This window comes from Platichthys flesus, chromosome 19 (genome assembly GCF_949316205.1).
Source record: "Platichthys flesus chromosome 19, fPlaFle2.1, whole genome shotgun sequence".
Taxonomy (NCBI): domain Eukaryota; kingdom Metazoa; phylum Chordata; class Actinopteri; order Pleuronectiformes; family Pleuronectidae; genus Platichthys; species Platichthys flesus.
Window position 1 is genome coordinate 5,513,310 of NC_084963.1, and position 142,850 is coordinate 5,656,159.

General features: G+C 43.1%; 8 protein-coding genes across 8 annotated transcripts in view; 3 read left to right on the top strand and 5 right to left on the bottom strand.

Annotated features, from left to right (window-relative positions):
- Positions 1-667: 667 nt before the first annotated feature.
- dusp4 (dual specificity phosphatase 4) lies at positions 668-10,145 on the top strand. Its single transcript, XM_062412624.1, has 4 exons — positions 668-1,264; positions 2,584-2,711; positions 4,568-4,787; positions 6,967-10,145. The coding sequence occupies exons 1-4, from the start codon at positions 895-897 to the stop codon at positions 7,353-7,355; spliced, it is 1,107 nt and encodes a 368-aa protein (XP_062268608.1). The 5' UTR covers positions 668-894; the 3' UTR covers positions 7,356-10,145.
- Positions 10,146-12,317: 2,172 nt separating this feature from the next.
- Positions 12,318-78,049, bottom strand: LOC133974655 (poly [ADP-ribose] polymerase tankyrase-1-like). Its single transcript, XM_062412296.1, has 29 exons — positions 77,473-78,049; positions 75,994-76,109; positions 74,931-75,039; positions 69,110-69,205; positions 52,794-52,830; positions 49,762-49,837; positions 37,563-37,657; positions 36,995-37,061; positions 36,595-36,781; positions 34,400-34,521; positions 34,191-34,282; positions 33,898-33,976; positions 32,689-32,860; positions 32,170-32,249; positions 30,358-30,503; positions 30,099-30,264; positions 26,400-26,619; positions 24,362-24,471; positions 23,347-23,535; positions 22,686-22,766; positions 22,247-22,433; positions 22,036-22,115; positions 19,943-20,063; positions 19,568-19,665; positions 18,788-18,862; positions 18,169-18,274; positions 17,225-17,411; positions 16,835-16,991; positions 12,318-16,203 (listed from the first exon to the last, which is right to left on the bottom strand). The coding sequence occupies exons 1-29, from the start codon at positions 78,023-78,025 to the stop codon at positions 16,117-16,119; spliced, it is 3,891 nt and encodes a 1,296-aa protein (XP_062268280.1). The 5' UTR covers positions 78,026-78,049; the 3' UTR covers positions 12,318-16,116.
- Positions 78,050-81,652: 3,603 nt separating this feature from the next.
- On the top strand, positions 81,653-83,368 carry cldn23.1 (claudin 23.1). The gene has a single exon (XM_062412297.1). It carries the CDS (start codon positions 81,740-81,742, stop codon positions 82,568-82,570), a length of 831 nt encoding a protein of 276 aa, XP_062268281.1. The 5' UTR covers positions 81,653-81,739; the 3' UTR covers positions 82,571-83,368.
- Positions 83,369-90,615: 7,247 nt separating this feature from the next.
- si:dkey-88l16.3 (low-density lipoprotein receptor-related protein 2) lies at positions 90,616-103,640 on the bottom strand. The gene is made up of 27 exons (XM_062412299.1): positions 103,398-103,640; positions 103,092-103,310; positions 102,630-102,878; positions 102,188-102,355; positions 101,827-102,093; positions 101,248-101,466; positions 100,999-101,175; positions 100,792-100,905; positions 99,812-99,976; positions 99,508-99,723; positions 99,180-99,409; positions 98,976-99,105; positions 98,670-98,863; positions 98,377-98,563; positions 97,907-98,119; positions 97,593-97,776; positions 97,319-97,520; positions 97,043-97,207; positions 96,709-96,954; positions 96,195-96,557; positions 95,769-95,970; positions 95,427-95,552; positions 94,865-94,972; positions 92,005-92,241; positions 91,403-91,706; positions 90,945-91,041; positions 90,616-90,785 (listed from the first exon to the last, which is right to left on the bottom strand). The coding sequence occupies exons 2-27, from the start codon at positions 103,159-103,161 to the stop codon at positions 90,720-90,722; spliced, it is 4,899 nt and encodes a 1,632-aa protein (XP_062268283.1). The 5' UTR covers positions 103,162-103,310; positions 103,398-103,640; the 3' UTR covers positions 90,616-90,719.
- Positions 103,242-111,740, bottom strand: LOC133975335 (very low-density lipoprotein receptor-like). The gene is made up of 21 exons (XM_062413266.1): positions 111,643-111,740; positions 110,408-110,530; positions 109,995-110,243; positions 109,565-109,678; positions 109,310-109,429; positions 108,983-109,108; positions 108,406-108,609; positions 108,031-108,199; positions 107,776-107,944; positions 107,465-107,687; positions 107,260-107,379; positions 106,811-107,029; positions 106,369-106,677; positions 105,877-106,095; positions 105,130-105,276; positions 104,801-105,049; positions 104,510-104,701; positions 104,178-104,426; positions 103,879-104,097; positions 103,501-103,646; positions 103,242-103,310 (listed from the first exon to the last, which is right to left on the bottom strand). The coding sequence occupies exons 1-21, from the start codon at positions 111,698-111,700 to the stop codon at positions 103,242-103,244; spliced, it is 3,693 nt and encodes a 1,230-aa protein (XP_062269250.1). The 5' UTR covers positions 111,701-111,740.
- A 2,375-nt stretch (positions 111,741-114,115) lies between these two features.
- Positions 114,116-115,813, top strand: LOC133975336 (nodal homolog 2-A-like). Its single transcript, XM_062413267.1, has 3 exons — positions 114,116-114,392; positions 114,803-115,533; positions 115,661-115,813. The coding sequence occupies exons 1-3, from the start codon at positions 114,116-114,118 to the stop codon at positions 115,811-115,813; spliced, it is 1,161 nt and encodes a 386-aa protein (XP_062269251.1).
- Positions 115,814-116,977: 1,164 nt separating this feature from the next.
- Positions 116,978-120,212, bottom strand: LOC133974951 (eukaryotic translation initiation factor 4E-binding protein 1-like). Its single transcript, XM_062412776.1, has 3 exons — positions 119,976-120,212; positions 117,464-117,658; positions 116,978-117,367 (listed from the first exon to the last, which is right to left on the bottom strand). Exons 1-3 carry the CDS (start codon positions 120,109-120,111, stop codon positions 117,336-117,338), a joined length of 363 nt encoding a protein of 120 aa, XP_062268760.1. The 5' UTR covers positions 120,112-120,212; the 3' UTR covers positions 116,978-117,335.
- Positions 120,213-131,104: 10,892 nt separating this feature from the next.
- Positions 131,105-142,850, bottom strand: part of LOC133974952 (ankyrin-1-like) — a 25,112-nt gene continuing 13,366 nt past the window's right edge. The window contains exons 28-36 of the mRNA XM_062412777.1: positions 141,823-141,942; positions 141,478-141,562; positions 140,317-140,391; positions 139,882-140,013; positions 139,482-139,640; positions 133,483-134,143; positions 133,242-133,368; positions 132,447-132,518; positions 131,105-131,311 (exon numbers count right to left, since the gene is read on the bottom strand). Of these exons, the coding sequence (XP_062268761.1) occupies positions 131,249-131,311; positions 132,447-132,518; positions 133,242-133,368; positions 133,483-134,143; positions 139,482-139,640; positions 139,882-140,013; positions 140,317-140,391; positions 141,478-141,562; positions 141,823-141,942 (1,494 nt within the window). The 3' untranslated portion in view covers positions 131,105-131,248. The remainder of the gene's footprint in view (positions 131,312-132,446; positions 132,519-133,241; positions 133,369-133,482; positions 134,144-139,481; positions 139,641-139,881; positions 140,014-140,316; positions 140,392-141,477; positions 141,563-141,822; positions 141,943-142,850) is intronic.

Here is a 142,850-nt window from a genome sequence, read left to right on the forward strand (position 1 = left end):
AGCCTGAATACACAATCGCCTACTTTTGTGTAAAGAGACGAAAAACTAAAAGCTGAAAGACTGAAAAAAGGAATTTAAAAGCTAAATTTGTAGTTTCATCATGTGAAATCAATCTTTTCTTGTTAAATATACTTTCATTCTCTTTTACCATGGACATATTCATTAATGAATGTTTAAACTCTTAATTAAAGGGACATTAAGATGTGAAATATGAGTAAAAAAACATGATATGACCTCATGTTTGTCCACATATAGATAAAACAAAGATACTGATAGTACATAACGTTTAATGCTTTAGTTCTGGTTTAGGAAAAGGTGTAATAAAAAAACCTTGCACTATTTTGTAAATGTGTACACTTACATCTATATATTAAATATAAACTACATATATGTATATACTATACTTTATTTCATTGCACCCGAGAGCAAGATATTTGAAACTTTAAGCTTATGCCTCTTTCTAAAGCCTTTATTCTATGATTACTTCCATCAATGATTTATGGAGTCTTCGCCTCACGAGGTCTCATCTTCATCACCTCCCGTTTTCAATGAGGTCTGTTTTTTTTTTTTTTATGAATGAACACCAGGGGAGGAGACGGGCCGGGCAACTGGACGCCTCCTGATTGGTCTTCCACCAGCTGACGTCACCTCCGGCGTGACGCGATGCAGCCGTTCATTTAGAAAAAAAACAAAAAACAGAAACATAAAAACTAAAAGCGAAGCGGAGTCCGGAGCAGAAACTCCTCAGTAGACACACGGAGCCGAGCTGTGCGGGAGCGTGCGTGATGAGCGGTGCGGTGACAGCTATGCGTAGATAGAAGGGATACACAAACACACACAGACACGCACACACAGAGAGAGAGAGAGATCACACAGCCGCAGCTGCCTGACACCATGGAGGACCTGTGCGAGATGGACGTGTCGGTGCTCAAGCGGCTCCTGAAGGACGACAGCGCCAAGTGCCTGCTGCTGGACTGCCGCTCGTTCCTCGCCTTCAGCGCGGGACACATCCGCGGCGCCGTCAACGCGCGCTGCAACACGATCGTGCGCCGCCGGGCGAAGGGCTCCGCGCTCAGCCTGGACCAGGTGCTGGCCGGGGACGAGGAGGTGCGCGGCCGCCTGCGCTCCGGCATGTTCTCCGCGGTGGTGCTGTACGACGAGAGGACGCCGGACGCGGACACGGTGAAGGAGGACAGCACCGTGGCGCTGGTGCTGCACGCGCTGTGCGGGGACCCGGCCGCCACGGACACGTACCTGCTCAAAGGTACATTTGGTTTATCTGTAGAAAAACAACAAAATGTTCATTAAATGTCCAGATTCAACCTGTGAATTTCAACCTGAAGGGTTTAATTCCAATGTTGTTGTTGTGCAGTGGGTTATTTTGGGATATTTCATAAAGAAAATGTCTAGAAATCATTATAATCAGACAGAAAACAAATTATAATGATTCACAAATACTTGGTTTCATTCATGGACACATCAATAATATTCTGAAACACCAAGCTACAATATAACTGTGATTTAAATATACGTGGGCTCTAATGTTGTTTAATTCTTCCTTTTGAATAAGCAAAAAAAATAACATTTATAATGAAAATAATAATAACAGCAGCAGCAGCTGTAACCCTGCTTGGAGGATTTTGATGTTTATGTTATAGCTTTATTCTTAAATGGAGTCTTTAAAGAACAGAGATATTACAAATAGTAAAACATTTGACAGCTTTGCTTCTATTATATTTTATTCAGTATTTTTTCACCAACATAATCAATATTGTGTTATTGACTGATTATTGTTTTTGTGAAGCAGATATTTAAATATCCTGCGGTCGGTGCCTGCTCTATTTTTTATGCATGTTTTTCTTTTACAAATCCCACACTCACTCAGTCACAAAACACACACACACACACACACACACACAGCCCAGTGCCTCTGTGCTGAGTGAATGAGGTAATGCTGATGCATGGAAGCCACTTCTAACCGGAGGGGACTCACAGGACACACACTGGTCCTTCTAGAAAGCGTCCAGCTCCAGTAAATAACCGACGGGAACCAGTAAAATCTGAAATAAGCCCTGGATGTTTTTTTTCCTCTCACCACCGGACTATATTTAGACTGCAGGGAATCTGAGAGAGCAAAGCTGCTGCGAGCTGTGGCGCATTCGTTTTCTTGTGCATCCTAATGACGCAGGCGCCTTGAAGCACGGGAGGACATGTGTGTAGCTCAGAAAGATGACATAGCCACGGTTAATCTGGTTTGATCCCCCGAGGTGCTGGGAGCACTGGTCAGCCTGCAGATGAATATGTATTTAAAAAAAAAAAAGAAGCAAAGGGATGATGAAATTGTTTCCACAGAACAGAGTAGGTCAGAGGTGGGTTGAATGGACTGTGTGTGGGATGCAGGGGAGAGAATCCTGGTGCAGATGTGGGAATGTTCATGTGGGTCAAAGCCTCTTTTGTCGTGTGTTTTTATGTTTTGACACCACAAATAGGAAATGTATGTTTCTATAATGTCCCTGCAGCGTCTGTCTGTGGTCAATTTATTCATTCATCTCATCCTAAATATCTTTATCTTTCTTTTTCCAGGCGGATACGACCGGTTTTTCTCAGAATACCCAGAGTTTTGTCTAAAGACCAAATCCCTACCGTCCCTCAGCAGCCAGTCCAGCGTGGACTCGTCCTGCTCGTCCTGTGGGACGCCGCATCACGACCAGGTAAAGAGAAACACAACGTGCACAACAACCCGGACTCACACACTCTTTTCACCCATGATTGTTTGTTCTGGTGTCAAACTGATGTAGGTCTTCGTCTGAGGGAATGCAGCCGGTTGTTAAAACTGCAAACAATGAGTGTTTAAGAATAACTACCACAGTCTTGAATTGTCTCAATTAGACTAAAATAATCAAGTTTTTATAATATTTAACAGAAAAGCTAGAAAATATTAGGATTTTTTTCATTATTTTAGTTTAGCCTGATCCAAAAATTGAATTATCGACTATTTCTGTCTTTTTATCCTGTAAAACATGCTTGAGTTTTTTGTTTGCTTCTCAACCGTTCACTTTCATAAGACCTCAAGTCTCATCAGTCCCTCGGCCAAATGATTAAATTCATCATTTTGTCCGATGGCGTTTCACCTCCGCTTCACCTCTCCTGTCACTTCCTGTGACCTCGGTGGCCTCGCTCTGCTGCCGAGTGATCTGCTGCTCGAGCCGGCAGTATATTTTTTTTACGCAATGCTCAAAGTCACATGCGGGTTTCGGGGGTTTAATTCCCGGCGGAATGCACGAGGAGCGAGTCGAGGACAAGCCGCTCTTTGTTTGTTGTTCTTTGAAGGAAAAAAAACAAGTCTGGTTGGTCTCGGCCGCGCTGTCAGGTGGAGTTTTAATTGGAGGCATTAGTTCCTGCTGGAGTATTGATACGATGGAGTGGGTTTAAAAAAAGAAAGTAGGCTCTCTTGTATTTTTCCCTCTCGCCCCCCCTCCCCCCCTCTCTTCACATTACACCTCTTAGCGGTATCGATCATTTCCTGCCGCTGTGTCAGTGGCGAGGTCGTCAGCGGCCGGGACATAAACAGAGAACAGCCCTCGTCGATAGGCCTCACTACCGGTATAGACCGGCAGCGGCCTGACCTCTCAGACCCGGTGAGAGGAAAAACGATACTCAGTCCCCGAATATGATTAGAGATCTGGTTCACACACGCAGAAGTACATCGCTTCGTGGGATATATTTGATATATATATATTTATTTGTATATCATTATCAGGCTCCACTCCTCCAAATATGGTCCCTTGTTTGTTTTTTAAAAGAACAAGATGGTGATGACAGTGATGATGATGAGGACGGTCTTGGGGTTAAATTACTATTTTTAACCGAAAAACTGCCAAACCCAGAAGGCTAAACACGTACTCACATTTCTCCACGCTCGTCCAGACGCTTCCTTTTTCTATTATGAGCGCGTGTAACAATCCGTCATGTACTTGATGTACTAGGTCATAGCACCAGGCCCGAGGGACTTACTGGGAAAATGTTGCACTGGGGCTTAGTTTTCTCAGAAAAGACCAGTTCTCGCACAGTTTCCTTCTGAATACATGGAGTTGATGGAGTGAAACCATCAAGTTAAATAACACAACCCAGGAAAAAACACACAATGCTGCTATTTCCCGTTGAGCTCTGTGACTGGAGCGTGTCCTCGCCGGTCACCTGATCAGCTGCAGAGGGTCGTGCTCTCCTAGGTGGAAACAACTCGGCCTCGAGATGAAGACCAACAAAGTAAATGGCCCGAATCAAATGACTCTGCATTAATTAGGCAGATAATAAGCCCCCCCCGTCTGATGAGGAGTGCGGGTAACGTGATTAACAGAGTATTTAAGGGAGGTCATGCTCGCGCTGGAGTCATCCGGCCTCGGCTGCTGCTGCTCGCCGACACACTGAACCCTTTGTCTCATCGTGTGAGCCGCTTTTTCATTTCAGCACATTTCCGCTGGCTCTCTTAACGAGACTGACTCAATTAAGCAATAAAAGACATAATTCATGAATTAATCATGGCCCCTCCCATCTGTCCTCTGTCCAGGCCGGCCCGGTGGAGATCCTCCCGTTCCTCTACCTCGGCAGCGCCCTCCACGCCTCGAAGAAGGAGGTCCTGGACGCCATCGGCATCTCCGCCCTGCTCAACGTGTCCGCCGACTGTCCCAACCACTTTGAGGGGGCGTACCAGTACAAGTGCATCCCAGTGCAGGACAACCATAAAGAGGACATCAGCTGCTGGTTCCTGGAGGCCATCGAGTTCATAGGTCAGTGGGTTTACGGGTGGGGGTTGTTTTCAGGTCACGTGACTTCCAGGTCATGTTACGTTCAAGCTGTTTTTAGGTTTTGTACAAACGATATGTTTTTCTATGTTTGAAAATTAGCCCGATTTCACCAAAACTACTGAACTGATTTCAAAGACATTTTGTGGATGGGTCAGATATTAACTTTAAGATATGAAACTTAATTTTAAATTAATTTACATTAAAAAGCACCAAATTCTGAAATTTTCAGACTGATGCATCAAATATTTTTTTCCTTGAAATTTCACTGTAGATATTCAAAGTTGCAGATTAATTTTCTTTCAACCGACAAATCACAGATCTAAATGTTCAATATATAATAATCCAATCACCTGTCAATCAGACAGTGTGGGCTGTTCCGTGCTGTCCTCTCCTCCCCCCTGGATGTTCTTGCGTCTGTGTTCCAGCCCCTGTGGCTCGTCTTCGTCTTAACGTTCCTCTTCCTCTATTTAATCTCAAACTGACCAGAAATGCAAAAGCGTTTTTTCTTCTCGTCTGGAGCTCGACAATTTATTCCCGGAGAGGAGCTTTCAGAGAAGAGCCGTGGAAAAGCTCTCAGGCCGGTGATGACAAATCAGACTTATTATTATTTTCCGAGTAGCAACTCGCTTCTCAGCAGACTTCAGAGAGATACAGAACCAAACAGAGGAACCTACCAGATTCTAATGAATTAAAAAAGGATAAAAAATATTCCAATCAATAATTTCTTTGCAGCATGTTCTCAGAAATGTTTTGCAAGTGTGAGCTTTGCTTTTGCTTCGTATATCCGTATATCCGTGTGTGTGTAGACGTGTGTGCGGTTTCCGGGCTGAGTGCGTACTCTGGTTAGTGTGTGTGTGTGTCTGTGTGTGTGTGTGTGTGTGTGTGTGGGTGTGGGTACTGGTATGCGTCAAAGTTAGCTGCTGTGGGACCAGAGTCTGACTCATCCGCTGTTACCGGGTTGTGGTGGTGTAGTCACCTGAGATCAGCGTGTGTATGAGAGAGAGAGAGAGATGAGTGAGAGAGAGAGAGAGATGAGTGAGAGAGAGATGAGTGAGAGGCATCTGAAAAACACATCCACGTACAAAGAGAGTGAGCGATTGCTAGGGGGGGGGGTGTCTGTCGCCCATCAAGCATCTGTGCTTTCAGAGAAATGGCAGCAGACATTCTTCGGCCTCGTAGAATTCTGCTCGTGTGCAAGAGACGCTCATGTACTCGAGTGTATTCAAAGCTGTGATATTATATTTAATGAAGCGGCGGTTGTTGAAAATTAAATTAAAGCCATCAACATGGAAATAGAAAGCAATCAAAGAAGTTCCTCCATTATCTCCTTGGAGCTGGCGGATTCTAATTCCCCGCAGTGGGCCACACGTGCTCCAGGACATTAGCAGCAGCGTCCGACTCATTATCCGAGCCGAGGATGCTCAGAACATTTAGTTACTGTAAACGCTTTCATCAAACCATTAACTAAATCTGGTTACTCACACTAACAAAGTGTGTGTGTGTGTGTGTGTGTGTCTGAAAGAGGCAGAGACGTAAATAGGACATGAGGAGGAAGTGTGAAAGACGGGGCCTGCTGCTGATTTCTTTTTTGCACATGTCTCAGTTTAATGTGATTTGCTGCGTTCTCACTTTGTGGTTAGTTCACTGATCTGAGTGTGAGAGAGAGGAAGGAGGGAAGGAGAGGGTGGAGGAGAGGAAGTGGTGAGTGTCTGAGGCAAAACATCGAATGTGTTAAGAAGAACTTTCATGGCTCCACTTTTTTATATATGGGCCCAAATCGTAAATATCTTTCCTTAACATGTCACATTTTTTTAAATCAAGAATTATTCCCTGAAAAAATGTAATTTACCAATTTACTTCGAAATGTCAAAGAAAGTGAAAAATAAAAGTTCTGCGTCTGGATCCAGGGCAAAACCTAATTTTTTCTTGGCCCGATGTTTCATCCTTCCCAAAAGTTTCGTGGAAATCTGTTCAGTTGTTTTTCTGTAATTCAGCTGATGGAAAATAAAACAAGCTGTGAAAACCCTGGGGTCTTACCACAAACAAAAAAAGATATAATTCAAATGATGGTTGGATATTCGGAGGTTGTTTTAATGTTATTCTCTTAAAGAATTGTAATGATCATGGAAACATCTGACCTTTGACCTCCCTCTCTCCTCAGACTCCGTGCGGGACTCCAGTGGGCGAGTGCTGATCCACTGTCAGGCGGGCATCTCCCGCTCCGCCACCATCTGCCTGGCCTACCTGATGAAGAGGAAGCGCGTGCGTCTGGACGAAGCCTTCGAGTTCGTGCGCCGGCGCCGCAGCATCATCTCGCCCAACTTCAGCTTCATGGGCCAGCTGCTGCAGTTCGAGTCCCAGCTGCTCGCCACCTCCTGTGCCGCCGAGGCGGCCGCCACGTCGAGCCCGCTCCTCGGACCCAAGTCGTCCACGGCCGTCACCTCCACCGCTGCTACGCCCACGTCGCCCTTCATCTTCAACTTCCCCGTGTCCGTGGTGAACCCCGCCTACCTGCACCACAGCCCGCTCACGACCTCGCCCGGCTACTGATGGACAGCTGATCGCAACCGCCGCACACCCCCCCCCCCCCTCCCACAGACTATCTGAGCACAAACTGGGCTGGTATTGGCTGAGAGAGCTGACAGTCTCACTGGCCGCTGCAGTACGTACATGCTTCCAGGGGCGGGGGGGTGAGGGGTGAGAAGTGTCACGGTGCCTGAGTCAAAACTCACAAAGACTGAAAGACAGAACTTTTGTAACGTTCAGAAACCAGCCGACGCTCCGTCCGCCTCAACACGACACGTCTTCACACACTGACCAATCAGGGACTCGGCTTTTTAACGCTGGCCTCAGTGACGGGGTTCGGACGGGGGGTTGGACTGAGGCGTCCTCTTCCTCCACAACAACAACAACAACAACAACAACACGACAACACGCACAGAGACACACTGACGCACACACACCCTCACACCGAGAGGCAGCTGAACACTCTTTCTCCCTCTCTCTGACTCACACACACACACACACACACACAGACACAGACACACACACACCTTCATGACTACCAAGTGAATAAGCTCAGTATGAAGGCAGGCTGTGTTGCTATGGAGACGACATGTCTTCAGGAGAGGAGACGGACACAGGACGGAAGGACACAGGAAGGAAGGAGGGATTTGAAGCCCCCGCTCCTTCCCGTCCTGAGGCTGTCCCTCCTGTCGCCAGGACAAAAAAGAGATGGACGGAAAAACCAGGGCAGGGGACGTTGATAGAAAGCAGGAGGCTCCTCAGTGACAGGTGCTCTGCCGGCAATCCAACCGGAGCTTCCTGTCTTTCATACCTCCTCTTCCTCCTCCTCTCCCCCCCCCCCATCACCGCCTGTCATCTCCCATTCATCCTTTTATAATCCTCCCTCCTCCTCCTCCTCCTCCTCATCACCTCTCCCTCTCATCCTCGCCGCCTCTCCTCCGCTCTTCATCTTCGTCTTCACTGAAGAGGGTAAATAAATACAAACAAGATGCCAAATAAAGGCCGGGGCCCCTTGTAAATGGACTGGGAAACCCCTCCGCAGGCACCTCCTAGGAAACTCCCCTTTTTTTTCTACATCGCATAAACATTAGTTTTGAATGAAAGGGCTGAAAGGACAAAAGGTCACGAGGAGATGAGTCGTGACTGACACGTTCTCATCCATTTACCAGAGCACATTGACCCTGGACGTCTCTTAAAGGAGGAAGCTGGTGGCTTTGTATATTTAAACTCGTTATAAATCACCTATTTATTACTGATCATCGTTTTCCAAAACATACGAAACACCCAAAGCAGTGATTTCAGTTCCTCTAGCGACTCTATTTTTTGGATGCTTTGGAAAATGGGTTTTTGATAATGAGCTAAAATGTGCACCACCAGAAACGGCTCCTTTTTAAGATGTTTGTGCCTTGTACATAAAGGTGTTCTATGGATTTAGGCGTCCCTGGATCTGCCCGGGACATTCTTTTTTTTAGATCGCTGAATGTTAGTCACAAGAATAATCGGTTGAGGCTCTGATTCCCTCCACAGAGCAGAAAGCTTCCCTCCTCATCCTCACACACACACAGAATAAACTGTAGACGCTAAAGGAAAATCACGAGGATTAGACGGAATCGGCATTCGTGAAGAACTCAGGTTACTTTCAAACACGGTACAGAAACAGTCCTGCAAACATTATGGGTTCCAAATCATTAAAAACAGAAATGCTGAGATTTTTAACTTGAGAAAATGAGATTGCAATACTTCTACACACTTTATCTTTTAATGTTAGTGTGTTGCCTCACGAAACAAGTTCGACAATGATTTTAAGCTTTGACCTTTGAGGCTCAATAACAGAAACCGTTTATCTTATTAATTGTGTAAAGACGACATATAGACTGGAAAACAAAGATGGATGACGTGTTTCCACTTCCTCCCACTATCCAGAAATGAAGCCAAAGTGTCGCTGTTACCTAACGCCGCCATCTTGCTCATTTTGGAGCCGGATTCTGAGTAGTGGCGTTCAGGGGCTCGACCAATCGGGTAACCAGCCACCAGGGGGCGATATACATATATTTAAGGCTTCACTTTTAGGGAGCTGTCACGTCGTCCAACTTTATAAACAGTTTGTGGTTTAAACAAAACAGTCCAGCAGCCATGTCCCTTCTCCAGTGTCCTCAGTGGTCTCCATAGCACTCTGACAGCGGAGACGTTTCACGACGTCGTTCTTCGACTTCAGGTCAAATCTTCACGACGCCACAGATCGAGACGATGTTTGTACTTCTCCTGCTTTTCGTACCAGGCTGAGCTCTGCGCTCTGTACTAGACATCCAAAGGCACAAAGTCCCACCGCGGTTACTTTTATACCCGAGTCCTGATGTATGCACAAAACACACACACATACAAACACACAACACAAACAGGGTTTCAAAGAAAACCAAACCGTTCTTTTCTGTTTTTGAAGATTGTCGGCACCTATCTCTGTAGCACTTTGAAGTGACGCAATACTGTATTTATAATTTAAGAGTGATTTACACATCATGGTGATGTTAGGCTGACTAGACTTTGCATAAAGACATTGTCCTCGTAGAGAGAGAAGAGAGAAGAGAGCCAATCAGTGAAAAACGCAATACTTTGTACACATGCGTGTGGTCTGTCCACGTCCGTCTGTCTCTCTGTGTGAGTCTGTCTGTTCACCCATCATGGCAATATCAATCCTCCGCTCGGACATTTCTATATAAAAGAAGAACTTTCCCTCGATTTTATTGTGGAATGAATGATCTGTGCATTTATTTATTACTGAAGATCCACTGTGGAATAAACAATGTTCTTAATTAAGTCATGTGTTTCTTCTTTGTGTGGAAAAGGGTAAATAAACAAACATAATATTACACAGGTTTTCTGTAAGGGTTTATATTCATATGAACTTCAGGATCATAAGTAATGAATCACCTCACCGCAACAACCTTGCATCATAGTTGACATTCTGGGTGATGTAGGATTTAGAAAAACAATTTTGACTTCATACGTTGTGAAAGGTTCTTTTTTTTCTACTTTAAATCACAATCATTTACTAAACTATTTAATTAATTTGTCTAAGTGTAGATGAAGCAGGTTCAGTGAATGTGGGTTCAAGGAAAAGACCGAAAAACTCAGAATTACTCATCTAAACACAGCTTGATGAAATAAGTGTTAATAGCGTTAATAAGTAATAATAATAAATAATAGTGTTAGAGCACAGAGTTTTTCTTTTATGCTCATGTCCAGTCTAAGGTAATTCAATATAATATCATTAGGAAAGTGACTGCATTTGCTAAACTTGTGTTCCTCATGGATTTGAAAAAAGAAGGCATTATAGTATATATTTATGTTAATATATAAAAGGCTGTGAGCATTTAATACGATCATTAAATAGTTTAAAAACAATTCTTTTCAAACTCAAGTCCTTTAAAATTAGATTTAAAACATTAGTCGGGGAAACTGTGATTTAAAATCATCCTTTGCGACAGAAAGCAAGAGTAGGCCTGCAGCACCACCCAGCGGTGAGAACATGTACTTGTTCTCAAGAGGTCTGTTTCATGCAAATTTATCATAGTTTAAAAACACATAGAAATATCAGAATTAATCTTCTTCCAACCTAGACAGTGATAGAAATCTGATGAATCCACATGTAAAAACTTAAACTGCTGTTTACTGTGTCATCCTAAAATATAAACTCTAGAGCAACAGGGTTATTTGTGTCTCAAGCAGGTGCTTAAAGAGTTTAACAATATTGATCTATTATTAGATAAAAAGCAAATTAATAAAACAGACTTCTCAGGTTGACATCAATTTTGATAAGACTCAGTGAAGACAAGTAACTCCTAACTTACTCATCTATTGTTCACCATCAGCTGTGGGCGATAATCCAATATGGTGGGTTCCAGTATCTTTAATAGTCTGACATCAGAGCAGAACCCTAATCGCAACCCTACCCCCCCCCCCCGCCCTACCACCTTCAGAGGAAAAGTTATTCAAGGATATCTCCTTCGCCTATGTGCTATTGACCCTAGCCCCGACCCTAACCCTAATGGCAACCCTAACCTTAACCCCAACCACGACCCCAACCCCCCTTAGTTAAGTGCCAGTATCAGACTTTACTCTTATTGCTTGTGATAACATTTCAGTGTTAAACCGTTTGAGCTAAACTTGAACTCCTCCCTCAGAACAGCTGCCTCCACACCGGCCCTGCTTGATGATCCTGTTTTATCACCATCTTAATTAACCATCCAGATGAGTGTCTGCCCTGATGAAGCACGGAGCTTCTCTCTTTTTAAATCGGCCGAGCTGCAGAACAATTTCACCCTCGTGGTCGTTTATCTCTTTGCACAAACAGAAAATCAATGCAGCGCTGCAGGAAACAGGTTGAAGTGGAGTGTGGAGACAGTTACTGCCTCAATTATGTCAGAGGAGAAGATCGATCTGCTCGTGTGGAGCTGAATCCTCTCGTTCAGTCTGAAAGGTCCAGTCATCAGAACGTGTGGTGGTTTGAAGGTGAATTAGTGAAGTGGAAGTTCAAGCTACAACAAAGAGAAGCTGAACCTTATCTAATATAACAGTCCTGCAACACATCCACAACTTTACTCTCCTAATGTTATAACGTTGTCTGATTAAATTACAACTTTATTCCCTTATTAGAAATTTTTACTCATTAAATTACAATTCTACAATAAAATATTCTTGTGTTATTATGAAATTATAATCATATTACAACTTTATTTTTTTTAAATCATGATTTTCTTTTCAATGACTTTATTCTCTTTAGTATTGTGGCATTAACCCGTTTTTCCCCGATATCGCTCCAATACGCTTGTTATAATAAATTTATAACCAACGCAAATACATTTACAGAATTTAGTATAAGATAATACTGAATCTGAAATTGTCTCTGTGCTTTGACAAATCCAAAAACCAGTTGATCTACATGCTGCCAGTAAGCTGAAGACGTTCAGCTGAAGTAAAACACAGACGCCACTTCAAGTTCTTTTATTAAGGATTTTCGTCTGTACAAGAGTTTCTGTTTTTAAGAGTTCGCTGGTCGGGCAGCTCTGTGCAACCGTCTGTACAACAGCGGGTCAAACAAAACCCATGAGAAAATGTGGGCATCAAACTTGTGGCTTTTGGTAGAAGGCAGGTCGGAACGTGAGCGATGGATCGATCCAACACGCACTCACTCTCTTACAATCCCTATTTACAAAGATGGCCGCCTGGCTCTCGGTAGATGAGCAGAGACCGGCGAGAAAAAAAACACAAAATTCAAATATTTATCGTCACATAAAAAAAAAAGTCTTTGAAAAGTCTTTCAAAGAAGAAGAAAAAAAGAAACATAAACTGGAAATTGTCCATAAAAGACCCGTTAATGGGCCCATCTGGAGTTAGTGTATGTACAGTCTCATTTAAAACAACATAAATCAAACGGGGCCGTCGACCTCTGAAGGGGTCACGACATAAACGCCTTCATCTGAAACTTCTTTCACAGATCCAGAGGCGACCTGGGGGAAATGTTAGATTCTCCCTTCGAGTGAAAGAAAGTTTTTAAAACCCTGATCAGAGTTTTGTAAATTGAGATTAAACAGTGTGTGAAATGTCAGATCAAACCTCCTTTACACGGGGATTAGTATATGTACACTGTTTGTGTCCCAGTGCTGCAGCGCTTACAATATCATTTCAAGCTTATTAGTTTTTCTCATTCCTGCTGTAGTCATCACTTGTTCCGTCACTTTGTTCATTTCGTTTTTCTGTTTCAATTAATTTCCTTTTTCCACTTCCTCCCCCTCGATGAATCGCATTATAACTTGTTGACACGTGAAGCTGCAGAAGTCGTTTCTCTTATCATTCATTGCTGTTGGGGATGAACTGTTGATATCCAACATGTGGGCCGGAAGGAAAAAAGCTGATGTTAAAACGTCAAAGTTTAAAAAGTAGATTGATTTAAAAAAAGGTTTAGTTAATTTGTCCGAGCGTTAGCGGGAAACAAAGAGTTTAAGCTCCGAGTTCTAACGAGGGTTTGATTTGAGTTTGTTTCAGGCTCAGACCGACGTCATCTTCACCTTCGGCCTGAAAGTGCAAATCAGCTGGAATCTGAGGCCGAGCGGCAGAAACTGTAAAAGCAGAATTAAAAGGAAATCAAACGTCAGAGCAGCTTGTGTCGGTCGAGAGTCTGATATTAGTTTTGTGTTCAAATTAAAAACCCAGACTCACGCTGCTCGTCAGATATAGAATAAAAACGAGGTTTCTTTCTGCTACCGTTCGATTCGGGGTAAACTCCGTCGTGAGTTTCCAAACGAGTTCAAGGCAAAGTTCAAAAGACATGTAAGGCCACTTTCATTTATCCATTCCCCGTCGTTTGAAGGAATTCGAGACCTTTGACTCGCTCTGACTCTATCGACCTGAAGGAAATGAAAATCGCGCGTGGTCCCGTGTAACGTACAGTGTCGTTAAGATACAAACAATACAGATAAATAATAAAACCATCAACAGATAAACATGGTCAGAGTCATTAAGTAAAAAGGTCAAACTTACAGTACGTATAGTGTGAGGAGTTAGCTCATCTCGTTTTCCATGAATCCGTTATTTACAACTTCAGATAATCTCTGGTTATGTAAAAAATATTGGTGACAGATCTCACTTCACATGTTTCTTAATGTTTGAGGAGTGTAACACAATAAAGACAAAGAAAAAACACACAAATAACGAGTACCGTGTGGAAATTGACCTCAACATAAATGCCTTCCCTAAAAAAAAACTCCACTGGCTGTACTAAATACTGCGGGCCCACAGTTCTCCTGTGCCACCACTGGGCGGCGCTGAGAGTCCCAGGTAGAGAGGAGAGGCAGCAGGTTCATGTAAACAACAACAACATCAACAGACGTTAGAACACATGAAGCAGGAGAGAATGTTGAAGCAGCACGAGACCATTTTCAGATCCAAACTCTGAGGAGCCGAACTTTGTAAATAATGTTCGGTAAGTAACTGTAAAACCAAAGCGCTCCCTCCTGAGGAGTGATGGTCACTTTCTCTCCGGGGCTCGTGGATCTGTAAATCTGTTAAAGAGGAGATGTGCATGTTTGCGTCTGTAGTTAGAACAGTGTCACGATCTGGTCCCTTGTGGTCGAGCCGGGGTTTGTTCTACGAAGCAGGATGTGTGGTTCTCGAGGTAACTTCAGGTTTTTACTCTGGTCTAGAATCCACCTTTGTTATACACGTTGTGCGACTTGTGTTCTTACATCATCCAAAACGACTTTTGACTTTAACTGCCTCGTCTCTTTACTCTCGACTTCCCCTGTCTCTGCTTTAACTTAACTTTTTCCTTTCCACTGTGTCTTTTTCTCTCTCGTAACAGATCCTGATTATTCTTTTGCCGTTTATTGTGTAACATGATTAAAACTTTACTACTTTGACCTCATCTGTGAACATGATTTGCTCCAGAGTCACGACAGGTCAATTTAAATCAGTATAATTAGCTCCATCATCGAACTAAAATCTTTCGTTATAGTTTAAATTGAGACCAGAGTGGCCTGAAATGACGTGTTATACATTTCATAATAAAACGAGGTAAATCACAGTGATAACTTTCGATGCAACCGGTTATGAACTATGTGGAACTTGCTTCGTAGGACACGCCCCTGGTTCTGGATCAAGAAGTTTGGTCTTTTCTTTTTTAAACTGAGCTAAATACAAGCAGCAACCGCCACGTTAATATGAAACTAAGAAAAGAAATAAACTTTGAAAATGTATATCTATATTTTCAAGCAAATTAAAACATTTTGCTCCATTAAGGAGAACTTAAGGCAGATTGACAGGTGTCAGGTGGGACACACTGGTTGCTGCTCGCTCGTGTGGAAGTAATGCCCGTGTTCCTCCTCAGTGTGTGTGTGTGTTTGTGTGTGTGTCTGTGTGTGTGTGAGTGCAGGAGATGGTCCTGGTAGTGAAGTGCATTTGAGACTCGACAGACAAACACTGAGGTCTCCAGTTTGCTGTCTGCTTATTGACTTCTGGGCGTCTGTCCACAGTAAATCTCTTTTCCTCCCCCAGGCTCACGCTCATTGCATCGTTCACTCCGTGTTTAGAGTGGGGGGGGGCGATGTGAGCGAGTGTCTCTTGTGCACATGAGCCCCGGTGGTTAGAAAAATAAAAAAAAAATGCGAGGAGCCGGCGAGGAGCTTCTCTTCTCTCAGCACAACGATCTCTGTTTGTGGAAGTGGCCTCGAGGTGTTGTTTCGTTGCGGTGGATGACGCACAAAAGCCGAAAGAGGACACGGTAACAACACAACACATTTAGAAACGGGGGGGGTTCGAATATGTGGAGTGTTGCAAAGGAGCAAAACCAGAGATCTAGATTTTGCTTTGGGACTGTGTCCTGTTGTAATCGCTCTCTTTAATTGTTTATAGGATCGAGCCACCGGGCGACAAATTAAAAAATTTGCTCACTGGTACATTTCCAGAGGCATTGATCGAACCATTTGCATTTTCTCCTGCAAGATTAGATCCAATTAATTACAGAACGTGATGGATTTTTTTTGCCGTCAGCTTGACTGTGCATGTTTCATATCGCCTAACTCAGAGACTGCCTCCTCATCCTCTTTGTCCTTCCTCCGTCTTGACAAGTGCACGTCTGTTTTCTGAGGATCGTCCCCCTGGTCCGACGCTCGCCCACGTCCAGTTCAGCTCGGGAGACTTTCAAACGCCTGCTAGTTCAGTTCTAGTCCCGTGAGAACGAGCGTTTAGTCCACTGCCCTCTGGCGTCTCTGGATCCAGCTGCCACTGGGTCTTAGGACTTCTGCTCCGCTGTGGCAGAAGGCGTGGCCGGACTCTCTGGCTTCACGATCTGGTAGGTGATCAAGTACTCCGGGTACGCCTGGAAAACACAACGTCAGAGTTATTATGAGCATTGAAATCATAACTTGAGCAGACATTTTGGTATTGGCGTTCATGGATGACAAATTTGAAAACTGTTATTTCAGAGTAAACAATGCAGATGTTTACATAAAAAACATTTATTTTCCTAATTCAACTTCCATATGTTTGGTTGAATCTGTGTTTCTTTTTATTAACTGTTATTTGTAATAACATTAAAGGTTAAAAGGTTTGATAACAACATCTTAGAAATCATTGCACAGTTTAAAAATATACATATATCTGTATCTGATTTATTTTACCCTCTAATACTGGTATCGGCCCATATAAGTCAATATAAGCCGGGCTCTAAAAATGTATTTTATTTAATTGATTCATTGTTTTAGTCACACATTTTAAAGAAAGTTCATCAGATGTTTAAGAAAAAATTAGCAGATTAATTAAAATTAATTAAAATCTATTAAATTCATATACTAGCTCAACAGGCAGTGTTTTACAGACATGAAGAGACAATTTGTAGTCATAGAAAAGTTTGTTTGTGTGTGTGTGTGTGTGTGTGTGTGTGTGTGTGTGTGTGTGTGTGTGTGTGTGTGTGTGTGTGTGTGTGTGTGTGTGTCTGCGCTCTAACCGACCTGTTCCCCTCTGTAGATGACGTACTCTGCATACGCCAGTCCGTTGACGCTGGGTCGACCAATCACAGAGTGGTGCCCCGGGGGAGCGTGGGCCATCTTCATGGCACTGAACTGGAGGAAGGACTTCCCCAGCGTCACTCTGCAGAACAACATCTGCCTGAACACACACAGAGCAGCGACGTCAATGGTCAAGTCACATAAATGGAGATCAGACGTCTTTTGTTTTACTTATAAATATATAACAGTAACAATATTTAATATATTTATATAGATTTGTTTTTCTTTATACATGCTCCTCTTCTGCACAGACAGATGGGAGTTGTTGAGTAAAAACAAATGTCCACACTGGCCGAGAAAATCTATTTGACCTGAACCAGTAAAGTTTCTCACCTGTGACACACGTAGCAGGATCGATCCTTGTGGGTGGGACAACCCGTTCCGCCCCCTATCCCGTACACGTACTGATTGCTTTTGGAGGAGTTCTCTGCAAAGTAGATGCCGGCGCCAAACATGCCGCCGATGTAGGCGTGGCGCTCGTCGAAGCCCTTATGGATGATGGCGTTGATGAAGGGAGAACCTGACAGGATGAAAACACAATATGAGAAAACACATTTCTTTCCCTCTGGGCTCTAAACTAATTTTATTTTCGGACCTGTCGAGAAAATTTGAGCGATGTAGCCTCTATACTGTGTTTGAAGTACAGACACAGAAGTTATCTGCAGAGGACTGTGTCCTGAACGAGCCTTGAGGTTGAAAGGGGACGTGGAAGATTAATGCGATTTGCTCAAGCTTGCCGTCGGGACGCGAGAGTAGAAAACGTCGCCGGGCGAAGCCGAGTTCATCTCAGAACATATTAACGGTTGAATCCGGAGGCAGAAGACTGAGCTCTGTATTTACTTGTGTCGACTAAGAGGAAGTGACTGAAGCTGTAGGGGAGACTGTTCAAAACGTAATGAGCAGGAAAACTCTCACTGGATTGGACAAACACCACTTGGTCCCACGACAAGAATCTCCAACTGGGAAATAATCCGATTTTGCTTCAGTTTTACGGATCAGAAAAAACAAATCCAGTCTCATGTGACTCTGCGCAGCTGCTTCTCTGAATTCACTTAACAGATTACAATGTTTGTCCCGTCATCTTCTGATTCTTCCTAGAAATCTCGGACATAAACAAGGTAATGAACCTGGTGCTACTTTTTTAACTAGACTGTCAGTCAGCAGAGCAGAAAGCCAACAGAGCCCAACAGTTACATTTAATTAAAGTCTTCAAAAAGCCACAGATATCAGCATGTTCAGTAGCATCTGTCTAGTTTTATCAGGTGATTTGTATTTACCATGAAAGAGCATGCGCTCGTTGTGGTGGTTGTGATTCTCGTCTGCGATCTCCTTCTGTCTGTGTGAGTATCTCTCCCGTAGCTTCTTGTTCACCACCTTCTGAATCTGCAGGCAGAGAATGAGAAGGGTCACTTTTGCCGTGAATTAAGAATCAAAATCAAGGAGCAAAGGTCAAAGGTCAAACAAGTTGTCATATTTACAGCCGACAAACAATTCATCCAGTTCTCCATTTTAGGTTATTGTGGTGGAGTAATGTAATAACCTACAGATACTTGTATGTTGATATGTTTGTGTGAATACTTGTTTCCCCCTCGCATGCACGAGAGACATCTTCATGTGCAATCACAGGATGTGTTTACTCCAGTAAAGGTTAGAAATGTTCAGATTGTATTAGGTGAAGTCATGGGAGTGGTCACGCATGAATAATGTACTGCACACCACACTACTATCGTACTACTGATGAATAATGCACCACACCATGAATATGATAACTATGAAAATACCAGCATATTGATAGTCGGTGCATCTTCTTTCTGCAGATGACTGTCGTCCGAACGCCGACTCCTCTCTGAGCGTCTTTACACAACCACATTGTTAAAAGAGAAAAGAGGGAGGAACCTTAATGATGTTGTAGCGGCTGAAGACTCCGCCTGCGTTGCCTCCATCGCGGTGCTCTCTGATGGTGCTCTGCAGCTGAGGAGGAAAAACACAGGAGACAATCAAACACATGAGAAGCTTTTAAAGAGCTTCCTTATACGTTGCTAATGGATCGTGATCGATGACGTCCTCTCAGTCCTTTCCACCTCAGCTACTCGTCCAGTGACCAACTCCATGAACAATTCCAACTCGAGTACCTACCGGGAATCTACCAGAGTAGATTTAAGAATCGGCGATGCCTGAGGGAAATTTGGAAGCGATGCAGAGGTGAAGCGACGGCAGTGATAACGAAAAGTGCAGCAGCTGGATCCATGAAATGACCGGAGCCATCGGAGGAAATGTGGATGACCATGTTTCACAGAACGACTTCCTCTCCCTAAATAACTGAAATCACTGGAGTGCACAGATCAACGCAGTTAACTTGTGTTTCCGGGAGGAAGACGTCATGTGTCATTTTTCACAATCTCAACTCAAACTAACACTTTAAATTACCTGTTAAATGTCTGATGCTCCTCATTAATTTCAAACTCATTCACACTCATATCTGCTGTCGCCTTCCATTACTTTGATTTACAGGAGCAGAGCGGTGGCACTAATACGAAGCTGCTCTGCACAGAGTGTCATCGAGCTGCAGGGACACTGACTGATTTCATTCAGGTACTAAGGACGAGGAATAATCGACTAAGTGTTAGTTGTATCTATGTGCGGTGTTTGTGTGTAACTGAAGTTGTGTTGTCGTACCTCCTCCTCCACAGACTGGAACTCCTTGTCGTCTGTTGCCAGGTCGATCAGCACGGTTCCCTGGCTGGAGCAGTGGAACGTCAGGTATGGATTTCCACCTGCAAACGCACAAACAAACACACACAGTGAGGTTGAGTCTGACGGGGAATAAATGATGCCACTGATTTTACGTTCCTCTGGGCCACGGTCATCTGTTCAAATTTCTAATCATAGTAAAAACACGTGTGGTGGATTTGTCGGATAAGTCAAATCGGCCTTATCATGAAATGTCCTGTTTATTTGCACAAGAGTTAGATGTTAGAGCTCAACACGTTATTCTAAATGTCCTTAAACTAAGTGCACTGGATTTATCTTCTCCAAAGGAACCGATCTGACCTTGTTGGCCTCCCAGCAGCCTCTCGATGCCCTTGATGAGTTTGTGTCTGTGACCGTAAGCGTTGATACCGATCTCCTTCAGCTCCTCGTGACCCATGTCCGCCAGCACGTCCAGAGAGATCTGCTCAGGAACAACAGACGAGTGTTGTGAGCCAAATGTACAACGTGACTGTAAAACTCACACAATAAAACACATCAGTTTAACGGTGACAACTGCGGGTCGGGGTTCACAGCTGATTTTCAGAATTGCCAACAATCAATAATGAGTTCAATGATCTAAACCGTGTTGCAGAAGCAAAAATATTCATGAGAGAAAGACGGAGGCAGCTCGAGGAAAAGGTCAATGAACAGATGAGTGTAATGGAGCCGGTGATGTGCAAATGGATGATGGTGTAGTTTGTTCAGGGAGAACACATTATCAGAATGTGGTGCCATGATTAATTGTATTTTTTATTTTTATTTCAACAAAAGCCTGCGTCAGCTCTCTATCAGTTTATATCACACCCAATGTGAAGCAGTCACCTCAAAGAAGGTCACACACTACACAATGTTTCACCAGCACCAGACCCCCCCCCCCACTGGTATGTCCGGTCACCCAGCCTGCCTCTGACTGGCTGTAGTTGTCGCTGACTCATCTTGATATTCAGGCTGCTGCAGATCAGTCAGAGGAGGTTACGTGTTGGCGAGAGACTCTCGACTTGTCTTTGAAGAGTTGAACTCTCAGAGTTCCCACATAGCGACTGGAAACTGTCAAACAAACACGATTTGGATCTGACCTGAGGCTGTTTTCAAGCTCCAAAACTTATAGTTGAATGGAAAATTGGACTCGGCATAAACATCCAGACAATTCAGAGACAACCACAGCCAATCGGAGCGCATGACAGGGTGACCAGACAGTCTGGGGTCTCTCCTGCTGAAACAGTGTGTGGAGTGTGACTCTCTGTCGCCTGTCAGGTGTGGTATGAACTCGCCATGACCGCAAGACTGCAGGGTGAAACATCAAGCTGAAGATCGTGTAGCGTGAACTCGGCATAAGATGAAATAGTGAAATGTCCACTTGAAGTGCGTCCAGGCCGAGAGCAACAAGTCATATACTGTGAACTTTAGCCTGACACTTCAACATCCATCTCTATAACCAGTTCCTTCAAGGACTCAGGACTGGGTTTGCTATAAAATGCTGAAGGAACCATGATATCCTCAACAAAGTCGTCAGCGGTGAAGCTTTACAAATGGAGGAGGAGGATTCACACAGCAGAAAGTTTTTAATTATTAAATCAGCTCTAGAGTTTCTCGTATTTGGATTAAACAGTATTTTGTAATTTCCAACCCAGTTTACATTTTTTACCCAAGATGAGTAAAAGTTTGGTTTTATAATCAAGACAGAGTAATGAGGTAATGTCAGTGAAATAATCGTTTTTCCCTGTTTAAAACTCTTCTCGTTAATGTTGTTCTGAAATTAAAAAGTTATTATTAACACACTGATTCTCACCTCCACGTCACTTTGTCTGAATATTAATGAGGACTCAATTCCCTTGAGGGGAAAACGATATTAACTGTAACACATTCACACAGATCTGCGACTGATTAGCCTTTTTGCCAGCTGTCACCTTTCAGTTTCTCTATTTCTGTCCCTCTGATTTCTCCTCTTTCTGTCGCCCCATCTGCTTTTCTTATCTCTCGCCGTCGTTCTAATTTTCTCCCCCCCCCCCCCCCCCCTCTTTTTGACCTCTCTCTGACTGCATCACGTCACCGTCTCTTCTCTGCGCCCCCCTAACTGATTCTATATCTCTGCTTTTGTTCGGCTTTTCCAAAAATCAACCATCGCTAATGACTAACTGACAGGAGAAATTAGAAAAATGGGATTGGAAGGCAGGAGACTAAAACCCATTTAATAATTTCAGGCTGAAAAAAATATTACAACGTTGGATATTTAAGTGGGATAATTAACTGTTTCACTTATATATAATTTGAAGCTCTTTGTGTGTGAGTGTGTGTGTGTGTGTGTGTGTGTGTGTGTGTGTGTGTGTGTGTGTGTGTGTGTGTGTGTGTGTGTGTGTGTGTGTGTGTGTGTGTGTGCGTGTGCGTGTGTGTACCTGTTCCCGTTGGAAGGTGTCTCGGATGTGTTCCAGCCCCAGGCTCTTTAAGAACTGGTTGATGGTCATGTCGAGCAGACCTGCACACACAAACACACACAAAGGACAGCATGTTAACAACATCCACATCTTCTCAGAGGGAGATGACTCAATTCAAAAGAAACCAGACTCTCTGCCTCTGACTTGGGAGACGACATCTGTGTGAACGTACCTTCTCCTTCCTTCCTGTCCGACCCACAGGCTCCATCTGCAGGACCAGTGGCCCCGCCCACTGTGATGTCCCCAAGGGGTGTGGTCAGGTTGTCGAGGCTGCTGGCTGCGGACAGGCAGGATGGGGATGGCGAGGGAGAGATGACCACGCCCCCTGCTGCACCGTTGCTGGACACAGTTGCACTCACCTGAGAAAGAGAGACAATATTTCATTTGAGGTTTAATTTGATAAGTAAAAAAACGTTTCACAAACACTGCTTACTTATTTAGATGTTTTTTTAACAGGGCATGCTCCTTCACTATCTCAAGAGCTTTTCAGCAGCTACTCCTCTGACAGTTCAAATGCTGTTTGTTCTAACAGGAATAAATGTGCCCACCATGTAGAACAGGCTTCAGCTGATTGTTCTCCGTCTCTGCACTCGTATAAAAGTGTGACTTACCACGGTGGCCTGTGGTTTCAAGCAGCTCGGCAGAGCGTCTGGTGGCATGGCATCGATCAGCAACGCTCTGATATCATCCGCCTGCAACGGAGACACAGACAGAAAGACAAGACGTTATGTTAAAATACTAATTCAAAGTTTAAATGTACTTTTTATCATAATATCTTTAACACAAATGCAGATTTTAATTGTGGATAACCCTGATATGTCATGTGCTACATTTACTAAATAGAAGGGGGCTATGATAACACCCTATATATCGCCATGCCAGGGAGAAACTGGTACCAGTTAACAGTAGCTTTCTGCACCAGCTACAGATGGGACAGGGACCACTGGCTGATGCCCAAATAGAGAGCAGTGAGAAAATTAAGGCATTTGATCTGAGACGATCTTCAGATCATTAAAAGAGAGGAAAGCTCTTAGCTGGAAATAACCTTTCACAACTGCTGTTCACTTCCTGAGCCCATCACCTGCAGTGAAGTGTTGTTTTCTGGGTAAAACTCAAACCACAGGGGCAAGGAAACACTGTGAGGAAGCCTCGTTAGGGGCCAAGGAGTTAGGAAGCTGCCTCCATCCCCCATCTACATTTCTCATCCACTCATCCAGCAATATGAGGAAGCGTGGGCCAGTACTGAAAGACGTGTGAGATAATCGGTTGTACCGTCGCCAGGTCCAGCGGCGTCTGTCCCTCCTGGTTCTTCATGGTGGGATCGGCTCCGTGCGCCAGCAGCAGGGCGCAGAGCTGAGTCCGTCCTTTCTGGGCCGCTTCGTGAAGGGGGGTGAACGCCCACTTGTCTGTGGCGTTGACGCACGTGTTGTACTTGATCAGCAGGGCGGCGATGTCCACGTGCTAGACGAGAGGAAGAGGAGGAAGAGTGCGGAGGTGTCAGATGAAAGGAGGGATAAAAGACAACAAATATGAAAGCACTTAACGAGAGCAAATGTGGAAGAGTGGTGAATAAGTCCTTGAAACATACTGATCAGAAGAAAACGTTATGTTAAATCCTGTGGAACAGAAATAATCTGAATTATTAACACAGTCAGGATCCATGTCTTCCTGCCAGTCCTTCTGTTCCTTCTTTTCCTGTCCCCCCCCCCTCCTCATCGCCTGTCTCCAGCTCTCGCCTCAGCGTCAAACACAACATAGCTGGTTTCTGGGTAACAGTGGGAGATGCGCCACTCTGTGTCTGTGTGTGTGTGTGTGTGTGTGTGTGTGTGTGTGTGTGTGTGTGTGTGTGTGTGTGTCTGTCCCCAATATGAAGAGCTCATTAAGTTTTCATTCAAACATGTGTTTTACTCTTTCAGTAGCAGCGTGCTGTCTAGTAGGAGCAGCATGTGACTCTGCAGATGACAAGACTCCAGATGAAGGACAACTCACAGGCTCTTCTTCAGAGATGTGTAACAGTAAATAATAACAGTCATTTAGACATTTGAATGGGGAAAAAAGAGAAATGGAAATAAGTAATATATCTAAAGTCATACATCAGAAATCTGCAGGCGTTTCCTGAGCTGTGGAAAGCAAAAACATGTTTCCCTATTAACCCATCCCTATTAACATGGATGTAAGGTACAAAATAAGACTCTGTCACAATATATATAATTCAATAAATGAACTCGATAAGTGGTTAAAGGTGAATTAAATAGTTTGAGAGGGTGTGTGTGTGTGTGTGTCTTACCCCGTATGAAGCAGCGTTGTGTAAAGGTATCAACCCTCCTTTGTCCTGTGCGTTAACATCGGCTCCATGTTCCAACAGATACTCTGCCACCTCAAGGTTGTTGTATCCGGCTGCAGAGCAGTGTGGGTTGTGTGGAAAACACAGCAGGCCGTAAAGAAAGACAATGGAGGCGAAGCAGAGGCCGAGGAAAAGAGGAGAAAACAAAAAAATGTAGTCAGGCTGTGACAGAGAATTAACAAGAGAGACAGAGACACATGTCAGCCTACATCTGCCGCTGCAGCGTGTAATCATCTTTTCCTTTTACAACCCACTGCGTCCAGGCAGAGGGTGTGTGGGTGTGTTCCTAAGTGGTCAGCTGAAGGTCTTTATTTCAGCTCCATGAAATAAAGACCTTCAGAGTGTTTTTCAGCCGTTCCTCAGCTATAAAAGTGTCATCCTCTAATTAAGATTTATACGTTATCACGACACAAGTCTCAGTCTGGTCCCGAAAGTCTATAAATAGAGTCTTAAAATGGACGGAGGCAAAATCGATTGTCTGTCGGGAGGAGGATGAAGAAGACGATGCAGGAAAAACAGGAGGTAGTCTATGATTGTGAGTGTACTCTTCAGCTCTTAGTTTAACAGCCTTTTACTGTGTCTACACAATGACTATATATTTTTGAGAAACCACCAAAAAGTCTAAAAACATAGAAATGGGAAATACTTCACTATGCATTCCTGCAGCAATGCAAATTTGTGACAGTTTTAACACTTTTTCAATAACAGATTTGAGCCAGATCAATTTACAGATGAGTTCAGTATCAGGATCGTGTCCTCCTCTTCCTCTTCCTCCTCCTAACTCACCAAAAATAGAGATTTCTCAAGGTAGAAAGAGAGAAGGAGAGATTCACTGCCTGAGACTGGAGGTCCAGACATCTTTTAGGATATCAGTGGGACAGTTGAGATCCTGGTGAGGATGTTAAAGCTACTTCTGAGGAGGCAGGAGACCACACTAGGCTGCTATTGACCCAGAGCAGTGTGTGTCTGAGGTAAGGTGTTATGCTGGAGTGCACAATGATCGGCTGATGACTCTATTTGTTGTGCAATAGTTCATAAAAAATCCCTTCAGACGTGCACATCAATCACACGATAGAAACGCCCCCCGCTGTGGTAGGACCTGAAGATCAGATGAGTGATATGTGAGCTAAACCTTCATCACATGATTGTCAAAAATGTTTTCATCAAAATGTATTGATAGATCTCTGAGTTGTCCAAGCCTGCTTGTCTACGATCAAAGTGATTCTGCCCTCTTGACTCACTCCCTGTCTGTAAGTGTTCGCTGCCTTGTTCTTGGCACCGCACTCGAGCTCAAATCCCAAGAAACACTGGAGCCTGAGTGATTGGCACCCGCAAATATGCCATCTCCACTAGTTGCTCAAATCCTGCAGAATTCAGCCAAACAGTGTCTGAAAGCCTTCTCGCTTTATCCCCTCATTTTAATGTGTCGGCTAAGTGAGCTTTACATAATCAGAGAGGTGTTGGCGGCTGCGGCTCAGGGGGCAGAGCGGCTCGACCGGTCGCTATGTCAATGCAGGACACCGAACCCAAATCGCTCCTGACGGCTGTGCTGACAGCGTGTGAAAATGGCGAAAGAAAAACTGCTGCGTGAATGTGAATGTGACTGTTATACTGATTTCAGACAAGAACTGAAGTCTCGACATTTTCCTAAAATTTTTAGGAGGGGGGGGGGGGGGGGGGCTGTTGATGACATTTCAAAACACGTGACAGCAGCAAAACTGGAAACGATACAAATTTCCCAGGATGAATAAGGGGAGCAATACACAAAGAAGACGTTGAGGAAGATGTCAACTTGGAAAGACAACGAGATCTTTAGGTTATTAAGGGTTCTTCATATATAAGGGGCAAACTCCAGTATCAGGGTCAAAGGTTTCAAGTGGTTCTAATGCCTGGGAAAGACTCATTTACCATTAACTTACTAAAATGAGCTGTTATTGTGTGTCTGTGTGTCTGCGGTGTTGTCTCTCCTCGTGTACACTACCTGCCAGGTGCAGCGGGGTGGAGTTGCGTCCCTGCGTATCCCGACAGTTGATATTGTCGGGGCTGCACAACTTCTGCACCCTGGCTAAGCAGCCTTTCTTAGCGGCGTCCAGCAGGGCGGCGTCTCCCCGGAGCAGGTCCTGGATGTCGGTGTCCCCGTCCTTCACCAGGTCCAGAGGCGTGTTCCCGTCTCGGTTCTTCTTGGTGGGGTCGGCTCCGTGCTGGAGAGAAGACGCCAGAATGGAGGAGATGGAGAAAGAAGGGCTGCGTGTCAGTGCACATCTATAATTGAGTCAGTGTTCACCGAGGTCAATCCAGCTTAAAGTTCCTTTCGGTGAAATGTCAAAGTCAAAAAAGCAAAACATTTGACAAACCACAAACGTCAGCTCAGAACATACACTACCCATAACTCACAGTCCCCAGAATCCCTCGACCTTCGAACCCCAGCGAGGGGTTTTTCATGACAAGCAACGAGCGAGGAGAGGATGAAGGTAAATCACCAGAGAGGAGAAGAGAGGGAGAGACACAGGGAGGTGGAGAGGTGAGGACGGGACATCCAGTGAAGTGGAAAACACTGCCCACCCTGGAGAGCGGAGCGGCAAGCAGACATTTCTATCACTCAGCTTTCTCCAAGGTTACAACTCCTCGTTTCATGGTAGGTTTTGAAATCCGCTCATTAAAATAGGATGTCGTGGGACTGGGGTCTCCTTGGTATCTGGTGCTGGCCTGGAAAAGCCTGAGATACTTCTCTCACGGCTGTTTGAATCCTTTCTTTGAACAAATTCACATTCATGTTATTCAGTCCTATGTCTCTAGTCCTTTTTTCTGATCTCCTTACTGATGTTTACCTGTAATAGATTCACTGTGCGGGGAAATTAGAATAGAAATAACCGGGGACATTACCATATAAATAAATGTTTACATACACAGATAAATAAAAGTTTTCTTAAGCCTCCATTAAATTCAGTCTGCACTGATTCGCCGTGACATTAAAACAGGTACCTGGTTTTAATGAGGATCATTCTGAGCCATCAGTAATGTGATTCAAATCTCATTTTGTGATTTTAACAATTTTTCTCGGCTTCGTGGCTGCACTGAGTCAAGATAAAAAACAATTAGCCACCGCGTTAAAACCAGTTAGCCGCTTTAATGTGGTGGCTGATTTTTCCATTTGCAGCTCGAGAGGGAAACAAAAGAAAAAACGCACAAGAGGAGCTGAGGATTCAGCCACAGAAAAACAAGTCGCCACATACCCAGGGAGTTCAGAATTCACCTTGTTTGACCGACAGCCAGTCTCTTACAAAATTATGATAAAGAACATTACCTCCAGCGAGGCCAAACAGTCCCCCTAAGGAACCACATTTAAATCCATGAGATCCGGATTATTATCTAGGTCGCACCACATGGCACACACTCATAGATAAATATTAAACAGCTCGATTGTGTAATGGAAATACAATAAGAAGTTTTTGCGTAGCCCTGCTTACAAACAAACGTAAAAAACAAACAAAGGATATATAAACTTGTTGGCGGACGTTAAGACGTTAATATGCTTTTTGTATTTGTGACACGATCCTTCCTGAGCCCTGGGAGCCAAAGCTGCAGAGTTTTATTCTCAGCACAAATAAAGGGACAACAGAGGAATGACAACAAACAGACGGAGACAAAAGGGAAAACCTTCTGCCGGACTCTGGAATAGTTTATTCAGAAAGAGAGAGAACAGTTACATCCCGGGGCCGTGGCAGATTAACACCGAAGTGCAGGAACACTCTGTTACTCGTGTGCATGTGTGTGTGTCTGTGTCTGTGTTAAAAGGGAGAAACGAGGACGCTGCCATGTCTACACAACATCCAACTGAAATTTGCCCAATTACAAAAAAACTTGAAATCGATCAGAGTGAAAAAAGAAAGGGTCCGCTTGCACAAATCGACCTTCTGTGTGCGTTTGTAAACCTCAGAGAGTCGGAACCAATCACCGGATCAGTGAACGTGAGGCTGAGCTGCTGGGACTCAGAACGACTGCTTCGATGGCACAGATTCATCTTGAAACACAAAGACTCAGAGTTTTCATCTGTTTTATTCATGAGCTGCTGCATATGGATACGGTTCAGCCGATGGCAACAGCCATTAACAACAAAGAACAACAGCTTCCAGGCCTGTAAAAGAGAAAAAACAATTCCCACGATGCAACGCTAACCTTATGTCGGATGAACACAAACAAAAGCTGCTGCGGCAGATGGTGTCCCTGGATATGGACTGAACTAAAGAGCTGACCAGCCACAGTGGCCCTGACTGACTCTTGTTAGCGACCACAGACGAGCAACAATAGAAAACACAAAGCTTGTCTTAATAAAGTTATCAGAGTCGATTCAGCACGACATCACCAGTGCCTCCAGTGTGCGCCCTCTGGGAAATCCCTCCCACCACAGCAGCCAGTGCAGGTTAGCTCCTCTGCTCTGTGACACGGAGCCCAATCAGCCTTTTCCCCAGAGCTGACACTTTCCTAAACGCTGCCCACTCCCTTCGACCGTGACTGTTATCCGAGCAACTCTGCTGCACCGCTCAGACGCCTTGCATCATCACTGTTTACTCTGTTATCACCAGCTCAACCTTGTCTGACTGACAATAAGTTCTCTATGACTGTTATTGTTTTAAATGCAGCAAAAGGCTGTTTACTGCAAAACATTCAGGGGCGGAGCAACAGGGTACGCAAAGCAGGAAAGCTCCGAGATGAGAGGGGGCCCCCTTTATCCATAGCAACTACAATTTTGTTGAAGGCTAGAATGTCTACGATGAATCATGTGCTTCTTCATGTAGGCCCCCCCAGGTTCCTCTTGCAAAGGGCCCCCAAAGTCCCTTGAAACACTCCTGCTGACAGTGATCCATAACCTTTAAATGTCTCAATTGTCCTTGAACAAACATCTTTTTGCAGTGACTTTGTATTCAGTCTTTTATTATGCATAGATTATGTTTGTATTAAACGATAAAGAAGCTTCAAATTGAATCTTACTGTGCAATAACATTTACTCTTACTCATCACATGAAGCAGCCGAGTCCCTACTGTTGATGTGTGTAGGGTTTCAGTTTGAGACTAAGTGGGAGTGAGGACATTTTGGCTGGTCCTCGCATTCTGTGACCGGGTTGTTTAAGGTTTCAAACCAGGTTTAAGGCTAATGGGTAAAAATAAGAATACGATTAAGGTTATAGGAGAAGGTTAGCCAGTGTTAGAATGCATTAAGTAAATGTATGTCCTTAAAAGATAGAAGCAGAAACACTGTGTTTGTGTATTGGTGTGTGTATGTGTGTGTGTGTGTGTGTGTGTGTGTGAGTGTGTGTCGTGTGAATTCACCAGTGCCGATCTAACATTAATTTATGCAGGCCCATATGGCAGCAACACAGTGGTGATGTAACCTTGTGTGGAGGTGTTTATGACAGAAAAAACAAAAACACATCCAGCTGTAAGTCTAAAACATTTTCACACGACTCATTTAGAAAGAAGAAACTGAAAACAGTGTAGAAGGGGATAAGGACACTGGCTGCAGACACTGAAAATCTACCAATGTCTACAAAATAAATAGTTTGAACACTGTTTGAGCACGAGTTGATTTCATCTAAGATTCATGTTAATACCCAGATGATGAAACAACACTTGGTACTAGCGAGAGCAAGTTACTTTTAAGACATAAACGTGCAGGTCCGACCTTGAGCAGCAGTTTGCAGATCTCGTATTTGCCCTTGGCGGCAGCTTCGTGAAGCGGAGTGAACTTCCACAGGTCGGCCACGTTGACTGAGGCTCCGTGTCTGACCAGCAGCTCGGCCACCTCGTAGTGGCCGTACGAACAGGCGTTATGGAGGGGAACCAGGCCGCTGCGGAGAGACAAGACCAGTTAAACCCACACAGATTCACACTTGTGTTTCTAATATCTATTTTACGTTGCCTCAAATCTTAAAGTATCCCACCCTTTGTCCTTGGCGTGCACGTCGGCTCCATGGTGCAGGAGGTACTCCACCACGGACACTCGGTTGTATCCAGCAGCAAAGTGAAGGGGAGTCGAGTGTCGTCCCTCCAGATCTCTGCAGTTCACATTCTGAGCCGTACACAGCGACTGAAGAGAAGGGGAAAGAGATAAAGAAAGAAGATATTAAAGTCTGTTTGAAATGGTTTTCCACAAAACTTGGGAGGATGGGATATGGGGTAATAAAGATCATTACATTTCAGGGAAAAAAACAGGTGTATATACGGGACCGGTATCTATGAGTTTGTGTAATTTGGTTCCACTCCACTGGAGGTATTGAGTGCCAGTCTAGTTTAATGGTATTTACGGATGATGCAGAGTCTTTTTGGAAAGACAGAACTGGTTTTGTATCTTTGACCCATCGCCTGGAGAGACCATTGTTCCAACAGTCACAGTCTGAACCTCCTCAACCTTTGAGCAGTTGACAGGATTCCTCCCAGAAAATGTGCAAAAAAGTTTTTTTAAACGTCAATCAGTGCACGTATGTGTCTGAGCCTCAGGTTTAAAAAAAAAAACTAAAAACGACTGAAAGAAAGCCCGACCAGACATGATCGTCTGGTCGGCTCAGGTTTCTCACCAACCTGCCAAAGCCTCACACTTCACACGCTGACAGATCCTCTTCATGTGGATAACCATACCTGTCCATCTTAACAGGTGAAAGACACAAACGCTCCAAATACTCTGTCAAATACTTCACCGACTGTTACCAGGTCCTGACAATTAGTGGGTGGTTTTTATCCGAAGTATATTACAGCGCATCGCTAACACCTACCCTTTGAACATGAGTGGGCCCATCGGAAATCAAACAGAGATCAAACTGAAACCAGCTGTGGCGGTGCAACGAGCCGCATGAGACGGCTTTGATCAGAATGCTATGGTCGGAAACCTGTTGAGATGGGAAATGTGGCCTTTAATAAGCAAACGCTTGGCCATTTTCCTTTATCAAATATCAATGTGACTAAAAATACAAAAGACACAATGAGAAAAGATTTGCTTTACATGAAACAATGTCCAAAGGGCATTTCATGGAAGTCAATACGACCGGGCCCCCTAGGAGCAGCAGGAGTAGTGAAAAGGTCACAACATGTTGTTCCATTTTAATTTCTAAATGCAGAATCTGTGTTTTGGCGGACGAAGTTTTCTGGGTTAAGTTCACCAGAAACCTGATTAAAAATGTACTGACACGTTTATCTGATCCTTATCTCAACCTAATTCCCCTGTGAGCTCAACAGGAGTCAAACCCGTGAAAATAATGTTCAGGTATTTAAGGTTTGACAAAATCGTTTCCATTTTCATTTATGCAGCTGCTTCAGTTCATTTTTCTGGATAAGAATCCACATTTCCGAACCTTAATGAGCCAATTAAAGAAGATTTATGCTCACTTAAGAGCCAATTACTTCCTGGGGTTGGTGGTCAATACACACGTGGAGGGTATCTTCGTGTTCCTTTTCTAAAATGTCACTTTCCATTTTTCAAATTAAGGCAAAATGGATTTTTTAGGAGGACAGAATGTGAACTGTAACCATGTAACACCGACTCCCGTAAAGCCAACTGACTATTTCTTATTGTTAGACCCATTACATTTCACTTGATCATATTCAATTTGCAAAACTAGAGCCTGACTTATTTTTTAGTTGGCAGACAAAAATATGACAAAGCCTTTTGCAGGGTTTACCTTTATTTATAAAGTTACTATATGATTTATTTTGTACTCCACAACATCGTCCAGTTAATAAATGTGAAACAATCAAATCACCTTGACAGTGTCCAGGTCTCCAGCTTTAGCAGCTTCCAGAAGTCTGTAGTCCACATCGGAGTTTCTCACCGGGACGTTCTCTGCACAGCAGAACGAAGAGAAACGTGGATTAGAAATGATTTCCCTCCACAGCTGCTGCAGGTAAGTGTCCACATGCAGAATCAGCCATTGTTCAATTCACCTTCAAAAACTGCAGATTTGTAAAGATGGTGTAAACGACACAAGAGACGTGTTTTAAGAAGGAGAAAAAATCGTGTTAGAAAATCAAAGATATACACGAAGGGTTGTTTCCAATATTCTGTGCAAACTGTATTCTGTCCAATCAATCTGCACCTATCTGAAGTCAGGAAATATCAATATTGACCTTTACAGAACAATTCCAGTTAATCTCACGGTTGCCAGCGAGTGCATAGCAACCAAAACCCAGCACCTACGTACACACATGCACACCAGCCGCCCGCCCACACACACACACACACTAACACACTAACACACACACACACGAAAAGGTTGGTGTACCGTTGAGTATTTGCTGAACGGCTTCATTTCCCATCTGAGCAGCGGTGAAACCCTGCAGCGACACCAGCGAGGCGTCGGCCCCGTATCCCAGCAGCAGCCGGCAGGTCTGGAGGTGGCCGGCCAGCGCGGCGCGGTGCAAAGCGGTCTGACCCAGCGTGTCCACCGCGTTCACCTGCACACAAACAAATACCTTCGTAAGATGGTTCTTGAAAAGAAGCTTCAGTCGCTAGGTTTGTTCCTTAAACTGCTTCACTTCTCTCCAGCGTTATTTAAAGTTAAGTTCTACTTCTGTCTGTCCAGGCGACCATTCAATATGTCATAAGCTTTGATTTCTTACAAAATCCAATCGAAAGTTTTATATTAAAAAATCTAGAAGGTCGCTTTGGAAGCATATATCTCCAACTTTACTAGAGTTCCCTCCATATGCCGGACTCTATAGTCACGCTTAATATCTTAATAAATATATAAAAATCCCATCATGTTAAAGAGACTGGCCCCCCTTCCGTCTACAAAATGTTATGGAAATCAGTTCAGGAGTTTTTGAATATATAAAAAAAACAAAAACAAAAAAAACAAAAAAACTCCTCTTCGGTGGAGCTCATATTCGTTAACACAAGATGTTTACTTTTAAAAATAAACATGTCTACATGTGTGTAAACCTTATTTAAAAAAAAAAAAAAAAAAAGGTTAGTGCCATTATCAGGTCAACACTTCCCAGAATGCCTTGTGACGGCCTCAGTACAAATATTCAACTACATGCGTCTTGGTAGATGTTGTTTACTGATAATATCGTAGAAACTGTCGTGTTCAGTAATTAAATCACACATGGTTAAGTTTTATGATTATAATTAACCTTCAGTCACACTATGTGTAGAGATATTGACGTTCTGTATATCATGATGCATTAAATCTAAAGGAAAAATCAATTCAGAAAATGGAATATTTGTTTTCATCTAATCCAACAAATTACCTCATAAATCACGCTTCATCATATCGACGCAAAAACATTATTTACATTCATTATCGTCATAAAGAAGTCCTGAGCGTGGATTTACAACATCACCCACAGCATGAGGCCTGAGAGTTCAAAACAGACCCAGGAACAGCTAACAGATCAGATGTGTTTGGTGCGAGTACAGGGTGAGAACATCTCTTCACATTTGTTCCACACGCCTGATGAGTCAGTGAGAACAGGTGAAAATAATTTACCTTAGCGCCGTGTTTCTGTAGCACCTCCATGATATCATTATGAGCTCGCTCCGCAGCCACATGGAGAGGAGACATGAAACTGAAGAGGGAGGGAGAGGGAGGATTTGTCTTCGTTTCAGATTTATAAGCAGTAAACAATTATTAAAAAGTGTTTCATCTTTGTTACGGACAGAATTCAAACTTCTCCTGAACCCTTACAAATAAAGTTTCAGTCTAACTGTACTGGGATCAGCTGGAACGTCATAATATTCTCATTGTTGTGTTTGCATCCATGTGTGAGTGGCAACACTCACTCTTTGTTCTTCTCATTAACGTTGGCACCTTTCCTCAGCAGCAGCTCCGTCACCTGTTTCCTTTTGGGGTGAGGTGACGCCACTGCACAATGCTAACACACACACACACACACAGAGAGAGGGAGAGAGAGAGAGAGAGAGAGAACCATAAGGCTTTGTATCTCTGCCGGTGTGTGCGTGTATCTGTGTGTTTGTGTGTTTTGTCTTACTAGTGCGGTCTCGTGTGTGTGAGGATGTTTGAAGTTGATGATCTCCAACGCCAGCGTCTTCTTGGCCTTGGCCATGTCGGCTTCTCGTGCAGCTTGAAGTAGCGAGTGGCCCTTGAACTCATCTGAGCACACACACACACACACAAACACACTCTGTGAGATTTCCTGGACATCCTTCCTAGATCACTTCAAAGTTGTTTTTGCAACATGCAACAGTGTGTGTGGCGGAGTTGGAGTGGAAACAAGTGATTATCCCCCTGAGGACGGAAAAATTACAAACAACAAACTCCTTTGCTTCAGAAGCGTTTGAGGCAGCATAAAAGAGGAGTCTGTTCGAGTCGGAGCAACAGCACTCATGCATTTATAATCAGACATTCAGACAAATGGTAAGAGCAGCACAGATGTCACATCAGCTGGGAAATGTGGTCGAGAGGGAAAGAGAGAATCAACAGCACGAAAATTTTTTATGGTAAATTGGAAACAGACGCAGCCTCTGCAGTTTATTCTATACGAGAGAGCTGGAGTCATTTTTCATCCCAGTTAGTGAAGCACAAACACACAGTGGCACCAGAACGTTTTGGGTTGGTGACCCCTGCAAATGATGCAAGATCTACGTGTGATCCCATTTTACAGGTTAAAACCGTATGAGAGATAGTTTTTGCAAAAACAAAGCAGAGAATCATTTTTTTCCCTGAATGGATTGTTTTCATTTGAAGGATTTCTGAGGCCAAGAGTCGAAATGATCCGTCAGCTGGTTTGGCCTCAAGACTACAAACAACCAGTATGAAACTTGTAAACCAATCTACACCACAACCTCTAAAGCTCCTTCAGTATTATACGTCTCATTTGTTTCATCATTCATTAAAGTGAAGAGGCATATGCTGTGATGACTATTTCTAAGTAAGCACTACCTGACCTTGAAGCTGGTTATCAGGCAAACTCACAGCAAGAACATATCAAAATCAAGCTGCATAAAATGTCACACTTTACTTTTAACAAGCCACCATTGTACTTGGCTCACTCGAATGTCTAAGCAATTACATTTAACGTCTTTCAATTTTGTGATCTGAATTAAAGAAATTCTTACCATCAACAAAAGAAACATGTTTTATCCATCCTCAGTATTCAACCTGAATATAAGGCTTAATGTCAGGGAAAGTAGTTTTCAGTCTGTAGCTCAGCTTCTACCTGAGGAGCTTCCTGGCAGAGACAAGGATTTATCTTGTTTGCTTTCACTCTGGCTGCAGACATGAAGAAAACATACTGGGGTTCTGAGAGAATGTTTTACTTACACTGCTCGGTTTAACTTGACGTCTATTTAATACATACATCACATAGCCCCAAATGCTCGATTAATTTATGTCATGCATGGGGATGGAAAGTTTCTGCATCTCAAAAAGCAACTCTTGAGAGAGAATATCAATAAAGTTGATATGTCGTGAGATGAAAAATACGTCTCCAGCAGATGTGAATCATCCTGTAATCAAAACAAAACAGAGGTGGCAGCCGCTGATGTGTCGAAGTCTAAATCTGCTTTCATGACACCAATAAATTAACTATACAGAATATTTTCTTTCAAAGAAGAACAAACAACTGCAGGGTACATAATTCAAAAAAATTTGCACTGTATCACGTTTGATTGCTGAACCATCCATCTGCATCCAGAGTCACTGTGGTCCTGGAAAACTGTTCTAAAACCATTTGTAAATGTGAACTGGTCTGGCAAAGGCTAGCTAATGTTATGATGAGCAACTGTAAGAAGGAAACTCGGCCAAGGTGACAAAACACCATAAACAACAATCAGTGACATCACAACCAACCACCACAGTTCAAAGAAGAATAACTAAAGAGCTGCTCTTTTTCTTCTGTGGTGTTTTATACAAATGCAACTGTACAATAAACTGAATATGAGCTTTTCGAGATTTAATTATAACCTTCTCAATATATCAAGCATTTTGAACCTGCTGGTTATCAGATGCTGGCATTGGTCTCACTTCATACCAATAATTCCTTGTTTTCTGCTCCAGAAAACAATATTTAACTGTCTTAATGCTCAGATACACCGAAATCAACTGTTCCAAACATGACTGGTGCAAACACCCCCTTCCTAAAACCACCTATTCATTAAATCAGCACAGAGATCTTTTAGCAGAGCTCCACGGTGCAGCTGCAGCTTATGTAAGTGCCACACTCACATGTGAGTCTCTCCTTCAGCTCGGGAGTGGGCGCCATGTCCACGGAGCTCTTGCTGTGGCAGTTGAGCAGGGACGGGTCGGCGCCGTGGCTCAGCAGCAGGGAGCAGACCTCCACCCGGTTTTTAGATGCCGCTTCGTGGAGCGGGGTGAACTGCCACAGATCCATGGCGTTAACACACGCTCCGTGCTGGAAGGAAACAACAGGATCAGTGGAGATACCGGGATGAATCAAAGCACAGGTTGCAATGTGGAGAGCAATGAGGGCCTCAGGCAGTCGAACGCTACAAACACTGCTCAAGGTGGATAGATACACATTTGTCTGGGTTTTATTAACCAAAAAAAGAATGGCATCAATTAAGGATCAGGATTCCTTAAAGACTTGAGTGTTGTTTGTTTATACCTTCAGCAGAAGTTCCGTAACTTCATAGTGTCCATAGGAGCAGGCATTGTGTAGAGGCACCAGACCACTGGGAGAGTCCAACACAAAGGAACGTTTTATTATCTTCACATCAATTATTCATTCAAACCACATTCTTTACTTCTCCACTCAATTTTTATGTCTTCTGAGGTCCAATAGAGAAGTTTGTAAAAAGATTAAAAGAGCCTGAGAATGTGAGCATCTCATAAAATACAAAACCATCTGAGAATTCCTTTCAAAGTCAGAAAAGTTAATCGCATTGTGACACTTGATTAAAAAGTCTGTGAATGTCGGTCAGAACAGAATTACTTCAGTGGGTGAATGGTGAACCAAATTTATTCAACAAGCAAGTTACGATGAATAATTGAGGATACATTTGAAAACCTTATCGGATTGGTTGCCATGTTTTTCCTGTTTGAAAGCGACCAGAGCCAATCAGACCGCTGCAAGTTGATATAAGCCAAATTAAAAGGCTACTTCTATATAATTTAATAATATTTTCCTTTTCCTTAAAACTCTTCTATCCTTTAGTTTGCTTTCGTGTACGTACCCCTTGTCCTTGGCGTGGACATCTGCTCCGTGCTGTAGTAACAGCTGAACTATCCTCACCCGGTTGTATCCTGCTGCCAGGTGGAGTGGGGTGGACTGCAGAGACACAGAAAGAGAAAACAGAAATGAAATGTCGGCCCATATGTTCTTTCTGCGGCGTGACAAGCCAGCGCCATGATTTCGTTATCATCAGTCCTGTATACAAAGAGTGGGTTGAGAAAACACAGTTTTTTTTTCGCTGAGCACATTTCTTTAACGGCAGGACTTTTCCACAGGGGAATGGGCTTCTCCACTCCTGAATCACTCTACAGTGACAAAGACCGACTATATTTCCTCTATAAAAGTGATGAAAAGCCACCGTGGTTGGATGTTTTATGATGTGTCTGAAATGAGATGCAGCGTTTCCTCTATACGCTCTTCCCCCCGAGCCGCAGTGACACCCAGACGGGAGGAGGAGTGGGCGAGAAGTCATATTCAAATTGATCAACAGAGATTCATATTATGATTAGGACTGTGGATTAAGTCAGGCACATGCAGCAGGAAGACATGGAACTACGCACAATGTGCAAACAAGAAATTGGCTTTATTTTTTACAGTTGCATTAAATACAGTAAATGCCTTCAACGCAGTCAGTTTGAAACAGAACAATGCAGTTTTACATCAAAGTGCCAAGTCTCAGCTTTAATTTGAGTGGGTTTACATAAGTATAGACAGAACTGTGTGGGAGATATGGCCCTTTTAACGCGTCTCTCCCAAAAGTTTAGAGTATGATATTGAAAGAGACAACGGGTCCAAGCCAAGAGCAGAATTACTTTAGAACATTTACAATTCGGGCATCTGTTAAAAGGGCCATAACTCCCACACGGTTCTTTATACGTCTACGTAAACCTACACAAATTACAGCTGAGAATTGGCACTTTAATGCAACAGACATCGATTTAGTTCAAACTGAAAATGCTGAAGCACAGACACTGAATCACAAATAAAGTTGTAGCTGTCCATGTCTGTTTTTTAAGAGAGGCCGAACCACAAATATTCCTCTTTGACACTTAGTACAATTCAAGTGCATCCAATACTTTGCAATGCGTCTATAAAAAGGGGATTCATGGCTTTGAAACTGCTCGATGCCTTTCAAGGAAATGTTAGCTCAATGCATTCAGATGAGATCTTGAAAGAAATTTCATCTTTCGTGATGTGCTCCCTCAGCTCGGCTCGGCGGAGGAGAGGCAGCGGAGCGGAGAGCCGGATGGTTCCACAGATGGTTCACCCGTACAGGATGTGACAATGTCGAAACAAGGAGCAGAACACGCCACACGAGTTAGTCATAACCCTCGTTCTGCATTATGCAGCGTCGCTCAGTGTCTGTGTTCTTGTTAATGCAAATTGTTGCGAATATAAATAAACAGGGTAAAAAACATTGAGGCGTTAATCAGGTCCTTAAACGCTTGGTACCAGTGAGTCATCTTCTCACACACACAAACACACAAGGATACATAAATGCACGCAAACACACTCACACGTGCTGCTGCATCACTCTGTTGTTGCCAGGGTCAGACTAGTTCAAGCTCCACCTCCTCAATCTGTGAAGATGTATATTTATGTGTGTGCACGCTCGTGTGTACGTGTGTGTGTGTGTGTGTGTGTATCCGGTGTGTGTCCGTCATGTGTGAGACCTCTGCCTCTAAAGGTCTTGTATTGAATTCTCCACACAGACGCTTATTGGGATTGAAGTCATAAAAAAAAACTGCTCCAGCCGAAACTTATATTATGCTCCTCTGACCTCAGCTGCCACAGACCAGTCACAGTAATAATCACAAGCATCACCCATATATCTAGTGTCTGACTTGTCATGAATCCTCCAACTCTTCCCCACTGCAGCCTGTTGTTTTCCTAAAGCTCTAAACTGCCATTTTATGAAGTACAGCTGCAGGTTTTTTCATTAGTTTTTACTACGCCCTCGGCCTTATAATGAGTTCCTTTTTAATTAATGCTCTTTAAATAAGAACAACCGTGCAGCAGCAGGGGAACAGCGAAGGGAGATGAAGGTTTTCACGTGTGCTCGTCTTTACACAGGCACAATAGTTCTGCTGGTGACAAAACAACGAGCGAAGGTCAAACGAGGCTGTTTACACAAGCGCCTGAAACAACAAACCTCCAGTGGATTCCACTGTACAGAACAGACGTTTGTATTTACTGTACAGAGAAATATGAGGATGAGAAAAACACTCTGAATCACTCAGTTTTACTTGAGTTTCTCTGTTTACATTGATGGCACTGTCACTCCATATTATACATGTGTATTCCATATATTGCTTTTTTTCAGAATAAACATGGCTAATTGGAAATAGCGCTGTTTGCATGCAAGTCAAACTACACACATTTGCCCCATCTTAATTAAGCGCTGATTATCAAATTAATTAATTAGCAATTGAGATACAAACTGTGTTTCAATTCAGTATTTGTAGACTAATAATGTCACGGCGCAGAGACTTCGATGTCCCAACTTCGAAGGCTCCGACAAATGTGTCCTTCCTTCCTGGGACAACATATCCCATGATTCATTATGCTTCAGTAATTGACAAACTGTTTTTCAATAAGGGAATGGTGGCAAAAAGAGAGGCAAAAAACATTCAGAAGAATTTATTTTTATATGTAAGTAAACAACCGAAAAGCTAGCGGTACACATCAACCGAAGACCATTTTCGTCCGTAGCTTTGCTGCAAGGCGATGGCTGTAAGGGCAGAGTTGTGTAGGCCGGGTCCTCTGAAGGCAACGGCTGCTGAACTGGGACATCGCTATAACGTCTATATTTGTAAATTTAAGAGGTGTTACTAAAAATGTATTTTGCATTTTTTTAACAGAGCCTCATCAGTTACACCCAGACTTTATGCCGAGATAAGCTAACCATCGCTAGCTTTTTGTGTAGCAAACAAACATGAAAGGAATATTGATCCTTTCATCTAACTCTTGGCAGAACCTTGTCGGAGCAGATGATTAATTAATCCCTTAAAGTGTAGGATTGTTTACTAAGTATTTCTCTGAGTGTCTGTTGATTAAATCCAGTTTGTAGCTTGATCTAGTTGATGTTTGGTACCTGAGTCGTACCTGTTTATTTCCCTCTGTCCCTAATGTCCTCTCAGACTTGATGAAATATGTCGCCCGGGAGTGAAACCTGGTAGACTATATTTCAAAACAGATGCAATCAGCCCTTACACAAGCAGACTGAGATCGAACAATGGCAATAAAGAAAAAAAATAATACCCTGTTGTGTTTTAATCATCTGAAAGCTTTCTTTGTGGACGGGGGAGAGTGAGGAGTGAAAGACGGGAGGAGGAAGATGAAAGAGGAAAACGAATGAAGCAGGAAGCGAGGAGCGATGCGGAGGGTTCGTTCAAGCTTGGATGGAAAAAATACTAATCTTGTTTTCCCTCGGTGGCATTTATCTTTTTTTAATTCATCCCTCTCCTCTCAATGGAAATACATTCGCATCCGATGGTCACAGTCAATTCAAAGAGTCGACCCGGTTCTGCTTATGAGATCAGCAAACATCAGAGACAATCATCAATATCAAAAATGCAAATGGCAATATTTTTGATTTAACACACCATTTGAAAACACATGGGGTGTGTAATCTGCTGTTATTTCTGTCTTTGTTTCCATTTTTCTTAAATCTCTCTCTCTCCCTCTCTCTCTCTCCCTCTCTCCCTCCTCCTTACAACCCTGTCAAGTTGTTCCCATGACAACGCTGACTGCTAGCTGTCACCAGTTGCCATAGCAATGGGACATGATCTATCTGGGAGGGTGAATGGAAACATTTGGACCATTTTGTCTAGTTATGTGTGTTTGTGTGTGCGTGCGTGTGTTTGTGTGTGTGTGTGTGTGTGTGTGTGCCTGTATGTTATTCCTTAGGTTTTCCTTGCAGGTTGCAGACCTGCTTCACTCTTATCAACATAACTCTGTGAACTTCACTGAAGCTTTAGTGTTGTACATCGCCCGAAGTCGTGTGAATATGAGAACACAACACTGCAAAAAGATGTACAAGCAAATAATGTAACCATTGAGCAGAGACCATTTCAGTTGTGTGATATGATTCAACTTAAATCAAAGCCCAATTTAATTTGGGTTCTTTTATACATCCTATTATACCAAAGACTTCTGCGTAAACAGGATTTTCACAACATCCTACGATCTTATTTTTTGGCAGGGGAAATCGTGGAAGCCACCCAGTGTAATAAAAAGCTGTCTGTACCTGCACTGAAACAAAATATATAAACCTTTCAAACACTGTGGCGAAGATGGGATCTGCAGCGTGGGTTTGAGCATCAATCAGTAAACGAACGCACGCTGAGGTCATAAATATCTTCTCCTGTGAGAAATGCTGTGGAGATTGTGCACGATCAATCCGCCGGTGGACAGAAAGACAGGATACATCTTGTAGCAACGACTCAAACACTCATCTAATTGCCATGTACTAGAGTGTCTTATTGACAAATTGTAATGTAGTGTAATGATACTGAGCTAATTAAACAGTAAATGAGATTATCTTCTAAAAGTTTGGATCTACGCTACAGAGTGTTTCAGGAAGTTCACTGGGTTGTTTCAAATACAGGTATATTTCATTTTAACACCAGGATGAATCAGTCCAAACATTCTCCACTTCAAATTTAGACAAATCTTACACTACATTCTATAATGTGTGTTTACACTTTAAAATGAGATGAGGGTCAGTAAGTTAAATATAATATAATTGATTATTACCTTAGTTAAAAACACAGAAAATTAAAGTAGAGAAAACATAAAAACTTGATATCAAATCTAATGGTCTTTTAGCTGCAGGTGGACGCACTGGAAAAACATGAGCTGTGTCAGAAGGCTGCATCCTATGAACTTAATTGCCAATCTACAGGCTATTCCTCTGCATAGCACACATAGACACACAGATACAGACACAGACACAGACACACACACACACACACACACACACACACACACACACACACAGACACACACACACACACACACACACACACACACACACACACACACACACACACACACACACACACACACACACACACACACACACACACACACACACACACACACACACACACACACACACACACACACACACACACACACACACACACACACACACACGAAGCTGTTGCCAGGTCGGCGGAGCCAACAGCTTGGCAGATAAATAACCTACAGCTAGATTTCTCATCCCTTGCTCTCCATGCACACGCAAGCACACCTCAGCCATCAGCTGTCTATCTGCTCATCCTCCCGACTAAAAACTGAGGTGAGGGCTCCATGGAAACTTTAAAGCCCAGCGGCTCAAAAAGTAGAACTCCAGGATAACGCAGCTTGAAAATAACAATGAGTGTCCTGCTCGAGTCAGTGTTATGTTTAAACTGCCAGTCACATCCTAGAAGCAGGAAAAGAAAGTTCAGATGCTACATCATCCAATGCCAATGCTTTTAAAATTACTTATTGCAATATCTGAGCATGATGGTGTTAAAACTATCAATGGATTTCCCATCTATAGCAAATGCTTGTTAACTTAGATTTGATTTCATTATCAAACCTTTATGAAAAAGACATCTAATTGAGGCTTGATGTATATAAATATATATATTGAAATGAAGAGTGTGTAAGTCTTTTAATTGGAAACCACAGATTGTGACACCTGATTCTTAATGATGAAGTATCTGCGAACCCACAAGCTGCAACTGCATACATCTTCCTCAGACAGCAGCACGCCATGGGCCTACATGCACGTAAGAGGTTAAATTTGTCACTGCCAAAACTTTATTAAAACTTTTCCATACCCTATTTGTCATCTGCCATCTGAACGGTTAACAAATGCCTCTGGATATTTTCCTTCTGTGTTTCAGAGGAGCCGAAGTGTATTATCTCTCAGACAGAGAGCGTGGGGTTACATTTACCAACACAAAAAAAAAATCGCTCTGAAAATCCCCCCCTCTCACCCACCCCCGTCCGGCTCAATTCACTGTCACTCTTTCAGCCTTGTGCGAGTTCAGCTGGATTTGTAAACTTCAGCAAACTTTTGCCGAGACAAGAGCCACGGTGGCCTCGATTCTGATCTGCCAACACACCAGGATCAGAGGGACACCTACAGACGAGGAGAGTTTCCAGGCAAGCTGACACATTTCCAATACGGATCGAGACAACAGCACTAGGATAAAAAAAAATAAACCTCTTTTAGTCGTAGAGTCAAAGCTCAGGAAATAGCCATCCTTGAATTTCAAGATTATTGTATTACTTAAATAAAGGCATTGGAGGGGATAAATGTTCCTATTTTTCCATTATCTTCCACTTGCAATTTTTCTTTTACAATAATTATTACGAATTTCAAGAGAAATGACCCATGAGAATACAAATCAATGTTTCTTTTCATCTGGAGCACTTTAAAATACAAAAAGAAAAATGGAAAATCTGGCACATCCGTTATTTCCTTTTTTTCTTTAAGGAGCATCGCCGTCTTTTTTTCTTGACTGTGTCTCATTAACGTTATCATATTGTTAGTGTCAGGGTTTCACAGCACAGCGCGAGTCCAAGCCAGAGTAAAAAAACAACCAGTCCTGAGCCATTTTTCTCCACGTCCAATATCTCTATAAAGTCTATTCCTGAAAAGTTTCCTCTCGGAGATACATGTTTTTTTCCACAAGATAAGAATGGCGAGCCCTGCCAGTTGGCGTGGGGCTCCCAGCACCGTGAGATCGCATAATCAACATTTAAACAAGACTTCAATGAAAGACTTTCTCTTTCTCGTTCCTCTCCCTCTGTGAATCTGAATCTCGCTCTTGCTCTCCACTTGTCGGTTTCTTTGATGTGGGCGCCAGCTAGGACACGAGTGTGTGCAGCGATTCTCACTGGTGAAATACAGATCTGAAAATTCACAATATTCATAAATACCCTCACTCACAAACAAATGCAAACCCACATTCACAACAGATGGAGCTCGACAGAGTCCAAAACATGAAAACAAACACAAAACCGAGTTTCCAGCACAGCTACTGACAGTCAGAGTTGCTGATGCATGTGAAAAGGCAATGGTGGAAAGCTTGTGTATGCAGTGATAGGAAGCAATGCCTGCAGGAGTGTGTATGTGCATGTCAGTCCATGATGTGTTGAAGACTATTTTGCATTTTAGACAGTTTAAATGAGGAGGTTTTGGCCGTTCCTCACTTTCATGTTTCAAAGGGTTGACTGTTGTTTTGAGGATATGGTTCAAATCAGTTTAAATGCATTATCATAATTAAGGCAGTACATCGATCTATTAGCGTCCCCACGACTACTGTGTGCACTGTGCTTGTTTGTGAGCGTGCATCAATGCATGTGTGTGTGTGTGTGTGTGTGTGTGTGCGTGCGTTTGTCTAAATGTGTGTGTGTGCGTGTGTGTGTGTGTGTGTGTGTGGGAGTAAGAGGTATTTCAATAGAGGCAGCCATAAAACACTCTGCACTCAGATGTGCTAACAATATCCCAATCTGATGGGCCCTCAATCATTTGATCATCACACACACACACACACACACACACACAAACACACACAGAGAGGCTGCTGTTACACTGCTGGTACTGCCTGTGAGAACGAGAAGCTCTTGCTCGAATTAGAGCTGTAAAGAATATAAAAAGATTTCCAGAAGAGATGGGTTGATACACTGCTTCGTCAAATGTATGTGGACACAGCATCTATATAGTGGTCAGGGGGGTTTGCATAGTTTTTGCCAACTACGTCAGGTCGATCACTCTCTCTCTCTCTCTCTCTCTGTCTCTCTCCGTCTTGTTTGCTCCCCCTCTGTCCTCCTGAGTGTGAGCTGTGTACAAGCTGAGCGTTTTAATTCACCGAGAGGCGTCTGCAATCAGCGCTTATGCTCCAGATCCATTTGCACATGTGCTTGCCTCTGTGTGTGCGTGTGCGTGTGTGTGTGTGTGTGTGTGTGTGTGTGTGTGTGTGTATGTGTGTGTGTGTGACGGAGAGCTTGTGTCACTTCTAATTAAATCAAAGAGAGGAGAAAATGGAGGAGGGAGTGGAGAGAGGCAGCGAGAGAGAAGGAAGTGGCTCTTGTTTAAGTTTAGGAGAAACATCATCATCATTATCAAACACTGAGATTCTGCTGTGCTCGGTTTTCGCTGTAATTATCTGAGTCTCACAACGATTTTCTCCTGGAATCGGCTGAGAGATGCTCAACGTGTCCACCGACATTCAACTAACAAAATAGGAGGTGAACGCATGAGAAAGTCGTTTATTAATCTGTGACTTTATATCTTTATGTCATGAAACACACATCTAAAGTGTGTTTGAACATTTTAATCAACCAACTCATGCTTGTTTATTATGATAAGTATCAGTTATCGGTAACTGCATGTATACAAAATATTCTGAGTACAAAATGTAATTTAGCCTGTAACAAATTACCCATTACTAAAGAACCATCACCATTAGGTCTGTGGCCAACTTTAATGTGTTGCTATTAGAGGTTTTGAGTGAGTACACATTTGTTATTGTTGAATAATTGACGCTATGCGAGACGTTTCTGTTGTAATTTGTGTGTGTATATGTAATGAGCACTTTCACTCTCTCTCTCAATTTCCCTTAATATCTGTAGTTATTAGGCAGAAGTTGCTCAATAATTTCTGTTAGCAGTGGGAAAGTAAATCCCCATCACCCCATTAAATTATTCAAAGAGCATAACGAGGATAAAACTGCACTGGTGTGAAAATATATTCCATCTACTGTGCATGACTGCTCTGCTCTCAGTCTGAGTGTCTGTGGAGCATTTTAAATACAGACATGTGTGGGAAAGGGTCATTTCAGAAAAAATGTCTCTAGCAACACATTTATATTCCGGCCGTGGTTGCATTCATTTAATTATGAAGCATTACATTTCAGTGGTCCACGATGATCTCTCGCTGTTTGTCCCCTGCATATCTGAAGAATTTCAAATTACACGGTTTTCCCTCGGGCTGCCACATCCCCGGCAGGCCACCTGCGCGGATAATAGCCGGAGGATGTTCCTTCAAAATTACAGCTACAGTGGCGATGGATACAAGCTGCAGCTAAGCATTGTCGGCAACACTGAAGTACCCATAATTATTGGAAAGAGCCTCTTCAGGAATGTTAACAGCATTTGTATGACGGAGAATAAGGCTCCTTGGGTTTCACAGCAGTTGTCATAGAATCCAATAAAATACACCAAGGTCTGCTTGAATGACCGATAAGTTAACAAGAGCCTACAATAAATAACCTCCTCATGATCTATTCTAGAGATGTCCTCCACCTCTCGGGTAGATGGGACTTTAATTAAAGAGTCCAGAGGTTACGTGACAACCTCAGTGCTCCTTCAAATGCTTTTCCCCTCTGATGAGAGTTTATAATAAAAAAAAACAGAGAGGCACAGAGGAGAGCTCAAAAGAGAGACCCCCAAACCTATTGGTAAAATTGTCCGCGCACAGTGGGGTGCTTGGATCTCAGGGAGAAAACGTGGTCAGCCTCAAGATATACGTAAACGAAAACAAACGGAGCCTTCAGTCCAAACTCGGGGTTCATTTGGTCCTTACTTGTTCAAGTCTTCTGAAAGCTTTCAGATACGTAACAGAGGAAAGAGCTGTACCACCGGAAGTTTCAAGAGAGAGAATCATAGGAGAGAAAGTTTAACAGTAGCGGAACTTTTGCAAGTGGGTAAGTTGGGCGACCGCTGTCGGCCTTGACTCAACCCCAATGGATGTACTGGTTAACAACCATGTTAATGGAAGTTTGTGGAGCAGGGACGGTTAAATCATTTGAAACAGATGCATCTCTCTCCATACCTACAAAAGAATGAGGATAGAATTTACAAAAACTAGATAAGAGTCTGTTTTTCCTCATAGTCTTTCATCCAAAGCACTGATCAGTCACAATCTGGACAAATGCTGCTGCGACTCAAACTGACGACTCAAGACTCCCCAAGGAAGCATGAAGGGATGCTGCCGCAACACAAAATAATCTCAATTAAAGTGAACAGGATATACTGCAGCACTTTTCTCTGTTGGCCAATGTACTGTAGGTTCTTCCCAACATTTAATTGAGCACGCCTGGCAATTTTCGAAGATGCTCTAAAGTCCCTGCAATCTAATGAGACCAGGATTAACTGGCACATACAACATAATCTGACCGATTCACTCTTATACAACATTATTCGAGCGGGTATAGCATTCAGGTTATTACCATCAATTTCTCTTCACATAATGTAGGCGTGACCAGCACAAGAGGAAAAGAAAAAGCTGTTAATTGTGCTCATTCTAGTTCACTGAGCCTCTTTCATTATGTTCAGCTTTGTGTATCATAACCGCCGGAAATGAACCCACACTTGAGTGGCTCTTAATTAACCAGGTTTTCCTTCCTCTCAACCATGGAATGGTCCAATCATTCATTCCTATCAAATTTAACTGAGTTTTTACTCGACCCAATGCATCAAACTGTGAAGGCGTGTAACGATGCCCGGGAGAATGCATGAAGACGTATTTTGTCATGATTATACATGTGGTGGTGGGGGTTGGGGGGGGGAGGGAGTGTTTTTGTCGCAGTGTGACTAACTTGACCTGTAATTCGTCATGAGGCCACAACGCCTGCAACGCCTCACAGCCCAGTGCGGCTTCTGTGGGGTGTGCTCGCGGTTTCTGGTTATCACTTCAAGGAGCTCTTAAGCAAAATTATCCACTTGTGTGAAGAAGAAAGAAATCCACTGCCAAATAAACCCACACGTTTCTCTCTCTGTGTGGAACTTCAAATCACAGTAACAGGGCCTGATAACGTTTTCCTAAATTAAGTGATTATTCTTAGTGCACAAACACAGTATTATCAGCAGACAGATTTGGTTATTTTAACATGTAAGATTACTCTGTTTCTGTCTCTGCTCTTTATACTCATTTGAAGTGTTTGACTGAAATAACAACAAAGTGTTCGAACAAAACTCGAGTTTTCATTTTAAAACTGTCTCCGTCCACATGCGCATTTTTGTTCTGCATCAGGAATAATCCCCAGAGAAGTAAGATGAGAAATGTATTTTCTTGCGTATGAAGATGAGGTGTAACTGAGAATAAGTGTTTCTAATGTCATGAACGATAAGAACCAATCAGGATAAAGGGTTTGTAGGGGCCAGCAGCATCTCAACACTTCTCACTTTTAGGCTATTCAAATAATCGTAATCAATTGTTTGTGTTGTAACATGTAAAGAACTGGGTCATTTGTGCACAATCATTGACCGCATCTGCTTTTTGATAACTGCCATCTGCTTCTTCCGCTATATTAAACAAATTCATCTGGAATAAGGCCACTGAATAAGAGCATCTCCACATTTTCTGTATTCCTCTATGAACTGACAAAAGCAGAAATAACAACAACAACAACAACAACAGGCTCATTATTTGCTATCTCCCTCCTTATTTGTTCTCAGGGACTATAAAAACAGCCGTCCCCGAGTCTGACATTGTTTCACATGATGCTATGCACAGCTATTGTTCAGCTCGAGTGCTAATATATTTACTGAAGGGTTGTGTCACCGTCTCTTCATTTTAATGAGCAAAAACCAAGACAAGCTGCTGCTGCCTGCCACAGAGAGATCAGACTGTTGGAGACAACTAAAGTGAAAGCTGCCAATAACAGGGTTACTTTCAGCTTCCAGAGTAAATAAATAACATCGTTAAACACTTTTCAGATGATTTTGTAACTCTGATGACTTTCTTGAGGTGAGGTGTTCGAAATTCCAAAAGGCGAGAAGCATGCAGAATGAAGGACACAACCTATAAATGTGAACAGCACATAAACAAAGCCCTCTGCCCTTAATGCTGAAAGCTCTCAGATCTTATTTTCTTTCCAGATTGAAGTATCTGTGGCTTCCTACACATATATGGCTCCTCTTTTTAATCCTGATATACGCGTAAGTCGTGGGTTATAAACATCATTAACACGTGCACTATTTCACTCACAGTGAATTTTCTTGCTGTTCTCTCACATGGACTCACTCGTACATTTTACTAGGGTGCTGTCAGGAAAGGTTCCAGAAAATGACCCGAGAAACTGATTGATATCTGGACTTCAGTGCATGTTTGAAAGCAGCTATACAGAAAAGACAAGTGTGTGTGTGTGTGTGTGTGCGTGTGTGTGTGCGTGGTGATTGTGTCTTGCCCTCACCTTGCGTCCGTCGCTCGCATGGCAGTTGACGTTCAGCGGCGTGAGCAAAGCCATTAGCTTCTCCTCATTCCCACTCCTGCAAAAGTACACACACACAAACACACACATCACACACAGGAAACGTCCACCGCCGTAGAGGATTAGCGCCGTTGCTCAGCAGGAGAGAGCGAGGGGGAGAAAATGAGGGAGAGTGAGATAAGAAGCTTGAGACCGAAGGAGAAAGACTGAGAATTTTTTCATCTGCACAAACTGACGTAAAGAAATGTTTGGTGAACGGATGAAAGAATGTGTGTTTTCTTGTAAACTTGACAACAACAGACTACAGAGGATCTGATGGAGAGGACCGAGAAGTGTAGCTGCAGAGGAGTTAAGATTTTGTTTATGTTGTTGATCTGTGCTTCCTGCTTCTCAGGTTTGCTGCCCTGGCATTAGATGACCACGGGGAAGTGTTGCTAAGGCTGCAGCCAAACCGCCCATCATCCCTGTGACAGCCTTAAAGGGAGAAGCTGTCTAATGGAGAGAAAGGGATTATTCTTCTCCTCTTCCATGTTCCCCTCCTCTCTATCCTTTTTTTTTACTTTTGTGTTTTTCTGTGTCCTTCCTTCTCTTTGTATCTAAAACATGTATTTGCATCCTCTCTCAGTTTAACTCGCCATTCCTTCTCTCATGTTCTCTGGTTTTCCAGCCATGGTTATCTGCCGTCCATCTTTCCCCTCTTCTCCACCTTTCCATCCCCTGCTCAGCATCTTTCTTTCAGTTTGCTTGAGCTCTACTTGTCAACTCCTACTGCTTGTACCAGAAACAAGAGAGCCTTCTATATAATTTGTATATTCATTTAAATATGAGGGGTGGGAGTTCATATTTGAGCTGTAATGACCTGTTGTAATTATAAATACACAGTATATAAGAACATCAGACCCTCTGAAGTAGTTTGCCTCATGATGCAGCATCAGCTCGACCTAACAGTAAAGTACGATTTGTTACGTTAAGTTGTTTTGCTACGAAATATTTATCACAGCCTTAATGACAATTTATCAGGTGAAAAGAAGATAGGAAGAAGATATTAAGAATGACAGTAAGCTTAGCTTAGCATGGTGGCTCCAAGTAGGAGAGAAAGTGTATACTGACTTGTTTGCGTTTACCTTGCATTTAAAAAGATGCTAAGCTGAACAGTTTACCATAAGTTTCATTGTGAATGCTCTGCAGGTGGGATTTCAAATAAATAATCTGCGGCGCTCACAAACACGCCAGCTTATTATTTTGAATACGTGAACAGGAAACAAACAAGCATCTTTAAAGTCCTGCTTCTTTCATCTCATCCCATAGCCTTCCAAATCTCTTAAGCTGCATGTTAAATCAATATTATGCAACTATTTTACCTTGAAACAACCCTAACCCTTCAAAAATCTTTTTGATGGTATACTGACTTGTAGTCAGGAGAGCGGCGCCTCTTTCGTTCCCACTCTCCCGTCTGGTTCATGCACTCTTTAACTTTGGCGAGTGGGTATGATCTTCCACGAGAGGTGCACGACTGAATGATAGTCAGCGGCTTAAACTGCCTGAATCTGGCTAAGCGATTAAGTTCAACAGCAATACCACTAACACCCATCAGTTAAAACGACTTACAGGTAATTAAAAAAAGCAGCATTCAGCTCAGTTAGGAAACTTAAAGCATCAAGAACTTCAACGTGTGGTTATTACAGTAACAGAACTTCTGTCTGTATATATATAATATCCCCAAAGGTTTTTATCATCTTTCAGCTCATTGTTTTGGCCAACAAGCAAGACAAACCAAACAAGTGCAACATTAAGCAGCTCAACAGGCAGAAACAACAATATCCCGTAAGCCATGTGTTGGAGTTATTTAACCAAACACAACACTAAAAAGTGTGAACATTATAGTAATATACGAATCTGACAAAATGACATTGGTGATGAACCCGCCAGTGGCTCAGCAGTGAGAACACTGGGTTCACAGTTCACACTTAAACAGAACGCTGGCTCCCACAATACACTGGGGTGTTGCGATGCTAGGCCAGCTGCTTCCCTGTGTATAAGAGAGGGAGAGAGGAGGGGGCTGTTGAGGAATGGAGCGCTCAACCACCCACACACATCCCGAACCAAAGCTAGGTGTTTCTGCATGCGAGAGGTGCAACACACGGAAACACAAACACACGCTGCCTACATGCACTGCCTGCAACCATGAAATGCCTCCAAAATGTGCATCCCTGGCCCACGTGTACTGAGCTTGTTGGATCTGAAACACCTGTCTAGTGTGGGAGCTGAGAACAAAACTGTGTTTGTGTGTGAGATAGAGGGAAAGAAAGAAACAACTGATAAACAGAACAGAGAAAGTGGAATACAAGTTGGGAGAAGCGTTGTAGAGGTTGGAATTCAAATGAGAAAGAAAAAAGGCAAGGAGAAGAACAAATTGAAGGAAAGAATGCAAATAAAGGGAAGGAGGAAGAAGGGAAGGTTAGAAAAACATTTAAAAGGAAAAGAATGGATGAGGCAGGATGGGAGATAATGAGAGAAATGTAAGAAAACAGATAATAACATAAGAAAAAAATACAGAAAACAAGAGAGGAGAGGATGACTCAAGAAGAGGAAACAAGGGTGAAAATATGAGGGAGGAAAAGACAGGAAATTAAGAACATCAGAGGAGCTCAGAGGGAAGAGAGGAAGCAGAAAAACAACAGAGGAGGATAAGGAAACAAGGACCGGAAACAGAGAACATAAGTGGATCAGCGAGGAGAGGAAGGGGAGGATAGGAAAACAACAGGGAAGGGAAAAGGATGGGAAACAAGGGAAAATAGAAAATGAGAGGAAACGAGATGATACAGGAGAGGAAAAGAGACGAGGAGAAAAGAGGGGAGGGGAAAGGAGAACAAGAGAAGAGAAGTAACCATAGGAAGCGAGGGGATGAGAGAGAAGAACACGTGAACATGCAAGAGGGAAAAGAACAGAGGAGAAGAAAACATGAAAGGGACGACACAAAGCAGAGAGAGGAAAACAAAGAGTGTGGTACTCACCTCGCCGCCTCCAGCAGCTCATCCTTCTTGTATTCACCTAGATGGTCAGAGAAGATCACAGAGTCAGACAGCTGGCCGCTAACGCACAGCGACCACACACAGACACACATGATTGAGCGGCGACAACAATCACACAAACATACACGTACACAACAACCACGGAAAGAGAGATGGTGTTTTCTCCCCACCCCTCCACCCTCAAATAGATCCTTCCTCTCTTTCCTCCCCCCCCTCAAATAGACAGATCCTTCCTCTCTCTCTCTCTCTCTCTCCCCCCCCCCGATCTGCCATTCTCACTCAGTGCGCACCCCTCTGGCTCCGGTTGCCGTGACGATGTGTTGCCGGCAGCGACCACAGCATGTTCATTGTTCGGGGGGGGGCGAGCGGCGAACCCACACGCGCTCTCAGCCTCTACCCGTCGGTGTGTTCGCGCATCCCTCTCTTCTGTCGCTCGCCTCCTGTCTCCTGGCAGCCGCTCATATTGCTAACCATCTCCCCTCGTCCTCCATCATCATCTCTGTCCCGCTCTCTCTCTCTCTCTTTCTCTCTCCCCACTTCCGTTATTCCCTGTGGACTCAGGAGGCGCAGTTGCCATAAAAAAAAAGAAAAGAACCCACAACAGAAATAAACAAACCCCTCCCCCTACCTCCCACTCCCTCTCCATCTCTCTCCCCCTCTCTTGGCCCTGCCCCCATGTTACTACAGTCATCACACACAGACACACACCTTTACATAGAAGGGTCTCATCTGACATGGGTGGAGGAAACACCAGCCCCTTTGGGATCTGTAACATGCTGGAGTCGTTGGTTGCTTTTTGGTTTTCAAGCAGCAAGGTCTTGATCTCTGAGAGTCACTTCAAATTTTTTAAAATATGAGACATATCAAGACCTTGATTTCTTAGCTGTGATTATCAAATGTACACCTGTGTCAAGGAGGTTATATGTTCAAGTTCCTGTATTTTTCAGTCTACGGCTTTCAGCCGGGTCTGTTGGATTACGCGAAAACCTACAAGACGGATTTCCATGAAACTTGGTGGAAGTATGAGCCGAGGAAGACCTTGTTACATTTCGACGTGGATCTGGTGCAGATCCAGGATTTTTAAATGATTTTCTTTAAAACTGCAGGACTTTACTTTTACTTTTCATAAATTTCCCAGTCAAATAGGCAGATTTTACCTAATGGATTTTACAATATCAAAAAGGCTTTTCTTAAACTCTCCCTTTATAATCACAGAGGACAAAAGAGAAGGCTGCTAATGAGCTATAAACATTACTCCTCTTGATGAGTTTGATGTGTTAAATCACTGGAGATTCCCTTATAGGATTGACTGAGAACCAGGAGACAGCTAGTTGAGATTAGTTAATTTAGCTTAGCAAATTTTGCCTAGAGCTATTCCTTCTCCGGACCTAGTGGTGTGTTCTGTGAGGGACGTTTAGAATGGAAATGATCGAATCTGGATGTAAAATGTAATTTAAAGTGTGTATTGTTTATTATAAAACATCTACTATAAATAGAACAATACTATGATACAATATGTTGCAGGGTTACCATGAAAGCCAACCTTATTCCCCTTGCACAAGCTGCTGCTTCACATTAAAACTTCCAGGAAGAAGGCTTTTATTGTGAAGCAGCTATAATTTCTATGTTGAGTTAGTGGAACTAAGACCGCAAAGTTATTCTTCATTAACAAAGTCGTAACATAATACTGATGCATTCTGTCACATTTGGGAGAATAGGAACGAGATGTTATGAGGTGGAGCTGAAGGTGACAGACTCTTACTGCAGCGGGCAGAAAAACAGCCATGACAGGGTCCGACCTCGGAGGATTACCTTTCGCGACTTCTACTGAAAAGTGACTTGAGGGCAAATTCAGACATGAAAACCAATGTGGAAAAAATTGCTGGCACAATAATTCAACGTAGTTGGTCTCTGAAAGGGGGCCAGAGAGAAAGGCAGGTATAAAATTGAAATAGGAAAATTAAAAGCAAAAAAATCAAAGGAAGAGGAAATGGGATAGAGATAAATGGAACGAGGATGAGGAGGATGGGCCGCGTGCGCACGGAGCAGACGGAGGGGTGGGGTAGGGTGAGGAGCTAAGAAGAAAGGTTACAGCGAAGGAAAAGGGGGGAGGAGGGAGGAACAAAGGATTTGCAGATGAAAGAGAGGAGGGATGATTAGGGATCTGGAAACTGACATGCATGGATTTGACACAGTATAATTGGTGTTAGGGAGGCTAAGGCGGAACCATCAGAGGAAGGAGGACGGCAGTGACGGAGAAGGGCAGAGCGAGGCAAGGAGACAGAAAAATATGAATACAATGGGGAAGGAGAAAATCGTACAGGAAGAGATCAGGACAAAAAAGAATTAGAAGCCGTAGTTCTGAACCCATTGATGAGCTGAGACAGAATCATTTTTCCATTAATCACATGACAGTCAGCGGTATTACAGGCCGGCTGCATTACATGATCATAAATACAATTAAAATCATTATCTTTGTCAACCTTTAATTGCTTGCTCGGCATCGTACTATTTTTCAAAGTTAATATGTCTTCATGCCGGCTCTTTTTACTGGACCACATCTTCCACAGTTTCAGCAGCATAAAATACATCCAGTTGTGATATGACTTTAGGGATTGATCCTCCTCCTAATTTTTAAACAATTAATTCGAAAGTGAAATTGTTTTCCCCCAAACAGAGAAAATGGGAAAAAGGTAAAGCTCAATCCCACTTCTACTCTCGAAAGGCTGTTTCAAACAAACAAATGAAGAGACTCACAAAACAAAAGTCAACAATACCTGGAAAGTCCCTAGAAACCAAACAGAACAACCGGGCATCCACGTCAGCAAAGTCATTCCCAAAATTAAGACTGATTCCGAAAAGAGGTCTTGAGAGAGTTTCTATCCTTAACTCCTTTCAAATCTTGGGCGTGAACATCAATCGGTCCGATTGGTAAAGTTGCTTAGAGGTGGATGAAGCTGACTGTGAGAGATGAGAGTGTTATCGAAACTAATCTGACAACCCAACAAGCAGCAGCCTAGGTCTTAATTTACTGACTCACTATTGAGTAAATAGAGGAAGTAGAGAATGAACCAGTGAGAGAGTGATTCGGCACAGAGCCACCAAGTGTCTACCAGGTGGCACTGTAGCCACCAACCTGGACACAAGAGTATTGATCTATGATGTAGAGGCTGCTTAGAAATGCTATTAAATCCAGGGAATGACAAATAGAAACGTGGTCCACTGAGGTTTGACGTTTTTTACCAATGCCAGCCCATGGTTGTTGTTGTTTTCTGTTATTCTAAATATAAGAATAAAGGAAATAGAAAAATACAATCTAAGAAATAGGTAAATAAATTATTAAAGAACAGTCCCTAACCAGAGCAGACTTCTGTCTAAATTAATGGGAAGAGATCCACAACTGCACTTTGACCTATCACACAAACAACTCCATGTATCACAGTCTTTTCTGTGAAATTACAATGAAATGCAGAAAACAGGGAAACTAAAATAATGACCATCCTATAAAACCGCTTCATGAAACCGTGTGTGTGTTTTCTTTTTGAGACCACATGCTGTCACAGTGTTTCTTTAATATATGGAAAATATCCCAGGCCTTTTTCTTCACATAATTTCTTCATTCCTTATGAATGAACTATGAGTCCATGTCATCACAACTGCTGCCAAAATATAATAATGTGTTAACACAAACCATTCATGGCCGCGACTGGCTCATTAAAGAGAATGAATGTTGGTGATGATAACAGACAGGGATAAAACAAACTACACAACGAATGTGGTGCCCTACTCTATGTGTGTGTGTGTGTGTGTGTGTGTGTGTGTGTGTGTGTGTGTGTGTGTCTCGCGGTGTTTGTGTGCGTCATAGACAATCCTGCTGACTCCGAACAGAAGAGACAAGGGCAGGTTAAAGCTCGGGACAAGCTAGCTGCCTCCTGAATGATGATATTATGTGCAAGTGTGTGTGTGTGTGTGTGTGTGTGTGTGTGTGTGTGTGAGACTGTCACTGACTGGGCAGAATTCACTGGACACCGCCGATCACTGTTTGAATTCTAATTGTTGTATAATTGAAAGCCTGCATTGAAATGAATATGAATGCCTGTGCATGCATGCATGTGTGTGTGTGCGTGTGTATAGATGCATGTGCATGTACATTAGTGTGAATGGAGAGGTCATGACCCAATGTGGACGAGTCAATGTCAAACAGATGCAGAACTGTGACTTGACCGAGCAACAATGACAAAGTATACAGAGTATTTTGAGTACACTGTGTTTGTGTTTTAAGTGGTTTCACAAGCCAACATGACGCTGACCGATGCCGACTGGACCATGAGTCGCCTCAGTGCCCAGCTGTCCACATGTTTGTGTTTTTGTGTGTGTGTGTGTGTTGGTGTGTGTTTGAATCAAATATCATTTATTTTGGAAGCATTTTATCTGCATGTTATACAACAACTGGCTGTGAGTCAGGAGTTTGAGTGATCCACTTCTAACCTCAGCGATGTCCCAGCTGCTGAGGCTGTAAGTGTATCAGGGTGCATTGAGGCCAATCAAAAGGAGAGAGGGGTGGGGGGGGCGAACTAATAAATGGTTGGTGAACAGAAATTATAAAAGAGGGTGTTTGGGTCGTTTTTCTGGCTGGCTCAGCTAACTTCACACACACCAACCGCTTACACTGTGTGATTAATTGCCCCACACTGTGCACTAAAGAGAACTGCTAAGGATTAATTGTGTTTTTTAGCCACTCACCCACTCCCCCCCACGTGTGATAAACAGCAGAATCCGGGTTGTTTGTAAGCATAAACTTCTTTGAACCAGAGGAGGAATTGCTGGTGATTATTCAATGCGGTGTGTGTCCTTCCACAAGCCTCTTTCTTGGTTCAAGCATCACACTCGAACTTGGACGGCACCAACAACAGGATGCAGTGATGATGTCACTGCTATACAGAGTGAGAGAGCAAGTGTAGAGGCTTGTGTTGGTAGAATATTGAATATTTGTACGTTTGTGGGAGTTTTTAGACAAGAGGAGGTAAATGAGCGGAAAAAAACGAAAAAAAAAAAAAATCATGTACATTAGACACGTAAAAGACACCCTCGCAGAGTTTGTGGTGATCTTTACATCTCGCCTGAATAATGCTGTGGATTTGTTGCTGTAGTGATGTTTATCTGTGCAGAGAACCTCCCGCTGTGCACGTGTGAAAAAAAGACTGCGGGTAAACTCCGTAGTATCCAGCTCTCCGAGTTTTTACCCGCAGGTCATGCCTGAAAACGGTTCCAGATAGCGATAAATTAAAATTCCACAGATGAAAAGGATGCTAATGTGTGATGGTATCAGGAAGCTGCTTAGCATGCCTGAAAAGCCCCAACACAAACCGACTTCTTTGTCACAGCGATTCAAAGAATGCACGCTTCTCCTCTCAGGAGCAAAACAAAATAAACAAAGTTAACATCAGTATTCAAATTAATATGGATAAGATCAGATCATGACGCATTTGTCCTGAGCGAGCCACACAAACACAGGAGTCACGCAACAGAAGAGCAGAAACTAAATAGACCCCAGTCAGCTCATTCCTCTACATCAGTCCACCAAGCTCCCAGGCCGCTCGACACAATGACTCATGACAGATAATGGAAACATACTACTGCAGCGCTCAACAGATATGCTGTTTGAAAGTGTGAAACTACCAACTTCCTGAAGATAAGCAGCTTCATTGAGTCCTTTTGTGATCCTCAGTGATTAACAAAGATTTGCTTCTATTTGTGTGACACATTTCAAGCACAGATTCACAAACCCAGGAGGAACGGATTAGTGTGTGAGGGAACTTTCTTTAAATTTTAATAGCCAAAGTCTGTCAGTCCACTCTCGCCCAGTGGCCGACTGCCTTCACTGACTTACTCTGTGTTGTGGAGCTGTGCAGCCATGTGGAAAACTAGGCAATTTCAGCTGCAGGAAAACGACTCAAAGGGGGGGTGAGGTAACCTTGGTGCATATCTCTCTCTCTCTCTCTCCGACACACAAGCTGTCATGGGTCACTGTTAACATCACATATACTTGCTTTTGTTTCCCGGAGATTGAACCTAACCCCGACCATACAAAGAATTTAGTACCCCTTAATTTGACTAGAACAGAAACACAGAATTGTTTTACATCTCTTGCTGGGATTTTTTTTTTTTTTTTTTAGGAAAGCAAAATAGAGTCATTGTGTATCTGTGTTTGTGTAGCTGGACAAAATTAGGGTTTGGGATCATTCATCACGGGGGACCAATTGAACAGCAGTCATGGTAATCAATGAGCATGTCACTGATAAGGAAAAGAGAGCTACACACTTGGCCTTGCCACCGCAGGAATTCTCACACACAAACAGACACACACACACACACACACACACACACACTTTCACACACTCAAATGTGCATACAGGTGCAAGATCTCCTGTGTTCCTGCAGCATCAGGACGGAGGCTTCAGAGCAGCTACAGCTCTTTGTCGTCATGAACGGGATGTTAACGTACACAACGATCGGAGCTGCCTCCTCCTCCAGTTTCTTTGCATTCACTCCATGTTGCATCAGTTCATCTCTCTGTTCGTCTGCCAGCAAAGCCAGTCAGCCTCCTCTACCTTCTCTCCCTGGCTCTCTCTCCTCTCACTCTTTTTATATGTTCTCATATTCTACCTCTATCCAATTCCTCTGCTTCCTCTTCCCCCGCCCCTCATTCATTCATCCACTCTCCCCAAACCCTCCCTCGCTTTCTCAAATCTCCCATCATTTTCCACAAGCCCATGTGACACGAGAGCACGCCGGCTAATTTTCTGCTGTGGTAAAGCTGCTTTCCCGCCACAGACCTCTCTTCAAAGCGGCAATTTATTTTTCTCGTTATTTAAAATAGAGAGGAAGTGCTTACTGAAAACAGGTCTTCCAACACCCAGCATGGCAGGAACATTTATTTTAATGGAAACACTCATGCACACACAATTTCTGTTAAAAGTATACCTTCTCAACTACAAACTGTTCATTTTAATAGTCAAACAGCAAAGCCAGGATACGGGAAAATGCTTCTGTTAAAACTGCTAGATTGAAAAGTAGCGGAGGATGGACACAAGCCCTCGTTGATTCTGAAAGATGAAAACCTGTGTGGCAGCGGAAAATTCCGATTAATACCAGATCCAGTTATGACAAGATGACAGGGAGACCATGAGAAAATGACGGAAAGCCATTTTATTCTTAGTGGATTATTTTTTCCTTGTCCCTCTTATATCAGCACATCCTTGCTGCCACCGTTTCTTTAGCGATGACAGCCTATTACCACCGTCACTAACTCAGGCCTGAGGATGAAAAGCTGACTATGACAAAATGACAAGGAACAGTTCTAACGAAGGCCACTTAACTCAAAGTTGTTTAATTCCTCGTCAAGTTCTCCACACCCCTGCAGTCGTGACAGACTGTAGATGACGGAGATCCAATACACATGCAGCTGAAGACTTGCACCACAAAGGGAAGATATATTATCGTGGTTGTAGCAGTCAAGAAGTCAGGGGGGTTTCTTGTTCAAAAGTCAAATGAAATAATTACCAAGTATCCGAAAACACCAACCGATGTAAAACTACCTCAAAGAGACACAAAGTTCAAAAGGATCCTAGGACGGCACAAGATGACAACATAATGATATAAAAGGACAACACAAAGAGACACAAAGAAACACAAAAAATAAAAGAGATGGCTACAAAGAGACACAAAACAAGCACAAAAACACACAAAACTGCCAAAAAGCAACAACACAAAGACAGAAATGAGTGCAAAGACAATGCACCTGCACATGTAAACCATCACCTCTCGACAAAAAATGACCACAGAGTGACATGAAACAGCTGCAAACAACCTGGCGAGGTGTGTTGTGTGTCTTACAGTCAGGTGGTTTTGCTTCCATACAGAAAGGGTGGGGAGGCTTTTACCTGTCTGTGTCCAAGGCCCCCCCATCTGATAATCGATCCACGACATAAACTCCATTCTTTAGATCTTTTTAAATCCATCTGTGTGGCCAAAGGTTGTCCGCTCCGGTCATTATGTTAAGACGAATGCTTTCTTTACTCAGGATATTGATTAGCATCTAATGCAGAGATAAATGTTCAAATGTACTTTGAGGAATTCATAAGTTGAGAGAATAGATTTTTGAGGGGCAACTGGGCTGCTGCTTTAGTAACAGCAATAGAATTTATCATGGAACAAAATGGGATAATGAGTTTGTATATACACATTTATCAATTTATTTGGCGGCGCCACTTTGAAATGTTCTTCCTCTATTTTATGTTGTTCCTATGGATTTGAGCAAACTCAAAGAATGTCTGCAGAGTCTGTCCACTAATCTGTATCATAAATCCGTTGGTCTATTGTTACGGTCGACAGCAGAAACCTGGACCCTTACTTATCCGTCTATCAGCAAGAGTCTGGTAAAAAGGTTACACAGATATTGCTTTGGACTGTGTGACCCACACTGAGTGTGTGTCTGCGGATGCCTTTCCATCAAAAGAATAAATGAGAAAGAAGGATCAAAGCCATCTTAACCGCGGTAGTGGAGGCAGCCGTATTTCATGTCTACCCCCTCGGATCAGATCAATTTATACAGCGACCAGAGTTACCGCCTTCGCCGACAGCCCAGGAGCAGGAAATATGGTCACAATCTCCCCTTCTGTTACTGAGTTATGGTTTTGAATAACAGACAGAAAAGTGTTATTGCTGAAAATTAAGTCAGAGTGAAGTTGACCTTTTGGACATGAAAAGTTGTCATCTCATTATTTTATCTCACTAGAAATTTGTGATAATTGCCATAATTGGAACATGGATTCTTGGGTTATGGGAAAAAGGTCACCGTGACCTTGACACTTACCTTTGACAACCATGTTCCAATCAGTTTGTTTGAGTCCCGGCTTTCCTGATATATCGCATTCACAAGAATGGGATGGCCATGAGTTGACAGTGACTTGATCTATGACCACCGAAATCTAATCAGTTCATCCTGAAGTTAAAGATTGTTGGGATGAAGAAAATCCCTCAAAGTGTTCCTGAGACATTGCTTTCACAAAAACAGGATGCACTGATGGACAGGCGAGCCAAAAGCATAATGGCTGGAAATTGAAGTCTGGTTCAGTCAATACCAATCAAGAGCAAACATCTTGAGATATCACATGTGCTGTCCAAGGGACTACTCTGATTTGACAATGAGTTATTTGAAAGAGCAGCAGTAGCATGAATGACAACACAACACAACATGACAGGCTTGTTCAAGCGTGCACCCATATACATACGTACACAAGAGAACGCCTACAATGAAAATATATACGGTTTCATAATGCTGAGTAATCCAAGAGGAGGTCGAGGTCAAGAAGAGGGAAGTACAATCAACAGAAGGCGATCAAACAGCTTCATAGCAAAGGGGCGATACTGTCAACATGCAGAGAAATCCGATACCGGATGCCAAATTGGCGTCTGGAGGACACTTAGCCTCAAGCAAACAGCAGGCTGACAATTTGTTTGAACAAACAACAAGACATGTCGTCCTAATCTAACTCTGCTTGTGGCACTTCAGTGCTGCAATGAGGTCATGTCGGTATCAAATATGACACAGACTAAATATACACTCCTGTAGAAGAAGTAGGTCTTCGTAGGCCAGAGAGGCAGCATTTGTGTGAGTAAGAGTTAAAATAACAGGAAAAAAGTAATAAGCTAGTGTGTGTGTGTGTGTGTGTGTGTTTGTGTGTGTGTGTGTGTGTTGACTACAGTCCAGAGAAGAGAATTGATCTCTCTGAAGCTCAGACACAGCTGGTCTGTGAATACCAATCAGAGGTAATTAATAGCAGCTAATGGACTCTCTTCTCACTCTCCACTCTCTTCTGTCTCTATGTATTCCCCGCAGTCTTACTCTCTCTTTTTTATTATGCAGGAATAATACATACAGGAATGAATAATAATAATTTTCCTTCCTTCTTTATTACTGTCCCCAAGCTATTGGCACTCAGAGAGACATTTCAGACTTCCGTAACTCAAGTGGGTTTACTGCAGGTAAATTTATGCAATGTGCAGTGAAGACAGACAACAGAAATCGAAGGTAAGATAATGGTGAGAACAATGGACCACTGGTATAAAACTTTCACTACTAGCTGATGCTCTGCATAATACCAGCTGCATAATGAAAGAACCGCACTCTCCTGAAGTGGGTTTCCACACCTTTGTCACCTGCCTTACTTCAAACAAAGCAGCAGAGAATATTTCAGCCGGATTGTTATCGTAAAGAATTAGGATGAAATTTGCTGGAAAACTGTCCACAAGTCAATTCTTTATTTGCGCATTCAGGCTTAAAATATGTTGTTTAAAGATTAACTGTGTATTTGCAGTGACAAGATATCAATGCAAAAACACCACACATTTGCTCACTGCACTTTCTCACTGAGTCTGAGTGTAAATTTAGCAATTTGAAGATGTCCTCTAAGGCTGACACTTTTTCCAGGAATCAAGTTCGAATGACTTAGACATGACACCCAATTTGTTCAAATGTATTCAAACTCCTTGAGGGGTTTGGCAGTTGCACGGTAAATTAACAAACAGCCCTATCTATGTGCATTACTTAGCTGTGAATAACACAACACACACATACGCCATTTCTTAGAAGCGTTGGTGTCATGACCCTCCTGGACTTCCTCCATTTTTGTAACAAAGCAACGTGACATTACTGCTAAACTAGGACGTAACTCCACCTATTCCTGTCATCTGCTTCCATTGTTCATGCTCCATTATAATAAGAGTTCTCAAAACTTTGCTCTGCACTTTCAGTCTCATCACAATATGCTACTTTCAACGTCTTTGTGGGGTAAGTGCACAGTTAGCTAGTCACGCCCTCCTCCCCCTCAATGGCTCCGAGGACAAACCCACACACCTGTCACTCACTCGAATCGAGCCAAAGGTTGGAACAACAATATGCGCAATTGAAAAAGTGTTTCTCTTCTACAGGTGTTTTTCAATATTTTTTGTATATAAAAATGTATTAAAAAAGATTTTGTTCTTTTTTGAGACATAAAAACAAAACCGTGAAAGCGTGAGACCAAAATATGCAGATGAATATCACTAATTAAAGCTTAAAACCAAAGACAATTAAAGAGAACGACATAAATTACATTACAAAAGCTTAGTAAAAAGTCTATTTAAATGAAGCTCATTGGGCAAAAACTCTTAGTCTTGATAATAGTTGATAACTTTTTGCAGCGATGATTGCCAACCTTCACCTAATAAAACTAAAAGGGGTTAAGTAACATTTCCCAGGATTGCATGAGGTCTGCGATGCACCAGAGACCAATGTAAGACTAGGCCTATGTTACTGACAGAGATTTAAAGAGGCTGAGGCAGAGTGAGACATTTCAAGTGAGGAGAAAGAGATGAGATGACAAATGTCAAAGGGTGAAAGATGCCAAGTCTGATTGTTACAGAGCTTGAGATGGATTGGGAGACAGCAGGGGGCAAGAGGACAAAAGAGAACAGACGAGGAGTCAAAGGAAATGAGAGTGACACCAAGGCTGAGGTGAGGATGAGGAGAGAATTGGGTACGTGCTGTACTTGCAAGCTCATTAAACAGCTGCGTAATTGATGAGCGAAGAGGGGTGGGCAATGGAGAGATGAGGGAAGAAGAGAAATAGTCGTCAAGGACAGACACAACTTGATGAAAGAGTGCTAATCACTGGTTTCCGGGCCAGAGACTGAGATCAATCATCGATGACGGCAAAGACAGATGTACAGACAAATCCTGGTGGTGAACCTTTTGTTTTTTAGGTTAGGCTGTTCTGGGGCTTTTCATATAATTACTGCATGATTGTCTCAATTACCTAACCGCAGACTGCTAAAGGGATACTTCAGGTTTTTGATAACCCTCACACGTCGGAGCAGGAGCCTCGGAAAAAAACCTTGACTTGGCTGTTGGGTCAACTTGGATTATTAACGACAACTGGGTTCATGACTAGGGATTTGGGCCTTGAACAAGTTCTGTGAGAACATCTGTTTCTTGGATATTTGTGAGTGAAAGTCCAGACAGACAGTTTCCCGGAAATTTTCAGGAGGGACTTGGTGAGACATTTTAGCCGGCCCCAGTAAAGACATCCAGAAAATGTTCAAGTGAGCCCATGTGAATTCATTCTGAACAAGAAAAAAGGTGTGTCGTACATGTCTAAAGACAATAAGTCAAAGGTCAGACACCGGTGTAGATGTGCAGTAAACAAAAACATGTAATTTCTGAAGCAGAGGTTATACATTACATCCTGCCCACTGCGTTTTCTACCTAAATGCTCCTGCTCGTCTGAATATTCCGAACATTTTCTTCTACTTGTGAAAGAGTCAGATCCTGAAAACCTCCTACTGTGTTTCTCAAATGTAAAAATCAAACTCTGGAAAATGTCCAAACGCACATTTCCCTGTCATTTTCAATCATTTGCAATTAATGTCATTATTGCAGCAGAAACTAAAATGGCCACTGTGCACTGTTAATTCTGTGTCCATCAAAACTCTACACCTGTAAATGAGCGCACTGTGCGTAACTCATTTTATAGGCCAGGCTAAATTTATATTCGCATTCAGCCGGTGATGGAGAGCAGTAGCTCCAGGTTGTGCTGAACGCGCTCGATCGCAAATGCAAATTTGTTTAGCACTTCCTCAACAGTTGACACAGGAATATAAATCTGGTCGAAACACACCGGCCTCGCTCCGACATCTGATAAAGGCTGTGCACTGCAGGCCGCTCAAATTCAGCCCCCGGAGCCACTGACCATTTAGAGATAGGCTAATCTCACAGCAAATCTGTCCATGCCCTCCTCTGTGACTTGATAAGGAACAATACAATTAACTTCCCACGCCCCAATGGAGAAAGTAGCTTGCTTCTTGCACTTTTAGCTTTGAAGAATTTATATTTCTATCCGACTTAATGGCTTATTTGTTGTGTGACTGATAATGCTATGCTAATTTGGATGGGCTGTAATAGATTTATCTCGTCCAATGCAAAAGCACAATGTGTTCAATATCATGCCCGGGCAATAATACTTTATAACGTACAGCATCTATACTTACAAACTCACTGCACTTCTGCCAATTAACTTGATGAAACATTCTGCGCAGTCTTTTTTTAAACCCTGGATCCACAATGTGGGTAATGAATTTGTGCGTGTGAGTCTGCCCCCTGGTGTGGTGTGATTAGTGGTGTGTTGTGTTTGCAACCGTGTACAGCTACAGTCTACAGGATTTCACGCTTGTGTTTGTAAGGAGGCGTATCCGGGGAGAAACTGAGAAAAGAACATTAAAGACAATCAACGCCGCTCTGCCGTGTTCTTACGTTTATGTTCATTATAATCAGGACAACAAACTACACGATGGAGTTTAACAAAACACTAAAACGAACTCAGTGTATACATTAGATCGGTGTGACAGGAGTCTGAAGATAGGTTTGATAAAAAGAGAGAAAGAAACCCTTTGCTTTTCCCTGTCACATCCCCAACTAACAGGGGAACAGAGTCATTTCTGGGAGCAGTTTTCTGGATGTGGCAGAGCACTAGAGCTAATTTATGGGTCGATATAAACTTCCATCACCACAGACTGAAGCTGAAAGCTGTGCCGGCATGCGGCAGAAATAAGGAAAAGATCATAGACACAGAACGTATAGGCCAGGGAAGAAAAGGATTAACTTGTGTATATGTGCAGAAACACACATCTAATTACTTCTCAGAGGGTTTATCCTGCAGCAAATTCTATCGCACCTATACAAAAGCCTCCCATACGCAGTAATAAAAGTGATAACTGCATGAACTGCATGAACTGCATCACTTGAGACGGTCTTTACACCAGTCTAATCACTCCAGGGTGGCACTGGGTGAGTGACAGTGTGACAGGAGGATAGTTTAGGGTAATTAGCGCGGGCAGTTAAGAGCATAACTCATGTTTCTAGCAAGATGAATTTCTCAGTGCAGAACGGCCACTGCAGGAGAAGGAGACCAGTGACGGGGAGGAGAGTCAGGGAGTCGTGTTATGGAAGAACTAGTTTCCCTGATAACCGCTGATTTGCACCTGGATGCATCAGTGGGTGTACGTGTGAAAAAGAGCTGATGCTGAAGACAGGGAGACAGCGTTCAGCTGTAAATGACTTACGATGTTGTTCTTTTCATTAAAATGTGATGAATATGTAACTTCTAATGGGCTTTTTTGCACATTCCAGTTAGGTGTCCTGGCTCTGAAATGATTTAACGAGTCATCTAATCAGTTACACTATTAGCCACACTGAGTCATTACATACTATACACACACACACACACACACATTTGATTTGAAGTGTGCCGTGTTTGATTTTCTAACACCTATAAATCGAGGGCGATTAAATGTGTTATACTACTCTGCAGAATCTTTTTGGGTTTACTGCTCGTAAACTGCACTACCATGACCACTACGCTGTAAAACCTGCGACGTGTCTGATCCAGGGACGGGGGTGAAGGGGCTAACTGCATCACATGCAGCAGCGTTCAATAATCCTGGCCCCGAACAGCCCTCATTTCAATTCCGGCTGCCGAGGACAATCATTTTTCACGGCGCGGATGCGGTAAAAATCCCCCCCTGGTGTTTTGACACGACACAGCTTCTTGCTGTGGTATCTCGAGGTTCATCTCGTTCACCGCGGAGGCCAAACAAAAAGGAATTGATGATGTAACGCACAAGTGGTGCTGGCAAATCTGATTGAGTGCCAACATCGATACTGAGGGAGCGAGACGGTGAGAGACGGTGAATATGGATATTTGAATTTATATTTTTTTCTTTACTCACCATCTACGACTTAACAAAACACAAATTTACTTCAATACGAGCCACATCTTTTAAATGTTCCCTTCTAAAAAGAAAAAGACTCAACAACAGATGACATTTAACACAATCACACTGAAATAAAAACGTTTCCAAGTTGGGATAAACAGAAGGAAGTAATTTACGTTAAAGGACATGCTTTCAATTAGCTTCTCATTAAAAGGCAAACACGAGCCAGCCCAGTTGTTCTTCTGCCAACGAGCAGTTGTAACGAGTCCCGCTTCCTTTAACAGCTTGTTTCATATAAAAGAACCAGTAAATTATTGTAGTTTCACTACACACTTTTAGCATCCTATGTTGACCACTAGAGCTTGTGTCCTGCTGTTTTATTGAGAGGAAATGAGGGAACAAAGTTATTTGGTGGAAAAGCTGAGAAATATAATTATTGAAGCTTTAAATTAAAGTAGAGTTCAGGGACTTAAGTTAGCAGGGTCAAGTTCTGGCATTTAAATCCAACACCAGTTTAAACCCAAGTGGGACGACGTCGACAATGATAGAGGAGGCCACAGACTGATTCTAAATCTAAACCTGCCTGTTTGAAATGGTTTGCTGATCCTGTGGAGATGTCGGCTGCAGCTTTCTTTGTGAAACAGGAAAAAATAACCTGCAGTAACTGAGCTGCGGCAAGTGACTACCTGCCGCTAGACTCAGTCCCCAGAACCCTGAGGCAGCACCCCCGCTGCTGCACAGAGAGTTGATCACCTGTTTATTGAAAGTGCAGTGAAGCTTGAGGAGGCAGAGCCCGCAACTGGAGAAGCAGCTGCCACTGCTCCCGAGCACTGGTCACCTGTCTATCACAGTTTATTAATATTGAACGTATTACGTGTCCAAATCGCACCACATTCAATACTGCATTTCTTTGAGCCTTAAAAACAATACACGGTTCCCAAGATATGCAAGCCACAGAAACACTGCTCAGTAAAGGTCTTATGTCTCATTGTTTGTGTTATTACTCGAGTGAAGGAAGGAGGTAAAAAAAAGGGGGAACCAAGGAAGGAAGAATCCAGCAGAGAGAGGTTGTTTATTGAGTAGCTGATCAATGAGTTCAGCCTCAGCCAGAAAAGGAGGCAGAAAAGAAAAGAATGCAGAACAAAGAAAATGTGAAGTAGTGACCAGTGTGTGTTCAGGGCAGGAAGAGAATAACGAGCGTGGTGAGCAGCGCTGCCTTGCAACACAACAGGGTGACAGACGGACAGAGAGAAGGTGGTCGTGCCTGCAGCCTTTCACACAATGAAGGAACCAATGTGGGCTTGAGAGTTGTGGACGAAATGTAAAAGACAGAAGGAGAAGAAAGGAGCCCATTAGAAACTGACACCAGCAGAGACGTAAACAAACACAAGCAGTGGGCAACAGCCTTCAGTCCACAGACAGTAAAACACAAAGAAACACAGACATGTGAAATGTGAGACGGACACACACGGCGGCAGGACACTGACCTGTGAGCACGGCCTTGGCGGAGGGTTCAGCCAGGTCCAGGGCAGACTTGCCGTCGGTGTTGCGGATGTTGGGATCGGCTCCGTGCTGCAGCAACACTGTACAACAACAGGGCAGACACAGACAGTAGCTGAGCTCCTGAACTGACATACAAACTCCCCGACACACACCTCCTCCCAGTCCTCCTCCACCTGCGGCGCCTCCTCCTCCTCCTGCTGCTGCCGCCACTGAGCCACATCCTGCTCCGTAAACTGCTCTTCCTGGACCCTTTTCTCCCCCTCGCTCTTCTCCTGCTATCCCCCCTGCTCCTCCTCCTCTTGTTCTATCTCCTGGCTCTCCTGGCAGCCCCTCTGCAAGTCCTGCTTCACATGTCTCTCCTCCTCCGGCTGCTCCTCCTCTGTTGCTAGCGCTGCTCCCTTGGCTGCTGCTGGCTGCCCCTGCCCTGCGAGCCATGCTGCTGATGTAAACAGACATGTCACAACAAGAGCAGCGAAAGCGCCACGCCAGACCACAGCACCAGGGAAACAAGGGGACCTTACAAAAGGGCTGCGCGACAGGCTAAACGGCACATCCCACATCCATGGATGATGGAAGGACGGCTGTGGTTGAGCGGAGGAAATAAATAAAAGGGAGAGAGGAAAGGAGAGACGAGGGGCTACAGCTTGTCCAGGGAGCAACAACAGCAGCAGCAGCAGCAGCAGCGAGACGGGCAGGCAGCGCGAGCGGAGAGACTCTCGCCTCTCCGACTGACTGAGCGGTGCAGCGGAGAGAGAGATGAGTGAGGAGAGGAGGGGAGCAGGTTGGGATGGGGTGGGTGAGAGTCAGAGAGGATGGGAGAAGGTTGGGATGGGGTGGGTGAGAGTCAGACAGGGTGGGAGTAGCGGAGGGCTAGAAGAGGGGAGGGAGAGCAAAACAAGAGAGAGGCAGAGAGAGAGAGAGAGAGAGAGAGAGAGAGAGCCGGGAGGAGATGAGAGGAGAGGAGCCCCATGTGACTACCAAACAGGTATGAGCTGAATTACAAACTCTGCCTGAGCTCGTTTTTTTGCTGTAAATTAGCTCTTTCCAGGGCACTGGTGTCACAGCTCCGCCTGCCTTCCCCTCCGCCTCACATCCTGCTATTGTGACAGGCGAGCCGGTCCCGCTGCACATGCCCTTTGACTCCTGTCTGCTTCAAACCAGCCCTGCTGAGACACAGCAGGGACGATAAGCCGGCGTGCATGTGCATATAGGAGCACGTGAGTGCACCTGTGCCAGCGCTGACGCACACGTTCATCACCCATTCTACAAAAACATGATTGAGTGCTGAACCAATCCCTCAGACATAAATATAAATCAAGCAATCACTCCATATCTCTCTCACACACACACACATCTATACATGTTATGATACCCAGAAGTGAGAGAATATGAGATGTGCCTACAGAGGGAATCGTCAGTTTCTGCTGCAAACACAACTCAAAAAAATCATTCACATTTCTTTCAGTCCAGTCTGAGCTGTTTCCATATACATTCTATAGGTTCTGGTGATACAACAGTAATGACTCCCTACGTTAATATATTTTCACCCCATGTCCATTTATGTATTTGTTTGCCTGAGTCTTCAGCAGGATTATGCAAAACCGTTTTGGAGCCGATTCAGCCGGCACTAGAGCTCATAGCTCCATTATAGCACAATGGTCCCCTTAATAATAATCTCGTTAAGATCCATTAATTATTCCCTGGGAAATTAGTGAAATGTCAAAACAACATCCTTCCTGCAATGTTAAAGAAGTGATAAAAAATGTCTAGATCAGCACCAAAATGGGTTCTTCTCTGAGATATACTGTCTGGTTTCTCAACATTTAAATGCTTTGACATTTATTGTAATAATCATTGATATAGACTGAGGTTAAAATCTTCTGCCTTCTACTCGTCTCATCTGATTAAACTCAATCCCTTTTTTGCGAGGATTAGTTTCCAGGACAATGTCCATGACCACAGAGTAAATGACCAGATTTATTTCAGCCCTCTCATCTGTGCGGTAGCTTTTTTTTTAAGTGCTCAAGCAAAATAGGGAGTAAAACTAAAATGATTACTTCATGGGAACAAAGTGCAGCTGAAGAATGAAAGCAGCAGAAACCAGCAGTCAAACCGGAGGCAGGTGCATCACAGATGGAAAAAGTTACAAGTTTGGCTTTTACTGGGTCTAAATTTACATTTTGATCTATTTGTTTGGTGACATTTCCGCACAAGTCAACATTTAGGCATTTAAGAGCTTGAGGTGCTGACAAAAGTAAAATCACCAACTTCCATAATAAAGATAAAGAAGAACTCTGCGTGCAGTATGCAACAACGCGGACTGAAATCTCACGGCAAAGACTAATCTGTTTGTATAAAACACCCCTAACTAATAATGTTATGCAGGTTTTGATATGCTATGTGGTGCTAAAACTATCATTTATTCATGAGATCAATGACCGAAAAAATACATTTCCTGCTTTCCCATTTTTTGCAACTAAAGAAGGTAGGAAAAATGGTAGAAATCTGCCATTTTTCATTTGAAAGAATATTGTAACACCAATATTTCTTGTCTCCCTGACATTTCATAGAGCAGATCCATCCATCCATTAGCTGTATTGGTTATCCGTTGAGGGTCAGAGAGCAGATGACTAATGAACGAACCCTGGCTCCTCCTAATCAATGGTTCCGATGTCTGGGACGAAAAACGTGGGAAAAGTGTCAAGTCTTAGCAGCTTGTGGTCATAACGATGCCCAGTGAAATTAAACTGAGGAGAACTGAGGACACAGTTAAACTGTCAAACTCAGGGCCAATAGAAATGTCTGCTTCGGGATTTTCCGTGATCTTCTTTTCCCAACTTTGTTGATTAGATTTTCTTTGGACCTTGAGCTTGGAGAGATGCAGGTCAAGTAATTTTCAACTCCAGAGCGTCCGTCACACTGAGCTGCAGTTACAGACAAATCAGAGCTGATCTGACTCTCATTTAGCCGACAAATCTCGAAACCTGGCGACAGCCCACCGGACCTCCGTCCAATGAATAAGCCACCGGGGGTTTTTTCAGCTCTGGCTCACGCAAAACTAAATAAACGTGGCCTTCGATTGCTGTTATCTAATTCAGATTCATAATTTTAACTTGGGTTATTACTTGAAAAGTTTTAAAGGTTCCTAATGTTCAGAAGAAAACATGACTTTCCTCATACTAGCCATTGCTGCCGCTCCTCTTTTCAGCCTCTGTCTGAAACTAGAAAAAAAGCCGAGTCGGTTCTGATTTGAGGCTGTTGTGATTGGTCAACAGCTTCCAGCTTTCGAAAGAAACATCGCCCTCCGCTCCCTCTGCCTTTACCGAAGTATGTTTCTGGAGCTTTAGGAGCTGAGTTTTCTCCCTTAACCAAAGATTGAGCTTTTTAACTTTGCCAAACTTTTCTACACAGTCAACTTACATAACACCCGAGGGAAGAGAAACTGAAAAAGCCTCACACGTCTGCTTTAATGGCGTCTGAATGATTTCACCTTAAACAAACTGCTCAGGCACTGGACTCGTCTGGCAGCTCTTTAAAAACCTTTGTGCACTGGGTTTGCACAGCTGTGTACTCAAAGGAAATCATTACGTCAATTCCGCTTGTTAAATCTAAATGAACTGTGCTTTTGATTCATGCAGAGTTGATCAGAATAGATATTGAAAAAAGAAACTGAACACAACGTGAACTCTAAACTGAGAACAGTATATTTAAGTCATATTTCATTACGCAGGCAAAACACATATTCAAGCGACACAATCTTGGACCATTCCCCACAGTTTACCATATGTTTTCAGACTTTCCCCACATCCCAGGCAGCTGCTGGTGACTGATCATTTCAGGAGGCTATGAAAATGAAACTTACACAGACTCATAAAACTTGATAATCTGCATTATGTTTCGTCAGTATTCTTATAATAATGCAGAGAATGGCAGAACCCTTATTGCTGCACATCCCGGGATGGAAAATGATAAGTGGAAATGTGTATTGCAGTTTCTCTTTGTGCCAGAGGGCAGCAAAAGATGTATGGGAGCAGTGGAGGAGTCAGCTTTTTAAATTATCCAACAAATTGGAAATGTGACCTGAAAATATTTACCTTTTGAACTGTGAGAATAAAAGCGTATTTATCATCTTTGTGCATCACAAAATGTTATTAGAAACTATCTTGTGGACGTGCTGCGACATGATAGTGCTCACTGCTCTGGACCAATCAGAGCTCGTCTGTGTCCTTCACCCTAACACTGTTAAAGAAGTGAATTAAATGTGGCTTAAAAACAATTAGCGAAAGGGCTTTGGAAAAACCAAAGCAGCGAGCACATCCTCTGCGTGACCTCGTCCCTCCAAAGCCTGGTCACTGTGACTCAGAGAAAAAACTGCTTCATGCAAGAACAGTTTCATTTTCTTATCCTACATGTCACCTTTTTCTGGGAGGTTCGTTCGTACGAGTGTTCAAGGTCGGATTCACTAAAGCTCGTTACAGTTTGATAAATGCGGCTCTTAAATTAACGGCTCTTATGGCTCCACTACATTTGTGCAACAAAAAAAAAGAGGAGCTTCATGAAAACATGATCAATTCAGTGTCTGTGATGGCTTGAAACAATCCAAAAATATGAATAGGGCTGCTTACAATGTGTCATCAGATCAACTGTGACACAAACATAAAGAATTGACATTAGGTTAGATTCTAATCAAAAAAGTTATTCTAAGGTAAAGCGATCGGTGATTGTGAAGAAGTGCAGAAAAGAGCTAAAATCAATCTGAGAGTCCCGTTAGTCAGGTTTAAGCTGAATGATTTATGAACCTACAAATGTTTCATCAGATAAAGTGAATCCATGGAGCAGTGTGTGGGATTTAGGGGAATATCGTAGGTAAAAAACTATAAATGCACTACATACAGATACAGAAAGTTGTTTCATCTACATTTCTATGTCATTCAAATTATTGACAAATCAATCAACTGCTCTGAGCCTCGACAACGAGATCAAATTGTGCAAATTGATCATCAGAGATAAAATCACTGACGCACCTTTTCCTCCCTCTCGCTGTCAGCACTCAGAACACGCCGACACCAACTGTCGCTGCAGCCTGTCGTTAATATTTGTATTATTTTAACTCATACCGAGCAAAGCTTTTCCATTAAGATCATAACGATAACAACACAACCGAGTGCTCAGACGTGCAGGTTTTCACGCTGAGGTGCATCTTGTCTACTTCAGGGATCAGTGGCTTGTTCTTCAGTTCATGTTTCTAAGATTTACTGCTGCTGCTGTTTCTGAACCGAGCCTGTGGAGTTTGTTCCACTTTTTAATTTAAAAGTACGCTGGTGGCTGCTCATATATTGTGGGACAAACAAATCAATGCTCTTCTGTCCCCTGTGTGAGCCGAAGAGTAAGCACTAACACAGTGATTGCAATGTATACGTTATTTGCTGCTTTATGCTTAATGGTAAATAACAGCATACTTGGTGGTTTATAATTGTTTCTAAACAATTACTTGAATATTATTCAGAACTCTGGAATGAGACTTTTGAGGAGTGCTGGGGGGGTGGAGGCACTTAAAACAAACGGTACACGCAATTACAAACTTAATTTAATATCTAACAATTAGCAAAAGTATTATAGCTGCAGGTAATAAAACAACAAGGAGGAAGCAATGACATTCACTGCACCAGCAGGACTTAGCGTTTACTGTTTTTGTTCTCTTCACAACTCAGACCAATTCAGTCTTAGAGATATAGATATTTGAAACATACAGTACACAAGTTTACTTTGTCCACAATATTTCCGGGCGGGTTTTTGTGTACTTACCTATACAGACATCTATCTTGCCTTTGATGGAGGCTTCATGCAGCGGCGTGTAGTTCCAGTTGTCCCGAGAGTTGGGATCGGCGCCCTGACACAGCAACAAGGAAACCACCTGAAAACAACATACATAGAACATTCAAACCTTTTTATTCTGCAAAAAGGATTATGGTTATATTCATTTGTATGTACTGTTTATTCTGTCAAATTAAAGTTTACCTATCAGCTAACATAAATGCAGATAACGATATGTCTGATATCATAGATTATGTTGAGTTGAGAGTTAATTATTTTAGATTGTGGAATATAAACCTTCTATTTAAAAAATAAAATAGTTATAATTTAACAAAGTTGCTTGTCAATGCCTAAGTGTTCAATCTTTGTCTTAACAAATGTACAATTTGACGACCTATAGGAGAACACGCTTAAAGCTGCTTCCTGATTTAAAGAGTGGAAGATCGAAGCCTAACTTTTCTCTGCCTGCCACCCACTACACTACACAAAACAAGACAACAACAACTTTGAGCGGTTTCAGTGAGGACGCAGTGCTTTTTACTCCCATCACAATGCTAATCATCCCTGTGATCATACAGCAGCATTAGCACAGCACTTCTGGGACGACGTTGCAAAGTGCTCTCCTACAAAGCCTCTAAAAGCCTTTAACGCAACTGAAACTGTAAACACTCAACCCATCACTGTGGTTAATGATGAGGAGGACGGGGAGAAAAAAAAAAAGCTTCAGCACATCTGTCACGGATAATCCAGAACATTAGCAGCAGCGAGGGGATGACCAGAATCTCAAATAAGCGATGGAAATGAATGTTCTGCTTTTCTCAATGTGATCTTTGAGGATAAACGTGCGCTTTGTATGTTTGGGGTCGTCAGAAATTTGACAACAGCGCACGTTTATGTTTACACAGGCTGTATAATATTTAGCTTCACCTCTGGCTTTGTCAAAATCACAACAGCACAGTGGAAAGGCAGCGACACAATATATTCCATCCTGAAAATAATACAAACGACAGAAACAACACAAACAAGTCTGAAATGTTCCCTTGTTCAGTCTCACCTCAGAGTGACCGAAAGAGCAGGCGTTGTGGAGCGGGATCAGACCGCCGTCATCCCTCGTGTGCACGTTAGCGCCTGTTTGAAGTAAGTGGTCCACCACGTCTCTCCGCCCGAAACCTGACACGTGAAGAAAAGAGAGCAGGAGATAAAATAACATTCAAAATAAGCTTTTGTTTGACCTCATTGTTATGGATTTTTATTCTGTTCATTGTCTTTGTTTACTTCTGAGAACTTTTAGCTTTGTCATTTGGTTCCTTTACAAGAATCAATCAATACTTCTTATCACAAAGTACATATTTGTTTTGTGAAGCATGAGTCACAGCTGTTTGTGAAAGTTCAGAAAATGTGACGCTTCACTACAGAGAGAATCTGTTCTTGTTCAAGTTGCTGAGGACTAAAGACAGAGATGTAAAGCAGCTGGGTCACTGTTTTGCAGAATTAAAAAGAGTCAAGTGTGGAAGAGAGGAGGTGAACTGCTCTTTTGATATCCAGGGTTGTTTTCCTTCCTTGATTCAAATCTGCTTCAGATTTTGCATGTGGCTAAAAAATGAAATGCACTCCATTTTAACAGGTGTGCCGGCTCGTGTTACACCATAGGCAATGTTTAAATATGACGTCAAATTCACAAATACGCCCGAGTTGTTAAGTTGCAGCTATGACTGCTTTTTCAGACAAATTGTTAATACTGACCGTGGCATGAATTAGTGACATGTTCCAGATAATACAATTCAAGCTGAATATTTCCTCTTCAACACAGACGGTGTGACATGTCTCCTCTGGTTAAGATATCTATATATTCTTGTTTCTGGTGTGGTTACAAGGATTCAACGTATTTATCTAATGTGTAAGTGAGATATTGGAAGAAGTCAAATAAGTCAAATAAGCAAAAGTTTCATAAATTCATTAAATGTTTAGAATGGACTGTTGTCCGTTTTTTTAGACCTTATCAGAATAAAAGGTGCATATAGAAAAGTCAATGGGCCCTTTGCAGCTGCTGGGTAGCATATTTTAAAATGCATATCTTATAACATGCTGTTTGTAAAAGAGTTTGATAAAAGGGAACCATCAGTCCGCTGTCTGCTTCAGATATGTTTGCATTTTCACTTGCCCAAATTTTAATCTAATTTCCAAAACACTAAACAAATGCAAATCATCTTTCAGCCCCAGTAACTCAAGTTGTGTAGTGCATGTGTGTGTCCTTCTGAACTTTGTTATTGGAAAGTGCTGTTTACACACAATAGATGCTTTGTTTACACTGATGAAAATTAGAAAAAGTAGTTATTATATTTCTGCCCTGTTTTAATAAAGTACTTCTACGTAGTCAGTGTCATCCTGACAAACTAATTGAATACATATTAACACTTCTAATGAGTTAGCATCTTTCTGGTCACTCCAGTCCCTGAACGCATCATCCAGCTGCACAGCCTGTCTGAAAAATACTTTTTACTTAGTTGAAAATTAGATTTTAGGTCATTCTTACCTGCTGCGAAATGCAGAGGAGTGGATTTACGTCCCGCCATGTCTTTAGCGTTCACATTCAACACGTCCACGAGCTTCTTCACCCGGGAAACATCCCCGTTCCGACAGGCTTCAAACAGCTCCCTGAAGGCACCGTTAGCTCCACCACCACCGCTACTGCTGCTGCTGCTGCTGCTGCTGCTGCCCGGGTTACCGCCACCCGACTCGGGCGTGGAGCCCGGGCTGCTCCCGGTACCCTCGGTGGTGGTCGGGGAACTGGCGCTGCTGCTGCTGCCGCTGGTTGTGCTGCTGCTGGCGGTGAGGGCCAGAGATGGAGAGCCGCTGCTGCTGTTGGTAGCGCTGGTGGTGCTGGTAGTTGTGGGAGAGGCCGGGTCTGCCTCACCGTCAGGCGGGCTCTCCATCAATCCGTCCCGGGGAGGAAGCGGGGCGGCATCGTCGGCGGGTGCCGGAGGAGAGCCAGGAGGGCCACCGGGGCCCGAGGAGCCGCGGGGCGGGGAGGACAGCAGGGAATTCGGCTGTTGCTGCTGCTGAGAGGAGCGACGAGGCGTCGCCATTTTCACAACACAACAGTCCCCATTAGCAACAAAACACTGGTGACAACTTCCGGTTGATGAAACACAACTTCCGCCTTCACAGGTTCACACTTTATCAAACTTCATCAGCACATTCAATAATATTACAACAAAAATAAATATTTATATACAACAATTTGACATTTAAGGCAAGTTATTTGAGATTAAGGAAAAAAACAGTGCACACTTTTATATTTCTTGGGAGGAAGACTGAAAATACTAGTGTGGGGTTCACCCCCACAAAAACGAAATATTTGTACCTATATTCATATTTTGATTTATTAATTGTATATCTATTTCATGTTGTGCTGTTGCTCTATAACTAAACAAAAAGCTAAACAGATACTTGATGGACATAAGTAAATGTTGTGCACATGTAGGATTTCAATTGTATCTACATTTTATTTCCTTTATAGCTTTAACGTTACATTCAGTTGAACAATACAATAAAAGGTGTATAAATGAAAAAGACAGAGACTGATTATAGTTGAGGGATCAACACAATTTAAATCGAATGTGATGTAAATGATGAGCTGATTAGTGTCAACTGGCCTGGCTCTAAACAATAGCGCCATCTAGGGGAGATGATTGGTAATGAAGAAACTACCTGGGCTTTCTTCAGACTGAGCATGAAAATCATGACTGTCCCTCAACTGATAAAACCAACACATATAACAAATAACATAGTTTACATTATACAAATATACAATAACAGGTTTCACTTTACATTATGTGTGTTTTTGGCAAATGTTACAACGCATTGGGCAATTTAAAACATGTCTTTATACAACTATAGAATTGAAGTAATAAATCAAGAAATGTGAGGATTTAGGTCAATCAATCAATCAATCAAATTTGTATTGTAAAGCCCATATCATCCCAACCACAATTTGTATATGTTTTGGTAAATGATGTTATCTTATTTCCATTAATAAAATACAAATCAATCATTCTTATCCATATGTAATCCTATTAATAACATTTTACAAGTATTGTTGACTAATACAGCAGCTTTTAATGCTAATGGTTTTAATCTATGAGCCTTTCATATATTTAATGTTTATTCAAACAAATAACTGGGTAGGTCTTATAAGGAAGGTGTGTTTATGTGACTGACAGATGACTCTGTCTGGAGGTATGTTAGTAACCACACTGGTTTGGTTCCACTTTACTGTTCATCCGTCGCTCCATTGAAGTTGCATCCTGTTTCGTAATTCTACATTTTCTGTCCTGAGAAGGAATCCAAGCTACAAATATCAATTAATAAATCCAAGGGCTGCAGATGACGGAAAAATATTCCAGTTATTGTGTTTGCTTTTTTAACAGAGTAAAACAGAAAATCTGATCTTATAAATTATAGGATTGGAAATTTGTCTGAGCTTCCAATGAAAACCTACACATACATTATGAAAACTGAATAAGGATGGCTTTGTGGGTGATAGACTCTATTTCACTTGGTGAATTTACACTTGCAACGCTCACAGCCTCTGTTGCTATTTCTAAGCATGTGTATGACTACGCTACCAGTTTCTTAATAAAGGTTAAATTTCATACTTTGCTGATCACATGCTGCACACAATCTGTTCTCAAACACTGGTTGACAATCAGAACTAAGGAAAAAGTACAGCTTGAGGGATCATTCCCTGTGTGTCAGTGTTGTATCCATGAACTGTAACCACATAATTCCAGCATCTTGTAAATGCATTCTGCACTGAATTGTGATGTGACCTGTGACACAAATGTGAGGACAAATTTAACAGATACATACATGCATCGTTGATGTGATGCTCAGAAACAGAACCTGGAACAGAGATGAATACAAATCGAATCAAGACTGAAAAACTTGTGAAACTTTTTTCTCAGGGTCTTGAAAGTTTGGTTTCAGTTGCTGCCTGGCGCTTTAAAAGTTTAAATCTCTGCTTGAAGACTGAAGACATTGGTCAATAGACCCACAATTTACCAAAGTGACAATATACTCATTAAATGATTTGAGACACTAACGGTGTCTTTAATTTAACTCTGAAATATATCTAGATGATCCAGAATGATAATATTTATAAAAATAAACTTTTCTTTATACATGACTATTTAAAACAAAGTGCACTATATGGCTGAAACATGATTAATACCCTTTAAGACTGAGGCAAATACAATTGGCCCTGAAGTCTGCACCAAAATGGCAATTTAAAGTAAAGAATATATAATAAATATGCAACACTTATATGTCTGTGTACATCAGCCACAAGTCGGTCAGCTGATCACATGTTGTTTTTTTTTAAACTGTGTTGTCAGAGGATGAATAAGCAAAATTCTGCCTGGTCGGTTTGTCGACATTCCTCCTCCAACCGCTCTTAGTGTTACAGAGTTTAAACTTAGCCTGAAAACCAATCATCACGAGAAGAGATTCAAAAATGAGAAATGATTCTATGTCTTCTATGACTTCTACAACTGCTGAGCTTTTGGATGCAAGCGTCACACAACTAGTATAAAATCATTGTCTCATCTTTTCCCATTAAAAAAAAGCAGTTGGCTGTTTGTTATTTTTCAAAAGAAGGTCCAAGGTGTGTCTTGTTTGGTGACAACCATCATTCACAAGATGCCACAGTGGTGTAAATCAGGGAGGATGTCGTTGGGCGGGGACGACTAGAAGTGCTGAGAAGCTGAGAAGTGGCCTGTTTCAAAATAAATTGCTCTTTGGGCCTTTCATAGACTTCGACAAGTTAACCACTTCCCCTGTGAGGTTGATGAAGACGATGGTAGTGTGCAAGGCTCGGTGATGTCTTGTAAGTTGTTCACTTTTAGGGTTTGGAACAGAGAGAGCAGGGAGAGAGAGAGGAAGAGGCAGGACGGCCTCTAAGCTGTTGTCATTGGATTCCTGCAGAACTACATTCTTATCGAAAACAGTTCCCACATAATCACAGTTTGAAATCTCTCAGTCCAGCTCCCTCTTCTAAACTCAACCCTGATTATAACAGAAGTTCTCCCAAATAGATAAAAAGGTGTTTCCTGAGCCGAGGCCCCACTTAGAGTCTGTAGAGGTTTTATAAAAGACGCACGAGTTCTGTGCTTCAGTCTCATCCTGGTTTTATTGTGTTGATCGCAAACCTGTCGTCAAACATTAACCAACATCGTTAATCAAAAGCTGGAAAACCTCAACTATAGAGTAACTCCTGTAAAATATGTATTTGCTTCATTAATCCGGACAAAACTTTGTTTGCTTGTCTGCTAAAAAAAACTACTAGGTAGTAGGGTCTAGTTTGGGCTTACGTGTTCATCAGTCATTTTTAAGTTATTTAAACTTAACCAGACTTATTTAAAAAGTTTTTAAAACACCAACTTGTGTGAGTTATACATTAATGGGAATAAATCAAGAATGGGCTGTTTTTAAAGTCGAGCAGGTTGATGATGCCTGACGGATGTTTTTCGTGTTTCTCATCACTCACAAGACATTTGCATCATAAAAGTCTAGTCGAAACCCCCCCCCGCTCTGTTCATCTCTGCAGGGGAGGATGAGAGAGCCTGTGTCCTATCTGGCGCACAGGTGAGGCAGGAGCCCCGCCCACCGCCGGCAGGTTTCAGTCCGACTTGTTTATAAGCGCAGCTGTTGAAGTTGTCAGAACTCGGTCACTTCTCTCAGAAGTTACGTCTCCTTGTTTAGGACTCAGAGCGAACAACAGCCAGCAAGCAGCAGCAGCCATGCCGAGCCGAACCGCGCAGGAGTGGGTCCGCTTGTCCCTTCGCACACCGGGCATCCTGATCTTCGGGATGGTCCTGGTTCCCTGCGGCTGGGTGCTGGCCCTCGTCGCCACCGTGGCCCCCAACTGGAGGACCCTCAACAATCTCCCCAACGCCCCGGAGGGCGAGTACATCGAGCAGGGGATCTGGGACATCTGCAGGACCAACCCGTCCTCCCAGAGACCGGCGTGCGGGCTGGTGGACACCACGTACTTCAAAAACCAGGTCATCGAGCCGGCGCAGGGGCTGATGGTCGCCTCCCTGATCGTGGCCATTATCGGCCTGTGTGTTGCCATCCCGGGGGTCCGCTGCTGGAAACCAGAACCCAACTGGACCACGGCCGGCCTGGGTGGACTGCTCTTCTTCCTCGCGGGCGTCATGACCATCATCCCCATCGCGTGGTACACCCACATCCTCGAGGAGGTCGCCACGGTGAGCCCGACCATCAATGTGAAGGTCGGCTACTGCATCATCCTGGGCTACATCGGCGGGATATTCGAAATCGTGGGCGGCTTCGTCATGTTCATCGGCATCTGTCGCTGCTGCGGCGGGAAGAACCGAGGCGAGAGGCGGGTCGAGGACGTCGTGGGCCCGCGGTTCCGATCCAAGCCGCCGCCGAGACCCGTTGTCGTGCCGAGCCTGAGCCGTCCGGACCGGAGCAACGCCAGCAGCAGCGTGCCTTACTCCAGGAACTCCATGGATGATGATGTGTCCTTCCCCCGGGCCAAGAGCCCCGCGATCCGGACAGACAACAGCTCGTACGGCGGCAGACCCTACGATGCTGACCTGTGAGGAGCACATCTGGACTCACACATCTGGACTCACACATCTGGGCGCACTAAGAGGGTAACACAACCTGAGGAGGTTACACGAGAGTGGACGTTGTTCCAGGAAGAAGTCCTTGAATGATGACTTTACAATCCACCACCTATATTAGAAATAGCCTATTAATATTCAGGAGTATCACTTTTAAGTCACCATTGTTGCCTGGTGTGAAACCATAAGTAGTGAATTTATTTTTTATCCAGAGATCAAACACCCTTAAATAGATGTAAACTAACTATTACATGAATGAGGAAGAATGACTTAAAACATAGTATTAATGTGTTTGAAGGCATTTTTGTATTATGAGAATAATGTGTTTAATAGAGGGGCAGGGCTACAGATTAGAGTCATTATAAGCGTTGACATCATTACACCCATGTGCCTCTTGCTGTGCTGTAGGATGATGAAGTAGAGGATTGTAAGAATATTACAGTGGAAAGAGATTAAGTCTGGAAAGTGGAGGATTCTCTACGATTCACTTCTTTGAGTGAATCGAGGAGGGAAGATCCGATTTGCCTCATCTGTCTTTTAACATTCTGCAAATGATGCTGAACTCCGTTTGTAAATATTTCTCTGAGGAAAAAATGTGTTTTCTCCCTGTGTTCACTGCCTAATCCAACTTCTTTTTTTTTGTTGTTTATGTAAATACTGTGTTGTTAATGCACTTTACAACTGTGGCCGAGCTCATAGAAGGATCAATATTGTCCCAGCGTGCGTGGCTCTGTGACACAAGTGCAGTTCATTAAACGCTCACTGTGAATAAGACACGACTTGGTCTCATTATTTGATAACTTAACTGTGCTTGTTTTGCTTGTTCGAGTGGCGGGAAGGGTGCAAAGAAAACTTATAAAAGGTTTCACTGCAGTAACACGTGGAAAAGCTTTGAATTTTGTAATTTTTAGAGATTAGACAACTATTAAAAGTACTTTAATTGAAATACATATGGATTCATTCCTCTTGTGCTGCAGGGAGAGTCAGTTAGAAGACATTTAAACTGGAATAAGCTTCTTTAATGTGACAGACTGATGCAAACACATCATGTTCAGGGACCCCAGTAAGATCCAATGCTGCCTTTCAGTGCAGGAATCTCGAACATTCAGATTCTCCACCACACCTGCAAAGATTCCTGCATGAAAGAAAAGTCGTTATGAAGCTCTACTCAAACACACGTACAGCCCGACGTCAATTCTCAACGATGTTTTTCTTTCCTTGCCATCCAGTCGGCTCGGCCTGAACCTCATGAGTCTACTGACAATGCAGCCTGACCGGTTTAAGAGCAACCCGTCCAGCAGCATTGCTTCTTGTGTGTAAACTGGCTTAACGTCTTGAAACAAGGCTACACTGTACTGAACAATCATTCCATGACTGAGTGAGTCTTTTGTAGTTGAAGTGGGAAGGACGAGGCAGTTCTCCCTGCACGACCAGGAAGAGGCTACAACCAATGACAGTTGATGAACATGAAGATTAAGGCTCTTTTAAAGCTAATGTTAGTTTTGCGTTCTCTCTGAGGCTGAGACTCGGGAGCAAACACACACTGTGTCATGTGATCGGCTCAAACAGATGGAAATAAAATACGAGCTAAGGTAGACATGCTGATAATGCTTTGAATATTAAACAAGTGGAGGAAAGATATTTTATTTGATTAAAAGTTTCAAAATGACAAATACTCTGAGTAGTGATGGTTTAACGTCTGTGGGTCACAGTGACAGAGCCAATGTCCTATTATATCTGTTTCAATACAGATAAGCCATTTTCACCACAGTGAGATTTATTTCGGTGATGCTTCGAGATACATTTTTCTTTTTTTGAATTTCCTTGTTTAAAGTTTAAAAGTGAATTCAAATGAAACATCCTGCTAACTGAGGCAAAGAATACAGATAACACTTATATAGGCTGCTGTGTAATATGAGTTGAATTAGCAGTATTGAATATTGTAACAGGCAAAACATGTCACCGGATATGTGCTGTAGTATGTAATAAAGCAGACAACTAAACCCAGCAGTTGCAAGTGCTCACTTTTTGCTCTGTTTAGTGAGAAGGATTATCTGGTATCACATGAGTTTTATTGTGGAAGAGTTTGTATCGTCCACTTCCTGTGACTTGGAAGATGACGAGTGACGTTAGTTTGCTGATGTCTCAGATAAAGTTTGTGGTTAGGATGCTCTAACCACAAGTTATTTCATGTTCTCAGCCTTATTGTGAGAATGAATCAGGAAGCGCAGTAAATATAAACACAGGAGAAATGTTGGAGTAGGTCAGGTGCTGTCTATATTCACTGTTATGTATAATATTAGTCTAAATGAATCCATAACACATGAAACACTGTGGCCACAACAGAGCTGATCAGACTGCAGGTTGGGGTTGGAAGAGATGTTGTGTTTAGGGTGTGACGAACTATAAATAACTTTTTATTATTAGAAGTCACTTCCTACCCACATCACCATCAACTCTGTAACACATTACGTTTATTCATTCTCACATTCCTCCACCCTCAGACGTGTATAGTTCATGTCCAAACTGTCCATCACTCCCAGTGGTTTTTAAACAAAACATTATGGGTAAAACCAGCAGTTTTACTTTAATAACTTACCATGTCAACTTAACTACAACTTTCATAATAACTCACTGAGCTCCTCCTGCAATACAAACATGCAAAGACGGCTCTTTAATCCGGAAACAGGCTTCGACATGGTTTCACCCTTAGGGCAGGTCCCTCCTCTTCCTTGTTGAAACAGATACATGTCGTCTTGTGCAATAATACCAGTGAGGTTAACTTTCATAATTTTAATTCATCACCTGGTATTTGTTGTTAGTAAACACTGAAGCTCGGGTCACTGGATCCCAGAGAAAGTTTGAACAGTTTTTCAGAGTAAACCCCACACACACACACACTGGCAGTTGTCTGTTTTCACTGTTAATACACATTGAGACCTCAGATCAGATCACTGGAACAACTGAATGATTATGTTTCAAATGGATTTGGCAGAATTAGGTAACAATAAGTGACATTCTGAGGAGACAAGTAATACACAGATCAGTGAATCAAACTGGGAGATAATTTACACTGAGTACTGACTTCCCAAATTAAGTGTTGTTTGTCATACCTGACTAAAATAAACGAAATTTCTTCATGTCATTAACTGAATTTATTTATTTTCACTTTTATACAGTAGTTATATACAAATCACTGTCTTGTCGGTCGATTTCACAATGTTTTTGAAAGTTGGAGACCATACACGTGGTACGAGTTTTAAAATATAAAACAAAGCTGCTCAAGCTTACTTAAAATCCAGTGTTGTCTTCAGCCTAAATAATAAAAAAAAATATACATGTGAGGTAAAGCAAAAGAAAAGGTGAACAGCCGGTTAATTGATAAAGAACTAACTTTTACAACAGACTTATTGTAGCTTGCTCCACATTTGCAAAGTTAGTTCTATAGAGAAGGTTTAAAAATATCATACAAAGATAAATATACAGCTTCAATAGGCATAAAAGGTACAATCTATTTATAACAAACAAATGAGCCAAAAGAACAGTCCTGTGTTAATCTGTGAAACATTTATGGCACGTGAGGAATTTTAAAATGAAGCAGAACAGGATCTGAGAAGGTGTGTGCACACGTCATGGTTTCTGTTGGTCGATAACACGTTTTCCGTGGTTGAAATAAAAAACCAAAGTCTTCTCTCTCGGTCAGTTCATGTTTTAAACATGTTTTTGTCTGGATCAGTGATGGTGATCAGTTATCGTTTGCCTTCTGAGCAAAATTGTTATATTCTCCTCATTGTTGCACAAGAAAGGAAAGAGGCACATATCAAAACACATTATCTTCTATGTTCTTGTGTCAATCCGAGTCTTCACTTCAGAGAAAGAAGCTTGTGTTTAGAAAAAATTACAAAGTTAAATAGAAACATTAATTCAGTCAGTGGTGAACAAAATAATACAACACAAAACAACACAACAATCAAGTCACTACTTCATGAATCAGTAAAATCTTACAGGACGACCACTGACTAGCTGTGATTCTGAGACACCCACAGATGTATGGAGGATTCTAGTGTCAAATAATTTGGCGAGTGATAATAAAATCAGGGACTTGTTTTTTAAGACTATAGACATGTTGCAATTTTGTAATTTTCAGTCATAGTTCAATACAAAAACTGTCCAAAAAAATCTACAACAACGACACTCCACAGTGTAACCAGGGTGTCACTCACAGACTGAACCATCAGTCGAGTCTCTCTCAGTAAACGTTCAGTTTACCAGTTCAGTGTTGGAGGTTCTGGTTTTTTCCCACAGCTGTGGTTAGAAGTCAGACATTGTGCCAGACGTGTGTAACTGAGTCCATTTCTGTCAGAAACATACTTCAACAAACTGGACTGCGGGCCCTCGTGGTTGACCTGCATGAGAATTAGAGAATAATTACTTTCATCTGTGACAGTTAAGTTTCATAAATTAATAAATACAACTTCCATGGTTCTAGACTCAAAATCCACATTTAGACTCAGAGACACAGATTTAAAGATGGAAGTAATTTGTGACTTAAAGGTAGAGCCTGTGGAATGTTTGACCACTAGTGGCACTACTGAGCAATGTTGGGTCCTTTGTTTCCTGTCTGGTGATTGTGCACATAGTCCATCCTTTGATTTGCAGATCACACACTTTCCCAAAATGTTCAATAACCAATAAAAAATGGATAATTCCAGTTCTTACCTCAGATTAAAGGAGACTCTTCTCATTACACAATAACCGCATGCCCTAATTTCTTTGCAGCATTTCTCCTGTTGACGAAACAGAAAGACAAACAGTTCATTTCCAAATATTTTCTGATCTTACGTCACCAGTAACATTGTGTTCAACAATCCAGTAGCTCACACGAAGCTCACACGAAGACACAAGTAAGAGAAGGAGAAACAATCGGATTGTTAAAACGAATAGAGGTAAAAGACAAAATTCTTTGAGGTTTCAGTACCTGCGATTCTTCTTCTGAAGTTGCCGGAGCTTGGCGAAGATGAAAGCCAGGATCATGATGCCGATGATGGCGCCCAGTACACCCAGGGTCAGAGGGAGGCTCAGCGCCCCGTTCACTGTGTTCTCGCAGGACTCGCCCTGGTAGCCCAGGTCACAGTCACACAACAGGTTGACCCCCCCACCCGGAGGGGACACACAGGCCCCGTGGCTGTTGCACTGGGTCTCTCCGCAGGTGGGCAAGCTGAGGTCGATGCCTCGGGGGGCAAGGAGGAGGGATGCAAGAGTGGCCATTGCAGGAGGGAGGGAGACTGTGTGGGGGAATGGAATGAGAACAGGAGACGCTGAATGGAGGAGACACACCTTGAAACACAATAGGTAAACACAACACAGAGAGGACACAGACCTCTCACTGGGAGCTGCGTGTCTCTCACTGGTCTAATGGATGACCCTGAGGTCTGCACACACTGAACCTGTAAAATCTGATTTGAGAGCAGTGAAATAAAAACATTTTAACTGTGGAAAAGATTAAAACAGACAAATCTGATCTGTTACCACAGATAAGTGAGTTTTTCTTTTGAGCCTTTTAACAACCACATTTCTCTCCCTTGTTTTATAACAAACAATTTGAATAACCTAAATCCTAATTTTATAATTCATTCTATTTCTTATCTAGTTGTTTGCTGTGTATATACATATTGTAAATATAGGCCTAAAGTATATTTACCTGCTTTGTGGTTCGAATTCTACTTTCCCAATTTCCCTTTGACCAAGAACCAGATCTATCTCTCTATCTAAGGTGGAGCATGTGATTATGTTTTGCACACCCTGCAAACTAACATTTAAAACTTCAGTCATAATTACAGCACTGTGTGCAGTGCAGAATGTGGTAGACATTATGTTACTGGGACAGTTTATGATTCATAGCTGGATGAGATCTGATGTTTCCCACCACAGAGTCTGAGGAAGTGAATGTTCATTGTGTTTTTAAATTAAGAATGAACTCCAATGAGATTATATGTAGAGTAAAGGCTTCGTCAAATACGCATTTACGTCACACTTTTCACATTAAATCAACAATGAAACCAGATACTCTGTGGATCTCTGACACAGACAAAGTCGTGTTCCAAGGAATTTTAATATATCCACAGAGCTGCTTGTCCTGTAGTGACTTGCCCTCAAGAGATATTTTACTTTTAAATTGTGCAAACAAATGACCCAAAACAGGAGCAGCCTGCTCGCACACAAAACTTAAATCAACAATTCCATGTGTACCCTTAAGACAAAATAGGTTTTATCAATTTAGTTATTTTCAGTTTTTCTTCCCACGTGATAAACACAGATTATTGTTCGTCCCATTATCTCCAGATGTGCTCGTTTCATCTGCACCAGCAACACACAGAAGGACTCAGGTAGTTTAACATGTGGTTGTTTCCTATTGAAAAGAACTCCAACTAGTTGACGGATGACTTATATGGAAGTAAAGGTTCACAGATGATTCAGGTGAACACAAAACCCAGAATCAAGGTGTGTTGAAAAGAGAAGTGCACATTGACTAATAAGCTGATTCTGTTCCTCAGTAAAACATGTTCCAACGACAGTCTGAGCCTCGGGAGTTGCTCCCAAACAAAAATTAGAAATAACTAATGTGGAAAATGTAAGAAACAAGACTTTCTAAAGCTCTTGAGCAAGGCAGGAGAACTGATAAACGCGTTTAAGTGGCGGCGTTGATGTTTTACTGCCTCTAAAAGCATCTTGTTCATCAGGTTCTCCTCCAGCACAGATTACAGGTGAGGGGGGGAAGCAGGGACAAAATGAAAACCCTTCTACTCACATGAACAAAGAATGCAGTCGGGACGTCCTGAACGAAGGTGGTGGAGTCTTAGGTCTTGGTTGTAGCGCTCCCCAGGTCTGTGTGTGTGTGTCTGCTCCTCTAAAGAATTGAAAGTTCCTGTTCCTCTGAGGGAATCAGTCACACAAGGAAGGCGGGATGAGGAAGAAAGCTGAGACATTAGAATACCTGCCTGCTCTTTACCATATACACACAGACACACATAACCTCCTCCTTCTCATGCTTTATCTTAAACTGGCGTTAAGCCAAAGACTCGTGGCTGCTGCTCTCGTTCATGGAGCAACCTCACATTTCACAAGGCGTGCGCTCGTGACCAATCCTCGGCTTCAGGGTAATCTGTGACTCATGTTTAATGCTCTGGCAGCCCTGCATGGGAAAACTAAACTTCATGTGTGTGGCACCAGGAGCGACCCCAACTAAAATGACAAATGTTAAGCTAATGTTAAATGTGGTATTCGTTTGATTAGAATAAACACGTCTTCTCTCTTGCATGTTCTCTCACACACACAGGCACACACACACCCTGACCTGAGGACGACAACACTGAAAAGCAGAGGGTGTGGGGCGAGATAACAGGGGGATAGAGAAGAGAAGGCAAGTTGGAACAGGACGCAGCTCACAGGAGGGACATGCCTAATAATCCTTGTTTTGTCCTGGACTCATTCTTGCTGCTGGGAAATATACTCTGTGCAAGAGAAGATGTTTCTAAAAGGAATCCTAATGAACAGCTGAGAGTTGTCAAAGTGCAGGTCCTAACTTTGGTAGTTATCTTTAACAGCAAAATCATTTTCTGCTGTTTCTTCTCAACAGAATCTGTTCTTCTAGAGTTTCCACAGACGAGTGCCTCTGATGTGCGATTGGCCATCAGAAGAAGTTTCACTTTGTCGGCCCCGTACTTCTCATGGTGTGATACCGGATCAAGTCTGTCTGAAAAACATGTGGAAGTAAATGAACAAAGAAACCTTTAATACTGATTATGTTTCTGTAGAACAAATCGGAGGGAAAGAGGAACAAGAACAACACCAGGAAGTTTTTAGTTGAAAGTGGATCAGTTTACGAAAAGGGACACAGATTCACACGAGGAGCTGTGACAACAACTCGTCACAGTCAAAGTGAACTGAGATAAACAAACCTGCTATTACAAGTTCACTAGTGAGATGTGCAAGTGTGGACGAGAGGTCAAAACTGAGTCTGGTTACTTGTTCATAATACATTTGATTTATTACAATACAGTCTTCATCAGCATGTTGAAATCCAGGATCAGATGTGACTTTTCCACATCTCAGCGGATTCAGATGATTATTGAGGTTTGAGCGTCTTTAACATAAACGCTGGGTTCTTGGTGTCGACTGGGGATTCCAGCTCCTGAGGAGGAAGAACAGAGCAAATCAGCTTTAGATAAACTGAATGGAAATAATATAAATCTTCCAAACTAATGAAGGCATACTTAAGAAAAATATCAGTTATTATAATAATAATAATAAGTAGGAAAATCTTCTCAAAAGAGAAAAAAAATAATTCTACCTCAGATTCAGAATCGTAGTTTTCACACGGCAGACCCATGTTGGCCAACAGAGTTTCCTTCTCAATGGATCTGCTCCTGATGGACGCCCAGGCTCTCCTGATGAATCCAAGGCACACAGGTCAAATACTAAGTATAAATCTAATCCAGCCGGAACAAATTGGTCACATGTAAATATCAGTTTGTATAAATTTGCCAATTTTTTTTAACCAACTCCAAGAAAAATTCTTTGGTAAAACAACTTTAAAAAGGTTCTTTCTTGGCCCATGTCTCTTTAAAGTTCATGGAAATCTGTTCAGTAGTTTTTGAGTAATCCTGCTGATAAACAAACAAACAAACAAACAGAGATGAACACTCCTGTGTGGAGGTAAACATCTTGCTCAATAGTCTTCTGGCCACCACTCGTGGTCAAAGTGAATCCCTCTTTTCAGGGTAAAAGAAAACAACCTGTTGTCTTTACCTTTTTGCAAAGACAAAGGCTGCCGCCATCAACAAGGCCACGAGGCTGAAGACGCCGAGGATGACCCCCCCGTGATGGTGTCCACCTTCCGTCTCCTGGCAAAACTCTCCGCTGTACCCGGCCGAGCACTGGCAGCGAGCGACTTCACCCTCAGTGACGCAGTGACCTTGACCCTGGCAGCGCTGGGGATCACAGTCTTTAAACTCCAGAGCGTGCTCATGTTGTGGGATGTTCGGTTCAGGAGAGTTAGAGTCATGATGACGGTCATCACCGGCTGTGCTCCCGAAATTGTTCGTGTTTGGACCTGAGGAGAAAATAAACACCAAGAAAAGCCACAGATCACTGAAAATATGCAGCAATTATCTATGAATGTATTATACGTCTGATATTAACTTTGATATAAGACCAAATTATTTCTCACTAATGTTACATATTCATGGCCAAATTCGGAAAAAAACAAATAAGCGTCTTTAAGTGTTATTCGTTCATGTTCTGTGGGGTCTATAACAACTTAGCAAATAAACAGAATCCCATGTGCTGGGTTTTTATCTTCTGGGCAAGAAAGATGCTGCTGTACTTAATAACCTTTAAAACCCACTCACAGTCCAGTTCGTCAGACTGGTCCTGACAGTCCACGCGTCCGTCACAGAACCTGCTGCTGCTGATACACTTGGTTCCATCAAAGCAGGACCGCTCCCTGTCCGGGCAGTCGTGGAGGCGGGCGCAGGAAGTAGCACCGACGCTGTAGAAGTCCTCGCCGCATTTACACGTGCGACCTCCGGGAAAGGCCAGACACAGATGGGCACACCCACCGTTAGTGTCCGAGCAGCCATTTGTTCCTGAAGGAGTTGAAGGAAGTCCAAAAGAAAACTGAAGTCTGAGAGGAAGGTGAGGGTCATGGATTTTGATAAATGAAGATAAAATAAATAAATAAATTTATAGATAATTAACAATTTGATCTGTATTGATAGATTGCAGCCTTTTTCCTCACTTGATATAACCGAGGGGACACTTTATTTGGAGCCACGTTCTTAAAGTATTTCACAGGTGTTAAAGTGTCTGTAGACATAGTTATAACAAAAGTATACAACAGGTCATCCACTAAATCTTTGTCTTTTAATTGTGGTCCACATAAATCAGGGCCTTCTGGCTGTCATAGCACTGAACTCAGGCACTGGAATGACCGCTCTCAGACTGTGGCGACGCCCAGATTAAGAGGAAAAAGGTGTGACGATTTGTCAATGGAAAATTGACGATTATGAAAGAGCATCTGGCTTCAGCGTGTGAGCAACTGAAGACTGATGTGGAGTTGTGCAAAGATTTGTTATTCACGCGTGCTACTGGATGATTGTCAATTTGTTGACGTGCTCCGCGACACGACATCTTTGGCACTAGATCAAAGTCTCTGAGTTTTCGTATCCAATCAGATTCCCAGAATTTGTTCAGCTACTAATGTTAATGTGCAAACTGAGGCTTCACTTCTGTTTTAGTCTTTGGAAAATCTGAAAAAATGGCGCTAAATAAAATCCTTTAATAGATGACTTAAATCGTTATGAGACTTTATAAAGATATTTGTATAAGAAAACGATACTTTATAATAAGGAAATTATACTGTAAATCATAGTATTTCTAATTGGTATTTCTTCAGAATGTTGATTGCACCCTGCGTATATTATTTTCAAAGTAAAAGGTTGTATTTCAAAATAAAGGTTTGGAAAGTAAAAAGTTAAATTGCTTTAACATCAGAAACTTAAAGAAAACATGGATAACAAAGATTTGAGAAGCAGCCTCACACACACAAACTAAAACACACAATCTGTTCTCCAATTACAGCAGCAGGGTGTTGGTTAACGCAAGAGAGCAGCGCTGCTTTGAATATATTAATACCCCAAGTGTGTGTCACAGGTCGAGAGAAGAATCAGGAGGAACAGTGAGGGTGTGTTCGAGCTCCATTCACCGTCTGTCTTTCCCACTGCAGCGGAAAACTGTAACAGGCGTCTGATCTCACGTCTCCCTGCAGATATCACATCCCTACAGCTTCTATTCAACTCAAGCCCAGTCTAAGAGAGGCTTTTCATTCTGCCCGGGGGTGTCCAATAACACTTTAGCTGCTTTCTCCAGAAAGCAAAGTAGAGGTGAAAAGCTTTGTGATGATGATGATGAGTAACAAACTGGTCTGGCAGGTTTCTGCTTTATAAATCCATGTGCTGCACGTCCTGTCGGTGAGGATTTCAGACCTGCGCATCACAGGAGTTTAGGGTTGAAAAGCCACTTTAAAAAATGTCAGTTTGTGTTAGTCTGCAAATCACAGCTGCGTGCACAAACTGTATATAAAGATGGATGATGCATCATTGTACAAGTCACAACCACCCAGTCACAGAAACAGCCATCAGGGGCAGTGTAGGGTTCTTCTCGGGGGCAAAGGACACTTAAGAAAGTGGACTGGAGAACAAACCACAGACCTTCTGGTCAGTGGTCAACCCTCTCTACCTCCTGAGTCTCAGCCGGTGTCATGACGTTTCACCACTCATCAGAAAAATGTACCGTTGAACAAACATCCGTGTGATAAGAACTATCCATAACAAAATAAAAAAAAGGTGCTACGTTTGGTCCATGCTCCAGCCACTAACAAGGACAAGGCAGAGTTTGTGAGCAACACTGCAGCCAGCCACCAGGGGATGATTGAGATCCTTTAGCTGTCCAACCAGCTCCTGGTAAATCATCTGTCTGATTGCAACATTACAATATTCCACGTTAAAGCTGCATGTTGTGACTCAACATCACTGGAGGCGCTTTAAACACCAGTGTTTCTCATCTGCTTCTCAAATGTAGCCACAATTTGGTGAATGCGAAACTCAAACTGGATTTTGTACATGTTTTATGTTGAAAATTGAATATTTCCAACCTCTCCTTCTTGCCTCAGATCTTTCCTCTCATCAACATTATGACATCGCTTGCTTGCAATATCGACTCTGACATACAAGCAGTTTGTGCAGTCATGCTTCTTTTTATAGAAGTAACGGAAAATGCATTTGTATCCATGAAACGTTTCCCATCTCGATTTGGTTTCTCATCCTTTTTTCTGCTCATGTTCTCATGTCGCCCACAAACTGCAGCGACGAGCTTTTCACTGGCAGACCAGAAATAAACTAGATTCTATCAGTCTGCTCCTCTGCTCTCTGTTGTGATTAAACTCCAGTTTTAAAAATGAACCCTGAACTTTTATTAACAAGTGTTTGAGCTCAGCTGGATTCAGCCCAAAGCTGTTCCACTCACTCTGTCAGATGAGGCTGTGTCTGGATCTACAGATGGAGCATTGGTTCAGTTTGTCAGAAGGTTTTTGTCCTTTGCACCATCTGATTATGACTTAGATTTATCTCATACTGCTAATTTTAAATGTTTTACCCGATTGTTTTAGCCTGTTGAATTTTGATAAAGGAGACCCACTTTGCAGAAACCTACCGGACTGGGTGTCGTTGCTGAAGGCCCTCACCTCCACCAGTCTGGTCCTGGTCTCAAACCACAGCTGTTTAGGCTGAAGTCCGTCACTGAACCACAGTTTGGTCACATCTGTAAACAGTTGAAATATAAAAATATGTAAATATTAACATAAAAAAATCTGTTTAGTGCAGTGCAGAATTCAGGAGGAAATATTTAACCTGTGTTCATTACTCAGTGAATTTCAGGATTTGACAGGAAGGACAGATCTGAGGGAGAGAAGACAAAGTACCAGCGATTCAAAGTGGAAGCGTTTGAAGACAGAGCAGTTTGCTAATAATTACTTGGCTGCATAATTCAGAGCTACATTAGTCTGTGATGACATCTGCTGCCTGAAGGGAGAAAGAGACAAATGAAGTGAAGGTGAGAAATTTAACTCCAGGAGCAGGACACAGAGGAGAGGGAGAAGACACAGAGGAGAGAGAGAAGACACAGAGGAGAGGGAGAAGACACCGAGCTCCGTGCAGCAGCACATCCAACAGGGAAAGGACATTTTTTTGTATTACAAAACAAAAAGTAGCCCGACCTTTGTCAAGAGTGATCCAGAGGAGGAAGTTCTCGGTTTGTGTGAAGGAGATGAGCAGACCTGGTCCTGTTTCATACGTTTTATAACCTGATCCATCCACTCCCATAGAGCTGATCACCCCCTCACCTGAGAAGAAGGAGAAATTAGAATAAATCAATAAAGGGTTTCTACAGGATCCAAAAAGTTTAAATAAGATTTTTTTAGGACAAAAATGAAATCAAAGACTTGTGCTTGCTACCAAATGCTCAAATTAACGAAACACATAATATTCCTATGTATTTATGACCCTGCAGAAACCTGCATTGTCTCATCAAGTTCATGAGGTCTATTCTAAGTGCTTACCCGGGTCAGCCCAGTAGATCGTGGATCCTTCATGAGAGAAGACCAGCGAGGTGGGGATGAGCGACTTCCTCGACAGCACCGCCTTGTCCCGGCCGTCCATCCAGGCGCAGTTCACCTCTGTCCGGCTCTTTTCATCGGACGCAACTATCGCGGTGTAGCAAAGTCGTCCTGAGGGGGGGTGCAGAGCGATGGATGTTGTTCCCTGAAAAGGCAATACATGATTTATTATAGATTTAGTAAAGGAAAGAGTTTATCTGCACTTTAAAAATTCAATCTCTGGTCAAGAGTTGATTTTAGGATTCATAAATAATTAACAAATGCAAAATTTCCTTCAAAACAAATGTTCCAAACTAAGATTTCCATTAAATTCTGTTGTATATTGTAGTTATTTTATGAGGACAGTCTACAGAAGACGGCCCGCCTTACCACCAGTGATCCCTGCAGCAGAGAGGTGGTGTACCCGTTTTGGTGGGAGGTCACGTGGAGGTCAGGCATACTGGTGCTGCTCCAGTAGAGGTTAGAGGTCACCCAGTCGACCGCCAGAGCTGTGACTGCATCCTCCTTCAGCTTCAGGATTTGTCCAGCAGGTGTCAGCCCCTGCCTGGACCTGGAGCCGCTCAGTTTCAACACCTCCACAGTTCCTTGTCCTGCATCGGCCACGAACAGAGAGAACTCGTGGATGGACACGTCCAGGCCTGAAGCCTCTGTTACTCCAGGAAGAGGCAAAACTCGACTGGTTGGCATTTTTTTAAGAGCAACGCCTTCTTTTTGCAGGGTGTGCAGGTAAATCTAGCCGAGTAGTTGTAAGCCAAAAAAGAAAAAGGGGGAAATGAAAGAGAACAGTTTAGCAGAAAAAAGAGAGTTATAAGTTACAAATTAAAGACGTGCACAACCAGAAAGGAGAGATCTCCTGTCTGGTCTCCACACTGAGATGATTCACCTGATAGACTGTGGTGGGAGACAAAAGCAGCATGAATGAAGACTCCATCGGCAGAGAGCAGGTGATCTTGTCCTTGGAGAGCAGCAGCCCCTTTGGGCATCGACAAACTGCCGTGAGCCCCCTCACCACTGGAGCTCCTGGTGCTCCAGACTGGCCTCTTTGTGCAGGAGCCAGCAGGCAGAGGTGGGAGCAAGGCAGAAGATCACAGGGGCTGGGTGTGACCGGCTGGGACAGGGCATGCATCAGCTGGGGGAGAGGAAACGCGCATATGTAAAAACTAATTTCTTGCTAGGGACCTCTAGATTGCGGACATCATTAGAAGCCATATACTCACCTTCAGTCCAAATGGCTGTCCGGGTCTCTTCAGGAGAACCTTCTGATTTTTGCCAGTGTTCTTATCAGCCGAGCGGATCGTTCTCCTCTTCGTGTCAGACCAGAACAATCTGTCGTTGAAGATCCCCACAGAGAAAGGGCTTGGAGTTTCAGCTAACTGGAGAATCTAGTGAGAGAAGGGCAACGTCATTTAATTACGAAGCTGGGAGATGAGCTGCAAATATAATATGTGTAATTTTAAAATGGCCCCTGCAGGATTTGAGGTTCATCACTTTACCTTGACCTGGTCTCCGTCCAGGGAGGCCGAGCCGATGCAGCGCAGCTTCTCATCGGCCCAGTAAACCCTGTCGTCCAGGAGGTCATAGGCCAAACTGACGGGCCAGCTCAGCCCCTGACTCACCACCACCTTCCTCTGGGAACCATCCATACCAGACTGCTCGATCTGAGGGGTGCTGCCGATCTCCGACCACAGCATCAGCCTTGAATTATGAAAGATCTAGTCTAGTAAAAATATTTTATCTATTCATCTACAACCTGACTGAGCATCCTACCCTCTGTGTGGCAGCAGCACCAGTGAGCTCGGCTGCTCCAGACCTTCTCCCAGAACCACGGTGTAGTCCTGAGATCCCACCGTCGTGTCGCTGAGCTTCACAGCCAGAATCTGGCCGACGAGTCCGTCCACCCAGTACAGGTTCTTACCGACCCAGTCCACGGCGATAAAATCCGACTTCACTCCTGCAACAGAACAATGTGGTGGAATTTCATTCATTCCAAATGTTTAAACATTTCATTTTGACTTGCCAAAGCAGGAAAAGCGCCAAGGAACTGACCTATATCGAACGTGTTGTCCCTGTGTCAGACGTACCTTTGATAAGTGTTCCTTTGTTATTGGAGCCCTTCATGTCAGTCCAGCGGATGCTCTGATAGTCGGGGCTCAGCCAGTAAACCCTCTGCCGCGCCCAGTGGTAATCCAGGGAGAAGACCGGCCGATTGGCGAAGGAGAGAAGACGCAAGGTGCTGCTGTGGACTCCCAGGAGCAACAGCTCCGACTGCACGGACGCCAGGAGCAAAGGTTCGTCTGAAGACGGAGACGTGACCAAAATGACGCCATTAAACTAGCTGTCATTTGATTTGTTCTTTGCCAGAATAATCCATCAAATTCATGTTTCTGTCTAAGCAGAATTAAGAGTGCATGAATTTTGGTGCATGATAGGATCCGATTTCAAATATTTCACTGTCAAAGATCTCAGTCAAAAAGCATAAGGTTTAGGGAACTTTATCGTAGAATACAAAAAGCACAACTACTGAGATCCTGGTTCATGAAGACATCTTTACCCTTCGTCTTGCAGCTTTTTTTGTCAGGCTCCAGGAAGAAACCATGGTTGCAGTCGCAGGCATACGACCCACGGGTGTTGCGGCAGTTGTGTTTGCAAACAGCGTGGGGCGCTATGCTGCACTCGTCAATGTCAGCACAGGACAGGCCGCTGGACTGCAGCGTGAAACCAGCAGCGCAGAAACACCTCTGCAGAAGTGAAGGGGAAATGCATTGATAAAGCCAAGCAGGAGTAGGGTTGTTGTACAGACGTGAAACTCATCTCAAAGCGATGGAAACAACCAGATCCACTGACCGCTCCTTTAGGGGTGCTGACGCAGCCGTGTTCACACCGAGGAGCTGACGGGCTGGAGCAGTTGCGTAGAGCACACCCCGCGCCCTCGTCTGACCTGTCGGCACAGTTGGTGAAGCCGTTACACACCAGGCCAGGGTCCACACACTCTCCACTGCCACACCGGTAAAGGGGAGAGGGGCAGTTGCTCTGGCGGCCTGTGGAAGCAGAGGTAGAATCTCTTCACAAGACACAAAATGAAACAGAAGGAAAGAACACGCGCCCCCAGCTGGAGCCGAGCAGGAATCATCTGAGAATAAACATGCTCACATTTGTCTTCGTCGGCTCCGTTGTCACAGTCCTTTTTCCCATCACACTTCCAGGACAGAGGGATGCACTGGCTGCGGTCTCCGCACTGCCACTGGTATTCCCTGCACGTTGCTGCAGGCTTCACACAGTTCTGGACACAAATGAGGAGACAACGTTAAAAGCAATGATTCAATTTGTATTAGGACATTGTCCGTCCCTCCTTACCTTCTCGTCTGAGCCGTCTTCGCAGTCGTTCTCTCCATCACAGAGCCACTCTTTCTGAAGGCACTCGTGGCTGTGCAGGCACCGGAGGTGAGCCGGGCAGCGGGGGGGTCTGGTGCAGTCCCTCTCATCGGAGCGATCGCTGCAGTCGGCGTATCCGTCACACCTCAGGGCCTCAGATACACAGTGACCACTGGTGCAGCGATACTGGTTACTGGCACAGGCCACCAGACCTAGAAGAAGGGGAGAGAAATAAGGAAGTCACCTGAAGACTGAAAAGGGGATTTCTGCAAGTCTGGATCCGGGCTGTGAAATGATCTAAATCTCATACCACACTTTTCCTCATCCGACCCATCAGCGCAGTCTCTCTCGCCGTCACACAGGAAGGTCTTGGGAATACAGCGGGTGTTGTTGTCACAGCGCTGATGGCAGCCGTCGCTCATCTTGGAACAGTCCATTTCATCAGACCGGTCCTGGCAGTGGTACTCCCCGTCGCACACCTGCTCCAGTGGGACGCAGCTCTTCCCGTGAGAACACTGGAACTCACCTGGAGGGAGAGCGAATAAACGTCTCAACTGTCGTCCTTAAAATGTCAACATCTGTCAAACATGTCCCTCACCGAAACACAAACAGACCTTCTTTGCATTCAACAGCACATCCTTCTTCGTCTGAGCCGTCGTGGCAGTCTCTCTCTCCGTCGCACACGTGGCTGTACATGACACAGTCCAGGCCGTCTTGACACGGCTTGAAACCTTTGAGGCACCTCAGAGGGGCTGATTTGTCGTTGAGCACATCGGAGGCTGGGCAGAGGGAAAGTTCTGAGTTTAACACATTATGAAGAGAATGATAATAGATCATTGTCATCACCACAGACTTGGCTACTAGGTGGGGGGGAGGAGACTCTCTGAACCTCTCCAGTGTATTTGAATTCTCTCTTTAGTCAGTGTTGAAAAATGAATACTATGGAGTTTTTTTTCTTTTTTGTAGTGAATTTTAAGTATGTTTTGATTATTGTTAAGGTATTTTAAATGGAGATCCAGTAGTGGATGTTTGTATTCAGAGAAAGGTGGAGTAAGTGATATTCTGTCAAACTTAGTTGTATATTTAAAAAACTAATTTAAGAACAGGCAGCATCTCACCACACATAGGTGAGATTATTTTCGTGGGATTTTCCGCAACGATGCAAATTAAGAGTGGTTAGATTGGACTTGAAGCTGTAATAAGGCTAAATGGCTGGTGGCGAGTTGCCCAGTGGTTTCTATGATGCCTTTTAGTTGGTGGTTTAAATGTGGTTTTGTGAGGTGTCACGGTTACTAAATGCTGCTTGTGTTTGGCAAAGTGTATTTTAGAGTCCCTGCAGTTCGGCCTTCATGTCCTTTGAAGGAGACGGCCCCTGAACTGGGATACAGCTAGAAACCAAGGTGTTGCCAGGACTTAGCTATGGTGTCCTGCCTAGGATGCTATGGAGTATAATTTGGTTGTCCGTGGGACTGAAGGTTAAAGTGTGTAGTTACTAGAGTGCAAGCAAATAGTGTTAATTGCCAATCGATAACTAAAGATGATAAAAAATGTTCTTGCAGTTATTGTTTTGAGTGTATTTTTCTTGATTTCTTACAGGAGTCAACTGACGGACACTTCATCTCGTCAGAGCCGTCGGGACAGTGGGAACGTCCGTCGCACACTTCCACCTTGGAGACGCACTTTCTCCGGTCGCTGCACAGGAAGTCATCTGAGGTGCAGGGTGAGAAATAGTCAAACCTCACCATTAGTTCGCTGGGTGGAGTAGAGTGCAGCTACTGTTGCTTTGCAGACTCTACCTTACCTCTGTTTTCACACTGGAACACACAGTCCTTCTCATCAAATCCATCAGGGCAGTCTCTTCGTGCATCACACAGCTGTTCCTGAGCGATGCACATGGATGAACCGGGGCAGAGGACTGAAGGTGCCACGCAAGCCGACTTGAAATTGCGGAGAGGAGGCTCAGCTGTGGTCACAGGGTCTGGAGACGTGAGAAGTCAATGTTAAACTGAACTTACAGGCAGGACTGTCTTGGTCAGTTTCCACTTCATACCTTCGCAGCCTTCCTCATCCGTGCCGTCCACACAGTCTCTCTCTCCGTCGCACAGGAACTTCTTGGGGATGCAGCGATCGCCGTCGGGACAGCGATACTCGCAGCTCTTGGTTTGTTGCCGGCAGTCGAGCTCATCAGACTGGTCCCGACACTGGGATTTCCCGTCACACACCTGAGCCGCAGGGATGCACATCTTCCCGTGGGAGCACCGGAACTCATCTGGAGTGGAGGAGGAATTGAATGAAACAGCATTACAGCTAATCCTCATTTAAAGGAGAGTGCGTTTAGAAAAGCCCGGGCTTCATCTTAACTTCTTCAGGACTTAAGTGATTAGATTGTTGGCTTAATAATATTGTGTTTTTGGGGATAGAGATAAAATTGAATCATCTACCCGAGTGTGTGTCTCTGCCGACCTGTGAGGTCCATGTGACCTTGACCTTTTAACCAGTCAAACTGAATGTTTATGCCAAATTTGAAATGATTCTCTGGAGGCCTGCTTAAGAACATGTGTTCACACGGTGTACTGAACTTGATATTTGATTCCCATGGGTCAGTTGTGAGTGTTTTTAGAGAAACCACCTTGTTTACAGGTTTCGGGACACGCTCGTTCGTCAGATCCATCCTCACAGTCCTCCTCTCCGTCACACACGTGGCTGTACAGAACACACTCTGCGCCGTCGTTACACAACCTCGAGCCCCTCCGGCACTTCAGGACATTGGTCCGAGACACAGGAGGAGACTCGCTCGGACAGTCGAGCTCGTCTGAGCCGTCGTGACAGTGAGCGCGGCCGTCACAGACCAGATCCTTTGAGACGCAGCTCCTCCGGTCATTGCAGAGAATCTGATCTGGGAATGTAAGAATGTAACACAAACATTATGCAAAAGAATCAGTCCAACAAAACAATACGTCTACTTTTTCAGTAGGTTTTGGGTAACTCACTTGTGTAAGGGCATCGTGTCAAACAGTTCTCATCAGATCCATCAGGACAGTCTCTCTTTCCATCACACATCTGTGTTGGGCTGATGCATGAAGAAGAAGAACCTGGACACAGAACTGAGGGACTGCTGCAGGTCGGCTGGTGGGGAGGTTGAGTTGAGGGCTGGGTGACTGCAGGGGGTTCATTTAAAAGAAGATTTTCTGGATTAGTAGAGATCTCTACAGCCTCTAGAAACAAACAAACATGACCTCCACCAAGATGATCATGTTCCAGCCCCTCATATTTGTTTATCTGCAGGATTACATAAAACCTACTGAACAAATTTCTGTGACTTAGCGGAAGGATAGAAGATTGGCCAAGATGGAGCCAAATACATTTTGATTCAGACAAAGGGGAGGGCTCTGTTGCATCAAGATCAAAAGCAGCATTTTCCCAATAACTCACCACACTGTTCCTCATCTGATCCGTCTCTGCAGTCTGTCTCTCCGTCACACACGTGAGTAAAGAGAACACATTCTGTCTCGTCTCTACAAAGTCTGGAGCCCACACGACACTTCAGGACGTTCACACGAGGAGCAGGAGCAGCTACAGCCGCACAGGCGACCTCGTCCGAGCCGTCCTGACAGTGAGAGCGTCCGTCACAGACCTGACTCTTTGAGACGCAGCTCCGACGGTCTTTACAGCGGAAGTCGGCTGTGGAGGGAAACGTTTGATCAGATTTGCTCTGTGTACTTTAAAGATTAATTTGAGATGTTATTCTTTTTCAAACCGGTACTCTGAGATGTTGGCTGAAAAAATAACTTCAAGATAAAAATGAACTCGTTGAGTTTTCCAGTTTGGCTCGGTTTAATGATTTAAACTGTTCCTAACAGTGCTCATTCCATCATCTTCAGCCTCTGCACTTACTTATGTAGGGACATCTTTTCACACAGTTCTCATCAGATGCATCAGGACAGTCTCTCTTTCCATCACACATCTGTGTTGGTTTGATGCATAAAGAAGAACCTGGACACAGAACTGAGGGACTGGTGCAGGGTGGTTTGGTTGGAGGCTCAGTCAATGGTACCACTGGTGCAGGAGATGTAGTTTTGGGATTTTCTGTAGTAGCGGCATTGTGTGCAGCATCTAGAAAAGTCAGAACAAGAGATTACATTTAGAGTCTCTTCAGATAAACATTTGTTTGTTTTTGCGATATAAGATCAGCAAACTCACCACATTCTTCTTCATCTGATCCGTCTCTGCAGTCTCTCTCTCCGTCACACACGTGAGTAAAGAGAACACATTCTGTCTCGTCTCTACAAAGTCTGGAGCCCACACGACACTTCAGGACGTTCACACGAGGAGCAGGAGCAGTTACAGCTGCACAGGCGAACTCGTCCGAGCCGTCGTGACAGTGAGAGCGTCCGTCACAGACCTGACTCTTTGAGACGCAGCTCCGACGGTCTTTACAGCGGAAGTCGGCTGTGGAGGGAAAAAAAAGATTCAAAGACACGAGTGGAATCATATCAGATTTGCTCTGTGTGCTTTAAAGAATCACTTGAAATAGTTCAAACTGGTACTCTGCGATGTTGGCTGGAAAAATATGACTTAAAAATAAAAAGCAAGTTGTCTTATTTTCCAGTTTGGTTCAGGTTTAAGAATATAAACTGGTCCCAACAGTGCTTATTCTATCATCTACAACCTGATCACTTACACTTGTAGGGACATCTTTTCACACAGTTCTCATCAGATGCATCAGGACAGTCTCTCTTTCCATCACACATCTGTGTTGGTTTGATGCATAAAGAAGAACCTGGACACAGAACTGAGGGACTGGTGCAGGGTGGTTTGGTTGGAGGCTCAGTCGATGGTATCACTGGTGCAGGAGATGTAGTTTTGGGATTTTGTGCATTAGCGTCATTGTGTGCAGCATCTTGAGATATTAGAACAAGTGTAAGAGTTATTTGTAATCTTAACAATCGAGTTTGTTTCAACCTTTGCACAAAAACGCACCACACTGTTCCTCATCTGATCCGTCTCTGCAGTCTCTCTCTCCGTCACACACGTGAGTAAAGAGAACACATTCTGTCGCGTCTCTACAAAGTCTGGAGCCCACACGACACTTCAGGACGTTCACACGAGGAGCAGGAGCAGCTACGGCCGCACAGGCGACCTCGTCCGAGCCGTCGTGACAGTGAGAGCGTCCGTCACAGACCTGAGTCTTTGAGACGCAGCTCCGACGGTCTTTACAGCGGAAGTCACCTGCAAGAAAACAGTCAGGAATATATGAAGGTTTCCAACTTTCAGGACTTCGTAAAATAACTGTTGAACAGACTCCAGCGTACTCTTTGAAGGGCATCTTTTCACACAGTTCTTTTCATCAAAGCCGTCAGGACAGTCTTCACGGCCGTCACAGAACTGTTTGGGAGAAATGCAGAGCCGAGCAGAAGGACAGAGCATGGACGGGCTGCTGCAGGGTGGCTCAGTCGGAGCAGGAGAGGTGGTGGATGAGGAGATAGGTCTGGTTGGAGTTGCTTCTTGAACATAAAAGAATCACATGGTTAAATTTCTACAAACTAAAAACAAAAACCTTGACTGAAAATACCCAGGAGAGATTTTGTCTTCCTGACACCCACCACATCCAATCTCATCCGATCCGTCCTTACAGTCGACTTCTGCGTCGCACACGTGGTTGGATGAAACACACTCTGTGCCGTCTTCACACAGCTTCCACCCCACACGACACTTCAGGACTTTTGGCCGCCTCGGAGGAGGAGCCGCGGTCGGACAGTCGACTTCGTCCGAGCCGTCGCGACAATGAGCGTGACCGTCGCAAGCGAGATTCCTGGCGATGCAGCTGCTGTGGTCCTTGCACTTGAAATCCTCTAAAATGAACAGTTAAAAAGAAAATTACACAAACTAGATGATACAAAGAATAAGTCCAAGTTTAGATTTGTATGGTTACCTTTAGATGGACATGTGGTGACGCAGAATTCCTCGTCGTCTCCTTCGGGACAGTCCCGTTTACCGTCACACAGCTGAGCTTGAGAGAGGCAGACTGATGAGTGTCTGCACAGCACGGATGGTTCACTGCAGGCTGAGGAACTTGGCACTGTGGAAAGTTGTGTTAATGATAATTATTAAGATTAAAATGTCTCTCTGTCATAGTGGCCTGACTGTCCCTAACCCTCCAAGCCAATTGGAATTAAGCATCACCTGAAACTTTAACAGAAAATTCTTAACTTACTAAAAAGTCTTGATCAAGATGATTCACAATACATCTCAGGGTTCCTACACATTTGCCCAATATTCCATGACTTTAAACCAAATTTCCATGACAGAACATTTCGTAAAATCTCGGAGTATATGTATATGAATTTTATTTAAACTAACAATGAGAATTCCAAGGCATACAGTATACCTTAAATGACACAAACCCAAGTATGCCTGCTTATATTTTGAGCACATTTCTTTAGAAGCATATGAATTATTTAAAACTCAGCGTAAATGAACAACATGGAAATTTGAATAAAACAAATGTCCATGACTTTTCCAAAAACTTTTGGGATTTAACTTGTTTCCATGAATTTTCCCGGGCTTGAAAAACACATTTTAAAATTCCATGACTTTTCCAGGTTTTTCATGATTGTAGGAACCCTGTTATCTAATAAGTAATAAGTTAACAGCACGTTTTTGAATATGATTTCTATACCTGTTCGAACATCCCCGAGTACAGAGACGACTGTGACCACCTGACCCCTCACGGCGATGTTCTGGAGGGGCGTCCCGTCACGCCGGTCCCACAGAGTCATGCCATCATCAGAGAGCGACAACAGGAAGGGCTCGCAGGCGCCGACAACCGAGCCGGAAATGTTCCATCGTCTTCCAGCCTGGTGGCTCCGCCCCTTCACCAAACTCAAGGCTGTGAGGCCTGAGAAAGAGGAACGAGAAATAAAAAAAACCAACCTTGTTTTTATTTTCCGTTTCTTGCATTATGGGTCTGTTGCATGTTTTAAATAGTACCCATATTCAGGGACAGTTTACTGGCACAATATCAGGAATGTTTAACATCTACAATCACTGGCAAATAAATCAACAAATATAAAATAAAGAAATATAAAAAGATTTTGTATATTGTGGAAATACAATTCTGTGATAACCAATCAAATAAAATAAAATCTACACTGAATATAGAATAGCCGACCTGAGTTTTCTGTGATCCACAGCAGACTATTGGCCCTGAGGTCGTAGGCCATGTTCCCTCGGACTCCTCCAGCCAACTGCAGCATCTCTTTGGCTTTGCCTCCCGTCGAGCTCATGCTGAAGATGCGGTCGTCCTCCAGCCAGATGACGCCACCTCTCAGCCAGTCCAGATAAAACTTCCGGATGTTCCCCTCTGTGCGGTACAGCTGCTGTGGGAGACCACCACCAGCTGCAGTGGTGCCCAGGCTCTTTTGGTCACAGGACACCCAGTAAAGACTCCCCTTCCTCTGGTCTACTTTGATATGACAGACTGAAAAGAAGAAGAAAACAGGAAGACGGGTCAGTAGAGATCAGAATGACGGGACTGAAACTAACTTCACATTTATTTCAAATTCAATACATTAAATTCTAATGAAATGTAAAGCGTAAAACCAAACACAAACCTGGCACAGGAGCTGGCACCACCTCGGTCCTGACCTGCGTCAGACTGGTGCGCTGGATGTGGCCGGTGTGGTTGGCCCAGTACAACCAGTCTCTGTACCATTCCACATCAAACGACAGGATCCCATCATCGGTGGTAAACAGCAGCTGGTCAGATGAAACTTTCTCTCTGAACTCCAACAGGTTGATGTTGGTGCTGGTGGCGTAAAGAAATCTTGGATCTGTGGAACCAAACGAGATTTGAATTACTCCCATATCCTTTCCAACTAATCACAGGAATGCAGCTAATTATAATCTGTTTCATTAATATATTGAAATGGCTCCAATTCCCTGAAGTCCTTTATTTGATTAATTTGAGAAATTAAAAAGAAAAACTGTTAAACTGTATAATTGGTTCTTTAAAAAGATGCATTAATGATCATTACTCAATAAGTTGATATCATTAACCTACATTGACATGACCCATCAGGCAGCAGCATTTTGAAGTCTGGACAGGTGCAGATGAATCCGGCTGGGTTTCCTTTAGTCAACTGGCAGAGGTGACACGGAGTCTTCAAACAGGCAGAGGAGCCTGATGGAAGATAAGATGACATAGTCAAAAAAAAAAATGTAATAATCATATCATCCAAAAAGGTAAATACTGTTGTAAAAAATACCTTGAGGCTGCTGGAGCTCATGGAAAACAGTCAACAGAGGCAGATCCTCTTTCCAGAGGAACCTCTTCTGGTTGGGATGGTTCTGTGGAGCCTGCCACAGCCCTTTGACGTCCACCCAGTAGAACAAACCCTCGAAGACCGCCAGGCTGAGAGGAACTCGCCTGGGGAACAGTCCGCTGAAGGAGAAACGACCGGTCCCGTCCACCTTCACCGTCTCTATGGACTGAACGAGTTCACAGGAAGACGATGAAATACATAGAGTCGTCATCAACAGGAAGGAACTCAAACTTGTGATTCTTTTAGTCACTCACCTTCTTGAAGTCGCTGATCCAGTAGAGTCTCCTGGCCTCCACGTCGGCAGTGAGGCCGTGGGCCGACTGAGCGGTGACGACCACCAGAGCGTTTCTTTCGGATCCATCCATCCACGACTTCTCTATCGTCACCCGCTCACCTGGGCCGCCATTAATCCAGAACATCAAGCTGGGAGACGGACAGAATTTAAATATCAACCAATAAATATGGAAAATCAAACATTTTAAGACAACTGTGAAAGTAACCAATTGTACCTTTCTACAGGTAGAAGCACCAGATCTGACGGGCTGATGTTTTTTCTCATCAGAGTCATGTGACTGTGCCCATCAGCTGCCTGCATGTAGATGGCCTCCATCTTCTGATTGGTCCAGTAAAGGTTTCCATTGAGCCAATCACAAGCCAGACTCTTTATTCCAGGCTCTCCTGTTTAAAAATGTGGGACATGTTTGCAATAGAGAGGATTTTGGGAGCAGTCACGTTGTCCATCTTTGAATACAGTCATTTAAAGAACACATGACCAAAAGGACAAGGAACCACTGGAGTACACGACCAATAAACAAGGCTAAAACATTTCAATATTGAAGGTTAATAAATGATATTCACAATCCCATTCATCCCAGTCCACTGACCAGTGTAGATCTTCCAGCTGCGACGTCCATCACTTTTAAAGATGCTGCCGCGCCCGTCGGCCCAGAAGTACCAGCCCCGGGCCACGTCAAACGTCACGGCCACTGGGTCAATCCCCTCGGTCACGACTACTTCAAACTGTTGAGACTTCACGTTCAACAGTCCGATAGATGTCCCCTGCACGGTCAGCAGCCGGGTGGCGTTACCTGGACACGGTCAGAGACGAGAGGAAGAACAGAGGAGGAGGTTTGACCAGGTCTTGTGTCTGATCTCAGATTTCCACATTTTTCCCAGGAGCTCAGTCACATCAACAGCTTATTAACATTTCACTGATCTGGTGTCAAAGTGCGACGTTTGTTCTCGGGTTTGATCTTTTCCCTCAGAGCGAAACTAGATCCGGAGAAGATTCACATCAAGCTCATGACGGAGCCATTACCAGCATTTGATTTGTCCTTACATGTCGTTCAGTGTTAAATCATAGACTTGTAGGACTCAGTCTTTTCTCTTGTTAAAAACAAAACGGTCATAATGTGTGTGATGATCATTCTAGAGTCATTAAGGAAACCCGAGCCTCATTACCTGTTGCTACACATGTGGAGTTTCCATTCAGTCTGAAGCCATCTCTGCAGTGGCAGTAGTAGGATCCGATGGTGTTGGTGCAGTGATGCATGCAGGGAGAAAAAGGTGACGCACATTCATCCACATCTAGGGACGGAGAGAAGGTTGAAGAGTCAAGAGAAGGAGTTGTTCATCAAAACTAGAGACTTGAGAAACAGATTCAGATTCAGAAGAGACACTGGTGGAAATAAAAGTATTCCAAAAACTCCAGGTAATCTAACCCTTCCTATAAATTAACCCTCAACAGAATGTAAAGTGAATATTGTGTCACTGCCATCTTCCACACACCTTCACAGACCGCTCCATTGGCTAAGAGCTTATATCCGACCCGACAGACACACAGAGCGCCCCGGGGCTCGTCGACACACGCGTGGTTACAGCCGCCGTTGTTCATCGAGCAGATACGACCTGTAGACAATCAGGAAACTGTTCATCGGCACAGGAAGCCATTACATCACGTCACATTTCTTTACATCAATAAACGTAATCACAAGTCAAGTATTTTCTGTTATTGTAGCGTGTGTAAATCGGTGTCAAACTTACCGCAGGTTACAGGTTCATCGCTTCCATCGGAGCAGTGAAGCTGTCCGTCACACCTCTCTTCAGGAGATAGACACGTCCCGTCAGGACACCGCACGCTGCCCTCAACACACACACCTGGAAAAAGGACAAGCGGGTTTTACTACATCACCTGGTTGTCTTACACATCCTGAAACTTCCGGAAAGTCTTTGAGGTTCTCTTGACATTTTTCATTCTCACATACTGCCCCTGTGGGAAATGTCAGGAAGTTATCTGGAGTGCATGTCAAAGTTTAGGTATCTCAATATCCAGAGAAAGAAGATATCATGAACATCTGCATTGCTACAGTAGGTTCCACTAGAGATCCTTCAAAATAAAATCAAACTTCACTCTGAAGTCTGGTGCATTGACACAGACTCTGCCTCGTGTGTTCCACCTGCTCCTCTTCCTCACCGCAGTCCTTTTCGTCAGAGTTGTCCACGCAGTCGTTCAGCCCGTTGCAGCCCTGCTCTTTGGGGATACACAAGCGGTTCCGACAGGTCCAGTCCGAGTCCAGACAGCCGCCTGCGGCCGTGCAGTTCTCCTCGTCAGAGCCGGTGGGACACTGGCTCCGTCCGTCACAACGGGCCGAGGCGTCCACGCAGCCGACAGAGTCCAAGCAAGGAAACTGTCCTGGTGGACACAGAGGGGAGCCGGGAGGCGCTGGAGGAAAGACAACAAGACACCATGAAGGGAAACACACACAAGAAGGAAAAGGGAATTCCTTAAATAAACTGTTTAACTGGTGCTGCTTCCATCAAAAGTTGACTCCCTGTATTATATTATTTATAATTGTATTATTCTAGACGACCAGGGAGTTTACCCACCAGCACAATCCATTTCATCAGATCCATCCAGACAGTCTCCTTCTCCATCACATTTCCATTTATCAGGGATACAGGATCCATCATCACATAGCCACTGGTTTGGAGAGCATCCCAGTAGCTGGCCTACATAGACAAAGTAATAATACAATAGAAGATTGGAAGAAATTGTCACTGATCAAAGTTTGTCAAAGATGAAGTAGGCTTAAGGTTTTAAAATGTTTTTATTTTCAATGTTCCATGGGCCAGTTCAAGTGTTTTAACCACTTTTGATAACTTTATTTAAATCTGGCACAAAGACACAGATAGGTTTATAGGTGTTTCTTTAGGTCAAATGATCTAAAAGTGTCTCATGTCACATTAACTGACTGAAGAACTGACACTCAGCATCAGTAAAGATCACAGGAACGTGCCTGACTTGAATTATAACAAGCTCGTTAAGACCTGATCATTGTTTTATCCTTTTGAAATGCGTTTTTGAAATTTTCAATATAAAGATTGCAAATGCAAATTATTTTAATTAGCACTGGTATAACCTACATATCAATCGTTTTACTTTATTCCTGTTGTTGCTTTTATCCTCTTGTAGAGCCTTTTGTAAATATCAATGAAAAGGTATATTAACTTTATTATTAGGATTTAGATTATATTACTACAAAATCAAACAGACTTAACACGATCAGTGTGAGATTACTATAGATTCATGTAAACATTTCAAAAGGTAATAAATAAAACAGGCAAATTAAAATCCAACCTTAAAAAGTTACTCATAAGTTGCATAAGACTCAGCTGTGTCACATACTGACCTGAACTTGGCCTCTCACATGAATCAACTTTATTCTGTCTCATCAGAAAGTTGCTTTCAGCGCCAAATGTTACTTTACTCTGCTCCAGCCTCTAACCCACTTTGAAATTAACTTTATTTATATCTGGCACAAAGACATGGGCACGTTGTCAGGTGCTCATTTAGGTTAAATTGCCTCAGACTTCACCTTCATGGAACTTGACCTCAACTTGAGAAGAGCACAGACACACAGCTCGATGTAAACTACCTGACTTGAGCGTCAACTCCAACAAAGCTCAAATGGACCAGAACTCTGGAGTGACGCCATGTTGCCTCCTCCTTGTTTACCTCGCTGCTGCGTGTCACTGCGACAATTAACTAAGTTTGCGCACGAACACACGCGCACACTCTGGACGAACGTTTTAAAAACACGCGTGTTCCAGCGGCTCGTTACCTGCTGAGAGTCTCAGAGATGTCAGAAGCATCAGGCGGAGCAGGAGGTGAGAGTCCATGTTGGCCCGAGGCTCTCAGCGACAAACCGTCCCAGCTGAGGGGACACGTTTTAATCAGCCCGCAGGTGCGCGTGACACCGGTGACACCACGCACATGTCAACACAACGGCAACATTCATACTGTAGCAAATAACACGTCATACAATACAGTTTGAATCGCTCTATACTGTGTTACTTTATGTTATTTTACATTTTATTTACTAATTTGATATTTTAAATCCATCTTCAATCCTATTCGAGGCTCCTTAGTTCACTTCTTAATCCAGAGTTCAGTGTGTAGATCGGTTTTGCGCATCTGGATCGATTGTTTTCACTTTTACGCATGAAGCGAATTTTTTATAATCCCAGTTTATTATCTGTAATATATTCAAAACCAGGCCCTACACAGTTCCTGGTTTGTGAACTTATTCCCAGAGTATCTGGGGAATATAAATCGATATTTTATTTAATATAGCTCCGTTATTTTAAGTGATAAGACACATTTTGACTCTCCTCGTTCTGATCTATCTGAATCATTTTCTAAAATGTAGCTGACTTTTGTTTCTATTACAGTTAAACATAATGACAATCACATAAAATACAAGATATCACAGTTAGAATACTGATGTTTTATTCTATTCATTAACTATAAAGTCACTTTACATTGTAAAGCCTGATGTTTTTAAAGAAGTCATTTTTCCTGTCGTTCCAATCGTCCAGAAGCTGCAGGTCATATTTAGAATCTAACGCTTGTTTGATGAAATAACATCAAAGACGTTTCACAGAGCAGAGTGATTTTAATTCTAATGGCTCATCCTCTCCATCCTCTTCATCCCGTTCTTCGCACAGGGATCAAAGCTCCGGAGTTCAGCCTCAGCTCTTTGGTCTTTTCTTCCAGATTCGAGCCTCCAGATGTTGTGTGAACGACCAGCGATCATCTGGCTCATATGTGACGTCATCCGCGACCCTTTCATGCTGCTGTCAATCATCAGTGTACATGACACATAGGTGAACTCTTTTCATCTGTGCTTTTCACAACTGTTCATTCATACGAGCCTTCATCCAGAGATCATAGAGACGATATTGATATTTAAAAACGGTTTCCTGACATGGTCTTTATCGTATTTTCTAATCTGTTATTATTTATGTTTTTATTTATTGAACGTAATTTGTCTCCAGTTCAGTTACAGTTATTTAGAATTCAGTTCATAAGTAATATATATATATATTTGTATTTAAGTAGCACTGAGATAACCTACCTATTATACCTTATAATAAGGACATTGTATTAGATTTCTATTCATGGTTCATGGTTTTATTCTTATCCCTTTGAAAAGCACCTTGTCAATGTTTGAATGAGGCTGATTATTAAACTATATTAAGCACAGAGATAACCTATCTCATAATAACCTGATTGTATTCTTGTTTGTGTTGTTCCTTTTGTGTTGTTCCTTTTGTAAAGCACTTAGAATATATGTAATAATATTTAGTTAGCATTGATATAACCTATAATACCTAATAATAATCACAGTTTATTAGATTTGTATTCATGATTTAGGGCTTTAGTGTTGTTTTTATCCTTCTGTGAAGCTTTTTGTAAATATTATAAGACGTCCTGCATAAAATTTATAATAATAATACTATTCATATTTAGGCTATTGAGCACTAACAATAAACGTATAAGGATTTAATTGTACTCTTGTTTTATTGTCGCTTTTATCCATGGTGTAAGGTGTTTATATACAGTTTACTATTATTATTATAATTTTTATATTCTATTCTATACAGACTCATCATGTCATTGTGAGGTAACTTTTATAACAGATTCCTTTATGGTTTTCAACGGAAACAAGAGGAAATAACAAACAGGAGAATTAGATAAGAAACGTATGAACAAGTTGCATCAGATTTAAACGCGTCTTATATTGACCTGTACGTGGCCTCCTTCATGTCTTCTCCCTCCTTCATGTCTTCTCCCTCCTTCATGTCTTCTCCCTCCTTCATGTCTTCTCCCTCCTTCATGTCTTCTCCCTCCTTCTGATCTGACAACAGATCAGCACAATAAAGTCCTCTCTGATTAACTCCCGTGTTACGTCCCCATTAATCACTGCGCAGTTGTGCAGCTCGTCATCTCCTTAAGCGATGTGATTGCCAGGGCCTCTTATCAAAGGGATCTTTAATGTACAGAACGGCCACTGGACTCTTCGCGGGTTTCACACCTTCCTCACTTCAAGGGCCAATTGGTTTCGACACACAACGTTAAAGGCGTGTGAGCGGCCCCGTGGATCACACACGCCCTCCATCCACCCAGCTTGACAGATGTGCTCCAGAGGACGTCAGGGGGAAGAGGTGTGTCCCTATAAAGCCTGAGTCTCTGGATCCCATCAGCACCATTCGGCTTCTACCTGAGGAGGAGACAACACCACATCTGGAACTATGAGGGCTCCCGCTGTGGATTTCTCTTTTGCGCTTTTTCTCCTCCTGGTGGATTTGGTGGTGGCTCAGCCCGACGCTCTGTTCCGGGCCGCGGGCTCCAGACGCACGGTGCTGCGGCGGCAGAGCGCCAGGCTGCCCCTCTACATGATGCAGCTCTACCGGACCATGCTGACCGACGACCGGCACGCAGGGATACCGGCGGCCAGCATCGTGAGCAGGGCGGAGGACAACCTCGTTCTGCACGACTCCGACTCGGTGGTCAGCCTTGTCGCTAAAAGTAAGTGTTCATCATAACTAAAATAATAATACTCTTGTAATAATTAGCTTGTTATTCTGGCTGCGTGTATCAGTATGAGACACAGTGCGTGAATGAAACAGGGAGCTACTCATTCAGATTATGCTAAATATACAGTTCAATTCATTTCTTTAGAAAGTGAAAATGGTAATTCATCTCTGCCCTTAATCCAATCATTTCTTGAATCAAACTCTTCTTGATCAATGTATTTTAATGCAAAACCACAACTGGGAATACAAGCTGTTCTGTTAATAAAAGCTGGGAGGTCACATGATCAATAAGAAATTGGGTTTTGAAAGCTTGAAAACAAAGTTCATGTGATGTAACATCAGTTTCTGTTCTGGAAGTTGTGAATAATGTTGACTAACTTTCTTCACCGTTCTGTTTTTCAGGTTGTCATCAGATTGGCAAGAGGTGGTCCGTCACCTTCGACCTTTCCTCCATGTCTGCAAGTGACGAGGTCCAGCTGGCCGAGCTCCGCATCCGCCTGCCGGACTTCATGGAGTCTTCCCGAGCCTCAGTGGACATCTACCACTGCTCTGGGAAGAACTGCCAGGAGAGCAGGCAGCTCCTGGGCCACCTCCGAGCTCATCCCAGCTCCATGGTCTCCCCTTCCTCCTGGAAGCTGTTCAACATGACGGAGATGCTCCGCCGCTGGCTGCAGGGGGAGCGCTCCGCACCGAGGGTGGAGGTCGAGGTGGGAGAGGAGGAGGGCGTCCAGCATCCTACAGCCGACCGGGTCATGATGGCGGTCTTCTCCAGGCAGAGCAACAACAGCCTGCGAATGCCGACGCTCATCCGCACAGCAGAGCACTCCAAGTACGTCAGCCTGGAGAGGGAGCAAGTGGCGGTCGACTCCGGGATGAGCAGCCTCAGGGCCAAGAGGCACCATCACACCCAGCAGCAGAGACGTAGACTACCCAGGTCTGCCCATGCTCACCAGTCCACCGTGGAGGAGAAGGGTCCTCTCTGCAGGAGGGTGGACATGATGGTGGACTTTCAGAAGATCGGCTGGAGCGAGTGGATCGTTTATCCAAAACGCTACAACGCTTTTCGCTGTGAGGGCCGATGTCCTACTCCAGTAGATGAGACCTTCACCTCAACCAACCATGCATACGTCCAGGTAAGACACACTTCTTTCGTTGTGCAGCATCTGCAGCAACAACAAACACTTAATTCAACAATACAACCAATGCTCTACTTGGATGGATTTGTTCTAATCAGCCATTTTCTTCTCTTTCCTTATCCAGAGCCTCCTGAAGCTTCACCACCCAGACAAGGTGGCGTGTCTGTCGTGTGCGCCGACCCGCCTGGCGCCGCTCTCCATGCTGTACTACGAGAACGGGAAGATGATCATGAGGCATCACGAGAACATGGTGGTGGAGGAGTGCGGCTGCCACTGAGCAAAAGGCTCAGACACCCCCAATTTAAAAAAAGGCTTTTAGAGAAAGACAGGACTTTGGCTACAGGCGCGGAGGATTTTACAGATCTGAGCTACTCAGAGGCACAAAGTGGACGAACTGTACGTCCACAGGCACTTTACAGAGAAGCCCAGTTTGACACTGGGACAGAGGCTGCTGCTGGGACGCAGGACATTAAAGAAGGGAGCTATTGTTTAGACTAAACAATGCTCTATAACCTATTGGTATAACAAATAGTATTATATGTTTGAAGTATATTATGTAGAGGATTAGGTGCGATGGATTGTAAGAGTTGATCCTGATCCACAGAAGCACAAGACGGTCACAGACTGAAGCACTGTAGAGAACTCAGCTGGACACCAGAGGACTTACGTAGACAGCTGTTGAAGGACTGATGTTTTTTAAATAGAAATGACAAAGATGTCAGAATGTAAAGCGCTTTAACTTTATTTGGGTCACATTGATCCATTTGTGTGTTTGCTATGTACAGAATACAATAAATTATTTCTTAACATGAAAAAAGTGTGTCATGGTTTTATTTGATGTATTTATACAAAGGTTTGAATTAAGTTGTTAGACTTCTATTGTTTTCATACAGACTTAAAAAGGTATTTTAACAATATTTCTCTTTATTTAGAGAAATAATGATGATGGTGACCTGGCTGGTATAAATCTATCAAATGTATTTGTTTAACACCTTGAAATACCACTTTACAAAGCCAGGTCTCAACCTCAATATCATAGAGAAACCAAACAGTTCCAACAATTAGCAAACATTGTGTTTAGTCAGTTGAACGTTGGGTTGTAAAAGGTAAATGAACTGGATTTATAAAGACATTCACACATTTATACAGCTGCCTCACTGAACTTATCTATCAGACCTCTACAGAGGCTGTCAGTTCCCATTTAAGTCTGTGTCTTAGTTGTGACACAGGGAAAGTTTGTTCACCATGTTGGAGACTCTTAAAGATGTTAGTTTAAACAGGCTGGAGGTGAATAAGAAGTTTGTGCCATGATCCACTAGAGGGCGCTCACTATAAGCTCGACCTTTTAGAGTGCTCAACTAATGAAAGACACCAGCAGGTCCACTTTGAGAAGTTAGTTAAACAAAATAAAAGTTGGTAAAACACCTTTACAAAGTGCAGCTCATGATTTCAGTTTTTTATTTGTTTAACATTAAACATTTAAAGACACGTTTTTTAAAAATCATTAAATGAGTTAAATCACATAAAAAACTAAAATGGTTTGATTTTAACGGAACACTGAGATACATGCGACTTAAGTATGTCACAGGTCGACTTCCATCAAAGTGTCTGTTCACTTTCAACAAACAGTGTTGTTTTATAAGAGCTATATTTTTACACATATAAGGTTTAAAAAAAAAAACATGTTAATTTCAGAAGAAATCTGAAAGAGGTTTACACAGCTTCTTTATCCCAGTAAATAAAAACAATGAAAATGTTTTTTTTTTTTTTTCTTCTTATCCTCGTCTCTCTATCTCTCTTCAGATGTCCATTTCAAACTGGTCATCTTCTCCTGGAAAAGAGGAAAACATCACAGTTAGAGAGAGAAACTGAGAAAACACATATAATCATCATCATCATAGTACTTCATGTCTCAGTCGTGTTTTACCTGCGCTGTCCTCTGTGTGCAGGCTTTGGTCAGTGTTGCTCTTCGGTGTCGGTTTGGGCGGCTTCGTGTCGGGGGAGTTGTTGAGTTTGAGCGGACTTGTGACGCCGGGGATGTCGGGCATCTTGGGAGGCGTCCGGGTCAGAGGAGACGTCCGACACTGCAGGAGGAACTTCCTGTCGTAGATGATTCTGGTGCCTGCAGGGGGCAGCAGAGGGAAGGTTGCTCAGTGATAATCGTTCCTCAATGGTTTTTGGTTTGTTGAACCAATAGGATCAAGTGTAGAGAAATTAAAATACGATATTGTACATTTAGTTTCATGGAAAAATATTTGTGTTCAGGATCATCTACCACAGCAGATAACTTTCTACATCCTGGCATCAGGCTCCAGTAACCCCCCGTTATAGTGGTTGTCCACTGTGTCCCCTCTCTATACATGTCCACACACGTCCACACACGTCTGTCATTGTCCCACCTTGTTATTTCACATTCGTATCAGTGACGTCAACAAACCTTCAGCGACCCGATTCGGTTTATTTCAGGGTAAAACTGATCCCAGGTGGATGAGTTGCAGAACACGGTATCAGTCCAGATCAACATGTGCACTTTAGTATGAACGTTCTCACAACTCGTCTTTACTGTTATCACCATACAGGTGTTTCCCACGGCCTCCAGCGTGTGGACGTCTGAGTGAAACTGGGTCAAACAACAGAATGTGACTGCCACAGGTAAACTGGGACTGAGGAGAAAGTTTGTACATCACCTCTGTGAATAAAAATAAATTGTTGTTTCCAACTAATTAAAAGATCCAGTGTGTAAGATTTAGGTGAAAGGGATCTACTGGCAGAAATTCAATATTAAATAATCCTAGGGATGTTTTCACTTTTAATAACTGTAGTTTTATTAACCCTAGAATCGGCCCTTTATATTGAAATACTTTATATTTACAGCAGGAGCAGGTCCTCTCTACGGACGCACCATGTTTTTTACAGTAGCCCCATCTGGACAAACTAAAGACATTTGAGTTTTTATGACAACTGAAGCGAGCACAGGTTTGCTCTCATGTTTGGAAGCTGAGGGTGAGCTGCAACGTGCAACTTCACCACTAGATGTCACTAAAAACACTGAACCGTTCTAACTTTAATTGTAACAGAATAAACAATACAGAAAAAAAAGCCTTTAGCTGGAGGGCAAATTATGTATATTATTGTTGTCTTGATCCAAGTTCTACGTGCTTTTTAAATTTATAGTTATTTATAATAAAGTGTATGGATAAAATGTGAAGACACAATTTCATTTCGTTGTCAGACGGGTTTGATAAAGAAATCTTAAGAATTATTGCAATTTGGATAAATTGATATTGAAAAACTTTTTACCTGCTATTATCAGTATCGCCACCAACCCTAAAAAATCCATACCAGCTGGGGTCTGATATAAATTCATCTTAGTTTGATCTTAATCCAAAACAGTGACTGGTTGTGAGAGTCTGGTCATTTCTAGCAACTACCAATGTTCCAGGTAAAGACATTATACACTTAATATGTAAATTCAATGATGTGGACGAGTGACCCGCCACATCTCGTAAACATGTTGCTGCAGCTCTACAACAGTGTGTCGTAATAACAAGACTATAAATACGATATGACTGAGTACAGTTCTATATTTGACCACACAGTCGTTGATTGTGTAATAATACAGAGCTACGGGACGATGACATCAGGAACACAATGTGTGACATTAAGCTTTCAGCAGGAGCGAGTCGACATAAACCTATGAAATATACATGAAACCACTTAGGATTTAAAAATCTGATCACGTGCGACTTCTCTACCGGTTTAAATTATGGAAAAGATGAAGGTAATTCATATTTGAACGAACAGAGCGTCAGATTGAACACATTTATTTGTAATTTGAATATTTGCAAATAAAAAACGTGCAACTACACAGTCACTTTACATATGAGCTGCAAATAAAAAATATTTGCAAGGTGCATGTAGGAAAATAAAGTTATTGAGAGATTACATTGTGCAGGGTCTGGGTGCAGAGACCTGCTCTTCATTACAACAACACATCCACTGAGGAACACAACACAACCGTGCAGCACATATAAAATCTGCTTCTTAAAAGTGTCACATCAAAATCGTTCTTCAAATCAAAAAGAGGAAGAGGAACTTTTGCAATGAACGTGTTGTTATAGAAAATTTAAATCCCAGATGATGTTTTTTAATATACAACATCAACATAAAACGACAGCTGCTGTGCAGAAGGATGGTCCAGAATGTGAGGGTCTAATATTAAATATAAAATATTAAGTTTCTGTCCGATCACATTAAATCACAGATCCAGCACTTCACTGTTTTTCTGCAGAACCAACAACATGAAAGTGAAAAATCTGACATCTTGTAAAAGTATTAGTTTGATTTAAAGAAGCCATGGACTCAGCCGGATGATATAAGACGTATGGACATTTGTGGAGCGACTTCCCTCTGACATTGACCCGCTCCCCGAGCTTTACCTCCTGGCGTGGTGCTGAACAGTGTCCCCCCGGGGGTCGTGGAGTAGTCCAGCGGCATGTTGGCAGCATCGTGGATCGCGACCCGCCGGACCGCGGGGATGTCCCGGCTCGTGGTGGTGCGTCCTCCCGCTGACATGTCTCTCAGCTCCGGGTCGGTTGTGCAGGACGCTGAACTCACGGAAGAAGTTTCCTCGAGGCTCCACGTGGAGAGAAAAAGCCAAAACAACCCGGCGACTTCCTGCTAAAGGGCACGTGGTGCGGACGGCCGTGATTGGCTGAGAGCAGGGGGCGGCACAGGAGCTGGGAGTTGTAGTTCTCTTCCTGGTCTGATGACTACAGCTCTACAGATACAGGGAAAACAAGGATCAAACTAAATAATGAAAATAAACATGTGCTAATCATGTCACACATTTATCAAACATATATATTAAAGAACACCCTCCCTGTGTTTCCCTATTTAATTTCATATTGATTTTAATAATATGCTCCCAAGGCCTCAAATGACCTTTCACCTAAATACCTCTCAGATTTATTGACCATGTTTTCACTGATATCAGCAGATGGAGCCGGTACCACATCTCACCTCGAACCAAAGGGTTAATCAAGCTTTTACTATCAGACCCAGCCAATTATTAAACCCATTGAACCGAGGCAGAGGATTTGTTTTTGTAAATATTCATACAAATACACCCTTTATGTTCTGCGTATTATTTACAACCTTTTGTTTTTATCTTTGTCATATTCTTGTCTTTTCTGCCTGTTTGGGGTAATTTCTTCTTTGATAAGAAAAGGTTTAGCATTATTATGTGACAAACGAGTAGTGGGTGTTTTTGTTTGTTTTTCCTTCGGGGTTTATATAAAACCAAACCAGAGGCAGAAAAGTGAGACTCACAACGACACGAACCAGCAGTGCGTTGGCAGTTGTTGAGAGCAGAGCTGCTGATAATCACAATTAACTCTAGAGAAACTAACACAGACTAGTGGGGCCGTGTGGATGTGCACAACGACACCACTTCCACTCCTTTTAATGCCTTTATTTTGGAGTTAATCTCTGAGCTTTTCATCTTCCTGCTCAGTGCTCCTCCATTGGGCGTCACTCCGGTTCGCAGGTGTGTTGAGTCACGTCGCTGAGTCGTGAGTGAGGAGCTGGTGACCTCACAAGAAACTCATGTTTTTGTTTTAAGGCCAATCTCGAGCTGTGGTTTGAGGAAATAAAAAGGCGGCAAATGAATGCATCACTTGTTGTTTTGAGGGACGTCAGTGTCGACTTGGGTCCAGGCTGAAATATCTCACCAGCTAATGGAAGAAGTGGCAAGAAGGTTTATTCACATTACCCAGAGGATGAATCCTGTCGACACTCGTCATCCTCAGGTTTTGAACAAAACATCGCAACAGGTGTTTGGTGAATTGTTTGGAAATTTGGCATTGGTGTTCATTTAAGATTTCATTTAGCACCAACATAAGTTTATTATGTTGCCCTCTAGCGTGTACATACAACGGCTCGATGGACAGGAAGCAGAGAGGAGAGGTTAGCAAGACGACCTCACCAGATACTATTATTGTTTTATTATTTTTGTCTGAATGGCCATTTTTTTACCAACGGAAAATGTTCAGAACTGCTCGACTGAACTGGCAGTGTGACTGTTGATTTTGTTAATGTAAAGCTAATGGCTTCTGCGAGTGTGTGCGGTGTGTGACGTCCTGTGTAAATGCCTCTTTTCTTTAAGTTATTGTTGTTTCACTTGTATGTAATGTTGGCTGTCCCACATTTTCTCTCAACACAACTGATATTTTAACTAACATAATTTGCTCTATTGTCAACGATACACTGATTAAAGACGCCATCCTCTCAGTTTGAAACTGTTGTTTTGTCTGTTTTTATGCTGGACTCATTTAATTATTATATCACTTCTTCATTTCATATACCTGATGTGTTTTTCTTTCTTCTAGTGTGTTATATTGTAAATTTTTTTGTGTGTAGAACTTGTGCAAAGTTAAAATCATTACTTTTCCAACTCATATTTCTGCATCTCACGGGACATTTCAGTGCCAAACATTTTTGGAAACGCAAAAAAAAAAAAAAAAAAAAAAAAAAAAAACATTTTTGGAAACGTGAACTCTTTGTTAAACTAAACATTTATAGAACTGTGCTTTTCCCAATATTTCTTATTAAGTTCCCTGGCAAGAACCAAGTAAGTTGATACTGGGGTCAATGGGAAGTATCCATAAATATCTGCTCGATTTAATTAGTTATTGTCACTTTATTATTATACATTTTATTTCTGATTATTCAATGATGACGCTGCTAGACTGCAGAAACATTTTGTACGAGTTAACCTGACCTGCTGTGCACTGACCTACAGTCTATGGCACTGACCCTGGATTAGGCTGCTATTGAACTGGAATGAATTAATTGCTAGTGCACTGATTTAGACCTGAGATTAGTTTCCGATCATGTATTTATTTACAGGAAAGCTCATGTAAAGAGGTAGAAAAATGCATCACCAACATTCAGCATCTTAACAGTTTGAGCCCACTACCTGAAAAGAATATCTGAAAGTTCCTTTAGGAAATCCTGGTAGTTAAAATTGAATGAAAACTCATCTCTTGACAGTATCTCCTTTTGACCACCAGAGGGCAGTGACTGTTCAATGTTAACGACATAATTAGTCACAAGTTGGTTTTAATGAATCTTTACCCCCCCAAAAAATTTGAATGTTAAACATGATTATCATATTAATATCAGCCAAACCTCTTTATTATTTATTGGGAAGGGATAAGTGAACAGTGGCATTCAGGGTCCTGTCAAACATATGTTAGCTACACCAACTTGTAATTCTCCCTCTTCAGGGGTTTGTCTGTTACTACTTCAAATGGGTGGAAGGAGATGTGAATACAAAGCAAACAGATCGCTGATGATTACAACTTTGAATTGCTTACGTATACAGTACGTGTTATTCATAATGCAGACAAACTCTGTTTTAAAGTTAAACCAAAGAAAGTGTTTATTACTCAAGTGCCAGGTGACAAAGAGTCGCAGGGCTCTTGGAAGTGTCTGTGGTTTGACAGTGAATCCAGGCAGTGTGTTCTAATCTGGTGAGCGGACAGGCAGGTTGGATCTTCAGCAGCAAGCGGACAGGCTCTGAAGAGGACAAGTACAAATTAAAATACAGGCAACAAGTAAGATTCAAAAAATCTCAAACCTTCCGGTGAGGGGAACCGATGGGGGAATGTTTAATCACAAGCTGGATTTAATTTACACTATTGCCCAACAAATGTTTGCTTGACAATTTAAGTGCAGTAAAAGACTTGTGCTCCTGTTTGTCAGTAAGTCATCATAAAGTAAAGTGTCAAAACTAAACAAAAATGTCAAAGTATAGTAAAGTATTGTCAGTTAGATAAGAAGGAGCTTTAGCCGGAAAGCTCACATGGGTATTCTATCATGGCTTCTGATGGCGCCAATGGCACCAACTACCTGTAAACATATTGTGCAACTTATTGTAATGTGAGGCATCATCAGCTAATGAAGCTTCTGTTTATTGAATATAAACAGAAGCTTCATAAATAGAAAATGTTTTTAACCAGATAATAACATTTTTAGTTGTTTGTTATAAAACCAATAAAATCATCCGTTTAAATAATGACTATAGCAACTACTATTAAAAATGCATTCATATATGTTTGTGCATTTTTTTTTACTGCAATTAACTGAAATAGGATGGGGTTATTTTAACTGATATCATATATGAGAATTATTAAAGGCAATTCTGATCCTATGTTTGACCCTATATGGTCTAAAAGGTGCTTTGATCCATTGATCTGATCCATTGATGCACTTATCCTTTGATGAGATCAAATACTATATATTGGATGACTTCTTGTGTTGTCTTCATGGAGAATAATCCTCTCTCTGAACAAACCTCACCTGCTTCTTTGATCGTGAGATTAGCAGCTGCACTTTTCAGGACTCTTGAGAAAACTCTGTGATTTTTCAGGCCCTTCAAGGAGCCCAAAGTCCTTCTACGGAGATGTCTCCAGTGGAGAAAAGGATTTTGTTCCTTGTTGACGAAGATGCTATAGCTGCGTCGTATGCTGGCACCAAAAAGAAAAGGAAGGTCAAGAACGGAAAAGGGCCTGGGGAGAAGAAAGCTTGTGGAGAGGTGACTCAGCCTGCTCTCCGTCCTGAAGACCTCAAGAGGATTTGCCTGTCCAATAACAGGCTGAAGAAATGGTGCCACATGCCCTTCTTTGCCACCACTGTGACCGGTTGCTTCGTCAGGGCAGTTTTTGATGCCAGCATCAGCGACCCACCTCAATGTGTTGCTGAAATTGTGTCTGTGATTGAGATGAAGAATGACTACAAGTTTGGATCAAAACGGACAAACCTGGTTCTCAATCTCCGGCACGCTGGTGAAGAACAGATTGTGACTCTCAGGTCTGTATCCAACCAGGAATTCACAAAGAGTGAGTTCAAGCAGTGGAAACGGGCGATGATAGCGGCTGGGACGAAAGTTCCAACATCAGAAATGATCGCGAGTAAGGAGAAGTCCATTAAAGAAGCCCTGGATCACACCTTCACTCAGGAAGAGTTAGACTTTATTGTCACCCAGAAGAACCGATTCCGAGCAGCACCTCTGAATGATGCCAAGAGGGAACTCCAACCAGTCGCTAAACGGAGCGCTGCAAGAAGTCGAGGAGATGCCGACGTGGTGGAAAGGAAGGTCCTTGTTGCCAGTGCTGCTTCTGCAGGGTCGGGGAGATCTGCTGGCACCAAACAGAAAAGGCAGGTCGAGCACGGCAAAGGGCCTGGGGAGAAGAAAGCTCATGGAGAGGTGACTCAGCCTGCTCTCCGTCCTGAAGACCTCAGGAGGATCTGCCTGTCCAACACAATGCTGGTGAAATGGAGCCACATGCCCTACTTTGCCACCACTGTGACCGGCTGCTTCGTCAGGGCAGTTTTTGAAGACAGCAACAGCCAACCACCTCCTTGTGTTGCTGAAATTGTGTCTGTGATGAAGGCAAAGAAGAACTACCAGATGGGATCAAAATGGACAGACCTGGTTCTCAATCTCAGGCACGCTGGTGAAGAACAGATTGTGACTCTCTGGTCTGTATCCAACCTGGAATTCAAAAAGAGTGAGTTTGAGCAGTGGAAACGAGCGGCTGGGACGAAAGTTCCAACACTTGAAATGATCGCGACTAAGGAGAAGTCCATTAAAGAAGCCCTGGATCCCACCTTCAATCAGGGAGAGTTAGACTCTATTGTTGAAAACACGAACCGATTCAGAGCAGCACCTCTGAATGTTGCCAAGAGGAAAATCACGTTACTCGAGTATCAGAGCGCTGCAAGAAGTCGAGGAGATGCCGACATGGTGGAAAGGAAGGTCCTTGTTGCCAGTGCTGCTTCTGCAGCATTGGGGAGATCTGCTGTCACCAAAAGGAAAAGGCAAGTCGAGCAGGACCAAGGGCCTGAGGAGAAGAAAGCTTGTGTTGAGGTGAATCAGCCTGCTCTCCCTCCTGAATAGCTCAGGAGGATCTGGTGCCACATGCCCTTCTTTGCCACCACAGTGACTGGCTGCTTCGTCAGGGCAGTTTTGATGACAGCATCAGCGACCCACCTCAATGTGTTGCTGAAATTGTGTCTGTGATGAAGACGAAGAATGACTACCAGTTTGGATAAAGACAGACAATCCTGGTTCTCAATCTCAGGCACGCTGGTGAAGAACAGATTGTGACTCTCCAGTCTGTATCCAACCAGGAATTCACAAAGAGTGAGTTCCACCATGGTGAATGAGATCCAAGATGAACTGAAAACGTAAAGCTGTTTACTGTGAGCTGGACTTGAGGTAAGACGCTGGGTTCCAACCAGAGTCCACCAGCCCTGTATGAGGACCGCGCTCCCCCACCATCGTGCCACCAACTCCCCAAATCAAATCCCTCATCCCGACAAGTCCTGTGCATAAGTCATATAATGAGAATGTCATTTAACTATATCAATATTTAAGTACATTTTTATAGTCAAATGAATTGCATCTGCCTGTGTGTTTATATTCTCTTTACAGTATTACAGCATTGGTTTTGTTTCTTATAATGTTTGAATGTGTAACTTGATTTACACTTTAAATAAATGATGTTAACATATTGTTGTGATTCATTCTGTGGTATACTGACAACTGAAAGTTTCCAAAAAGTAATTATTGATCCCAAAACTCCAATACCAGAAGGACTGTACTTCATATGAAGAGCAAAGTTATCTTAGTTTATTCAACACTCAAGAGTAGGGTTTCAAAATTCCGGGAATATTCAAAGTAGGAAACTTTCCATGGGAATATACAGGAATATATGGGAATATACGTGAATTAACGGGAATTAACAGGAATTAACAGGAATTAACTGGGAAAAAATGGAAATTGTGTGGATAATTTATACTAACTGTATTTACCTTGTCATACACAGACATAAATATAGACATTTTGTTTTGTGTTATGAAACTTTGAGCACTTGACTATATGCTTCTGGATCTTTGTGTCATTTTCAACATAAGCATGCCTTGAAATTGTTATTATGAGGATGATGGGTACAACTTTATCTTACGGCCGTCAGTTCCTACAAAGGCACAGAGATATGTAAAAGTACATTCATATCAAGTATCCATAAAGTGAAGCTGTATTAAATACAATGTTAAAATGCCATACTTACTCTTACCAAAGCTAATTCCCAGCTGAAAACATACGAACAAATGAGAAGTGGGACATTTTATTCTCATTAGCTGTTTCTGAGCATATATTAAAATTGAGGAGGTACATCTGCATTATTAAAGAAAAAAAAACACATAAATTCACCTTTAAATAAATTCTGGGAACGACAACTAGTGCTGAAACAACTGTTATATGAAACACATTCATATTTTCAGAGCCTTTTGTTTTCAGGTCTTTTTTCTGTCTTGTTTTACACCAATAAATAGTTTTTAGTGCATCAGTGAAATCAGACACGTGTTCTTTGTCACATCTTTGTTTATTAAGTCTTGTAAATGGTTTGAGCTGGTGTACAGGGTAAGATGATCTATACATATCGTCATGTCAGAAGGACTCTGATTTGAAAGGCTTGTATACATATTCACGTTTGTTTCTCCTCCTTCCAGGACAATACAAAAGAAAAGAAAACAAGTGGTCATAGCTACGAAGCCTCTACATTCCCCATGATCATGGGCGTTGGCCTAGTCTAGATAATGCTTAAAGAACATCCATAACAGCTCTATGAGGGTGCATAGCATTCTAATTAAATATATTTTGTCATATATTTATACACATATTTTCATAAAAACATATTTTTTTGTGCATGTGCGCGGTTGCATTCCTTAGGATAGAGTAATATGATATTGCGTTTACATCGTCATGTATCCATTCTAAAGGAGTATAGGTGATCTTCTATTCTTCGCAACAGTTAAAATTTTACAATACTCTTTTTTAAAATACGTTGTCGCAGGTTACACGTCCTCTCGAGTCAAATCCTCACTCTTCTATACCCTCCGATCCAACCAGGTGTAAAACCAAGCACCACACACACACACAGTCTCACACACACACGTATCATGGGATCCATACAACAAAAACATGGTGGAGTTAATTCATCACTAATCACCTCAATCGCAAATTCAAACGAGTGATAATTTACATTAATTTGCTTTATACATAATTTTTCTTAGAGAACTTTTTATATGATTTTGAAATCGCTTGACATCTGGTCTTTTAACTGCAAAATGAACAAGAGGATAATGCCTCTTTGGCGACACCTGTGGTTAGTGGTGGTAACAACATAGGGGTGTGACTAAAACATGCCCTAGAGGTTGGGTTTGGAATGACGGGTGTTAGCCACCGCAGAAGGTTTGAGTCTAAACTCTTATGTTGAACAATTGAGTTATATTTTCTGATATTTGTACTTTCCACATCCTCGTTGTCTTCGTGTGCATTTTGTGATTAAAGCATCAAATTTGCTACACTTATTGCAAAAGGCATTCGCCAAAGAATTAAGCCGTTGAACCACCAATTTTCAATTTGTAGGGTTTGCCACCATATTAGACTTGTCTACGCAACTTTGCGTGATCATGCTAATCACGGCTTGACATTTTTAATGACTTGCATGTATTATCCCCACTGTTGTAAAAGTGTGAGAACCTACAACAAGGCGGGAGGATTGATAAGATTCACGGGGGAAATCTAAGAAGGCAAATAAATTGAATGTTGTCTTGCACTTTGAGTGAGATGTGTCTTCTGCATCCTTTGTGCATGGGAGACCAATTTGGCCCCATCACTTAAATCAATCAGACAATCCCACATGTAAATATGCTAAATATGTGTCATTACATATATGAATTATAGGGTATAATCCAACATGAAAATCTTAAGGATTAAGACACAGTAAAAGACCAATAGATTAAAGTAGAGTGCATTGATTTAGTGATTGGGGGATAAATAAACTATACTATCCATCAGAATTAAAGACTCAACTCTGTTGATTCTTTTAGGTAAAAAATAATAATAATTGTAACTCAACTGAAACTCTTTACGATCTGAGTTTTCCTCTTCAGACAGAAAACTGCACAAAAGGAAGATTTCTACATTGTCTTGTTGAAATGGGAGAAACGTTTCACCATCACTAAAACTTTTGGTTCCTTTATTTTTTTTTATGAATTTGGATGATCACAACAAACGGAAGTGTCAGTTCTCAGGAGGAGCTGAGCAGTGGACGAGGAGGGGTCTCTCTCCACACACAGGTTTGCATGCACAGGGCACAGAGACGTGGTTACTGACCACACACTCAGTCCTCTGTGTACTTTTTGGTATTTGAATCGAAATAACTCTCACACACACACCCACACAAACTCGCATTCAAACCATCCCTCTTCAAACCCCGTCCCACGCGTCCCTGCTCCGCTAAAACACGGCTGAAACAGCGGAGTCCGACCCCGAAACGCTCCCGTCGTGTCCCACAGTCTCTGAGAGGAGGACGCAGAACTGAAAAAAACAGAAACCTCTTGATTCTGACCGAGCAGAACTGAAAACCTGAGTGGAGGAACAGTGGAAAACGTGTGATATGTAATAAGTGCTCTATCAGATGAGGCGTGGAGAATCCGTGCATTCACGTGATGTGTGTTAGGTCACTCGGTGTCTCAGTCACTCAGGCTACAGTAGCGTTTTACAGTACTCATGAGATAAATATTGGGATTTTGAATTCCAGGGAGATGTGTGCTACTATGATGTGACCCCTTCACCGCGCTGCCTTCGGGTTCTGCATAAAGTGAGTGACCGGCAGAGATGAAGGGAACAAAAAGTGGGACTTTTTTTAAATACGTGAAACACAGAAAAAGAAAATGCAGTTGGTGGTTTCCACCTTATCGGCAGCAGCAGACTCTCTCGGGTTGTGTGACGTCGACGTGTCCTGGTTTATATTTTTTTTTTGCTACGTTAGGTGCTGCAAGACAAACAACTCCTGCTCAGGCCTCCAGGTTCCCACGCTGCTACAGCTGAGTCCTCTGATCTTGCGTCATCGCTCCCCCCTCGGACTCCGTCACATCAAGGTCGACGGGCCGGTCAGGTACACTAGGGCTGTCCGGTGCCAAACTCCGGTCCTGTTTGTCCAGATGTTTCCCGTCTTCACTGATGATTTCAGAACCACATCCGTCATGTACACACACCCTGGTGTCCATCTTCAGTGTCCCCGCCTTCCAGTTTTATTGCTGTGGCAAACTCCAAAAACCATCCGACACTCTGACCAGGCGATAATCATTTAATCCTAATAATGTGTTTCTCATTATGTGGGAACATGTGTGCTTTTCCTTGTGTGTGTGTGTGTGTGAATGTTTTTGTGTCTTCACAGTCTGGGGTCAGTGGTAATAGGAACGATCACAGTGCTACCTGTCTATGCTCGTTTGCACAGTTCCGTTCACAATCACAAATGCCGCAGCAGAGGCAGCGCGATGCTGTTGCACATTAAATCCTTCAAAGCACCAAATCCTCTCAACCTCCATGTTTTTCCTTTTCTCTCTCAATCACCCACTTTCTACTGGGAGGTCGACAGTGAGGTGCTACAGCCACTGCAGAGAACACAAGGAGCACACACAGAGATTTGAAGATGAGATGGAGGAGCTGCTGATGGAGACGCCTGTGATTTTACTGCATATCGATTGAGGCTACTGATTAAGAAGGTGGATGGAAGAAGGGGAGGGGGGGGGGCAAAAAGTGGAACCTTTGTGTTGTGGAGCTGCTGCACAATACAATCAAGCAACCAACCCCCCTTCCCCAAAGTCAAAACAATGCTGCGACACTGAGGTGGATCAGACACGTCCCAAAGAAACGACCGACAAGAAGCGAGGAAGTAGAGACGTCAGCTACACGCAGACAGGAACACGCACCAGCAGGGGGCGGCACAGCGGCTTTCTCACTCCAGCACTGAGCGCGCCGTGACATCACAGGGGGGGGGGGGGGGGGGGGGGGGCAAAGCAGCCAATCATGGGGCAGGGGCCTCAGCGCCAAGCAAGGAACACATGCGTCAGAGAAGAAATAACACGCACACGAACGCACACATACACATACCGACACATGTCCACGTAGCATAGAGTGCATATATCACATTAGAGAGTAATTGGGGGGGGGGGGGGGGGGGTCCGGTGGGAGAAGCGTCGGTCGGCTCAGCGGAGGCGGAGCTGTTTACAGAACCATCCAGTGGGGGACTCTTATTTTTTGGCTGCAGTGTTTTTGTACTCAACTCGCTGACACAAACAATCCAGTCGGGGGGGGGGGGGGGGTTAGGTCCTTAAAATGGCCCGAGACTCAACGCGGCCCACGCGTTGAGTCTCGGGCCGTCTCGGGCGACTCAACCTTGCACCCCTCCAGTTTGTAGATAATGACAGTTCAAAAGGTCAAAGGGCATGCACCAGCAGTCATCATGCGATTACAGTTCACAGGAAGCACTTTTTGTTGCTTTTTTTTTTTTTCTCGGTTATTTTACTGACATTTAGTTTTTTTTGTAGAAAAGAAGAAGAAGAAGAATCATCATGCCTTAGTCTAGTTGACTTTTTCTTTACAAATCTTATAAAACTACAAGTTGAACTCCTCTTTTTTTTCTCTCTCTCTCTCTCTCTCTTTCTCTCTCTCTCTCTCTCCTCTTCTTTTTTCTTTTGTGATTTTCCAGGTTTTCACACCTTGAGGATGGTTCTTGTGTTTGTCTTTTTGTAGTTTGCACTTCTCAGTCTTTGTCTTGCTCTCCTCGTTTGCTCATTTCCATCTGCGCTCGGGTTGTGTTTTTTTGGAGGGTGTTCTGGCAGTGGGTTTCCTGTCCTGGAAAACAGAGACACGCAATCAACACAAAGAAGAAACACACAGGCGGGATGACTCTGGCTGACTAAAAGAAACTTATGCAGAAATCAGGGACTATAATTTAAGGGTCTTTCACACCTACATTGTTTGGTTTGGACTTTTTGACTTTACTGTTTGGTCCGAACCAAAATAATAGGTGTGAAAGTTGCCGTGAACCACGGTCTAGACCAACGCACCATCATTTAGTCTTTTGTTTGCAGTCTGATAACACTAAATTGGATATGTCGACCTTTTGGACCAATTGCAGGAAGTTGAGGGGGGGCGACTCACAGGATTGTCTTTAGTCGTCCCCTCTAACGATCTGATGCTTCAACAACAAGGACGTTCATTTTGCTGGTATATTACCTCATTGAAATTTCAATGGCACAAATCTAGGACATTAACCTTGGTTCAGACCGGGGTCCAGACTTTCAGGTGTGAAAACGCCCTCAAACAAAAACTGAACAGAACGTGAGAGACTATCAGGCTCTAACAGGATCCACTATGTTACCATAGCAGCATCTATCCAAGCACTGGGATGCACAAGTGCTTGTTGTGTGTCCCGTACCTGGAGGACCGGGCAGTATGTGTATTTCAGTGTTTAACTCTCCGCAGACTGGTGCGCTGCACTGACTGAGCACCCTTTCTCACATCCACCCCCACCTGGAGCAAGGAGGGCGGGAGGAGGGAAGGAAACAACACTTGGACCAGTTAAGAGTGCTGGAGCGTCTGCATGTGACCAGAGCAGGAAACCAACCTTTCTGTCCACCAGGCAAAAATCACCGGCCCTCACGGTTTCACATACAGTCAATGATCAGCCAATCACTTTCCCAAAAGTACAAAGTTTAACATATTACAGCAGTAATGTGCAAGAATATTGTCCATTTCTGTTAATACATTTTATTTTCTACAAGAATTAAGCAGTTTTTAAATAATGATAATATCTGTATCTCTGGATTATTTCGTCATAGTTTCGGCTGATTGGGAAACAATACTTCCAACCTGTATTTGGCTGGTGGCTGAAGTTAATTTCCCACCCTTCACAGTAAAATGCTGTGTGCTTCAGTTTGCACGTGAAATATTTTGAGTTTAAATGATGAAAACAACAACTACTTACTTTTCTAGCGAGCCCATGTCCGGGCTGATCAGCAAACTGAACCTCAGCAGCATGGACCTCTTTCTTCTCCTTCTGCGCAGAAATCACACAATTTGAACATTAATATTAAAACATCACGTTTACATTGATTCCACAATGAATAGTTTGCAATCAGAGTGTTAAATAAAAGCAAAAAGCATCTGTCATGGCCACAAGCTATAGATAGAGATGGACGACATGACTGCTCCCAAAGAGTGACGCCAAAAGGTCTCAATCGCCCCCTTGTGGTTGCATAGGTAATCATTTCCACAGTGCCAATGCCCTGATCGCTAATGATCATCTCTGGCTCCAAATGAGCCAGATGGCCGCCGTTAGATAGATTTGTGGATATTGGGAGGAAGTGGAGACAGGTCCTCCATCTTTATTTACACTCAATAGTCACGGCAGATATTTCTCATGTGTTGCAGCAGACAACACATCAATCTGGTTTGATTCTGTGACTTCATCAAAAAGATACATTTTGATGACTGTTTTTGATTGTTTAATGGTCGTGAGCCAAAAAAAATCGAATTGAATGACCATCTTCCCAATCTGTTAATTAAATGAGATAAAAGGGATGGAGATAAAGATGTTCCCTCTCCGGGCACAGGAAGCAGCGGCTGGTTGGCGAAGCCACCTGACCTGGACCCGCCTCTCCTCCTGTCCCCAAGTGTGTAGGCCCGCCTCCTGGTGAGAGAAGCCCAGCCCCTTGTCATAGGGCTGCGTGCCCAGCAGGGGGCGCCCACGCAGCACATGATAGTAACCCGTGTCACACACCGGAGTCAGCAGAGCCTCCTGGGCCACGCGCACGCTGACGTCCGGTGCCGACGTCACTGAGCCGACCCAGCCCTGCAGCGAGTCCTTGTCTGGTAAGTAGGGTTGAAAGGCTCCGCCTCCGATCATCCTGGAGAGAAACATGCAAATGAAGAACGTAAAGGAACATGTGGAGTAAATATGTTAATGACCATGTCGGCTAGAGACAGTGACTTCTGTTTGACTTCAGTTAAAGCCGACATACCGATTGTCTCCGTTATGCTCGTTGGCCCGACTCAGTCCCGACACCTCAACCCGCTGGGCGTACACCTGCTGGCCTGCAACAACAGAAATCCCTTCCACTGAACCCAGCCTTTCACCTCCTCCCTTTGCTCCTCCTCCTGCCGCCAGGACCTCCCCTCTTCTCCCATCCGACCTCTGACCTCCCAGCTGGCCGTTTAGGTTGACCTTGGGTACGGCGCCACTGGCCCTGACCCTGTCCCTTTCTGCCAGTACACTCGCCGGCTCCTGTGGCGCCTCCTCCTCCTCAACCTCCCCTTCCTCATCATCCTCCTCCTCCTCCTCCTCCTCCTCCTCCAGCTCCATGATGGAGCCGCTGGCCCCGCTGGCTCGACTGCTCGGGCGACCCAAGCTGTAGGGGAGGGACAGCGTGGCGCCCTCCGAGTCGTCAGCACGACTGCTGCCGTCTAGCGATGAGTCCTCCACCGTAACCAGAGAGGGGCTGACCCCTGCTGGCCACACCTGGACATCGGACATCTCCATTAATGTGTCTTCCTCTGTGGTGGCTATGGGGGCACACTCGAGGCTGGATACTTCCTGCCAGAAGGGCTCCACTCCCAGGGGGGAGGGCAGGTTGTACATCATGGAGGCCGGGGACAGAAGCTCTTCCTGCACCAGCATGTAACCTGGAGGGAAGACAGGGCGAGACAAAAGAAAGACTAACACCACGCAGGCACAGCCAGGGAGAGGCCGGGGGGGTGGAGGGTCAACTGTTTCTCCAACTTCTACAAGTGAGTGAGAGTCAGGGAAACAGTGTCAGCCCTGTCCCAATATACTGCACCAGGAAGTCATGGAGGCTCGGTTTTTATTTGAGCCTGAACCATTTAGCTTTAAAACCTGAAATGAGCCTTTCACAGATACATCAGTATCAGCTTTTATGTTTATGAAATCTGTGATTTTACAGAATAAAAAAATGGAGAAAAGTTGTACATTTATGTTTAAATTGCACATAAATAGAGAATATAGACCAAGTATCTTTGATAGTATTTTCTACTCTTTCTTCATTATATTTATAGATCTTTTATAGTAACGGTTACTGCTAAGTTTTTAAATATTAAGCCTGATCACATTTCTTTGTCATATGGGTCTGATAACGACATCTCAGGAGTCACTTAATATTTATATCAACCGATGTATTGGGAACGGAAATATTTTACTTTTGGCATCTGCCTAGTTTTGGATTACTAATTTGGGAATCAGATATTCTTCAACCTATTACATTCAGTGTGAGTAAGTCAAACTGATCCTGTAGGATCTGACTCCAAGATCCTGATTAAATAAAAATCAATATATTCCCAGTTTTAAGGGGTCGAGCAGAATAATGTTCTTGTCGGGCAACAAAACATTGTATTATTAATCTTCCTTCATCTTTATACTGTCCCTTTTCTAATTGATATTAAACAAAACAACTATTTGGGCTGTTTTCCTTCTGATTTGGGTTTTAAGCAAATGCCGGCTCAGGTCTTGGACATTGGGACACAGCAGTAAGAGTGAGGTGGGGGATAAAGGGGCTTTGGTTTGTCATCCACTGTGAGTCAGGTGAGCGATGCTCTAGTTTGCCTCCATGTAAGGAAGTGAGTGTAGAGAACAAACATTGTGTTACTTGATAAGAGGAAAAAAGAACAGGTGAGAGTTGTGTATCTATTATGGGGTTAGAACGATATAGATTTAATGTAGAAGTGTGACCTTCGACATCTCAGTGAAAATATGTCAATTCGATTTTTTAAAAGGCTGTCAGAGACACATTTGTTTCAGCTGTTTCACAATTACTACTACAACTACTACATTTTAAAGGGTATACTGTGTATTTGTACATACCGACACTGTTTTTTATTTAAATGAAAATGTCTCTATCATCGTTCTAACCCCTGTTAGACGTCTCTGGGTGGGAGTCAGCAGCATGTTGCAGATTCTGTGGAGGAAAATGCAAGTTACTGTTGCTCTCACATTCTCCTGCAGCTGCGCATCAGATCCATGCTTTTATTGCTTCTGCATCCCAAGGTCACTGTGCACACACACTGTTCTCTACACACACACACTGTTCTATACTGACACACACATACACATACAGACGCAGACACTTTAGACGCACTGTTCTATTTAGTTTTGTAATTGATTTAAATCTATTAGTGGAAGTTAGTCTCCAATTTTCACACTAAACTGATCTAATCTATTACAAAGTTGAAGTATGTATTACTTGTCTATTAGGGAGGAATTTATAGGCTGATGGAATTTCCTAGAATAAATGATAATTTTATTTTATCTATCAATGTTTAAACACTGAAGTACTTAACATTAGTTTAACTAAGGTTTTACTAAGAAGTCATTGAATGTTAAAAAACTCAGAGGACACAAAGACACACAAACACACATCATATGTTTATGCTTTTTCTAACATTATTTGTAAGATTAGGTTCTTGGCAGATTAATCATGTGATGTATTAATGTGATTCACATTTATATCAAAAGCTGCATTTATATTTCAATTTGTTCTACCTGCACTTTAATGACAACAAGGGTTTTTGTTGAAATATAATTTATGTTTCATCCTTTGATACTTGGATCTCAACGGTTGCCTTCAATATAAACATTAATTACAGATTTAAAAGGTAAGAATTTTATAGAGTGGCAGTTTGGTTAATAATCTATTATTCGAGTTTAATATTAAAACCTTCTTTGAAGAGAAATAATGTTAATGAATGAGTTAAGATGTTGATTCAATGTTTTAACTATGTCTTTGCATCAGTTACTTTGGATGAATAGTGTTCAGTGATGTTGAACAGTAAAGGAGTATTTCACCCAATACATGTTTCAGTTAAGCAGCGAGAATCAAGGTAACAGATAAGAAAAATTGAAATTTCACACATTGAGCTTCCAGACATTCTCACAACATCTCAAGCTAACAACTGAAACTTGTTCTCATGGGCTCTATGACATATTTGGACAGTTAAAAATAACAATAATGGGTGAATCACCTCTTTACTGTCTCTGTATTTGTCTCTCAAAGTTTATGGACCATAGCGCGTGTAATAAGTGTGTGTGTGTGTCTGTGTGTGTGTTTCTGGGATGGTAAGAGGCCATGGATGATGGGAGGGGGCGCCAGAATGAGGTGATCAGGGATGAATGAGTCAGAATTAGGATGAGAGTTAGAATGAGTCAGATGAAACTGGGTTAGCCTTTCCCTTCACTCCTGCTATTTAAACACAAACACACACAATAACACATGTAAACACACAAAGGTGTCAAAGGCACATGATGTAGTGAAGCACAAATACACTCCACAGATTTTCAAGGAAAAAACACAACACACTGCACAGCACAGCACGCTACCCACTTTGCCACTGTACTCACACACACATATACACACAGAATACTGCATTCATATTACAGTAAAGGATGAGGACACACACTTTTATATCACAGGTGACGCCTAAATGTACAGAAATAATCACACTCACACACACAAACACACCTCACAGCGTTAAACCTGCTGGCAAATAACGTTCAGACAATGTCAACAATGAGTTTGTCGTCAGACTTGGGCAAAACATTTAATGAAAATCATTAAATATCGGCACACAAGATATTTTAGGATCATGGTAGTGTATCGATTTTTATTATTATTTTATTATATTTTCATATTTTGCCCACGAATGAAGGACACAATGTCAGAGCAGCATTGGACGTTGAACGTTATGAGCTACGCAGCTGATAATGTGTTACAGCGTTTAGCATGAAATAAAAAAACACACACTATTTATTGTACAAGAAAAGAAAACATTGGTTTGTTAATATAAGCATTTAAAAACAAGACTGAAATACACCTATTGAACAGAGAAAACATTTTAAACCGTGAAATAAACGTCATACATTGAACGCATGCCATGCACATAAAGATGTCATAATCAAAAACAGCAAACTTTATTTTGTTAAAGAAACTGCACACGCACACATTTTAATATTTGGGTAAAAACTTAACTTAATATTCATACACATAAATGTCTTGCAAACTGAGCTAAATAGAATGATCGCCTTGGCTTGCCATTAGATAACAATATTATTTTACTGCAGCCTAGGTCTGAAACACACACATACACACACAAACAGACACTGTAACAGCAAAGCATGCGGCATGCACATGCACAAACTGTAGTACACACACAGAGCTGGACTGAGAGAGGAGGAGAAGGTCCACGCTCTGACTGAACGAGGGAGGAGCGCGGGGAAATAAGATGACAAGAGAGGAGGAGGCCCAGAGGTCAACATGAGGTCAGATGAGGTCAGAGGTCGGAGAGGAAGAGCTGTGAGGAAGAAGAAGAGGAGGAGGAGGAGGAAGAGGAGGAGGAGCAGGGCGGCTGGGCAGTAGATATGACATGTCATAGGTTCAGAGAGAGAGAGAGAGAGAGACTGAATGGAGAACAGAGAGGGAGACAGTCCTGAGGAAAAGACACAATGTCAAGGTCGAGAGAGCATTGCACTTGTGTAACAACGTCTGCCGTCAGTGGGGGGGAAATTCTGTCTTTTTCTCAGGGAAAGAAAGAAAGAGAGAGAGACAGAAAGAACGAGGGAGGAGTAGAAACAAGGTATGAAGGCCCAGAGAACACTATCATCTGTGTACCAGTGTTACTTTTGACTAGTATATCCATCCCAGGCACACACACACACACACACACACACACACACACACACACACACACACACACACACACACACACACACACACACACACACACACACACACACACACACACACACACACACAAACAAACACACACACACGCACACACACACACACAAACGCACACGCACACGCACACACAAGCACACACAGATATCGCACAGAGTCAGACAAACATGGACATATAATCTGAACAAACATCCGTCATTTAAAAAAGAGGAAATTAAGTGTTTGGCCTTAAATGTCTTAAAATCCTGTCAGTGAGAGTGAACGGGAGCTTTCCTCATTTCTCATATTAAGCAAGAAGAATAAGAACCATCATGTTCGGGGCTCCAATATGAGGTGTGAAAGACAAATGACTTGTGCCCTTAGTGCATGCTGCAAAAGGCCGGGTTCATGGTGGGAGAATGACACCATTCGTCAGACCTTAAAAAACACGGCTCGAGTTTCATCATCATCATCATCAGCGTCAATTTGACATGAGCAGCAAACCACCATGCAGCCCGAGCTCCCTTCCACTTACCCCTTCTGAAAAACGGGGGTCTAATAACTCGAGGCTTGTGCACTAGGCGCGGCGGCCTCGTGTCCGTGATCTCTTGTGGAGCAACAGAGACAATAATGAAATTGGCTGTTACCCAGACTCCAGGCAAACAGGCTCTCAAATCTTTAAACTAACTGTCATATGTCAGTACATCTGTGAGTTGTATTTATTTACATGCTAACTCAATAATAGATGTGAGGAATAGTTGACACAGAGACAGAGTTATGGTGGTTTCATATGAAAGAAAATCTCTCATAATGTCACCAGGCACCAAGTAATTCCTTTAAAACTCTTAATTTCTGATCTTTACAGATTATTAAGAGACAATGACCTGAACATTTGTCTCACAGGGTATATGCTGAATATTAAATCCATATATATTTAATCTACTCTCACTCAAAATATCTTTAAAGGAGACACATTATGCTCATATGCTAACATGAGACACATCTTTCCTCATAGTGTCCATTGCTGCAGCTCCTCTAGAGGTCAGAAACACTGAAAAGGCATCTTATGTCTCCTTTAACAAACTTTGAAGGACTTCACTTTACTTTAAAACAATCAGATTCCTAACACAGTATAGAAAAAAGTCATGATCTGGACTCTAGGTGATTGAAATACATTAAATAACTTCTTGAAGAGCGTTGCAGATGTTTTTTAAATACAGTTGGTTGAATGTTCACTGCTGAATATATTAATTTGAGCTTTGTGAGTCTTATGTGCACGATGCGTTTGTGTGTCTTACCATTGCTGACGCTGGGCGACAGCAGAGTGGAGTCCCGGTCGCTGAGTCGACAGGCGCCCTCGTCCAGAAAGCACGGCGCTGGAGGCTGGACCTGTCCCTCCAGGGACGTCACGATGTCCGCCCGGTCGATGTTCTTCAGGGCGGTGTACAGGCTCTCCACTGAGAGGGGAGCACATCGGTGGTAGGAGATGAGGAAGCAGGTAAAACAACAGAAGAAGAGACGAGAGACAGACAAACAAAGAAAGTCAGGAAAGATGGGGGATTACTGAACAGTCAAAAAACAGATTCACTTCTGTGTTACAACTGAGATAATATCTGTGCCTTGCAGCTGCTTATGTGCACTGGGAAATTAATTCTACATTATTCATTTCTCAGAGAGGTACGGTTGTGTTGGACTCACTCTTGGCCCTTTTGCCTTCCCTGCCCGCCCACAGGTTGAGCAAGGCAGAGCTCTGGTCCAGCAGTGAGTTGGGATTCTCCACACGGATCCGGTTGATGTCGTCCGTGCCGAACTGAAGCTCTCGTGCCAACTCTGCCAAGAGAACAGACGAGCGGATTAATGGAAACCTCCATCTAATAACTCTCTGTGTGTGGAGCGCATTCCAAGAACTGTTCATCTTATTGGTTTCACACTCGGCACCAGTATTGTTCTGGGCTCAGGGATGTGCAGTGTTGAATTTGGTGAGATTTGATCTTGAAATACACAAATATTAATAAAATTGAACACAGCCAGTCCTTACTTGCTGGATTACTTTTAAAGTTTCAGTAAGAAAGCTGCAACCAGAATCGCCACAGGCCGAGCAAAGAGAAGAAACAGATGTAATAAGTGACTGACCTGCCCAACTCAAACCGAGCTGCTCAGATATCATGTTGATTTTGATCTCCGTCCTCTCCATGGCATTCACTGTGGCTACAGAGAAAGTATAACAGAAATATATAAGAATCCGTGGCCCCAGAAAAATGAAAGTGAGGAGACTCCAACTCTGGTTCTCTCTCAGTCCAGCTGATATCTAAGGGACCATAGTTTGCTGGTAAAATGATGTGTGAAGGTTGTCATGAGGGATTTAGACTTAATTGATAAATCATATCAACCTCCACCGCTCAAATTTTCCATTTTGTTTTGGTTCTCTTTCCTAAAATACTTGCTATTCCATTTGTTACTAGCAAAACTTACCTCGACAAAAAGCACTGATCTGTTGAATGAAATTAGAAGCAGGCACAACAATGTTCTTTTATCCACATGATCCTCGGGGCCGTGTGGGAAAGGGGGGCCGGTTCATTCAGGTGCTAGTCTCACCAGTCAGAGTAGCATTCAGAGACCGTCACAGAGGGACTGAGGTGCAATGTAACAGCGCTGTGTATTTGATAGACAGAAAAGGCCTTCCCCCCCCCCATTCAATCCCACCCACTGTCGGCACAAGTTCAAACCAACCACAACGGCCATCTTGGCTCATTTACCCCAGGCCAGTGTCAGGGCTCCTCTGTCTAGCTCCACTGCGAGGTCCTTCCCGTTTCCGATGCTAAGCTACAGGTGCTGATGCTAATGGTGTCTGCTGCCATGCCAGTGGAAATCGCAGTGGAGAAACCAGCGCCATGCAAAACCAACCATGGGGGGGGGGGGGGTCATTCATCTGTTCTCATAGCTACCAGGACACTGAGGGAAAATAAGAGGCCAATTTGCCAAGTGCCCTGGAGCCATTTTGGGGTCATGATGGGGGGGTGGGGGGGGGGATTGCTGCTCAACTTTTGGTCGCACATTCAATATACGATTTGCTCTGACCGCAGCGCAAAGAACTCTGGGTCATACTGTAGAGCAGTGCATTGCATCCAAGGCTCAGTCTGTGCCATGCGTGCACGCGAGACATATAGGGGGGACGGGAAGAGTAGGGAGCAGAGGGTTGTGGGTAAGAAAAAAGGGCAGTGCGACATTCAGTGCCCGTCTCCGCTGTGTGTGTGTGTCGGGAGAGGGCCGAGGGTCCGGCAGCGAGACACTCACCCAGGCCCGGCTCGTTCAGAGCACTGTAGCGCTCCCTCAGGGCGAGGGGGGTTAAGGTCCTCCTGCGCTCCTCACTCCCAACAACCTGAAATTAGATTATAACAACAAAATCACATTATACTTAAATTGTAAATTTTGTCTTGCATGTCTTTAAGGAGGTACCTTTGTACCCTTTTAATGAAAAATAGCTAAATACATGAATATGAGCACAATATCAACCAGTGTTTACATTTTTAACCCAGGACAAATATCCCCTGTTTCCATTACTGAGAATTCTCCATAAATACTGAGGAGAAGTCTTTTAAACAACTTTTGAAAAACTTTATAAAGATTCAGAGTTCTTACCTTGACACAAGGTGGCATGGTTATGTTAAGGTTACACAGAACGTGCTGCGTGTCCTCGTACTTGGTGCACTTCCGCAGAAAGGATAAAAAGCCAGCAGCCTCCTTGTTGCTGTCTCTGACCTGAGAGCAGGAAAAGACAGATGGAGAGAGGAAGAGAGACAAATAGAGAAGAGGCGGAAGGACGCATAGAAGTCAGACAAAGAAAAGATAGAGAATATAGAGAGAAAATAGTGGGGAAAGGAGAGAAAGCAGATAGAGGAGTAGAAGAGAGATGAGAACAGAAAGAAGTAAGCAAAGAGAGATGGAGCCAAGAGGAAGATTAAGAGAGAGGACAGATGAGAAAAGAAGAGAAAGAAACAGAGCAGGAGTGAGAAAGAGACGGGACAAAAGAAGACAGATCAAAAAAAGGTATTAGATCCCTCCACAGTGTCGGGGGCATGTGGCGGAGTAACATGGGACGAGAAGCAGGGGGGAAAAAGGGATGGAAGCAGTCCACAGGCAGGCGAGAGGGAGAGATTTACCTGCACATTTACCTGGACGTCTGTCAGACCAGACAGTTACAGAGTGACCGTGAGAGAGAGAAAGAGAGACAGTGAGACAGACACGTACAGACAGGCAAGGCCGCAAAGATAGGAAGGCAGGCAAAGAAAGTGAGGGCGTCACAGGACATGCAAACGATTACCGAGTGAGTCGACAGGTGGATAGGCAAGTTGTTTGTCGCACAATAATTAAAAGATAATCATCAAAGTATTGATCGGATGAGGAAATGTCTCACCGACAAACAGACACGGAAAGAAAGACGATGAGGAATAGATGAGGTACCAAACAAAACAAATAAGCAAACTAGTGAAACAGAAATATAGACACACATGAAGAGGCACGTACGTACACACGCACTGATAGGCTGAAGATATATCTGCTGTATTCTAGGCGTGTGCAGTGCATGTTACTGGAGAAACACAGAACTCAGACTCTATGGAAATTCTAGATTTATATTCTGCAGACAAAATATCCCGACGACCCTGGAG

Excerpts from the sequence above, each read along its gene's own strand:
- LOC133975335 (XM_062413266.1), bottom strand. The coding sequence starts at position 111,700 with ATGGACTCTCACCTCCTGCTCCGCCTGATGCTTCTGACATCTCTGAGA. Across the intron at positions 108,200-108,405 it reads CAGCTGGAAGATCTACACTG|GAGAGCCTGGAATAAAGAGT; the intron begins GTCAGTGGACTG and ends ATTTTTAAACAG. Across the intron at positions 103,311-103,500 it reads TGAACGTCCTGAAGTGTCGT|ATGCTGCACACAATGCCGCT; the intron begins GTGGGCTCCAGA and ends TGACTTTTCTAG.
- LOC133974951 (XM_062412776.1), bottom strand. The coding sequence starts at position 120,111 with ATGTCAGCGGGAGGACGCACCACCACGAGCCGGGACATCCCCGCGGTC. Across the intron at positions 117,659-119,975 it reads GTTCAGCACCACGCCAGGAG|GCACCAGAATCATCTACGAC; the intron begins GTAAAGCTCGGG and ends TGCCCCCTGCAG. Across the intron at positions 117,368-117,463 it reads GCACACAGAGGACAGCGCAG|GAGAAGATGACCAGTTTGAA; the intron begins GTAAAACACGAC and ends CCTCTTTTCCAG.
- si:dkey-88l16.3 (XM_062412299.1), bottom strand. The coding sequence starts at position 103,161 with ATGTGTGATGGAAAGAGAGACTGTCCTGATGCATCTGATGAGAACTGT. Across the intron at positions 100,906-100,998 it reads GTTCCAGTGTGAAAACAGAG|ATGACTTCCTGTGCAGCGAC; the intron begins GTAAGGTAGAGT and ends CCTGCACCTCAG. Across the intron at positions 92,242-94,864 it reads CAGCAACGACACCCAGTCCG|GAACAAATGGCTGCTCGGAC; the intron begins GTAGGTTTCTGC and ends CAACTCCTTCAG.
- LOC133975336 (XM_062413267.1), top strand. The coding sequence starts at position 114,116 with ATGAGGGCTCCCGCTGTGGATTTCTCTTTTGCGCTTTTTCTCCTCCTG. Across the intron at positions 114,393-114,802 it reads GGTCAGCCTTGTCGCTAAAA|GTTGTCATCAGATTGGCAAG; the intron begins GTAAGTGTTCAT and ends TCTGTTTTTCAG. Across the intron at positions 115,534-115,660 it reads CCAACCATGCATACGTCCAG|AGCCTCCTGAAGCTTCACCA; the intron begins GTAAGACACACT and ends TTCCTTATCCAG.
- LOC133974655 (XM_062412296.1), bottom strand. The coding sequence starts at position 78,025 with ATGGCGACGCCTCGTCGCTCCTCTCAGCAGCAGCAACAGCCGAATTCC. Across the intron at positions 30,504-32,169 it reads GAGACCTGGACACTGTCAAG|TCGCTGTGTACGGCTCAGAA; the intron begins GTGATTTGATTG and ends CCTTCTCTTCAG. Across the intron at positions 22,767-23,346 it reads CGCCGCTGGACCTGGCGACG|GCGGATGATATCAGAGCGTT; the intron begins GTACAACCGATT and ends TCTCCGTTGCAG.
- dusp4 (XM_062412624.1), top strand. The coding sequence starts at position 895 with ATGGAGGACCTGTGCGAGATGGACGTGTCGGTGCTCAAGCGGCTCCTG. Across the intron at positions 1,265-2,583 it reads GGACACGTACCTGCTCAAAG|GCGGATACGACCGGTTTTTC; the intron begins GTACATTTGGTT and ends TTCTTTTTCCAG. Across the intron at positions 4,788-6,966 it reads GGAGGCCATCGAGTTCATAG|ACTCCGTGCGGGACTCCAGT; the intron begins GTCAGTGGGTTT and ends CTCTCTCCTCAG.
- cldn23.1 (XM_062412297.1), top strand. The coding sequence starts at position 81,740 with ATGCCGAGCCGAACCGCGCAGGAGTGGGTCCGCTTGTCCCTTCGCACA.